The sequence below is a fragment of the Acomys minous genome (genome assembly GCF_964271855.1).
Source record: "Acomys minous genome assembly, chromosome: 12".
In the NCBI taxonomy this organism is placed as follows: Eukaryota; Metazoa; Chordata; class Mammalia; order Rodentia; family Muridae; genus Acomys; species Acomys minous.
The window spans coordinates 9,983,290-10,127,468 of NC_140493.1; the positions used below are offsets into that span (position 1 = coordinate 9,983,290).

General features: G+C 43.6%; 1 protein-coding gene across 10 annotated transcripts; it reads left to right on the top strand.

Annotated features, from left to right (window-relative positions):
• Positions 1-18,135: 18,135 nt before the first annotated feature.
• Positions 18,136-87,897, top strand: LOC311579175 (uncharacterized protein). Of its 10 annotated transcripts, none has more exons than XM_084749493.1 (5): positions 18,136-18,426; positions 23,498-23,587; positions 24,505-24,576; positions 87,079-87,222; positions 87,618-87,897. In XM_084749493.1, the coding sequence occupies exons 1-5, from the start codon at positions 18,424-18,426 to the stop codon at positions 87,738-87,740; spliced, it is 432 nt and encodes a 143-aa protein (XP_084605619.1). In that variant the 5' UTR covers positions 18,136-18,423; the 3' UTR covers positions 87,741-87,897. The 10 variants fall into 10 exon arrangements, 2 of the variants coding, with proteins under 2 accessions (XP_084605619.1, XP_084605620.1); XM_084749494.1 differs by having other exon boundaries at positions 87,664-87,897; XR_014773082.1 differs by lacking the exons at positions 18,136-18,426; positions 23,498-23,587; positions 24,505-24,576 and adding an exon at positions 65,433-65,472 and having other exon boundaries at positions 87,664-87,897.
• Positions 87,898-144,179: the final 56,282 nt, after the last annotated feature.

Here is a 144,179-nt window from a genome sequence, read left to right on the forward strand (position 1 = left end):
TGTTAGGCTTGGCTGAAATATCAACCTCTCTAGAAAAGGTCCAACCCTCCCTCATGCAGAGCAGCCCAGGACAGCAACTGATCAAAACAGATGACTTTTTAAAAATTGCCTTTAAACTATGGAATAATGAAAAGAAGGCTATTGTTTAATAATAATTTAAAGGTAAGACTGAAACAGGGCTGGGGAGATGGCCCAGCTGTCAAGAATAGCTGCCGCTGGTCCAGAGGACCCTAGTTTGGTTCCCCAAACCCACACCAGGTAGCTTGCAACTTCTCAGGACTCCAGCTTTAGAGGATCCAGTGCCTCTGGCCTTCAGACACTTGTACACACATGCACCACTCCCCAGCCCATGGTTAAAAATCTAGTAAAAATAAAAAACCACAGAACAACTGATCATCTTTACATCAAGACAGTGCAGGTGGATTATGGTGGTGAACCTATTTAAAGTTGGAACCTAGCATTAACCAGATATTAATAGTATTAATAGAACTGTGACAACAAACTCAGACACACCATCAGCCTTAGATGCTACAGAGGGGCATGAAAATGCTCCCCAGTGCGTGAGGGACAAGCAAGAAGTAGCAAATGTATGTTCCCGGAACTGGAGGTTCAGTTTGTGAGGCACAGTGGGATGTGGAAATGCCCAGCTCTCCCATTCAGAAATGATGGAGTGTGTCGAGCCAGGCTCTGATCTTTCCCAAATGCAGCCTGTACAGATGCACAGGTCACACACCTGTGCTGGCAGCTCCATTAATCACGTCCCTTGTCCCAAGGCCTGCTCTAGGTGACAGACTCATTTAATTATCCCGACAGCCTTGTAGGAGAGATAGCATCAATTATCCTCATTCTTTCTGATCGTGGGTCTCATTTTTTTTTTTCCAACTGCTCAAAGAAGTGTTTGCTAGATCTTGGGCATAAAGCTTTGTGTAGTGTGTATTTCCAAAGGGATAACTAAACATTAAGAGTGAACGGGGACTGAAGCGGGTGGTAGCAGGGCTTCCCGGGAGAATGCCGGCTCCTTCTGACCCACGCTTATCTCTGAGGTTCCAGAGCTGAGGGAGAAGAGATGGGGTACAGATTTGGTCTGTTACAGTCCATGGCAGATTTTAGAATGAGCTCCCCGCTCCCCTCAGCCCCTGCGTCTAGCTTTAAGAGAGAGGTCTGGCTGGCTGCAGGGCTTCAGGGCTCCTGCAATGCATCCTGGGAAAGATCCGTGGAGAAGAAGAAGACACCTACCATGACTTGGGTGCCTTTTGGACTCACTGCAGACAAGCTGTACACAGCCAGGAAAGCCATGTATGGGGCTTTCTCACAATCAGCCTTGCAGGCTGCTCTTTCGGGGAGTCTTGGGTGTTGGCAGAGTGTGGGGCTCACTTGGCGGATGCAAGACTGGGGAGGGGGGACTGCTCGGCTGATTGCTTCCTGCTTCTGTTGGGGAACCTTTGAGATCTCGGTGGAGCTTGTCTAAGCTGGCTGCGCTTTGATTCTGTTCTTCCAGAGGGGGAAATATTCTTTAGCTTCTAAATAAATAACCAGAAGATATACAATTACACAATAAACGCAAAAATTAATAAATCGGCCTGCATGTGAATGTGAAGATCAGCTGTGAGCAGGTTACCCTATCCCCCACCCCCCATCCCCAGACATGGAAGTGGAAGCATTCAGAGTTGGCAAGAAATCTGATCACGCCTCCCAAACAGCAGGCTCTGTCTGCCTGTGGGAGTCTGCGGAGCTGGAGCACAGAGCCAGGCAGGGGCCAAGAGCTACTACACACCCGCGAGTGTGAGCTCCTGGCAGCCTGAGCCGGGAGGGCGGTCTGGGCACCGCTGGCAGAAGTGGCGCGGGGTGCCATGCATGAGGTCGCCAGCAACCAGGATGATTCTGGGAAGTGAGGCAGGCTAATTAAAAAGCACTTAGGCTTGGAAAGCTAAGCACAGCAGCGGGGAGTCAACAGGGTGTCTGGGAGAAGGGGGCTGCCACGGGGCTTTGTCTCCTGCCGTACTTCCTGCAACCAGGAGGTGGAGCACTCTGCACCCAACACCCACACCCTGCACAGGGCATCCTGTACCTGTTACCTAGCACCCAGCATCCAGCAGCAGGCACAAAGCCAACCTCCTAGCCCTGTCGCCGGCTCCCTCGTCCAGCTCTGCACACCCTGAACCTCTGCACGATGCACCAGACATTTGCTCACCTTTCAGGGTCAAAGAGGGATCTGAGGGAAGAAGTCAGGTCTCAAGACACTGTTCCCTCTGACTTTGCCTGTTAGGCCTATTCTGTCAGACCCAAGCTGTGTAGCTCCTGGTTTCCAAATGCTGACACTATGATTGCAGTTGTCAGAGATTTTGGGTACCAGTGGCCAGGCTCTGAACTCCAGGTCTGGGACACAGCCATTGGAGGCCAGTCTGAGCTACGTGCGACCCCGTGCCAGCAACAACAAACCAAAACAGTAGGGCAGTGAACTGGCTGAGCAAGTAAAGATGCCGGCGGCCAGGCCAGCTGTCTTGAATTCCATCCCTGAGAACCACAGGGCGGGAGGAGAGAACCTGTTAGAGTGGTCCTCTGGCTTCATAACCTTACACAAACAAACGGAAAACAAAGCAAGAACCCAATAAACAGAACAAACAAAAGTGGTCAAGAAGCCGCTTGCCACTCTTCCGGAAACGGAACTCAGAAAGTGGAAGTGATTGTCCCTCATCAAGTGATTGTTAATGAGAATATACTCAGGGTGCCATGGTGTAGACGGGGTGTTCCTGTTGTTCACTGAGCCCCTGTGCCCACCCTTGTGGTCTGAAGCAACGAATGATGCGCAGGAGGACTGAGGCACACCCTGGAAGGGTGAGCAGAGCGCACATTTTTCTCACAATAGCAGTTGAAGTGCAAGCAACAGCCCCCACCAGCCTTGGTCCATCAACATTCCTTCTGGACTTTTCCTTTAAGGCTGGTCCTATGCGTTTGCAGCTATGGCTAAATTTCAGGGGGAAATCAATGCATTCTGAGCGAGTGCGTTTACCTCTGCTATTTATCAGCACAGACCCAAATAACTTCCTAGCTCATGCTCAGAGGCCGAGTCCACCATCCTGGAGGTTATTAAAAAAAAAAAAAAAAAGCCATGGGCGCCGAAAGCGATTCTCCCAGAAGGTGCCCGAATGTTTGTAATCGTAAGGGCCGCATCGGGAAAGTGTCTCGCTTTCTGGATGAGTAGCTGGCAGGCAATGTGCTCACCTGATCTATTCCTGTATGTTTGATAAAAGAAAAAAAATCAATTCCATTATCCATATTTATATTATACTCATGGAAAGGGCTTAAGTACTTTTGATGGAGTAAAGAAATCAGCCTTGGAGTTGTTTGTTCCTTACCCCTGCTCTTCGGGAGCCTGGGAGCTGGCTGGGGGTTGGCTCCATCTCTTATTTCCTAAACTTCATTTTGTCCATTCCCACACGTGTCAAACTCTTCACTTTTCCCTGGTTCGCTGCCTTCGTTAAAACAACGACAAAACCGTAACAGTTTGGAACTGCAGAGAACAAAATGCTGTCATTTATTTCGAATAGATGTGGCAGGTTGAACATATGGCCCAGCCCTCATTTCTACTGTAATGAAAATGGATTTCTTTCCTGCGAGCGCGGTTCTGCTTTGACATGCCCTTCTTATGAGACACGCTTGGAGCGTCAATGCAAATGTTAGTGAGTTGGTCCAAATCGGTGCCATGTGACTACCCCCTAGACCAAGACAGTAAGCATGGGCAGAGTTCAGGCCCTCCCCCAGTGCTCATCCTGACAAAGCCTTATTCTCTTTACTCATGTCTAAGATATTCCTCCACGCCCCTCTCTCTCTGTATATATTGTAGCCTGACCTTTGGCTACTTTTTAAAGGTTCTTTTATCTACTTTTCTACCCCGCTGCTATCCCGTTCAACACTAGGTAGGAGAGAAAGAAGGTTAGAGGGGAAGGGGTGTCAATATGGCTGATTAGGGGTGGTGAGTTCCTTGGGCAAGTTTGGTCTTCGTTGTCAGGATATCTCCAGCCAGCAACTAGCAATCCAACAACAGCAACAGGAGCCAGGAGCGGGAGCAAACAGCAACCAGCAGCAGCAGGGGGAGCAGCAGCCAGGGGAGCAGCAGCCATCGCCTCTCCTGGGGCTCTGGTATTTATATACTCTCTAAAGAGTCCCTGGAATTCCAGATGTAAACTATCTGCAGCTGGCAAAATCATGCCCCTGCCAGGGCACGAGACCAATCATAGTTAGCTGTGGTGGACAGTCTGAAATAGCCCCATCCCACACTGGGATTAAAATAAAAATATATTCACATAACGTAATTGGGTTTTTAGAGAAACTGAAATTGTCGCTACAATGTATGTGTGTAAATCACTTGCTTTTCTTATTTTCACCGCACCCAAAGGGGTATCTATTGTTCAAGGATCTTTTATTTGCCTGTTTCAACTGTTGTCTGGGAGGCTTACTGCCTCCTTCTGTTAACCTAAGCCTAGTCTTGGAAGCTTCTAGCCTCCATACAATCTAACTTAGGCCTAGAATGTTTTCAGCCTCTGAGACTTACTGCTTAATGAGCTCACCCTTACTTGTTCTTTCTGAGCTCTGGGCTGGCTGGTTCAACTCAGCTGTTCTGGCTCAAACTCCTCTCTCAGCTGACTTATTCAATCTGGCTTTTCTCTCAGCCTCTGAATTGCTCTGCTTGGCCTCAAACTAACTCCAGCAATCTTTTCTAATGTTCTAGCTCCTTCTCATTCTCTGGCTTGTTCTGTCTTCACCTGGGTCTAGCTTGTTCTCTCATTCACACTCTCTCTGTAAAACTCTCCCAGTAAAACCGACCCCCCGGCCCCCTGAGTTGGTCATCTCCTATTCTGTCAAATCTCTGATTCATCACCTTTTCTGCTACTCAATTAGACATCAGTTTTAAACATGGGTGCTTCCTTCTACAAACTAACTTGACCTTCATTGTTTGGGATTAAAGGCATGTACCACCATGACCAGACCTAAGCTTTTCTTTACCTGATACTTGCTCTATAGCAGGCTGGCCTTGAACTCGCATCTGTTTGCTTCTGTCTCTAGTATTAAAGGTGTGTTTATATTCCAGCTGGATCACACAGACTTAGGTTCTTGGACGTGATCTCTTGCCAGAGCAGCCATGTTTTGAATTAAACTTCCCCTACAATCTATAAGTTCCACAGATTAATTTTACATATTGTTAAAATATACAGAATTTTGTGTAAGGTGTGTGAGATGCTGTCAACCATCATACAGTTTATGAGACTTACAGGTGGCAGTTACCTTCTTGGTGTAGAATCCACTGTATAGAGTCACCACAGTTTGTCTGTGCTGTAGTTGGATATTTGGATTGTTTACAGTTTGGGGGTTATCCTGACACATGCAGCTCTGAACCATCTTCCTCTGGTCACCACACATGTGTCACTGTATGCAAATGCACACACTCAATCACAGAAATACACACTCATACACATGTACACATACTTATATACACACATACACACATGTACACACATACTCATAAATATGTACATATACACTCATACATGTACACACACACACACACCACAGAAAGATTAGAAAGATAAAATTTGAATATTTTAAGGTGTTTTTTTCTCACTGATTTTAAGCAATCTGGTTGTGAGGTTTTTGGCAAAGGTTTTGCATGTTTCTTGTATCCTGTTATGTTGAGTTTCTGAGACCTTGGTTCTTTATAATGTCAATCAAGTCTAGAAACTACTCACCATTACCTTTTCAAGTATATTCTCTCTCTGCCTCTCTGTCTCTCTGTCTCTGTCTCTCTCTCATTAGCATTCTCTTAGAAATTCCAATTAAATTTTTAATTAGCTGCTTGGCTTTATCCCACAGCATATAGATATTTTAAAATTCTGTTTCTCTGTGTGTTTTACTTTGTTCTATATCTGCTCAAATCATCTCATTTTATTTTTTTTCTATCTCCTCTCATCTGCCATTGATTTTATTTCATGTATTTCCCTCTGACATATATTTATCTCCATAGCTCAATTTGAACCTTTTCAACATATTCTGTGTCTGAGCTTATTTTTTTTTCAGCACTTGAAAAAATTATAGTAATCACTTCAATGTTCTTGTCAGACATTAACCCCAACATTTCAGTCAGTTTTGTGTTGACTGTCCAGTGATACTGTCTCTGTCAAGGGTTGCACTACATTCCTGGCCATCTGGTGGGCACAGCTATTTGCTTAGGGCTGCATATTTTTATATTCTTACAGCATTCTTAACCTTTGCTCTGAGATGCAATAAAAATACATGAAGCAGTTGTTTCTTTCAAGCTCACTCTAGACAGGGACTGTGATGGTTTGAATAAAAAAAAAACGGCCCCCATTGGTCCCTAGGGAGTGACAGTATGAGGAGGTGTGGCCTTGTTGGAGTGGGCGTGGCCTTGGAGTAGGTGTGGCTTTGTTGGAGGAAGTATGTCATTGAGGGGTGGGCTTGAGGTTTCAGATGCTCAAGCCCAGGCTCAGTGGTACAAATTCTTTTCCCTGCTGCTTGAGGATCAAAATGTAGAAGTGCCAGCTTCTTCTCCAGCACCGTGTCTGCCTGCGTGCCAACATGCTTCATGCCATGCCAACAATGGGCTGAACCTCCGAACTGTAGGCCAGCCCCAATGAACTGTTTTTCTTTATAAGACTTGCTGTGAATTGTCTTCACAGCAATAGAGACTTGAAATGAGACAGGCACACACTAGAGTGTGGGATGGGGCTGGTAGTCTCCCTCAGAATCCACATGAGAACACTACCCAGTTCGCTCACTGTCATGAAGATTTCCAGGTGGTGGGAACAGGACCAAGGGCAAGGGTGTGAGATTCTCCCATGCAATTCAAATCGCATATTGTTTAAAGTTTATGAACTTTTTATTTCCAGACATTTTTATTTGGTAGTTTGAGATTGTGGGTGCTGGTGGGTATCTGGAGCTCTGAAAACTGGAGCTGCAGGTGAGGTGTGTGGGATATCATAGTTCCTTCATAAAAGTTTGCTTCCTACAATGACTTGCTTTTGGCAAACATTATAATGTGGAGAGCCACAGATAGCAGCACCCCCTGCTGCTTCCCCAGCGCAATGAACCCCTTTTGCACATGCGCAGTGAGTAAACCTTATGCACATGCGCAGTGAGCAAGCCCCCCTTATGCGCATGCCTGAAGGCATGGTGTGAGGTGGCTTGATTCGAACAAGGCATAGTGTGAGGTGGCATGATCTGAACACACCAACCAGGAGCGACAACGTGGCAGTCTCTGATAGGACCAGGCACACTATAAAGGTTCTGTGGGAGCTTTTCCCGGGGTCACTCCAGTAGTCCAGGATCCTGAATAAAACTGCGGCAAGAAGAGTTCCCGGTGTTAGTGTCTTTCCTGATGGTCGGGGGCGGCATCGACATTATAACAATTATTTTTTGTGGGGGATTGGAAGTTGAAGAGAACAATGTTAAATTTAAGTTTCATTGAAAAGGATTTATAAGAATGCTTTGATTTCCATTTCTTCTCATTTCAGTTCTAACGAATAAAATGTATTTTTTCAGGACTTGCCTCTTTACTATGAAGCTTCTAACTAGCTTAAAGTTGTTCTAACTTTTTTGACATATCTTTTTTAACAGTTCTGTGTCATTAATAGTGATGGTTGTGTTCAATCCTGATGTCATTTGTGCCTTTAAAAAGAGTGAACCAAGAGCCGGGCATGGTGGCGCACACCTTTAATCCCAGCACTCGGGAGGCAGAGGCAGGCGGATCACTATGAGTTTGAGGCCAGCCTGGTCTACAAAGTGAGTCCAGGATGGCCAATACTACACAGAGAAACCCTGTCTCGAAAAACCAAAAAAAAAGAAAAAAGAAAAGAAAAAAGAGTGAACCAAATCTCACTGGCTTTGCTACTTTGTTAATCTTCTCTGAAACAACATTTTGCTTTCTGGGTCTTCTTACTGAATGTCTGGCTCGTGTCCCATTAGCTTTTGTTCTTTGCATTCATTTGCTTATTTTATTTTATTGCCTTTGTTTTAATCCATTGTGATTTTAAGTTTTTGTAGAAAAATAGTGTCGAAATGTTATGGGGGTGCACTGCGGTGGTCATGGCATGTGTTTGTTGTGCTAATGAACTTGGCACATGTATGTTACATGTCAAACACTCCTGTCGCATAGGACTCCTGATTTTAACCACCTCCCTGGGTAATGGGACACCCTTTGGCTGTGACTTTGCTGCACACACTGCAATGTCTCCTCATCTTCTTCTATGTGCTATCATTTTGCACGAATGGAACCACACAGCATCTAGCTTTCTTTGCCTGGTTTATTTCACTTAACATTATCAGCCGCACTTCCATTCCGTCTGCTGCACGAAGCAGGACTCAGTGTTTTCTGATGGCTTTGAATATGTAAAGCAAATGTTCTTTTCCATCTATTCACACACAGTTAAGCACCTCGTTGACTGCATATCTTAGTTATTAGGAATTGTAGCTACTGTGTAATGTTTCAAAACTTACCCAGGGAGGTTCAAACATGAGCTTAAAATAGAACCTTCTCTCCAGCCTCAGTTTTATCACAATGTTTGCAAGTTGTTCCAACCATTTTACTTAGAATATTCTATAACTTTGTTTATATTTTGTCTTCCATTTATGGATTATTTAGAAGTTTATTGCCTTTTTATTTTGTTTTGTTTTGTTTTGGATTGTTTTTTTTTTTTTTTAAGACAGGATTTCTCTGTGTAGCCTTAGCTATCCTGGACTCACTTTGTAGACCAGGCTGGCCTCGAACTCACAGTGATCCACCAGCCTAATGATCACATATTGGGCCATTTTCTAGTATTTAAATGGCTGTTTTACAGCTTAGTCTCCATGTGGTCACAGTATATGGCTCAGCACATAAAAATATATTTGGAGGTAAGCTGTGTTTTAAAGGAATTTTTACTTTATTTTATTTTTTTTAAAGACAGTATTTTTCTGTGTAGCCCTGGATGTCCTTAAACTTGCTCTGTAGACCAGGCTGGCCTCAAATTCAGAAATCTGCTTACCTCTGCCTCCTGAGTGCTGGAATTAAAGGCACGTGCCACTACTCCCTGAAATATACCCTTAAAATTTATTATACACCTTTAAAAATTAGTTTTATTCTTTCAAGCATGAGTGTGTGTGTGTGTGTGTGTGTGTGTGTCCACACACACATGCTGATCTCTCCCTGCAGCCGCATAGATACATCTTATATGTTGTTTAGATCTTTTTAAAAATATTATAATCTTATATGAATCTTGGGTTGGATAATTTGTATATAGCTGATAGCTGTAACTATTAGTGCCTTTCAGTTAAACTTTAGCATCTTAAGTGTCCGTGCCCTTCCTGACCAGCAGGAATAAGACTCAAGACAACCAGGTTCCTTCTCAAGGTGGTTTACTCAGGAATGAAGGCTTATACCCTCAGCAAGAGCCAATCAGGGAGAGCCACGTGTAGCCTCTCCATAGGTCCGAAATGAGTCACGAAGACCGTAAGGCTTGATGCCTGTGCTGATAGCCGTATAAGGACTTGTTTACCAGGGAGAGCACTCACCGTGGGTGGTGGTGGTGGTGGTGGTGGTGGTGGTGGAAGGCGGAAGCCAGTGCCATCTTTAGGCGTGGCAACATCGCAGCTCTCGACACTTAAGTGCACACGTTCATCCCACTGGCTCCCCTTGTCTGCGTCCCCTTCTCTTTCCTTGTTTCCTTTAGGTGCACGTTGTACCTCTAGTTTGGAAAATTCATGTTTTCCTGCCCTTTTAGCATTGTCTATTACAGCCCAGAAACTCTAATTATAGAAGTGCACTCTTAATTGGCGTGGGCAGCCTCACCATAGACAATTCAGGCTACTCTGATGGGCCAGCTCGGGGCTCTTTAGTGACCTAATTTTAACTACAATACCCTTGCATAGAACCAATTTCTAAATATGACCACATTCTTTAAAACTGTTAATGTTAACGCTTCAACCTCTGGAGTCTGAGGTGGAGGAAAGAAATGTTCATCCTATTACGGTGACCCTCAGGTGAAAACACATTTGCACCTGTGTCAGAGCAATGCCGTGACGGCGAATCAGCCCCCACTAAACACATGTTAAGTATCACGTCATAGTGGGGACACATGGGCGGAGAATTACAGTCTCAAGTCAAACCTTTCCCGATTCTCAGTGGATTTAGCAGGATTACTCCGCCTTTGTTCTCACTTTGCTTGATTTGAAGGGATTCTGGAACAGTCTATGCCTTGATGGTCTCTCCCCATCCCCTTCTGCGGCCGACCTAGCAATCGAGCAAGATACAGGGGCGTGCGCATGCGCGGCCGTAGTTTTAGAGCAGGTGTTGGTTGTTTGCACTTAATGAGCCTGGCGTGGTTTTGCAGCTGAGGTGTGTGAGCACGGGTTGAACATGCCCCCTGTGTGATTTCAGTTCATCTAAGGGAAATCCAGAAGGCCGGGAGCAAGTTCTGAGGCGAGGGACAGCGTTCCCTTAGCACCTCTGTAGATGCCCTTTTTGGTCAGTGGATTAGTTCATCCATGGTTAGAGAAAGGATTTAACAGGCTGAACTTTATGAGGAATTAGTTTCTTATTGCTTTATGGGAGAGGCATAATCTGGTTTTATTGTTAGCTTAGAGAAAGTGTGCTGTGTCTTGAGAGGTGTGCTTAGTTAGCTAGGGTCGAGTGAGCACTATTCACGGGGGTGAGTGCATTTGCTGCTACTTGGAAGAGGGGCTCAGATGATGCGCCAGGCGCCCAGTGACACCATCCAGCTGCCTGTTGGTTCTTTCCTTAAAAAGAAGCTCATTTTCATTCTAGGCCGGAGCTCTACAAATTGAGTGGCATCTCCAGCTCAAGAAGTTATTCCGGCACCAAAGAGATCATGCCCAAAAAGCTTCTCAGCGTTATTTATGGCATCAGTTGTGCAGGACAGCAGTGGCACGCTCTTCCTGAATTCTCCCTACGTGCTAGGTGCTTCCTCAGAGACTCCACATGCATTATCTTACTGAATACTCTAAACTGCACTCTGCCATTGGCAAAATTTATATAATGTTGGTGTACGGGTCTAGTTTGCAAATAATAATAATAATAATAATAATAATAATAATAATAATAATAATAATAAAAACATGGTGGCCACAGTTATAGTGCATCGATTTCTTCTTATTGTGTAGGTGGCTTGAACAATCTACTTAAAAGTTGTTTGGAAGGGACAGGAAATGCTGGCAAGATTGTGAAGAACAGGGAACCCTTATGTACTGCTGATCGGAGTTCAACTGGGAACAGACACTGTTAAGTCAGTGTGGCGGTTCCTTAAACAAACTAGAAATAGATAATTCACAGAACTCGGACACACTTCTGAGCATGTACAGAATGAGCTCTATTTCCTACCCCAGGGCTACTTCCTCTTCCTTGTTCCCTGCTGCTCTGTTCCCAACATTTCACAAAGGAAACAGCTTAGGTCGCCATCAGCTGATGACTGCGTAATGAAAATGTGGCACCTATGCACTGTGAAGTTCTATTCCGCTGTAAAGAAAAGTGTAATTATGCGATTGAGTGAAGTAACTCGGTCCCCAAAAGACAAACGTTTCATGTTCTATTGTTCCTACTTATATGTGGATCCTAGTGTGCAAAGTTTAGACTTGTTTGTTACTGTGGAGTAACTGTAGATTAACTCCAGGAAACTAGAAAGGGACCATTATAAGGGTGGATAAGAAAGCTCTTATTTAAGGGAGGGAATGGGGATAGTAGAACCCAGGTGATGTGAAGGGGGAAAGGGGAAATAATGGGGAGGGAAATTTAAAGAGGGAGAGGGATGGGAGGGTAGGACAGAGGGAAGAGTGGGAGGAGAGATTACTAACACTGAGGATATGAAGCCATATGAAAAATTATATATATATACATATATTTATATATGTGTTTATATTTGGAGTTACCTTATATAGGGATAATGCTCCCCCAGAAGTCATAGATTATCAAATAAAAATCTTAGTGCCAGGTGTGGGATACCTTCTTTAGTCTTGTTGGTAAGGGGTGTCCTGGAGACATCCCAAACAATGCAGGCTGTTGTTATTGTCTTGGCTGCACACAAGAAGTTGATGGTAAGACCCTATTGCTGAAAACGCCACACGTTTTAGTCACAGAACATAGAGAATTCAAATTGGGACTTATCAGGAAGCTTCCTCCCTGCTGCCTAGCTTCATAGTGCTGGAAGGTGCTATGCAGGCTTCTTGTGTGTAGAGGGAGGCATCAACAGTCTTACCCAGCTTTGAACTCTGTAGGTTACAATAATTACTAGTGTGTCAAGATATGCCCACGAATGTAATATTGGCACAGATGGTATAAGGCAAACCACTGCTTTCTGGTTCAATTAAAGGTGAAAACCCATAAATCTGGCCAATGACTCATGGCTGAGAGGCTCATAGGCCCAGGGATAAACCTACTACTGTTGCTTTGCTAAATGGACACAGTAACAAACTGCCATCTAAATTTGAATCTTTAGATGTACAGGTTAGCACAGCTCTCAGACCTCATCAGGGGATTTCTTTGTGTAGTGGAAGTCTGTTCACATAGAAACTCAAGACTGGTCAAAGTGCAGAGAATAAGTGTCAATATAATGCTTATCTACAAATAATAAATTTATAACATACTTCCTCCCCAAGACTCAGGCACCTTTAAGGAAGAGAAGGCAGAAAGTTTTAGAACTGGAGGGAACTGGAGTGAGACAGTATCTTCTGACCTGCATTTATGAACTCACAGTAGCTGTAGTTGCCTGCATGAGACTTGCCTGAGCTCAAGACAGTAAACATTGTAGCATGAATGGGGAGGGGCTCATGAACCTCTTATCCCTAGCTAAGAAGCTACTGTCACTTGATGACATTAGAGGGTAGAAGAGGCAGTTTTATTTGAGGACGGGGCCTCTGGTAGTTCACCTGCTCTTTGGTGGGTGGTGGCAGCACAAATTGGACTAAGGTTTATAAAGAGAGAAAAAAGAAGGACACAAAGTTGGGAAAAAGACAGAGGGTGGATCTAGGAGGAATTAGGAAGATGGGTAGAAGCTGAATATAATCAACATATATTGTATGTACATTTGAATTTTTCAAAGAATTAATACATTTTTACAGTTAAAACAACCTGTTCAGTTATAGCAAGCCATATGGATCAATCCTACATCCTAATTTAAGTGTCATTTTAAATGCTTCTGAGAATAAAATTAGTTTTTGTTTATTATTATTTGGTCATGTTGGGGGTTGAATCTAGGACCCTGTGCATGCTTGGCAAGTGGTCTGCAGCCCAGGTTGACTTTGAAATTGTAACTGTTCTGTTTCAGTGTTCCCATGCTACTAAGTGGCTTGGATTACAGACCTGTGGCACTGTGCCAGATATTTCAAACTCCTCCTCTCCAGCTAACTTTAGTTTAAAGTCGGGAGGGTAGTGGCACCTCTCAAGCAACATTGTAAGAATTAAATCAGCTCATAATTTAAAAATAATACAAATAAAGAATGTATTTTTGCAGCAAAATTATTTTGTTCTCTTTCTTGTCTCTGTCTCTCACTGTCTCTGTCTTTCTGTCTGTCTGTCTCTCTCTTTTACATGACCATGGGATTTTATTTGCACTATTTAAAATTAGATCCCCCCCTGGAATGAAAGAAGAATGTCCCCCATAGGCTCACACTTGGCAGCATTTGGTCCCTGGTTGTTAGCACTGTTAGGGGAGGGAGGTGGAGCTTTGCAAGAGGAAATATTTCCCTGGGGGCAGGCTTTGAGGCTTCATAGCCACGCCTCTCTTCCAGTTTCCATTCTCTGCTTCCTGTGTGGTTTGGGATATCATGTCCCAACTTCCCAGTCGAGCCACCTGCTTCTTTGCCTCCCTCACCATTATGGACTTTCACTCGGGAACCGTAATCACAATAAACTTTTTAAAGTTTCTTTGGTCCTAACACTTTATCACAGCAAGAGAGAAGTGACTGACTCATCTAGAGTCCATTGGAAGAAAAGCTGGTGAGGTGAATTTCTATCACTCTGTAGGAGATGGAACTGTCAAAACGGTTTAGGCTAGCAATTTGTTATAAGTATACCTCATTGTAGGAGAGGCCTAGTGTGTTAGAAGAAAGGCCATGTATTCTAAAAAAAATTCTGGGCTGCAGAGTTCTTGTTGGGGGCTACTGCAAGTGCCATATCTATGGGGGGTGGGCTTTAATGCTGTGTCCCCTTTTTCTTTTACCTTAACCTCTGTGTATTTCAGAACCACCTTTAATCACCTGTTTTGGCCACCCCTTCACTATGTTAAAGAAATTAATCTTGGCTCTGTTATTCAAGCTTAGGACAGCCAAGATGGTAGGAAAAACAAGCCAGATGTCTTTGCTTTAATTTTGTGAAAATTTCCATTTTTGCTAAGACAATGACAATTGAGAATTGACAATTGAGAAGGTTCCAGATAACTTGAGATTTTGTTAGTATTGGAAGTCTTTATTGAAGCCACAAATTTAAAAAGAATGTTTATCTACTTTTTATAAGAGTGGGCGAATTTTACCTGAAAGTATGCCTGTGTATCATACGCATGCATTACTTGTGAAGGCCAGAAGAGGGCGATGGGTCCATGAGAACTGGAGTTACATGGTTGTGAGCTGCTGTGTGGTTGCTGGGAATACAATACAGGCCCAGTGGAAGAGCAGCTTGTGTTTTTAACCATTGAGCCATCTCTATAGCCCCAGAAACCATCACTTTTTTGGGGAAAAGTTAAAATTAGAAGTCTCAAGCATGAAGGCTTAAAAGACTAAGTTTTCTTGGGTTGCAATTTATGTTTTGGTAGCATCAAATCAGTGGTTGTCTTATGTATGTGGCTCTCACACAGCACTCTGTGGAGTTCCTCAGCATTCATGTCCACTGGTGCCATTGTTTGACTCCCAGAGACCTTGGTTTCCAAAGTGTTGAGTTTCAGAGCATTGCTGGGTGCTGTTAAGCATCTGTGATTTTTTTCCCCCCTAAGCAATGGGATTGAGAAACCAGCAATTGGTTGCTTAGCAACATCATGTTTACAAGTAATCTTGAGTTGCCAGGATCAAGAAAAAGAAGACATATCCATGCACTGGGTCTCTGATTGGTCGCAAGTTCCTCACCATAGTTCTTAGCATCAATGGATGCCAGCAGGCTCATGACTTCATATCTAAAGTTACTGCTTCGAGAAATAACATTTGAATTGTAGTCACCTCTCTGTAATATCTCCAGGAAGACTCGCTTTCATTTTGAAACATATAATCTCACTGCTTCTTAGGACCAATGATGTCAAAGACTCAGACAGTAGAAGCGTAAGTATGTCCAGTAGGATTTTAACATTGAAATAGTGAAAGAAAACAGTGAAGTCTGCTGGAAACCAAACTGATGCCCCGGTGCTCAGCCATTTTCTTGTATCTATGCATTGTTGGGAAAAGCAGAAATATCTGGGTTAACCTGCAGTATCTTTTGGCTTGATATTTCTCAACAAAACACGGCATACAAGGCCAGCCTTCCCTAACTTGATGAGCTGTGAGCATTTTCAACTTGCAAATAAGCCCTCTCTTGCCCTATGTACTTAGTTTAAGATGTGCATTTTAAGGAAAAGTGTGGTGCAAATTGTCACTTTGGTGTAGACATGTAAAAATGCTAAGTGTATCAGAATCAAAGCTTTACTCTCCTTAATGTGGCTTCATTTTCAGTAAAGCCCCCTTTAGTCGTTAGCCTAGGGTATCTCTTAAGAAGGAGTCTACCGGTCTGTAGTTGCGGGCCATGCCCTGGAGACAGCAGCTGTTTTAGGCCCTTAGCGCTGCCCCTCCTTTTCAGAGGTGTGTCTGAAGAGGGCCTGGCTTTCTGATTGCTGGCAAAGCCACAGTAAGAGCAACGTTTCACATACAGGAGGCCCCCACTCCTCCTTTCGAGGCGCTTTACAATTATCAATTAATTGCTTTGAATGGGAAGCTCTGCAGCTGCAGGGAGAGAAAGCGCCCACAGTGATGGTCCATTATCACATACAGCTGTTGGGAACGTTCTTCAAAGCTTAATTACAGAGCTTCATATATATTTAAAGAAAAAGGAGCAGGAGGAAGGGCCACCGAGGAGGGTCTTCGTAGAAAATGACTCTCATCTTCCACTCTGTTTGGGAAGCAGCAGCTTCGTGTAAACAATTACCCTCCCCAGACAGAGAGAAGCAAAGTGTGTTACGCTCTCCCACCCCCCAAACAAGAAGATGGGGGAGGCCCCTTAGAGAAGCCGATCCCAGTCCCTCACGGTCCAGTTTGGATCTGTTTAGGATTAGAAGAAGAAGAAGAAGAAGAAGAAGAAGAAGAAGAAGAAGAAGAAGAAGAAGAAGAAGAAGAAGAAGAAGAAGAATTAATTGTTATCAGTAGTGTGGTGGCTTCTGGGTGTTTCTGGATGCAGTGTTATTTGATATTTGACACGAGGTTGGCTTTGTTCTCTTGCTCTGTCTCTGTCTCCCTCTTTCTCCTCCTCCCTCCCTTTCTATCCTCCCCCTCCCTCTTTTGTGTATCTCCCTGACAGACAGATATGTTGCTAATTCTATTAATTTTCTTATCAAATCCAGCAAGGTAACCAAAACTTCCAATTTAGTGATTTATTATCCAAAGCGGGCTGCACGGAGTGCACCTTTCATTCTGTGTAATTGGCACTGGAGGGGAAGAGACTTTGAGGGGATCTGCACTCAACTAAGCGTTTCCATTTCGATTGGATATTGAGCAAACAAGTGGAGTGTCCTTTCATCGGCTTAAATCATTTAAAGTGATAAAGCAAGCAATTCAGCATTTGGATGTATACTGGGGATATCTGGGGGTGAGACTCTGACTCTGAAGATATTAAAATATGAGCACAATCACATCCCTCTAGAAGATTTGCTCTCAATAAAACATCTGAGTGTGATATGTTAATCAATGCGCAAAAGGCCAACATTGATCACAGTAGGATGTGACCCTTACTGTTGCACCATGCTGGAGACAAATGACTTCCCCCTTTTAACCAAATGCTGGCTTCATAATGGGTTAAAGTTGCCCACATAACTAGTGGATTCAGATACTGAAACATTAAATATAATTTAGTACCAAAAGGCAGGGACATGAATACATCCTCTTTATACCATTTCTACCCCACCCCTTTCCACTCCCAACTTCTCCCATGTGCCCCTCCCCCCACCTTGAATTCATGACCTCTTCTATGGTTATTATTGTTATGTATATATGTACATGCATTTATAGACTAGAGTCCAGTTGATGTTGTTTATATGTATCCATGTTTAGGGGTGAGCACTTAGGATTGAATAACACACCAGGGTAGCTCATTCCTGGAGAAGACTGACTCTACCCTTCTCAGCACCAATAGATTGCCTAAAGCTCTTCATCTAGGTATTGGCCTCATGACAATTTTCTGCCATCTGTGTTGGCATGTTAGCTGGTATAATCATTGTCCAGGTCTTGTGCTGGCACAAACATACTGTTGAGATTTCATAGGAATAGCATCTCTATCGTGTCTTGAAGACACTGTCTCAAAGCAGGTCTTCTGTTTCTCTAGCTCCCCTCTTCTGTGATGGTCCATGAATCATTCTTAAAGGCTCAGTGAATATAATGTTTAGTGTGGTTTCAGTTTTTTTTTTCTTTCAGAGATAAACCTACAATTTTCTGGCACTCTCACAAACAAAACTAAATTTTTTTTTTTTTTTAGAGTAAAAGCATTATTTCCCAACTCACTTGTAATTTAGTGTCTTATTCAAGCATTAGAGCCCACTTCTTTGGAGTATACTGAAGACTAGCTGAAATATCAAAAAACCAAGTAATCCAATTAAAAATGGAGTACATATTTATACAAGGAATTCTCAGCTGAGGAAACTCAAATGGATGAGAAACAAAGAAATGTTGAGCAGTCTTGGCCATCAGGGAAATAAATGCAAATCAACAGTACCTTGAGGTTCCTTCCATCTTATACCTGTCGGGATGGCTAAGATCAATATCACAAGTGACATCTCATACTGCCGAGGATGTGGAGCAAGTGGACCACTCCTCCAGTGCTGATGGAGTGCAAGCTTGTACAGCTACTATGGAAACCAATATGATGATTCTTCAGAATGTTGGGAATCAATCTACCTCAAGATCCAGCTATCCCACTCTTGGCCATATGCCCAAAGGATGCTCAATTCTACCACATTCTACCACATTCTACCATTTGCTCAACTATGTTCATTGTGGCTTTTATTCATAATAGTCAGAGACTGGATACAACCTAGGTGTCTCTCAACAGAAGAACAGATAAAGAAAATGTGGTACATTTGCACAATGGAGTGTTACTTGGCTGTTATAAAAATTACACCATGAAATTTACAGGCAATTGGATGGAACTAGGAAAATAAAAAGTCATTCCAAGCAAGGTAATCCAGACCCAGAAAGGCAAATATGGTATGCATTTGCTTATAAGTGAATCTTAGTTAAGTAAATGATAACTAAGCTACAACCTGCAGACCCAGAGAGGTTAAGTACAGAGGGAGGGTTAAGCGGTGACACATGGATCTCCTTAGGAGGAGGAAACAGAATAGGTCTTATGGATCGACTAGAGATGGTTAGGGATGGAAGCAGGAGGATCAGGTAGAGAGGAAGAGGAGAGACAGGGTAGAGGGATAGAGAGCTGGAATTGAGGGCATTTGAGGTATGGCATGGGAACCTCGTGCTGTGGAAGCTTTCTCAATTATATGAAGGTGACCTAAATGAGGTCTCCTAATAATGGGGAATGTGGATTCTCAACTGGATATTTCTTGTCACCAGACAAATCTTTCAGATCTGGCTTGCATTCAGTTGAGTTGTTGAATTGTTGGCCAAGGGCGTTCCTCATAGAAATCCCCCAAGCAACCGGTGCTGTTGCTAGGACAAGGGGTTGCTCCCCACAAAGTGACAGCAGTGCCCCATCATCAAGGAAGAACACACTCACACAAACCTTTGAACATGGAGAAGTCAGGCTGATGCTTGCAGTGAGCCTACACCCTTTGGTCTAGTGTCTTTGGGGTGGGAAGATGCTCAGCAGGCTACCAAAAGATAAACATAAACACCAACCCAGCCACAAAACCCTTGTTCTGCTTGAAAAATACGCTGTAGCATTGGTGGCACAGAACTTGTAGGAGTAGCCAATTAATGTCTGACTTGACTTAAGGCCCACTCCACAAGATGGGACTCATACCTGACACTGCCAATGTAACCAAGAACCAGAGACTAGATAGCCCAGAGACATAGGGTGAAACCAGACACTACTGGTCTAAAAACTTAAAGTATCAATAAAATGATTCTCTCTGATATTCTGCTATACTTATAGAGCTGTGCCTTATTCAGTCATCATTCAGAGATATTTCCTCTGGCAGCAGATAGGAGCACATACAGAGATCATAGATGGGCATTATGTGCAGAGAGACTCTTAATTGGGAGTCTCTATCAAATCCCTTCCTTCTGAGCTCATAGAGATGGAAGCATCAAGCACATGGCCTATGTATGTCAGATACCTGTCTCTATATAATAGCTTTTAGCTTAGTGTTTTTATGGGACTCCTGAGTGTGAGAACGAGCGGGTCTCTGACTCTTGTGCCTGCTCTTGGGACTCTCTTTCTCCTGTTGGGATGATGTGTCTAACTTCGATATGATGCTTTTTGCTTCATCTTGTTGTATTTTATTTTGTCATGTTTGGTTGTTACCTCATAGAAGCCTATTCCTTTATAATGAGAGACAGAAAGAAAATGGATTTGGAGGGGAGGGAAGGTGGGAAGGAGCTGGGAGAAGTATAGGGAGGGGAAACTATTTTCAATTAAAAGAAAAAAGAAAGAAAAAAAGAAGGAAAGGAAGAAAAGAAGAAAAAAGGAAGGAAGGAAGGAAGGGAGAAAGAAAGAAAGAAAGAAAGAAAGAGCAGTACAAGCCAATCTAGTGTGGGCATTTTCTCATTGAGGTTTCCTTTTCCAAGATGACTCTAGCTTGTGTCAAGTTGACATAAAACTGTTCAGCACAGTTGGTTATTTTTCATTTTTATTAGGTTTCTTTTAAAAACATATACATTTATATTATTACACATTAATAAAATAAACTACATACTGCAGGAAGAACCACAAAATAATCAGGAATTATATAAATGTTACATTTATAGTGATTTGGCTATTTGTATTTGACAAACTTGAAGTAAACATCTTTCCTATCTTGTTGAGTCTAAAATTCTGAATGGAAATCAATATCTATCATATTTTAAAAAGAAAGTGTGAAGTTGTTTGAGAGTTGGCATAGGGATATTTTGGAGGGGGTAAATGGAGAATATATACGATCACATTTCACATAAAAATTCTCAAGAATTAAAATAATAAAATAAAGTATTTAATTAGGAACGTGCTTACAGTTTCAGAGGTTTAATTAGTTCATCATCACTTTGATGGGAAACACGGTAGCAGGCATGGTGCTAGAAAGAGCCTGTGCCTGGCATGGACATTTGAAACCTCAAAGCCCACTCTCTGTAACATACTTTCTCTAACAAGGCCACACTTCCTAATCCCTTTAATCCTTCTCAAATAGTGCCACTCCCTGATGACTAAGCATTCAAATCTATGAACCTGTGGGGGCCATTATTATTCAAACTACCACATTTAATAAGGCAAGGATTCTTTCCACCCCTGTGACCTTTGATTTGACCTTAATCAGCCTGCAGTTCTGTCTAGTGCACTACCCTATGATCTTAGAAAAAGGAAAAAAAAAAAAAAGTGAAAACGTCCCTAAAAACCTATTAAACAAGTGTAACTTCAGAACTCACCAAAATTCTATATCTGACTATTGTTAAGCCATTTGAGTACTTAGGGATGACTCTCTTGAGAATCCCCCTACAAGTGGGCATGCTATCCTTTTCCTAAGCAGGGTGCTCCCTCTCCTCCTCCCACCTCCCGTAATACCTGTGCTTTACTCTACATTGCCACATTTTCTTAATCAACAAACCCACCTTTCCTTCCTATTTGACTTGTCTTGAGAATTTTTTTTTTCCTCTGCAGTGAAGTCAGGGATTGCAGCTCCACTCTGGAAGAGCTCTCCAGCCAGTGTGGGGCTCTCTAGAGCTCCCATGGGCCAGAACACATATGCCTACTGGTTGATGGCTGCCACCTTACGTCTCAGCCTTGCTCTGGTTAATGCTGAGAGCCATCCATTCTCTTGCAATCCCATGCAATCCCATCATGCTTAGAGAGAATAAGCACCCTTTACCATGCTTGGATGATGGAAGTGAGTTGCCTTTACTGCCTGTTTTGGCTGGGAAAAGTTCAAGCTAGGTTTTTAATTCAGAGCTGCGAGAACAGAAACAGTTTTCTAATCAGTGCTCTCTTCTTCCTCTAGACTTATATTTCTGGAAGGAATACTACCCTACACCCTTAAGTGTTAAATATAAATCATGCCTTGAATTACACCATACCCAAGCCCTTGAATTAGTTTTTGGTACTTAAAACTTCAAAGGAAACTCTATTAAAAATGGGATCATTTTTCTCATGATATATTTCTCAAGAATGACGATATTCTGACAATTTAGTACTTCCCTCCTGATTCTTGCCTTCCTCTACCCCCCCACCCCCCCCACCCCCCACTTATGGTTCATCTCAGTGAACCAGCAAGGGAACTGTCCCTGTGGAATGCTCTCTACAGAGCCAGAGCGGCACAACCTAGTGAGGAGTGTGCAAAAATGATTTAGACATTTGTTTGGGCTTTTAATCTTTTCTCATCTACACGCACCACCAAAATAAAACCCAGTGAAGTATGAGCCCTATAAATCTGCTCATTCTTGCTCTCCTCCAGAATATTTCAGAAGGCACTTGACACTTGTAATCAGGCCTGGGCTTAGATGCTGCCTCCTTCTGAGCTAGCCATCCTACTCCCCTCCCCCCCCCCACACACTCCCTTTTCCAATTTCAATGGCATGGAAGTGGGCGAGGCCAGAGGGCATGGACTGTCACAGGGATGCAAAGTCTACTTAGGCGAGATGGATCCTCCCCCTTCTTCTCGCTACAGTGTGCAGCTCTGAGTTAGGAGAGGTATAAGACAGGAAGGCAGTTAGTAAACCTTGTAAGTTAGGTAGAGTGTGGGGAGGTTGCTCAACCTCAGGGATTCAGCAAAAGGCGCGCGTGTGATGGTGGCGGCACAGTTCAAATGCTGTTTGAGGATATATTTGCAAAGACCTTTGGGAATTATTTAGAAACAGGCGGGGCTTTTAAGTACTCGGCAAAACACCCAGCGTAAAGAAAGACTATTTGGGAACCCGAGAAAAGAGGAGAAGCAAACAATTATGATGGGGTAACTGTTGTGACAGGCTTGTGCTATGTGACAATCCAAACTGTGTTCAGAGCTGGAGGGACAGTTTGGTTGGTAAAGTGTCTGAGGTCTTGAATTCGATTTCCAGAATTCATATTAAAAAAAAAAAAATAAACAGAAGCATAGTTGTAATTCCCGTGCTGGGGAGTTGGAGACAGGTGAATCTCTGGGGAATCCCTGGTCAGTCTTGTCTAGTCTCCTTAATGAGTTCCCAACAAGTGAGAGGCTCTGTCTTAGCCTGGATGGCTCCTACGAACGATGCTCGGTTGTCCTCTCATCCCCACAGTCATGGACACACATGTATGTATTTGCTACTCACACATGGGTGCCCATACACAAAGGTGCACCCCCCAACCCCAGGAGTCCAATTTAGAGAAAGTAAATAAGGCAACAAGAGCTGAAGAGTGAAAGGAAGGAGCCATCTGCCAGCGTTGCTATGGTTGCAGCTTCTGCATCCTCACTGTGCTCTGTGCTCTGAGCTGTTACTTCTCATGACTGCTATTTGCATTTTATGCATGGAAAAATGGTCTTGACAAGTGGTTTGAATAATAAACTAAACCAATACCAATTTCGACTACTAATTAATGTAATTTCACTGCATCCACACAAATTCCCCAACCTTCAGTCTAACATGGAACCAAATACCTGCTATATATGCTAACAATAAGCTATTTTGAAAGTAAATAAAAATAGGCATTATTAGGCAAGCCTTGCCAAGAAGAAAGTCATTCTTGAAAGTAGTCTGTGCAGATTTCCAATTAACCATCAATATGCTTTCCTTTTCTTTTTCTTTTTTCTTTTTTCATTTTTTTTTTTTCAAGACAGGGTTTCTCTGTGTGGCCTTGGCTGTCCTGGACTCACTTAGACCTGCCTGCCTCTGCCTTCTGAGTGCTGGGATTAAAGGCACACACTAACACACCTGGCTTCCTCAGGGTGCTTTTAAGGGTGAGTGACTGTTTCAAGAAGCTTTCGGAGACCCTAGCCAGAGGGACGTGCTCCAAGTTTGCACGTGTGCCTTCAGACTTTGAAGGTGACCCTGACTTCAAAGGGCAGTGGGAATTGGATCTGGTGAGAAAACGGAGGGTGGAAAATATATGGGCCTTTAGGAAAAGGTCACTTGGCGTTGTACAGGAGCTCAACTTGTATTTTGATTAAATTCTTTTCAGTGGGACTTGCTCGCTAATTACTTCCTCAGCTGTGTGGCTCAGCTACGCTTACTGACAGAGAATGCCCACGGAGGGCGTAGAAGCCTCGAGGTATGTATGCTTGTATGTGAAATTATTAATATTAATAATAATTAACCATAAATGATAACCAGGGTGGGTCAGGTGGCCTTTCCTTCTTTCAGAAACTTCTTTATGTACTTAGTGATTCAAGAGGTAGAGGTGATACCTCCGACGCAAGTGACATTTGAAGCTAAACTGCTGATCTTGGAGTGAAGTTTAAATAATTTACTCAACAAGGGCACCTCCTTTTACTCATATCAGGTTACAAGCTTTAAATAGCATTGGCTATGTCGAGGAAAACTTTTTGTCTTTCTCTAGTCACGCTGAGACCGGGCTCTTCTTGGCCCCACTCCTAAGACCCCTGTCCATTAATCACCGGGGCTCACTGCTATCACTGGTAATTAGTCTTTGAAGTTGCATCCAGATGGAAAGTATAAATTACTAGAAGTTTCCTGCCAGGCACAAGGGTGGATGATTCATGAGCCCTCGGCATTTCCCTGTACTCTGTCTCCGATAAGCACATCTGAAGAGCATGCGGTTCACAAGACCCAACTTCGCACGCGACTGTGACAGCCGCTGGGGCTGGACGTACAGCGGGCTGAATTCTGTAGGCTTGCTTTAATCCTGTCACGGCCCCCGCCTCTTTGGGTGTTCTAGTGCGTTTTCTGTTACAGTAGCAGGCCACTCCAATGCTCTCTTGTCTTCAGTGAATAGTGTTGCCAGCAGTCTCTCTCTCTGCTGTGAACAGTGTTAGGTGAGAGGGGAGGAGCAGGAGGAGGAGAGGGAGGATGAGGAAGATGAGACCGCTTGAGTGGATTGAATCTCTTTCAATGGGGGCTTGACTTTGAATCTATGTGTCATCTAACTGCCTCCTTGTTCTGGGAAAGCCAGCCCTGGGCTCGCGCTCACTGTCTGTGCCTTTATCTTCCCTGCTCACTTGTCCCTAGATAAACCCTTGTTGCTGCCTGTATCTTCCCACGGCTGTAATTGAGCAGCTCACTATTTCTGGAGAAACCAAGGTAAGCTATTGATAGTGTTATGTAGTTAACGATTGCTACAGGTAGAAATGAGTAGGAAATCCCACGTGTGCTAGCTTCAGCAGTGATGGAAAAGCATTCGCTGACTTGTATCTATATATAAGTGGAACGGTAGAGAGAGGAGACGACCTTTAGGCCTGGCTTGGACCTAGACACTCAATTATGTCATCAGGGCTCATCTTTTCTTTCCAGATGGGTGATGAGATGAGATGTGGCACCCTTAGCCAGCCTTATAGCGTCCGATGCTTTTACTAGCAGTGAGAGAAGACATTTGCCGTGTTAATGATAGTGAAAATTTCAGCCTGGCAGTGACATTCTTTTTTAACACTGAAACTCAGAAACGGCCTCAACATTGTTCAACACTTCTATTCATGTTGGGTTCAAGCTGTATTCCCACTCTTCATAACAGACTTTTTTTTTGAAGTTTAATTTTTGATTAATTAAATAATTTCACATCCCTATTGTAGCTTCCTCTCCTTTTTCTCCTCGCAGTCCCTCCTTCTCCCCTCCCCTCCCCTCCCCTCCCTTCCCTTCCCCTCCCCTGTTTCTCATCAGAACATGCTCAGAAAAAAGGAGACCTCCCATGGATATCAATCTGCCTTGGCTTATCAAGTTGCAGTAGGACTAGGTGCATCTCCTCCTATCGTGGCTGGACAAGGCAGCCCAGTTAGTAGAAAGAGATCCAGAGGCAAGCAATATAGTCAGAGAGAGCCTCTGCTCCCGCTTTAGGAGTCTTCCATGAAGACCCAGCTGCATACCCATTGTATGCTCTCTGTTTGGTTGTTCAGCCTCTGTGGGCCACTATGTGCCCAGTTTAGTTGGTTCTGTATATTTTGTTGTGGTGTCCTTGACCTCTCTGGCTCCTTCAACCCTTCGCTCCCCTGTTCCTCACTTCTGTGGAATTTCCCAAGCTCCGCCCGATGTTTGGCTGTGAGTCTCTGCATCTGTTTCCATCAGTTGCTGGGTGATGCCTCTCAGATGACAGTTTTGCTAGGTGTCTGTCTGGAAGTGTTGGGGGGCAGGCTTTTTATTATGGCATGGGTCTCAAGCTGGGCCAGTCATTGTTTTGTCATTCCCTCAATTTCTGCTCCATCTTTATTCCTGCCTATCTTGTAGGCAGGACAAATTATGGATCTAAAGTTTTGTGGTGGGGCTGGTGACCCATCTCTCCCCTGGAAGTCATTTCTGGTTACAGGAGATGGCTGTTTCAGGCTCCATATCCCCCACTGCTCGAAGTCTTAGCTAGGGTCACCGTCGTAGATACCTGGCAGTTTCTATTGTTCTAGGTTTCTAGCTCCTTTCAGTGAGGCCTACCTCACCCCCAAAGATTCCAGTTCTTTCTCTCCTTACTCTCTCCTTCTGTCATCTGCATATTTGATCCCTCCTGCTCCCAGCACCCCTTCCCTGACCCAGCTCCCTCCCTCCGTCTAACCATCCCCCTCCCTCTGACCCCTGTCAGGTCTATACTATTTCCCTTTCTTAGTGAGGTTCAAGTGTCCCCACTTGGGCCCTCCTTGTTACTTAGCTTCTGTGGGTCTGTGGATTGTAGTTTGGTTATCCTGTACTTTCTGGCTAATATCCACTTATAAGTGAGTACACACCATGTGCATCTTTCTGGGGCTGGTTACCTCACTCAGGATGATCTTTTCTAGTCCCATCCATTTGCCTGCAAATTTCATGATGTCATTGTTTTTAATAGCTGAGTACTATTCCACTGTGTAAATGTATTGCACTTTCTTTATTCATTATTTGGTTGAGAGACATTTAAGTTGTTTCCAGCTTCTGGCTATTATGAATACATCTGCTATGAACATAGTTGAGCAAGTGTCTGTGTGGTAAGGCGCAGCATCTTTTGGGTCTATGCCAAGAAATGGTATAGCTGGGTCTGGAGGTAGAACTATTCCTAATTTTCTGAGAAGCTTCCAAATTGATTTCCAAAGTAGTTGCACAAATTTCTGTGATTGAGGGGAGACTGCAAGGGTCTGTTCACATGCTACGGGCAAGGCAGAATGGGATATGCTAACAGGGAAACTACAGTTCCATCTTGGAATGCTCTCATTAATAAAAGAATTTAAGAACGGATTCAGAAGAAAACCAAGGACATTCTTTCAGCATTTTAAAGAAAACCCCCAGGGCAGGCAAGCTACAAATCTCAGTGGATGCCAAGAGAAGGAAGATAGAGAAGAGAAAAAAGATGGAGAAGAGGAGGAAAGTGGATAGAGGAGGAGAAAAATCTACATTCTTTTGGGGGCTCAGCAAGCAGCCACGTGAAAAGGGTGGTAGCTTCAGAAAGAGCCAAAAAGTCCGAAGTGCCAGAGAAAGCATAGGTAGACACTGGCTGGAGTGTGATAGAGACAGAAAGGAAGAAGGAGGGAAAGTCAGAACTCAGAAAGGCAAGCCGACCTAATAAATCCACGTGTGGGATGACCCTTACAGCAACTCCAGGAGTAGCTGCTCCCCAAATCCCAGGCTGTAACCACAGAGTCCCCTTGAGGGCTTCCCCATAAACTTCCTTGTGTTTATACAACAGCACACTGTTCTAGTGAAGGCCAGGATTGGCGGAAGCTATCCTGTCAAGCTTTTCTACTTAGACATAAGCACGGGGACCTGCTGGACCACTGGCTAGTATTGAGGTAAAGATGCATGCATGTCTTCAGTCAGATGTTCCAGGAGCCCTCACCACAGATACCGTCACCACTGCTGACTGAGCCTGTGGCGGCCATGTTTCTTCAGTGTCGATCTACAGCTGGTGAAGCATCATGGCATGGGCTGGAGAGGAGGTGGGGGTTCCTACAGAGACTCAGGGAACCTGTGAACACATGTGAGGAGAAGCATGCTTTCTTCCCGACCAGCTCACCCACTCTGCTTCAGGCTCCTTCCAGCTCAAGTTTCAGCTTCTAAGTCGTTTGACACAAGGACCTGGCTTCGAACTACAGTCAGGACTCACAGTCAGTTCTTGCTTCACTCACACCAGAATCTGAGCCTTGCCCTGAACAAAACTGGCTCCCACTTCTGTCTGCAGCGGGCTCTTCTCCTTGTACACACCCTGTCACCTGCCTCCCAGCATATTCAGCAGTGCGTGTCTTGAAGCAAGAACCTTGAAATGCACAGTGTGGATTCAGATTTTCTGCAATTTCTGCCAGATTTGCTTCACTTCTTTCCCTTCACCACCCATCACTAGCCAGCCACCACAATTAGCTAATTGATTGATTAATTAATATGCAATCTGCTAAGTACTGTGGTTAGAAATAGATTTTTTTTTCCCTGTAAAGTTAATGAAGCTTAAGCTTTGGAACTTTCACTCTCTGGACTCATTCCAAAGCTCTGGCAGAGTGTTCACTGGATCCTATGTTTTTGTAAACTATGCAAAAGTTAGCCAGAACCCACACTCTTTGTGTAGAGTGAGCTCTCTGCTACTCTGACTGCCTGTTCTCTAGTGTTATGCAGCAGACACTCTGGGATAAAGAGAATTCAGACTGAGACTGCATTTTGTTTGGGCTGAGGGCATGCACTTGCATGGTGTTTCAGAGTCACTTCCATGCGTATTTAGGACATTGGTACTCATCTTGGCTTACAATGGGGCTGAGCTGTGCTGTGCTGGGCCCCATGTGAGCTCAACTGTCATTGTGGTGTGCGGGCCCACGGCTAGAGTTTGTGACATGATGTGACTATGTTCCACAGTTCTCACGCAAGGGATGTGGGCAGAGGTAAGAATAATTTGAAATGTACAGAGCAGAAATTTGTAAAAAAAAAAAATTAAGATGTAAAATTGTAAATTAAAACTTTGTGTCTCATTGTTGTCAATTTTAATGACTATCTTTTATAATAATTATAAACACTTTGAGTTGGTTTTGATGGGAATCACACAAAATAGAATTCACCAGGAGTTCTTTGAAAAGAAATTGTTAGTGTGTGTATGTGTGTGTGTGTGTGTGTGTGTGTGTGTGTGTGTGTGTGTGTGTATAGGCGGCTCATGCCTTAGCACATGTGTAGAAGTCAGAGGACAATGTTTGGGACTCTAATCTTTCTTTCCCCCTTGGGATCTAGGAATCGAAATCAGGTTGTTTGGCTTGCATGGCAAATGCTTTTGTCTACTGATCCATCCTGTTAGCCCTAGAATGTTTTATGAAGCTCAATTCTCATTTAAAAAATGATTGCAGTTAATTATTTGTGTGTATGTGTGTGTGCATGTGTGCGCGTGTATGTGCACGTGTGTGTGTGTGTGTGTGTGTGTGTGCATGCCATGGCTTACGGACGTTAGAGAACGGCCTGCTGAAGTCAGTTCTCTCCTGTTATGTGAGTTCTGAGGACTGAGCTCAGGCTGCTGTGCTTGGCAACGAATGCCTTTGCCTTCTGAGCCCGTCTCACCAGCCCCCACCTCTCAGTAACAGAAACACGTTTTGCTCCATCACAGCAGAAGAATGACTGAATTAGATTTTTCTTCTGTCTGCACAAAACACTGCAACATCATTGCTATGTGAGGAGGTGACAATGACTGTACACCCGGCCAGTGTGTGAACTAGGAGGGCAGGATCTGCAAGGACCCAGCCACCAATTCATTAACTACACTGTTATTATTTTTCTGGTTTTCTGATAGGTAGCTCAAGATTTGTAGGCTCAAGTTTTTTCCCCCCCACTGTAAGTAATGTCACTTTTACATTTTTAATTCTTCTTTTTAAAATGAGGGAATGGTTAACAGTGCTAGCTTCCAGATCCCACCCTGAAGCTTCATCTGGAGTTTATAGTTGTGGGTGGGTTGGTGGGGTGCTCAAAGAAAGGTTCTGGTGAGCTGATTGCTGAAAGAGGAAGCACTCCAGGTAAAGTCTGGGAGCTCTGGTGTCCACCAATAAACTGCATGTTGTAGAGCGGCTTGCCTAAGCCATGGGGTTTCCTTTTAGTTGTGCACTCATACCAGGGCTTACTGCTTCCCAGGTATTTGTTCCTGTGCATGGGTTGTCTTGATGTTAAAACTAGCTTGAGGGCTGGAGAGATGGCTCAGAGGTTAAGGGCACTGACTGCTCCTCCAGAGGCCCTGAGTTCAGTTCCCAGCAACCACATGGTGGCTCCCAACATCTATAATGTGATCTGATGCCCTCTTCTGGCGTGCAGGTGTATGTGTAGGCAGAACAATGTATGCATAATAATTACTAAATAAATCTTTTTAAAAAACTAGCTTGGTAGAGAGGAAGTTGGGTACATAGTCAGCGGTGTCCTGTGTTTTGAATTCCTGAGTCAAGAAGCCGCCTGGAACTCAGGGTGAGTCTAAAGGTGTTTGTGGCTCCTGGCTCAATGAGGCCCAGGGAGCATCTCTGTGCATCTGTAGGGAGCTCAGCTTTGGGGGGAGGGCTTCTCCTTGGCATGTACCTGGAGGGCGGGTGATATCCAGGAGATTTTTCTGTGTCACTTAGCTGCAGAAGAGAGTCAGTGAGAACCAGGGCCGAAGAGAAAGATCAGGAGACCACTTTGTGGTGGCTTTGGCTGGGAGATGAATTTCGATCTCAATTATTAATTCAGTAATTATTTATTGCGTAACTTCTATGTTCTGATCATATTCTAAGACCATAGAAGAGCATAAATCATTAAAAAAAAAACAAAATTAAAAGCCCACAACAGAATAATGAAACAACTATTGGAGGAGACGGAATTTGTGTGTGTGTGTGTGTGTGTGTGTGTGTGTGTGTGTGTGTGTGTATGTGTGTGTGTAAATGACAAGAAGAAAGGGAACTTTGTAGAAAGGGGAATAGAGGTGAGTGTGTTGAGATAGTTCCCATAGGAACATAAGCTCCCTGGCAGTGACCTTGCAGTTCCAAGTGTCACAGTGAGGCTCAATGCAGACTTTGCCATGCAGTCTGATGTGCCACTGAGATTGCTCTCATATAACAATGGCATTCACCGTGTGGAGCTTGAGAGAAACTGAAATATGAGCTTTGTGGTTAATTGGAGAGAACCTCTTAAGGTTTTCGAAGGAGAGAGTGGCAGAGTCAAGCTGGTTAATCCATCTGGGCCACTCACTTCTCTGTGGGCCCTGAAGTAGGCATGTAAGGAGGCTGGTTAGAGGGCTTGAGGAAGTGAAGAGGAGGTTTAGCGCTGGCCAGGATGTAGGAAGTGAACGTTGTGGAGCTTGGAACCTGCACAGACAGGGTGCTAAGGTTGGGGGATGCAGGATAGGCACTGCACAGCCAGGTGTTGGCACTTTTTATTGAGGCACTTTATTGAGGTTTCTTATATTTCTTTATTTCTTCTCCACCTCAATCCCTTCCAAACCCCCTAACTCCAGGTAGGAGAGAAATGTTAGGGAGAGAGGGGGCATACTTCTCTTTAGCTACTTCCTGCTGGTTAGGGTTGTTGGGTTCCTTGGGGCAAGTCCAATTTTCCTTTCAAGACATCTCCAACATCTAATCAAACAGCATCTAGGAACAGCAGAGGGGAGCAGTATCATTCTTCTTCTTTCTTAGAGCCCCATTTCTCTCCCTCTCTCTGGGCTCTCACATTTATTTCTTCTCCAGAGTCCTCGGAATTAAAGTATCTGCAGCAGGCAAAGAGCCCCCCTCAGAGCCCGCACGAGACAGTTTGCTGCTGTGGACAATCTGAATCAGCCCCATATCCCACACCTGGGATTAAAACAAAAATGTGTTTGCATAACATAACTGAGTTTTTAATGACACCAGAACTTCCGCTACACCAAGTCATCAGAGAAGTAGGACATAAGGGTGGAGGAAGCCTTGGGGTGACAGCGACATCAACAGTGCTTGTGTGGAGCTTCAGGTACCACGTATGTCCAGTGGAAATGGTCTTTGAGACATTTGATTTCTAAGTCTTCTGGGGATGTTCTGGGGGGATAGAAGTCTTTGCAGTTACTAGATATAGGTGTCTCTTGGACATAGGACATGTGTGAACTTGCTGCTGAGGGGGACAGTGGCCCAAGGGTGGACACCAGTCACCATGCATTGATCTGCACATGGTCAGAGAATCACAGCCCTTGAAGGAAACCCAAAGAGGCCAGAGGAATGAACCAAGCAAACTGCTTCGTTGATCTCCCAGAGGAAAGCAAACGCGGAACTTCTGAGTCCATTTAATTAGAATAAGAAATGTTTATTAAACACCCTTGACTGTGCTGTCGCTTTCCCACTAATTACTCGATGGCTGGGGTTAGCCGCCCAGATGGTTGTACTGTCAAAAACACACACGCTTAACTCCACAACGGGAAAGAAATGTCTGTGAGGTCCCCTGGCCCCCAGCAGGGAAGGCACAAGACACTACTCATGCGGTGGGCAAAGCTGCATTGGAGACCACCAGATGGGGACCCGGCAGAGGCACGTGGCAAGCAGGTGGCTTGGGGACCTGAGCCTGAGGCCTGCTGCGTGGCTTCTATCCAGAGCCACCCGTGTGTCTGCTGCTTGGCTGGTGAGCACAGCTTCCCGCAGAAGCCTCAGAATCCGTCCTTAAACCACCAGGCTGTGCCCTGTTGGTTTCTCCCCTAAAGCAGGCTGAACAATCTGTTCTGATGCCACTGGGCCAGGGAGGAGGCATCGGATCAGTGCTGCACCAGCTGTGAGGGGGTGGTGAGGAAGGGGTGTCCTACCTTTGGAAAACCACAGGGACAAAATCCTCTGCCGTTACACAGGCAGAGTTTAACAGGTGCTAGTTAGGTTAGAGGACGTTACAGCCTTAGCTTCATCCACAAAATAAGTTCCTAATCTGTGGTTGAAAACACTGCCACACAGAAAGGCAAAAGAGCTAAGAAAAAACAACAACGGCCTAAGCTATATGGAAGAGTTTCTAAGGCTATAGAATATTGCAGGAATGGGATGGACTCTTTTGTTAGTGGAGATACTCTCAAGACAGATATGGTTTTGTTTCTAAGCACTTTTGCTTCTTGTGGGCCCCTGGAGCAGTCGCTGTCCAGGGATATGCACTCTCCTTTTCCTGTGTTTTATTCTGGACTCTTCTCAAGTGCTTTGTACCGTATGCCAGCTGTTCTAAAATACTTTCACTAGATCTTAAAACACTTGTGATACAGGCGTCTCTGGCATCTCTGTTTTGCTAGAGGAGAGCTGCCTAGTGTGTGAGGGGATTTCATGGTCAAAGCTGCCCAGTAGCAGGACTGGGGAGTAAACCAAAGTGAGTGGGGGGTGGGGAGTGAGGTGTGGAAGGGAGGGGACAGACAGATCCTCTGCTCCCTGTCTGAGGGCTCAGCTTTCTGAGTGTCACATGATGCCATCATCGGATTTTGGATTTGCATCCCGTACCTCCTAGGCAGTTCTACTTAGGAATAAAGAACTGGGTTTTGAAGAGATCACACGGTTGGGATCTCAGAGCTTTGCTGCCTCTGCATTCAATGATGGAAGGCGAGAGAATATGTAGGCTGTGGCTCAGCTACCTTCCTGTCTGTGTCTCCATCATTAAAGATCTCTCTGCAGCCGTGATGCTTGGGGGTGTGGTGGAGGGGAACAGGCTCCACAGGCCACAGAGGCAGGCTAAGTCACCACTGCGGACTGGCGTGAAGGCAGAATCAGAAGACAAATGCTGAGTGTGTGCTGTGTATGTCCCTTAGGATTTTGATGTGGATTGGGGACCTGTATTGGAATGAAAAGAAAGTATGGAGCATGTTTACATCAGCACTCCGAGCGGAGCTTGTACCCTCCCTCCCGGGAATAGTTCTTTTGACAGCTGACGTCTTGCTGTTCGTCAAAGGTCGTTACCTACCTCTGCTCTTCCTGACATCTTCAGGTGGGGCGAGTAACATTGGCAGAGTTCTTTGTGATGACAAATCACTGAATTTAGTTTGTCTTGTCACTTGTTTTCTTTCGCAAGCAGTGGTTCTCAACCTTCCTAACGCTGCAACCCCTTAATACAGTTCCTCATGTTGTGGTCACCCTCAACCAAAAAAAAAAAATTTTAACTGCTACTTTCTAACTGTAAATTTTGCTACGGCTATGAATTGTAACGTAAATATCTTGTGTTTTCAGATGTTGTTAGGCCACTCTAGTGCTCTGGTAAAGAGGTCATTTAACCCCCTGAGGGGTCGTGACCCACAGGTTGAGAACCACTGTTAGACTATGGTTTCAAAAGAAAGTTGTCATTTATCCTAGTTGTTGATAAAAGTATATTAAGAAGCACAAATGAACTTATCAGCTGCTTTAAAAAAAGAACGGTTACTGTGTTATTTCTGTAAGTGCGCACGAAGCCTGTTGCGTGCTAACTGTCCATTTGGGAATATGCCACATCTTCAAATACACAGTTTTTGCTTTCCAGGTGGAGTTCATGACAGAGAGGCCCTGTAGCCTGGTGGAGATCGTCTTCGTAGTGGTTACTTGATTTGAGTCAGGATACATTTTTGGGGTGCTGGTGGTGATGGAAAATGTCTTGATTTACACCCCTCACAGCCTTTGAAACCCTATAGGGTCTTAGCAAATGTGGTCTGATAAATTTTTTTCTTTTCCTTCTGTTTGCACCTGAATGTGTTTAATGTGATTTTGCAGATCCTATGGCTAAAGATTGGCCAGCTTCCACACTCATTTAAAAGCACCATTGGTACCCCTGCTGAAGGGGGTGTTCAACGCGCCATCTCTAAATCTGCCCTTCTGAAAGATTTAGTGACCAGATGTCCAGGATCAGTGAAGAAGATCTTGCCTGGCAGAGTCAATATTTTTTCCCTATCATCCTGCTGGTCCGGGGATTTGAAAATCCCCATTAAGTCTTGCGAGCTCTGGATGTCTCTGGTAGAATATTGCTTGCCAAGTTGTGGGTTCTTAGGCCAATCCTGCTCTAATATTTGAGGTTTTTTTTTTGTCTTTATTATGTCTTCTTTTAAAAATTAACTTTTAAGCAAACAAACCAACAAAAATATCTCTTTTACTTTTCCAGTTCAAGTCCTTTTATTTTTCTTCTGTCTCTGACTTTGTTTCTTCCCAGCCACAGAAATGCTTCTTCCTGGATTCCATGCTGTTGCTACATTCTCTGTTTGCCTTTGCTATAAGACAAGTGAGGGGCCTTGCCTCTTGGTGTGGTCTTCAGATGACAGGGCTGGCATTACCCGTGAACCTGTTGGAAACTCAGGCTTTTGACTCTTCCTCCTGACCTCCTGGTTTCCAGTCAGTTTTGGTGAGACCCTAGGTAGCTTGCATGTATGTGGTAGTTTGAGACGCTCCTCTCTAATGGAGGCCCAAAGAACCCAGATCTCTCCAGCATCCAACATAGAAAAGACATCCTCAAATGGTCTTGCTCTCTCGTCCTGCCTTGGGGGAGGGGATGCTGGCACTAGAGTTGGTACCATAGTGCCAAGCAGGTGACTCTGGATGAGTAGCTTATTTTGGCAAGTAATTATCTTCATTAGCTGCACCGGTCTTGCCCTCCTTGACCGTGTCTCCTCAGCAGAATGACGAAGCTCTTAACACTATGAAGATATAGTTCAACTGTAAAAAGAACATGCATCACTGTGGGGGTTTCAGTGTCATACATCCTTTGTCGAGGCTATCTGAATACCTAGCCCCAGCTGGTGGCACTGATTGGGGACGCCTAGGAGGTGTGAGATGTGGGTGGGCGTGGGCTTTGAGGATTTAAAGACTCATGCCATCTCTGGGTCACGCTCTCTGCTTCTGCTTGGGGTTCAAGACAGGAGCCCTTAGCTTCCAGTCCCTGACAGCATGCCTCTGTTCTGCCATCATTCTCTTATCTATCTGGAAGCAGAAGCCGAATAAGCCTCTCTTCCTGTGATTTGCCTGTGGGTCATGGTGTTTGATCACAGGGACAGAAAACCAGCTCGTGCAGCCACTCTGATAGCGAGCAAGGGTCAACGGAATAGTGGGGGAGAGGAGCAGCTGTCAGGATTCCAACTGTGTGTTCTAAGTGGCACATTTCACCAGGCAACCAGATGTCTCTGTCTCGTCTGTGCAACAGTCACTATCCTGAGATGGGGAAACTGGTGAGCGAGCACCCTGGCTCTTTGGCTGGCAAGTATCTCAAAATGACAGGCGGCCGATAGGAAGCAAAGAGTGTCCACTGGGTTTTGATGTTAGCATAATACTTCCAACGGTGGTGGACTCATTCTCACAGACACTGGAGGGTCACTAGGAAGTCACTATGGCTATCCACCAAGAAGTTTAATAGCAGATAGGTTTCCTGGGCATTTTGGTGACCAAGCAGATTCTGAGGCTCAGGGGACAAGGACAGAGCATGCCCAGTAACAAAGAGTGGAATTTTCTTTTTCTTTTTCTTTTACAGTTTAAAATGTTTTTTATTAATTAACCATTTTTTATTTTTTACATATACATTTATATTATTACACATATATACAATAAACTACTTATAGCAAGAAGAACCATGACACAAAGAGTGGAATTTTAAACGAAGAAACAATTAGCATTTCCAAATGATTGCCCTCTGGGCTACTTTGCTGCTAGAATGAGTTCAGAGAGTTTAAGATTTATGGGAGAAATTATGGTTGTGTCTTTTCTTTTCTTTTCTTTCTTTCTTTCTTTTTTTTAAAAGGCAAACTACATATCTCATGGGACAGTACATTCATCCAGAAGAAGAAAGACAGAATACATAAACCTTCAATCCCTTTTGCCTCCCATTTATCTAGCTGCTGTCACCAACATAATCTCCCTGAAACACTGCTTTACCGTGTCATCTCCCTGCTTGAGAATTTACAGTCATTCCCTATTTCCTATTGGGTCAAGTCTAAATTTATCTGCCATGCTATCAAGGACTCTCATAACTTGGCTTTACTGTGTTTATTCAATTTCTCCTACTTCCCAGGCAGAACTCTGCCTGTCAGTCAAGGCTGCCTCTGAGCTGCTCCACTCAAGCCAGATCACCTGAACCTTGCTGTAGGTTCACTCTCCTGTGCTGTTGCCTCTAACTTGGGGTCAGTTTTCTGAATTCCTTTGGCTGAGCAACTCAGCTTTAAACTTAAAATTGGTTCATATAGCACGTTGGACAGTGCATGAACCAGATCTCCATCTGTGTGTGAAGCACCTGCAATAAATCAACTTGAAAGAAAGAAAGAAAAGCTCATTTTGGCTCACGGTTTCAGAGGAATCAGTCCATGGTTGCTGGCTCTGTTACTTTGGCTCTGTTGTGACATGGTAGTCCTGGTGGGAGTGTGTGACAGAGGCCTCCTTAACCTCGTGGTGGCAGGAAAGCCAGGAAAGAGAAAAGGGATTGAGGGATACCTTTGAGGTCATACCCCGCCTCCCCTAGTGTTTCAACTCCCTTTGTGGCAGGAAAGCCAAGAGAGAAAAAAAGAAAGGATTGAAGGTTTCAGTCATATCTTTGAGGTCATGCCTCCCCCCCCCCCATACTTTAACGTCCTTCCACTAGGCTCTGTCTTCTAACTGATCCATCTTTTCCCAGTGTACCACTGGCTAGTGACTAAGCTTTTCAATGCATGGGCCTCTTGGGATAGTCTCAAGCCAAATGTTAGCAAATTTTATTCCCTTGAGATTTATATGTACGCAGAATCTTGGAATGTAATCTCGTTGATAAACAGAATCTTAGCAGATATAACAGGCATGAGGTGGGGACTAAATCCAATAGATAGTTTTATGATAAGAAGACTTCTGGGTCTGGAGAGATGGCTCAGAGGTTAAGGGCACTGACTGCTCCTCCAGAGGTCCTGAGTTCAATTCCCAGCAACCACATGGTGGCTCACAACCATCTATAATGTGAGCTGATGCCTTCTTCTGGCCTGCATGTACACCTGCACTGTATATACAATAATAAATAAATAAATAAATATAAAAAAAAAAGACTTCTGTATGAGGTTTTATATCCTACTGCCATTATTCCCCGGTGTCCTCTAATTGTTACATACAATGCCACTATGTACATAAAGTATTTTCATTATTCACTAATCTAATGGGCACATAGGTTGTTCTATCTCGACAATTGTGAGTAGACTGATTTAAACCTGAGTAGGCAAGTGGTCCCTTTCTATTGCATCCTTGGAGGCACCTGTCATCTTCCATTTTCTGATAATTGCTATTTTGTCAAGTGTGATAGAATATCTTACTGTAATTTCAATTTATATTTCTTAATGATTAGCAATATTAGACATCAGCCCTGTATCTATACTGGCTGTTGGTAAACCTTGAAGATTAAACATTCATGTCCCTGGCCCACTTTGAAATTGTTTTCTTTTCTTGCTGTTAAGAGTTCTTTATTTTGTCTTTCTTTCTTTCTTTCTTTTTTTTTTTTGGTATTCTTTATGATTTTCAATGGTTGTGTAAGTCAGCAACTGCTCAGTCCATGATGCTTCAGCATTCCCAGTCTAGTGCCAATGTCTTGAAGGATTTCCGGAGACCTACTGGTCTTCAGTCCACATTGGCTTCTGATGTCGACAAAGGGATGTTGGGAGTAGTGGCTACAGCAACACATCACAAACAAGGCATACAGGCAGTTAGACAAAAATTCAACAGTTTTCCCCATGGGCCTCTGCATATCTATGCGACTGGGAGAAGGTGCTGTGAGTTTGGGAGAAGACCTTCTGCTCATCTTTCCAGGAAATCCTCTTACAGGCTCTCTCAGATCCAGCAAAGTTGGTAACCAAGATGGATCACCACAGTAGTGAGTTACATTTACCAATAAACTGATGGTGTGCTATTGATCTCGGCTCCAGTGACCGTACCCTATGCTAATTGCTCAATATTAGGCCCACGCTGAACCCGGGTGTTGTACATTCTAGGCAACTACACTATCACTGTTCTACATCCCCAGCACTGTTTGTGCTTTTAATTTTGATACAGGGTTTATTTAGCTCCCACTCTGTCCTCGAACTTACTCGGTAGCACAGGCAGACACTGAGCTTATCTTCCGGACAAAGCCTCCCATTTGGCTGTGGTTACTGGGTCTATTTTACCACATCACTGCCTTACTTATGTTTGTGAAGTGTGCTGGTTTCATTATGTCTTTTCTAGTTTTGACACTGGCATTATACTGGGCTTACGAGAGCCCGGAGTATATCTCAGTGGTAAAGCCCTTTCTTGGTATACAAAGGCCTCAGTTTGATCCTAGCAGTGGAAGAAAAGGAAGGAAGGGAGGAAGGAAGGAAGGAAGGAAGGAAGGACGGAAGGAAGAAGAAAAAAAAAAGGATCGGGAATGCTCATTCCTGTTTTGTTTTCTGAAATACTGGATTAATTTTCAAGTTAGTTGAATATTATTAAGTGAAATGTTTGGTAGATTTTACACTGAGTTATAAATGCTTTGAAGGTAGTATTTTATAGGCAAACAGATAAACTCATGGACTGGAGAGGGCCTCATAATGCCCATCCCTAGCCTAGGAGCTACTGACAGGTGATGTCTGCTCTGAGAGGGAGAGTCAATCCTCTTTGTGGGTGTAGCCACTGTGAGGTTGTTTTTCCCCTCTGTGGCTTAATTTCAGCAGTATGTGTCATTTACTTTCTGAAGCCAAATTCTCTGCTTTAGCATTTGTTCTTTCAGCTTTCTTAGCAATGCCCCATTCATTATTTTGTGTGTGTGTGTGCGCGCGTGCACACACACACACACACACACACTGAAGTTCACTGTGGTGTTCAAGAAGAGATAATGCATTATAGAGACTGAAGCAGATCATGCCATACCTCAGTGCTAACTTTATTTAATACAGCCATTGTTATCATTTATGGACAAATACATTGTCTCTACTGTGTATCAACACTGTTTCTACGTTGTCTCTACTGTGTACTGGCCCTGTTACAGTGTTTTTCTCTCACCAGTGAAATGCATCATGACCTCTGTCTTTGTGGAGCTTATTCTACTAGGGGACACAACCGTAAATAAATGGTAGACATAAGATACAAACCAGCTATTTGTTACATCAGAAGGTGTCTAAGCGTATAGTTAAAGAAAAAGCAGAGGAGAGTGAGATGGTCCAGAAATGTGTCATGGGTTGGTGCATGGAAAACATCACATAGTGTGGTCAAGGTGGGCCCCAGAGAGAAGCCATTTGAGCGAAGACATGATATAAATGGGTGAGTAGGACCAGGCATATAGCACAATAGCAGAGTGCTTGCCCAGGGCTTGTAAGGCCATAATTTAATCCCCAGCACCCTGTTGCCTCCAAAAAGAATGAGTTCTTTCTGCAGACATTTGGGGAAAATAATTCAGGTTGGAGGAAATAGCTGATGCTATAGGAACGGTGAGGTGGGGTGGGGTTGGGATGAGGGGAGCATCCCTTCTAGAATGTTGTGTCCTCCCAATTCATAATGTCTATGTATCAAAAGGGAGGGGCTTTGCAGGTGATTCAGGATGGCTCTGCTCCCATTGGTGTGTTGGTGCCCTTCTGAAGGAGGTCTAGATATGCTTGTTAGCTCCCGCGCGCATCTCCTCTGTGCCTTTCTAATTAAAGGGACCGGTCTCATCAGGGCACTACCTTGATACTGGATATTTCAAGCACCCTGAACTATGAGCAATACCTTTTGAAAGTTTCTGAATCATCATCTAAGTTTTATTTACGTTCATATATGGACAGATGGAATGCGGTGCTAATAAGGCCATTGTTATTTCGTGCCTGCACTGTGTCCCTAGATGTTGTATATATTGATGTTGCTCATTGAGGAATTGTTTCCTAGGCTCACTGAATGGATATTTCCTTCTTCACTGTACTGGAGATCATGGGAAAAGACTGTGTGTATATATCTATATCTATATATTTTTGCTTATTTTACCCCCACTAGTCTTGATAAATTCACACTACATATGAAGCAAATGTGCTCCCTGCATAAATAAATGTATAAGCAAATGTCCCTGTGTGAGACTTCCATATGGATTATCACACTTCCTAGTTTCGCCTAACTTTTTCTTTTCTCTTCTTCTCCATCTCCCGGTACCATCTTCCTGCCTTCCCATGCCCAGCATTTCTTTTTCACGTTGCACAGTTAAGTAAAAAGCAGTGATGTGTTCTGTCGTGTCCTTGCTCAGTAGTCAGTCTAGACTGTGAGTTGGGTGACATCAAGTTGATTGTAGTGCTTAGCATGTGAAAATATGCAATAAACATGTATATAAAGAATGACCGAAGCTGTAGCTCTCCAGTCTATCTAACACACACACACACACACACACACACACACACACACACACACACACACATGCACACATGTAAGCAAGCACACACAGACACATGCTCTTTGAAGAGTTAATGTTAGAAGTTAAACAGACTTAATGTTCTATTGACTGAAAGGATGTTAGCCGAATCATGTCTTCCAGGGCCCCAGACATTTACTGTTTCTATGAATATAAGTACACTCCCTTAACAACTGTCTTCAGTGTAACAGTGTTAGCAGCTATGAAGGGGTGCCCCCACCTTGTGTGCCTGATAACAAAAGGATTAAAATATAAGTGCTGTAAATGAGCTAGTCCCTCTGTCAACATAGCATACCATTTGTGCTTATTGCCAAACGTACACCTTTGTCCCAGGAGGCAATATTAGTGCTGGGAGTCTGTTGACTTCCTTGCTTTGCACATTGCTTGTAATTTCTAATATGGCATATTTATGAACACTGGATATTACATTGGAAAGGGTATTTTTCCACTTGGTTTGCATTTCTTGAGAATATCATCATAAATCTCAAATTTGGGCACCTGAAACATATAACAAGTAAAATATATGTGATTCATATTCAATTAGATATATATTAGACTGGTAATGAATTAGCCGATAGGACATTGGAAGCTTTTTTTTTTTTTAATAAATTGCCCATATGATCAATAGCAGAAGAGGGAGGTGCTTCCTAGTCCCATTTACTTGCATAATAATGATTTAAAAGTAGCCTTAACATGCCTTCCAGAGTAAATAATTACCATTTCCATCACTGTTTAAGATAGCTTGTTAGGCACAAAATATGCGGCATCTTTCACATCATGAGTTACTTATCGCTGGAGACCTTGTGAGAAGAGGGTAAACTTCTTAAGCCAGAAGGTGGAGATGGCAGAAGAGCACGCTTGGTTCTGAGGATGCCACTGCTGCTGATATACAGAAGAAACAGCTTCCAGCTATGGATGGCAAGGATGCACTGGCCACAGAATTATGTGTCTGTAAACAAAGGAGGATTAACAAGACTTTGTAAGATGATTTAGAACACCATTAGAGAAGTCAATCTTGAAAGACAAGACACAAGGCAATGAGAAAATATGAGCCTAGCCAGCTACAGGAAGGGTAGAAAGTACTGTGGGTCCCGAGACATGCATGCGACCCAGAAGGCATGTGTCGGATAGAGAAGAGCCCAGGGGACTCCAGGGCCCACACTGGCAGGCAAAGGCCCTGTGTGATCGGTCTCATTAGGCCTGTGAAGTCTCACTATCCTACATTCTATCTTGAAAATGCTTCTAGTTTAAAAAAACTTTTTTGGTTTGTGTTGAGCAGCTGCTGTTCCTTTTTAAAATGGTATTCTCTTTTTTAAAAATTTTATTTTATTAATTTATTCATATTACATATCAACGGTTATCCCCTCCTTTGTATCCTCCCAATCCTCCCTCCCTCCCATTTTCCCCTTACTCCCCTCCCCTATGACTGTTCCTGAGGGGGACTTCCTCCCCCTGTATATGCTCATAGGGTATCAAGTCTCTTCTTGGTAACCTGCTATCCTTCCTCTGAGTGCCCACAGGTCTCCCCCTTCAGGGGACATGGTCAAATACGAGGCACCAGAGTACGTGTGAAAGTCAGACCCCACTCTCCACTCTACTGTGGAGAATGTCCTGTCCATTGGCTAGATCTGTGCAGGGGTTTGAAGTTTACGGCCTGTATTGTCCTTGGCTGGTGCCATAGTTTGAGCAGGACCCCTGGGCCCAAATCTGCCTATCATAATGTTCTACTTGTAGGTATTCTCCTCTTTATTGCTCTCCTTTCTACCAGCCTTCTTCACTATTTTCATTGGTTTCCTCTGCACACTTAGAGTGGACGCATGCGCCCACATGGACAGCTTAGTATGGACTCCATCCTGTTCATCCGTGTCGGCCTCAGTCCAGCTGTGGCTCAGAATGGCTCTTCTATTGGCTTTCAAACATGGCTGCAGTTCAACTCCTAATAGCAAAGCCAAATTCCCAACTGCCAGCTTGGGCTTCTTTTCCTGTGTGCTTATTTCATACGCACGCAGCCTTTCATTTTGACCAATATTTCAAAAAAAACAAAACAAAAACAAAAACAAAAACAAAAAAACGAGCTCCCCCAAACTCTCTCTGGTGCCCTCTACTGCCAGTCCTATTCACCGTGCTCCTTTATTCATTCAGGTTCTTCATCCTGTCAGTTCTCACAGGTACTTTTCCTAATTTGTATCTAGTTCACAGGCCAATGAACTATTTAAAGGGCTTCAATAGTATCCTAATTCACTGGCTCAGTAGATCTTTATCAAATACCGGTTGTACCCTGCGACTATCCTAAGCTATGAACGGAACAAAAGAAAATCTCTCAGTAAAGAACTTGTGCCATTATAGGCAAGGAACAGCAATAAAACAGAAGCATTTTCCTTGGGGTGTTAGACAGAGACCATATGGAAAAGAGCGTAGCAGGCGAGTAGAGAGGGAATGGCCGGGTTCACATCGTCCTTCTATTGCTCAGTGGGAACCTCATCTGTAAGGATCTGTAAGGTAGGTTTTGTGCAGGGAACTGAGAAGGTGGCGAAGCAATAAACAACACGTATCTCCATCAACAGCAGACGCGGGATGGGCTCAGGGTGTTTGTGTTTCAGCTGTACATCCCAAGGTGCACTGGCTAAATAATCTAAGATAGAATAGGAAGAAGGAGAGGTGAAAGAAACTGGCTGAAAAGGGTCACTGTTGCCATCAGACAGTACAACAGCAGATCTTCCTGTGTGTGCTATCTGAACACAGCCCCCATTAATGTCTCACAGAAGTTCTGGGAGGTAGCTCTTACTACCAGCCTATCCATTTTATAGATGAGAGATGGAGACACCATGGGGATCTGGGACTTGACCCAAAGTTGACTATTCTACGTGTGATGGTTTAAGTAAGAATGGCCCCCACAAGTTCATACATTTGAATACTTGCTCCCCAGTTGGTGGAACTGTTTTAGAAGGATTAGGGGGTGTGGCCTTATTGGAGGAGATGTGTCACTGGTGATGGGCTCGGAGGTGGCAAAGGCCCATGCCATTCCCAGGGTCTTTCTCTTTAAGTTCTAGGCTGCTGATTCACTGTCATGTCAGCTTGTCTGCTGCCATGCTCCCTGTCGTGGTGATCATGAATGCTTTGGGACTGTGAATCCCAAGTTAGATGCTTTCTTTGAAAAGTTGCTTTGGTCATGGTAATAGAAAAGTAAGACACTATGATTTAAGCCACTACTGCGTGCCCCTGGAAACAGTTTATGGTAGGAATGGTGCGGACTGATTTTGGAGAAATCCCTCAGGATAGCCTGTTGAAAATAGATGATAAGGCACAAAGGTAAGAGAAGAGGACAGCTGTTTAGGTCAGGAATGAGGGAGGCTCGGATGAGGGAGATAGTTGTAAATGGTGACCGGAAAAGGATTAACTCGGCACGCACCTTGAAGGTTGACCTTGGCTAGATTGCCCAATAAATTCTGTGTAGGAAGCACAGGAGAATGAAGAACATAAAAACAATGTCAATGTTGACATTTTATGCAATGAAAAGGGAAGGCTGATGTTTATCAAGCTAGGGAGATGTGGGTGTGTGAAGCATATCTGGGCTACGCTATGGTCACAAACTGGGCACTTGCTGTAAACACGTTAAATCTGAGATGTGTGTTGACATTAAACATATGTATACTGAGTAGGTAGTGGGGCTACAGGTCTGGGCTTCAGAGAGGATCCAGGAGTGAAGATGAAAGTCTGAGGGCATCAGTTACCACACGAGACAATCCAGACCTAGGGAGTCCTGTGGGTGTAGAGGCGGAAGTTCATGGATCAAGCCCTGAAGAAATGTAATTTAGGAACGAGAAAGCTGAGGACACTGGGAAGGGCTAAGGGAAGACTAGTAAGATAGTGCACTGGCTGGGGTGTAGAGAAGGCAGCAGCTTCAAGAGGGAATCACAAGTACGCCAAGTATAGTTAGAGTGGAGAGAGGAGTATTGGACAGGGAAACGTAGGGTTGCTGTGACAAAGGAGCTCTCCGTGAGGGTATGCATGAAGATCTGATGGCATTAGGTGAGAGGGAGAGAGAGAGAGAGAGAGAGAGAGAGGAGAGAGAGAATGTAGAGGATCTCAGGATAGCATATATTTAAAATTTTTTATATGTCTGAGTATTTTGCCTATGTGGGGCTGAGTCTCGCAGAAGCGGAGCCTGAGATGGGCTCAGCTTCTGTAACCTACAGAAGACGCTTTAAAGGAAGAAGGAAAGGAAGTACGGAGAGCAAGGGAAGTTCCTTGTTAAGGGTGTGGCCTGCGGTGCTGTGCTGCTGTGTGAACTTCGCACTACCGTGAAGGAAAGAGATGCTCCTCTCTCCTGTTGTGTCGGTTAGCCTGGGTGATGAGCTGGCTGGGCCATGTGTAACCTGCTGGAAGAGGAAGCTCCCTTGAGGCCAGTAACAATAAACAAACTAGAATTTCTTCTTCTTCTTTTTCTGAATATGGACAGCGTCAAGAAGAGAATCAAAGTCTTTAACAGGGACGTGAGCAGGAGGCATGAGCTACCTTGTGTGAATAAAGCACGGGAAGGTGACTGGCAAGGAGCATAAGGACAAAGGAGCCTCCCCCGGAGTTAAGGGACTGGTGGCTGTAGCTTTGACTGAGCTGAATGCTAAAGGGATGAGTGGAGAAGGAGGGCAGGGCATTCCAGGAAGAAGGAATAGAAGAGTGAAGCTGTGTTGCAGAATCCTATCTGTGTGGTGTGACCAAAGCAAGAGCTAGAAAATGGGCGAGAAGGCTGGAAAATAATCATGAATACACCTGAGAGTCTTCTATGCTGTAGTAATGAGTTAGGTCTTGAGCACGCTTTAGAGTCATTAAGATGTATGCTCAGAACTCAGAATAGAACTATCATATGACTGGCCTATACGCCTACATATAAATGCAGAGAAATATGAGTCACCAAGCCACAAACCCACTTTCATACTCATGTTTTGTGGCAATGGGGACAATACCGAAGGTACAGAATCAGCAGAGACACCTACATTTACATTATAGATGAATATATGATGAATATATGATGCACATGCACAAGGGAGTATTATTCAGTCATAACTAAGGATAAAATGATGACAATAGCAGAAAAATGCATGAAATTGGATGCCACCCAATCAAGAAAATCAGGTAAGACTTTCAAAGACAAATATCATGGTTTTAAAATATTTGGAATCCAGATCAATATATATTACATGAATATATTGATATATACTACATGAAAGCAGTAGGGAGATGGTTTTGGAGAAGAAAGGGGACTGTTGGAGCATTGAAACATAGGAGAATGTGAATATGAACACTCATATATGGTGATGATGATGATGATGATGTTATAATTAACCCCATGATCTTGCATGCTAATTAAGAAACAACAAAAGTTCTTTATCCATTCTTCTACTTAAGCTGTTTCCATGTTCTGGTTATTATGAATAAAGCTGCTATAGAAACTGTGGTACATTTGCACTATGGAATACTACTCCGCTATTAAAAACAAGGAATTCCCAAAATTTGTGGACAAATGGATTGAACTAGAAATGATCATAATGAGTGAGTTCACCCAGAAGCAGAAAGACTCACATAGTATATACTTACTTATATCTGGACACTAGCCCAAGGGGCATGTCCCATGAAAGTCTTCACTTACCAGGAAAGTGGGACAGAGGGGAGGACATCCTATTGGGACTCTAGGTGAGAGAAGCATGGCAGAATGGGGAAATAGAAGGATCCAGAGGGTCCTAGAAAAACCTACAAGAAGAACATTATGATGGGCAGATCTGGGCCCAGGGGTCCTGCTCAAACTATGGCACCAGCAAAGGACAATACATGCAGTAAACTTCAAACCCTTACCCAGATCTACCCAATGGACAGGACATTCTCCACAGTTGAGTGGAGAGTGGGGACTGACTTTCAGACGAACTCTGGTGCCCCATATTTGACCACGTCCCCTGGATGGGGAGACCTGGTGGCACTCAGAGGAAGGATAGCAGGCTACCAAGAAGAGACTTGATACCCTATGAGCATATACAGGGGGAGGAAGTTCCCCTCAGGAACAGTCATAGGGGAGGGGAATAAGGGGAAAATCGGAAGGAGGGACAAATGGGAGGATACAAGGGATGGGATAACCATTGAGATGTAATATGAATAAATTAATAAAATATATTTAAAAAAAGAAACAACAAAAGAACAAACTGTGGTAGACTGTATGCAGATGAGAGCAGAACAGAGTTAAATAGCATCTATTTAAATACACGTTATAATGAAGGTAGATTTCAAACATGGAAAAGTGCAAGCCAGGCAATAAATAATGTTAGGAAATTGGATTTTGATTCAGGAAAAAAAAAAAAAGCAGACTATTACTTTCTATCAGCCATACAAATAAACATCGGGTGAATTAAGTAACTGAGTACACAAGGAACTTGGAAGTGTTCAGGGGACTATAATGCAGTATTTTTTTTTAAAACTAAAAGCAGAAAAAGCGTTCCTTAATAGGACATAAGTACCAGGAGCCATACAAGAAAATGATTGACATATAAAACTCACAAGAATTAAAAATCATCTCTGCACAATAAAAATCACGATAAAGTTAAAAGACGTGTAACATGCTGAGAAAACTCTTGGCAGCATATTTAATGGTTGATTGATTATTGTGTAGAGCATATATGGGGCTTCTATAAATCATTCAAAAATACGAGCAGAGGCCATATAAATAGGCAATTTACAGGAGAAATACCAAACACCAATAAACACGTGAAGAGACACTTATAAACATGAAATTAGGTAACTACGAATAAAATATAAACGTTAGAAAACATTGGTGAGGATATTGGGAAACAGCTGCTTTCACACATGGTTGGTGGTAGTGTAAATTAGGCAGCCTTTCTGCAAAGTAATTTGATGTTGATCTACTGAAATGAATAATACTCTTCGGTGGACACCCATACCAATAGTATGTTATTTCTGTTCGGCAATCAAAACTCTTCTGAGTAGGGGGTCTCCATAATAGCTCCACAGGACCACATATTCCTGAAGTCAGTGAAGAGACTTTCCTTCTGGGCATGGTACTGATGTGCAGAAATGGATACTGCAGCCCAAACTAATCGAATCAGAATGAGTCTTGGACTTTGGCTTAGCGTTTAGACTGGAAATAGTGTCTGTTATTCCCGGTGTGGGTGAGGGGACAGGATGCTACGGGACCCCTTGGCTGTGGCTAGTGAAGTGGACCAGCCTAGGGAGGAGAAAGTTTGTTAAAGAAGACTCAAGAAAAAGGGGGACGGAATGGGGTAACAGGACAATGCCATTGATAAACTAGGCAAGTGGAAAAGGAAATGAACAACATGTGTGTGTGTGTGCATGCGTGCGCGCGTGCATGTGTGTCTGTGTGTGCACAGAGAGAGAGAGAGAGAGAGAGAGAGAGAGAGAGAGAGAGAGAGAGACAGAAAGAGAGAGAGAAAGAGAAGCACACAGAATTCTTTTATCACAATATAACTAAATTGGGAAAATTTTAGGCAAGAGATCAAAAACTGAACAAATACTCAAAGCCCTTTCCTGTTAGAAATTATATTATTTTTTGCCAAATAACTCTTGGCTCAAAGACAATACATCAGTTAAAATTGCAGAATGTCTAAAAACACTAATGAAAACTTTGTGTATTAACATCTGAAAGGCAATATTTACAGAGATGTAGCCTTAAATATGTGTATAAAAATAGGACGAAACAGTTGAACTGTGAATTTAAATCAAGAAGTTTTATAGATAACAAAGTAAGTGAAAAGTACCCAAAAGATAAGACTAAATTAATGATTTAAAAATAAGCAAACAATGAGTAAATGCAGTCAAGCTTTTTTTTAAAATGAACAATAAACGAGACAAAGTGAAAGCAATTTGAAGAAATCCAGAGGTGGGAGAATGTCAAAATGTAAGAACAAGAAATGATTGCAGGGCAAGTCATCATGAAATCAAGGTAAAATAAATGTCACGAGGGTATCTTGTTCAATTCCTTGCAAATTAGAAGATGAAATAACCAGGACAGGGGCCATGAAAGTGCAATGCACTCCTCAGATTTTAACGTGAAATAGACGGTTTTTATAGACAACATACAGTTGTCAAAGGTTGTTCTTTCCCAAAAACATCTAGTGACGTCTACCCGAATTTTCAAATGCATGTAATTCCAAAGCCATTTAAACTGAACCAGCGTAATGAAAAACCCACCATATTAGTACAGGCAATCCTGTCAATAATGTATCAAGCCCCAAACTTTGGCTCAACTTCACTCATAAATATTGCAACTCAATGCCACATCGGATACCAGCAGAGAGAGTTCCATAGCAAGATACTGCACAGCTACTTCCTCAGAACGGAACCATTCCCTCCTAGGGAAGGAAGGAGGGGCCTAAGGCTCTAGGAAGTATGCAAAACTTACATGACATACAAGACCCTCCCCAAAGTTGTGCCAGCAAGTAACAATGGCTGGGGAGAAGAGAGTGTCTGATTGGTTAATTGCATGTCACCTGTCAGTGGCTAACTCACCCTTGACCACTGGAAGGAGACTAAACTGCCATTAGATGTATACAACCTCATATGTTTTAGCTAATGAAGACTGACAAATTACAGATCCTTCAAAATAACTTTGGTTTGAAATGATGGTAGATCAGTGATTTGGGGTTTTTGTTTGTTTGTCTTTGTCTTTAAGCTTTTAAAGTCTCACTTAAAATGCACTCACAGAAGCTGGAGAGATGGGTCAGTAGTTAAGAGCACTGACTACTCTTCCAGAGGACCTGAGTTCAATATCCAGCACCCACATGGCAGCTCATAACCATGTGTAGCTCTACGTCCAGGGGATCTAATTAATGCCCTGTTCTAGCCTCCCATGGCATTGCATGCACACGGTTCAGAGACAATACATACAAGCAAAAACAATTATATATACAACATATAAGATAAAGGAGAAAAGTTAAAAATAAATGGGGACAACAAGTCACAGATTTGTTCTGAGAAGTGGGATTTGTGAAACCAGGGGCTGGTACACTGAAAGTTTCACTGTGGCTATTTGTTATGTATTTACACAAAATGGACTGTCACTATGGCTTCTACAACCAAGGGACAAACATGGGCTTTACTCTTTGTGTGCTTCTCCCTCAGGCAGACAGGATTATTGAGGCACCCAGGCCTTCTGAAAAAGCTTTTCCTTTACCCATCTGCCTTATAGTCATTAGAACTGGGAACACCGAATGATGTTTGGATGATGTATTGAATTACCCTTGGCTCCCAGGAGCAAGCTGTTGCTGGGAAAGGGTCTTAAGGAAAGTGGAATGATGTTCTTCTTGTAGGTTTCTAGGACCTTGTTGGCCCTTCTATTTCCCCATCTCCTATGTTTCTCTTACCTAGAGTTTCAGTAGGATGTCCTCACATCTATCCCAATCTCCTGGTAAGTGAAGACTATCGTGGTCCATGCCTTTTGGGCTAGTGCTCAATTATAAGTGAGTATATACCATGTGAGTCTTTCTGCTTCTGGGTTAACTCACTCATCATGATGGGTGGATCAGGGCCCAGGGGGCTCTGTTCAAACTATTGCACTTACCAAAGATAATACAAGTAATAAACATCAAACGCCTACTCTGATCTACCCAATGGACAGGACATTCTCCACAGTTATGTGGAGAACAGGGACTGACTCTGACATGAACTCTGGTGCTCTCTATTTGACCACCTCCCATTGGTGGGGAGGCCTGATGGCACTCAAAAAAAGAATAAGCAGGCTACCAAGATGAGACTTGATAGCCTTTGACCGTATAGTGGGGGAGGAGATCCCCCTTGGTCTTAGACCTAGGGGAGGGGAATAGGGTGAAAGCAGGAGGGAGGAAGGAACGGGAGGATACAAGTGATGGGATAACAATTGAGTTGTAATCTGAATAAATTAATTAAAAAAAAAAAGCAAAGCAGAAGGAGTGGGACAGTGTGCCATCACCTATAGGTGGCGCTGTTACTGTGTGAGCACATGGAGAAATGGAGAATGAGAAAGTGACCATTGGATCCACTTTGTCCCGCCTCAGCATGGTCTGGGCTGAAATCAAACAGATCTGTGACACTCCATACTGGAAATTTAAGTCGCAAAGAAACCAACTTGCTAAAACGAGTTAATCCTGATGTAAAAACCTTACTCTCTTTGTTTGGTGCTTTTCCAAGCAAGGCAGCAGCTTCCCCATGTGACCCAAGGCAGTGTCTGGCCTTTCCACACAGAGCCACTTTTACCTTTCACCTTCCTCCTAACCTGATCCACAGCCTCCTCAGTCCTTTGAGGGACCTGTGGCAGAGAGGAAAAGAAGAGAAAGCTGAGGGGTGGATGGGAGGGAGATGGTGGGGAGAGAGGGAGGGAGGGAGAGAGGGGGAGAGAGAGAGAGAGAGAGAATAGGGAATTAAAACAACATTATTTAGCTCTCTACCACACAGCCATAAGTCAGACACAGACACAGAAAAACAGCACAAGCAAGAGAGGTATTGCAATGAAGAGGCTTATTTTTCCTCCTTCTCTGGGAGGCAGAGTACCACGCAAGCATTTTATAGCCTCAAGGCAAGACAAACGAAAGCACCTACCTGTTTTGTCTTTAGAGACAATTCTTGAAGATCCCCGCACAGGTCACAAATTAGATACCAGAAGTTGTGAGAGTCCCTTTGTGACCACCCAATAATAAAAGGGGAAATTGGATCCTCTCTGGTGTTCTTCGGTCCCACTAGTAACGTAGCTTAAGAACAGAAGCTCAGGGACAATTTCTTAGAGTTTAAAAATAATGAAACAAAAAGAAAACAAAAACCAGCCCAGGACAGACAAGCTATACATCTCAGCAGCTGTCACGAGGAGAGTGGAGGAGGGAAGGAGAGAGCCCTGTGCTCTTCAAGCTGGACCACAGACATATAGAGAACACGCAGCCACATGACGGGAGGGGAGCTTTAGTGAAAGACAGGCCCAGAGTATCAGGAAAAGCACATCTAGGCCAGCACCCAAAAGAGACATAAAAAAAAGACAAAGGGAAGGTGGTACAAGGTTCAGACAGGCAGCAGATCCAGGAGAATGTCATAATTACTTGGCTTGTAGGGGCCACCAGGATGTGGGTTTGTTTTTGTTTAAGATGATGAGAATAATCTGCCCCTAAAGAAGGTTGTAAATCTTACCAGAAAAGTAGAAAGATGGCTTTCTGACTTAAAAGTAGAAGCACCTCTAACTTTCAAATCAAGAACAAAACATGGTCCCCTAGTTATCCACATCACCCTGCTAAGTGGAGTGAAGTTTCCTCAAAACATTAAGTGTGGAAACCCAGGCTGTAGGCCTCATCGTTGGACAGACTAAGTCAGGGAAGAGAGAAGACAGTCTGCTTCACTGAGATTCCTTTATTTATTTGAAGGACAAAAGTTTCCTTGCAATCTCTTTTTACGGCAGCACTGATTGCTGGAAATTTTATGCTAAAGCTCACTTCATGAGCTTGCATTAAGTAGTGCTAGCTTTAGTGATTTAACGCAGCCAGATACCAATACGTGCATACAATCTATCAATTTGAAATCACCATGCTGTCTTTTTCAGTGTGACATGCCACTCCATTGTTAAAGCACAGCTAGCAAAAATTGGTCTTTGAGCTACAAGTGAACAAAACCAGAGAATCCAGATGGGTGAGTCTCTCTTATTCTTGTTTTAATCTTTAGCCCTGGCTTAATAAGCATGAAGTTGTACATGAGCCTGTTTTAGACTCCCTGTTCTGTGTAGATCTTGGGAAGAGGTTTTTCCCATTGCTGTCAAAAGCCTTTCTTTCTTGAACGGGTTCTTTGGATCAACTCTTGCTTTGGCTTGAATTATGATCCTGGCCTCTGAAGTCCTTTGATCATATGAATGGTCAAGTGGCCCACAATTAATCCCACGCAGACCCAGAGGAGCACACTTCTCACAGCTGATAAAGATCTGTACGAGCACACAAAAAAACATGCTAGATGCCACAGCAAGGACTCTGACAATGCAGTGGAGATAAAACAGATGATTAAAGATGAAGCAGCCCAGAGCCCTTAGCAACTGAGAGCAAAGCTCTTAACCTCTGGTCACATACATATTTGTCTCGAGATGTTAGGTTGAAAGTCATTCTTGGACAGTGGTTAGTGGTGGCGGCTCGAATTAGCCTTGCTCAGAGCCACCGAGTCTGATGCTCTGGGGGGCTGGGCTCACTGTCATGAATGTTTATGATACTTCATTCAGTTACTTCGAGAGCTCTGAAATCAGCCTTGGCTGGCAGGAAACCAAGCTAGTCTTCTGCCTCCCCATCTCCAGATTCTGTGGGGGAAAGAACAGAGGTAGAATTGGAGTCTCTGAATAGAATAGCCCTATTCCTTAGCCCCAAGGGGTATTGGGTCCTGGGCTGTTGGCTTAGTCACATTTTACTGTTGCTAACACATCTGCTTCTGTCTTCCTCCTGTTATTATGGTGGTTTGGATAATGAAACATCCCTTCAAAGTTGCTTGTGTGATGAAGACATCTAGTCTGAGTCTGTAATTTGCTTATTGGGAGTGGTGCCATGATGACGTGGGGTGTGAGTTACAACTGGGGTATACTGATTTAGATTCTATTTAGAACCTACTCAGGAGAAACACTTGTTTTTCATCTTGTTTGTATTGACCCAACAGCGAGTTGATGCATTTTCAAAACCATGCACTGTTGACTGTTTAGTGAGGCAGAAAGAGGCATGTTTGCCATCCTGAGGTTTCTATTTTCTGTTCTGGAGAAGTTAGAGTTAACGAGATCCCAAGCTGTTAAATCAGATTACATTGAATGGTATTTGAACTTGGGTCGTTCTCTCAATTTTGCTCATGTTAACAAAATTACCTATGGATCTTTGATTTTTTTTAGACGGTAGGCCACATAAATTAAGAAAACAGGCTTCAGGTTGTAGGAGGTAAAATATCCTTTTTGGTTTGTTTTTACCTCACATTGATGTTGGCCAAAGATGATCACTATGTTCACTTAATGTGAAACAGAGGGAAATCAATCACAAGATCATCTCTCAGACACATATACACCGATCACATCATCCTCACTGTCTTTAAGTCCCAGGGCAGGGGTGAGAGGTAGGGCAGAAACATAAGAAAAGCTGCGCTCTTTACTAGAAAATTTCCTGGATGGCAGAGGTAGTTGGTAGCAGCACAGCTGAAAGCCCTCAGCTGTAGCATTAGCTCAGAAAACAACCCCAAACACAAGAGGCTGGAGAGCCTTTGCTCACCCGTTTGCATTACAGTTTTGTATTTCAACACAAGCGTGTGAAAGAACTACCTGAAACTCACCCCGGCAGAGAGAAAAGCACAGAGAAGGCATCAAGAGAGATTCCCAAAGGGAGGTGTCCCCTTCTGTGCTTTATCCCTTCCCAGAGGATGCTTGCCTTTTCCTTAACTCTGGCTCGCGGTACATTGTGGCTAGACTGTCTTGTTGCCGTGTTGTGGAATCACATCAATTGCTCTTGGAGAAGAGGGGGGTGGGCATTAAGAAAGCAGGAGCCTGGCTTTATAGGTCAGTGGGTAAAACCAACCAACGAATGTTGGTAGTTTATAAAAGTTTCCCACGTGCTCTGTCCTCGTAACTTCAAAAGTGCAGGGTGCAAACTATGCAAACCATTTGTGGGGGTTACAGAAATCAATTTAGTGGGTCACTGCCTGCATTCATAAATAAAATGGAAAATATATGGGGGCAAGATATGAAATAAGTCTCTCCTTATTGGCATGTTAAAAAAAAACCACTTTGAAAAGAACCATTTTGATATCTCTGGGCAACTGGAAAGGGTGATAGACATGGGATGTTTTGAGTCATCGGCCCTGGTGCCCTTCCCTCACCTCTTTAAATATATAAACACTCTTCCTCAACTGTAGAGCGCCCGACAAAGGGGGGAAGAGGGACATTTCTGAAGTTGTTTGACTGGAACCAATCTTTCTATTACACGGGATCATTTCCATTTGACTTTCTTCATTAAAATGATAGACTCGGAGAAAATTCCCACCAGCCATGGTCAATTACCTTGCGCCGAAGCCCTTTAAGACTGCGTGACAGCGGAGCGGGAGCTTTGCCGCTGACTGCCACAGGCTAAAATCCAAAAGCAAGACTGAACAGACGCCGGGCCCCACAGCACTGACTGGGTGCCGCCTATTTTAGCGGCTGATGTTCTAGGAGTTGTTAGGATGAGAGCCTGGATCCTGGTGGTCCTAACCAGCTAGGCTCAGCCACCTCTCCTTAGTTAGCTGGTTGATGAAACCAGTAACAAAGAGAAACAGAGAAAGGAGACTTACCCAATATGGCCGCATTGTGAAGAGGAGCACGGAGATTCAAAGACCTTTTAAGTTATTCATTCGTGGGGCCCTGTAGGAGTTTAGGCTTACACGGAAGACAAGAGGTCTGGTCAACTGAGCAGCCCTCTCTGGCTCTACTTTTCCCTGTCACGGAGCCCCACAAATTATCGGAACAGCGTGGAATCTCTTCCTGGGAAACATGCTCGCCTTCTGGCACTTCAACTTCTTCCTTCTCTGAGCATGAGATTTTTCATTCTAGGAACAGTTTATTCCGTTTTCACTTGATCCCAGGAGTATTTTATTCCCTCCTTGATTCCTTTGATGATTTGGTCATCATTCTTTCCGTCTCCTGGACTTCGGGAATATTCCATTCCGTAGGTTCTTGTGCTCTTGAGTCCTACTTTTACTACACTGGGGTGAGATAGCTTTCTTATATGTTGTAAGACTTGCTTTACTTTCTAGCGTATAATCTGCTTTCCCTACTGACACCACTGGACTTTGCCTAATACTTTCTGGTTCTGATTCAGTTTCTTCATCGCTGCTTAGAAATATTCTGCTAACCAGGTTCTCCTGTGCCACTCTGTGTTCTCAGAGTGTCTTCCGACAGTAGTTAGTGCTCTATTAAATTGCTTCTCAGCCTTATGGGACTTGTATCTTTTCCTCCATAATAGAATTTTTTTTAAGGGAAAGTATTCATATGAACAGGAAATCAGCATGGTTCTGGTAGTTATTTGCTGTGACTCCCAGAAGCGGACACCGGATGCTTTAAGCAAAAGTGCTGTCACAGAGGCTGCCGTAAGGCGCAGACCTGATTGGTTGCAGTCGGTCTCAGCAGGGCCTGTTTAATGATTTTCCTCTTGGATGCCGGCGTGGATCTGCTTTAGATGTTTTTTTTTTTTTTTTTTTTTTTTTTTTTTTTTTTTTTTTTTTGGTGGCCTCTTCTGCCAATTCAGACCCCCTGGGTTGACTGAGTTGAGCTTTGCTCGCCGCCACCCTGACTATCCTGAAAGAAGGACCTCAGCTGGAAGAAAGTCCAGGAACTCTTGGCTCCGAAGTGGGGAGGCACATATGGTTAGAAAGGAGGAAATGAAGTTTGGGATCCACAGCACTTGCCAGCAATTTCTTTAAATGAGCAATGGATGGCATAGAAAACGTTGGCTTGGGTTTGGCTCCGCGCTTGAGGCAGCCTTTTTGTGGCAAAATCAGCTGCCAGCGTAGTGTCCTGCAGGGCAGCAAAAGGCAAAGGGGTTAGAGGCACCAAATGTGGTGAAAATCGGTTCTAGCCCCTGTGAGTCATACGATGCCAAGCAAGGAGTTTAGCTCACTTGAGTTTCAGCTCCGTAGGTTGTAAGGATAGAGATGAAGCGTGTGCCGGCTTCATGGATCTGTGCCCCAAATTCAGCCAGAAAAAAAAAATACGTATGAAGTATTTAGCCAATATCCTGATGGACTCGCCGTAGGTGCCAAGCGTTCTTATTAAAACTTTGTTGACAGATCTGCTGTCATCTCTCGTGGCTTGTTCTGTCTGTACAGCTCGTGGGATGAAGGCTGCTTCCTGGGATCTTGTACAACCGACACCACCCACACCGACACAGTTGCCTTTGCAAACGTTTCCTGATGACTCCTCTGTGGGTAAAAGCATAAAGCATCCAACCCATGGCTTCTGTGTCACTCCAGGAAACACCAGTTACAGCACAGCAGCCCTTCAATGAGGGCCCCGAGGCCTTCTCTAGGAGCTCACGGTCTGTTGGCAATGGAATAGGGTTTTGGAAGTTGTGAAGCTTAAACGACACGTGTCCCGTGGTGGGAAAGGAGAGAGGGCTTCGGGATAAACCGCAGCTCTGTGCAGAAGGAAATGATACCGAGTGCAATTGTAATCAGCCCCCTGCCTGAGCGTAAGAGGACTTGGCTTGTTGCTGCGTGCTATGGCATGCCTCCGTTTACATCATATCCCTTGACATATTGTAAAGCCTTGTGGTGAAACCTTGCCAGGCCATCACGGTAGCTTTTACAGCTAGATTTCCTTGTCTCCAGTCTCTACTGCAAGCAGTCACAAGCACGGATTCCAGATCTTTTTCACCTTTATTGGAAACACTGTTGTCCTCAGTCGCTTATAGGAAAGGTTCTGTTCATCCAGGTATTTCTTCAGTCAACATTTACGATGGTTCACCCTTCTCCAGAGTACAAGGGGCTGGGAGTGCATGGATAACTTGCACAGTCCTCTCCTCCCAGGAATCTAGACGGGATAGCATACCCGAGACGATGGCAGGGCATGGCGTGAGCAACACAGCCACACCCAGAGGAAGGACATCCACCTAGACACTGTTTTATGAAGTTTCATATTCTGACAGAACTTGAAACCCCAAATGCTGCCCTGTAGTGGAAGTTTTGGTTTCTCTAAAACCTCTGTTATGTTATGTAAGCATGTTTTTGTTTTAATCCCAAGTGTAGGATATGGGGCTGCCTTAGTTTATCCACAGCTGTTAACTATAATTGCCTCATGCAAGGTGGGGTCTTTGCCAGCTGATATATATATATCAGCTGATATATATATATATACATATATATATACATATATATATATATACACACACACACATATGTGTGTGTGTGTAGTTTCTGCAATTTTTTGCTATTGATTTCTAGTTGTAGCATGCTACGATCTAATAAGGTGCATACCTCTTTAAAGTACTTTGCATTTGCTAAAGATTGATTCGTTACCTAGAAAATTGTCTACTTTAGAAATGGTTCCATGGGCTGTTGGTATAAATATGTGTTCAATTTATGTTTGATGAAATGTTTTGAAGATATTAAATCCATGTACTCTAAACTGTAGTTTAACTCTAAGATTTTTTTTGTTGTTGTTGTTGTTGATTTTTAGTTTGGGTGACCTATCCAGAAACAGTTGGGTACTGAAACCACCCACTGTTATTGTAACAAGATATCTTTGATGTTTTATGTCTATTGATGTTTGTCTTATTATATTAAGTGTACTGACATTTGGTGTATATATTTATAATTATATCTTCTTCTTAAATTGATCTCTTTATTGATATGTAGTGGTTTAAAAAATCTCTTCTAACTAACATAGGGTTGAAGCCTGCGCTATCTGATTTCATAACAGCTATTATTCTATCTTGTTTTTAATTTGAATTTACTTAGTAAATTGTTTTTTGTTTTCTGGTTCTCCATCTGTGAGTATGTTTACCAGCAAGGCATGTTTCTTAGAGACAACAGAGGTTGAGTTGTCTTTTAGTTCAGTCAAATGGTCTATGTCTCCTCATGGTAAATTGAAGCTATTTGCTTTTAAGATATCTTAGTTCCCCTCTGTTCAGCCATTCCTCTCATGAAGTTTATTCTTTCCTGAGCTCTAGTGATTAAATGGCCATTAGTCCTCCTCTCTGTTTAGTATTTCTTTCAGTTCCTTTTGCATGCTTGGTGCTCATGGACGCCTATAGTTTGTGTTCATCTTGAAGTACCCTTATTTCTCTGTCAATATTAAATGATAGCATTACTGCTGAAGCGCTATTGGTTGCCAGTTAGTTATTCGCTTTCAGGCTTGTAATATATCCTTCCACGCTTTGATGGCTTTTAGGCTTGTTGATGAGAGATCTGGTGAGTTTCTGGAGTTTTTTTTTTTTTTTCCTTTGTAGGAGGTTTGGACTGCTCTACCCTGTTTGCTTATTTGCTTTGTATTTTTGACATCTTGACTATAATATATTGTGGAGAGTTTTTTTGTCTGGTTATATTAATTTTGGATTATAAGTGTTTCTTGTGTTTAGATGTCCGTTTCTTTCTGGATTTGGATTTTTTTTCAGAGGATAACTTCAATGAATAGCATCTGTGTGCTTTATTCTGAATCTCATAAATTTTTAGGTCTGGCTTTTTGATTATATTCAAGGATTCTTGGATGCTGCCTTCATACTCGTTCACCTTTTCCTAATTGATGGTTAAATGAAACATTTCATCTTGCCATCCTTCCTGGATACTCTTTCTTTTGTTTGGTTGAGTTTGCTTGTGATATTTTCCACAAAGTTTTAAATTTTGATTTATTTACGTTTTGCTTCCAACATCTATTTTTTCATGATCTTGTTTTATTCTCTCTCTCTCTCTCTCTCTCTCTCTCTCTCTCTCTCTTTCTCTCTCTTGTCCATTTGCTAGGATTTTCTTCTAGATTGCTGATCTCTCTCTCTCTTTCTACTTTCTGGATAGAATTCATCACTTTGCTTGTATCCATACTGGGTCATTGGCAATTTGTTTTTTATCAGAGAAAAATTGAAATCTTCATCCAGCATTTAATCTGGTTTTAGTGTCACTGATTTTGGCAGTTGAGAAGTTAGAATTTTACAGGAGTCATGCCTTGGGCTTGTCCATATTTCTTGTGTTTCTGTGTTGTGATGTGAGCTTGCATTGGTTTAGATTTCTCTCCTGGGTTTTTAGGAGGGTGGTTACAAAACAGCCCACTTTGAAGGCTCAGTCCCAAGTACTGCTTCAGTAGGAGGAGACCAAAAATGTAGTCATGACACCATCAAACTATACAAGATAATAAAAATGCACACAAAATCTATTATAGCTCACAAATTTACAACCGATGGTTATGGAACCAGAAGCAGCAATACTACTGAAGAAAGTTGTATAAAGTGAAAAATTACATGAACACACACACACACACACACACACACACACACACACACTAAGAAATGGGAAAATATACCAACAAAATTAGCCAAATATCCATAGGTGAATAAAATATAAAAACATCAAAATTAAAAGCTACAGTATCAAACCCATGATGGATAGACTCTAAAGGAACAACAAAATGGAAATGAAAGAAAAGAGAAAGGCATGGGAGTGGTTTTCTTTCTGGGTTTTTAAAAGCTGAGTACTGTTAAAACTGGTTACATGGGGCAGGCTCTGTCCACCTTCAGACTCTTGTCTTGACTTTGATTTATGCCATTTTTGACTTTGTATTGGCCAAATGTCTGATGTATGCCAGAATTATCTTTACAGCTGACCCTTTCCTTTGTGTATTAGGAACCTCTGCTAGCTTCACTTGATTTTTGCATTCTGTAGGCTTGACAGATTCCCTTTCCAATCCCAAGAGTGCCAAGATCATACCACCTGTTTGAGCTGAAGGGTATTCCCCAGGTGTATGGTGAGTGTGTGACACAAGCAGGGACCCAAGATGGGTACAAGCAGTGATCCTTTGCATTTCATTTCCTTTGTGAATTTCTGAAGATTTTCCCCATCCCATATATTTCTCTCTTTGGGTTAAAGCCTGTTTTTTTCTTATTCTGAATTGTCCCTTCACTGGGTCTCATGGGAGGAGCCAACAGTCTACCATCTTACCAGGAAGTCTTCATAAAGCGAACAATCTCTAAGATATAAACTTTACCCTATCCCCAAACCTGATACATGGGCTATATAAGATATGAGTCTTTGTTCATGAGGCCACACAAAAGTCAATAGCTCAAGGATTTGACTCGCCCAGTTTTTCACAAACCGTATCATTGGAAGATGGGACTCTTGATTGCTATCATAGGACATCTACTGATATGAAAGTGAGTATAGGAAAAAAAATTTCTGAGCCCACCTCTGGGTTTGAAAACCCACCAAAACCCACCAATCCCTCAGCGTGAAATCTCACCAGTCCCCACCCTGGAAGACTGCCCCACAAGAAACCCGATGTAAAATCTCCCTTTTGCTCAGTTCTCCATTGCTTCTCATCCTCCTGTGTCTCTCTCAGTGTATCTCTTGTGGGAGGTTTGTTGTGTACTGCAACTCTATGGTGTTCCTTGGCTCCTGACTGCCAGGATACATCTCCCTCTTCAGGCCTCTGACACTTGCACTGGGGATATCTTTCCTAAGAACTGCAAAACCTCCCTGGGGGAAGCCTTTCCCCTCAGAGGTGTAATACGGACAGCGAGCACAACATTATGCCTTCAGAATACCAGACAGGATTCTGGAACAATCAGCTAGTCCAAGTCACCAGTGTGATTGAGCTTTTGAATCACAATGCTTAATGACTTACTTCATTATTAAATTATCATCATTAATTTTATACACTGACCCAGCAACATAAATTCAGCTCTTCACAGCAATGTACAGAAAACCCATCTCCTCTTTGTCTCTTTTCCATGAAGCCTGCCAAATGTATGAGTTTGGTTTTCTCGTTTTCCACACATTCACCTTTTCTCCTACCATCATCTGCTCTCCTTGTTTCTAGTGTATCACAGGCTTGTCATTTGCTCACCTGTGAACCTTGCTCTAAAGAGTCATAAGGGACCAGGCACCTGTAGTGCTCTCTACCTCGGTCCCTCACTGACCTTACCATTCAGGTCTTTTACCCCTGTAACCTCTTCTGTCCTTATTGACTCTCAGGTCTGTGACACATTCTACTACTATGATGCATAGAGCTGTTCCTTGCTAAATAATTTCTGCTCATGTGGCTACCTGGAATCATCGAGTACATTGGCAATGTAGTTTTACAATTAGGCTGGCGATCCAAGTATTTCCTAACTCTCCTCTCACTTTGCAGGAAAAGCTAAAGGCACAGAGTGGAGGAGGCCAAGAGAGAGGCTCTACCAGGATGGAACCCCAAGCCCATTGGAGTCTGGATGATTCCATTATTAATTCCAAATGGCTGACATAGAGTATTTGGTGTCTTTCCAGCTGGGTTTTATTCTTGCTTTAGTATGGTATTTCCTTGCCACGCACTCATTTTCTCATTTGAAATGAGAACATTTATTCTGTAGCATCGTATTTTGAAAGCACACTTTTTTTTTTAAAAAAAGAAGTTCACAGTGAAGAGATTTCATAAATCTCAGAAGAGACGTTGAACTAGTGAACAGCCTTGGGACTGTTCAAGATCACGGAGACATTTAGAGGTTGACTACATTTAGAGGTTGACTAAATGTGTTTTACATTGTGAAATGAGATTGTAGGGGACAGGGATGTAATGTTATGATTTAAAGTGATGTCAACATTTGCAAAGGGCGGGGTTTCAGTGGTTAATCATCATTATCAGCCTGACTGTCTATAGAGTCACCTAAGAAGCACATCTCTGGGTGTGTGTAGAAAGGTATAATTGAAAGGGGAAGAACTATCTTGAATGTGGGTGGCACCATCTCTTTGGAGAAAGGAGGAGTGGGGCGAAAGGAGCTGAATGCTAGAAATCATAAACACAATGTGACCACTCACTTCGTATTCCCTTCCCCCATGACTTCTTCACCATGGTGTACCACCCTCAAACAGTAAGCTAAACAAACCTTTCCTTCTTTAAATTGCTTTTTCTAGGTAAATTGTTGAACAATGAGAGGAGTAACTAATATAATGGCAAACTAAAAGACAATATATCCTATAAGGGACAATAAAACTGGAGGAAAAAGGTTTGGTGTTTGGTGAGTTGTCTTTTTAAATAAAATGATCAGAAAATTTCTCAGCAAAAATACAATTTGCATGAAAATTTCAAGGTGAGAAAGGGATGAGCTATTTAGGAGAGAGAGAGAGAGAGAGAGAGAGAGAGAGAGAGAGAGAGAGAGAGAGAGAGAGAGAGAGAGAGAGAGAGAGAGAGAGAGAGAGAGAGAGAGAGAGAGAGAGAGAGAGAGAGAGAGAGAGAGAGAATGGCCATTTTGGAGTGAGCATGAAGAGAAGAGCATGAGGCTGGAGAGATGGCTCGGTGGTTAAGAATCCTGTCTGCTCTTCCAAAGGACCTGGGTTCAATTCCCAGCACCCACATGGCAACTCACAACTGTCTGCAACTCTAGTTTTAGGTGATCTGACACCTCCACAGCAATGCACATAAAATAAAATTAAATAAAAAATTTTTTTAAAAAATGGAACAGGAGGTAGAGGGCTTTTAATCCAGCAACATGGCTACTCTTGCTGGAATACAGACGTGCCTTTAATCCCAGGAGATAGAGTAAAATAGATCTCTGAGTTCAAAGCCAGTCTGATACAGAGCAGGTTTCAGGTAAAGAAAATCCTAGCACTCAGGAGACAGAGGCGTGCAGCTCTCTCAGCTCTTTCTAGTTAGTTCTGTTGATGAGTTCCCCTCTGGCAGTTGATTTGAGAGGCAGTGCAGGAGAGTTGAGTTCATGGCAATTCAGGTCATGGAATTCAGAGGCAGTCTTTACCAGGAGAGTTTTACAGAGACAGGTTTTAGAGAGGGAACAAGCTAGACACAGGTTAAGACAGAAGGAGCCAGAGAATAAGGAGCCAGAGGATTAGAACAGATTGCTAGAGTTAGTTTGAGGCGAAACAGAACGATTCAGAGGCTGAGAGGGAAGCCAGGTTGAAAGGAGTTTGAGTCGGAACAGCTGAATTGAACCCACCAGTAAGTCTCAGTGGCAGAGAACATTCTAGGCCTGGATTAGATTGTATGGAGCCTAGAAGCTTCCATGAATAAGCCCAGGTTAGCAGACAGAGGTGGTAAACCTCCAAGACAACAATTGAAACAGGATAATAAAACCCACAGGGGCTTCCGGATGTAAAAGGATCTTTTATACTCTTTTAAGTTTCCAGAACTAAACTCTCTGCAACTGTCAAAGATCATGCCCCGGATAGTGCATGAGACAGTCATGGTTAACATCTGTGGACAAACTGAAGCAGCCCCATATCCCACACCTGAGAGTAAAAGAAAAACACATCCATGCATCACAAGTTTCATACCTGGTCCATAGTATTATAGAGTAGTGGTGCAACATTTTAGATCTAGGCCAGTGGTTTTCAACCTGTGGGTCATGACCCCCTTTGAGGGTCACATTTCAGATATCCTGCATAACAGATAGTTATGTTATGATTTTTAACAGTAGCAAAATTACAGTTATGAAGTAGCAATGAAATAATTTTATGGCTGAGGGTCACCACAATAGGAGGGACTGTATTAAATGGTAGCAAAATTGGGAAGATTGAGAACTGATTTAGGGTCTAGTGAAAGGTCTTGGGGTGTGCCCTTGCTGGGACTATTAGGGCCATGCTCTTCTCTTCCCTATCTTGACTCTGAGGTAAATGTTTTTGCTCTACCACAGGCTTTCTGCTGGACTACGCTATATTCTTCCAGGCCCCAAGTCAAGGGGAACAACTGGCCATGGATTGGAGGATCTCAAAGTGTGAGGCAAAATGCATCTTTTCTCATATTGTTTATTGTCTCAGCTATTCATTACAGTAAAGGAAAGTTGATTAATGTATCATTCTAAGTCATGGAGTCTCTGTCCATAAATATGCTATATGTAAATATAGTGGACACATATAAATGTATGTAAGAGTTTAATGAGCTTTTGCAAAGTAAAACCTATGCATAATTAGTATTCATCTCTGGCAACAGAGCATCTCAACCAGCTCCTAAACTCTCTGTGTCTCCTTTCCAGTCCCTAACCTTTTGTCCTCTACAGGGATAACTGTAATCGAACATCTTACCTTGTAAATTAGATCTGATATTGGAGATATGTACTTGCTCATCACTGGATCCTTCCCTTGAACAACATGAAATTCATATACTCTATGGTATGTTTGCTTCCATTGCTACATGGCATTTGGTCATGTGAGTTCTCTGTTCAAGGTAAATGCCAGAGCATTTTTTTCTGGGTTTAACTATTAAATAGGGTGTGGTTTGGTATTTTTGGGTAATATTCTGGGTGAGTGTGTATCTTCTAGATATGCGCCCGGGAGTGCGATTGCTGGGCTACAGCACACGCTCACCCTTGGTAGATGTCGATGTTCTGGTCTGAGTCTGGAATGCCACCCACAGACTCATGCTTGAATGCTTAGCATCCAGCTCTGCGGTACTGTTCTGAGCCCCTGGGTGAGGGGAGTAGGTTAGCAGAGTTGGTCCCTTAAAGACTATGCCTGTTTGTGGTTCTGCCTGTTCTTTCTGCTTCTGTGTGGCCTATGGCCACAGTGTGAACAACAACTGCTGTCCCATGTTTTACAACCCATGCTATTAGGTCCCACCCCCATGCTATTAGGTCCCACCCCCATGCTATTAGGTCCCACCCCCATGCTATTAGGTCCCACCCCCATGCTATTAGGTCCCACCCCCATGCTATTAGGTCCCACCCCCATGCTATTAGGTCCCACCCCCATGCTATTAGGTCCCACCCCCATGCTATTAGGTCCCACCCCCATGCTATTAGGTCCCACCCCCATGCTATTAGGTCCCACCTCTAACCATGACAGAAAATACCATGAAACTAAAAACTGACTGAAACCAATCTTTCCTTTCCTCTCAGAAGTTGTTTCTGTCCGGGATTTTGTTACAACAATGAGAAAGGAAGCTCAAATGAACAAATACTTCTCCACCATGATTTTACCGACCACTATGCGAGCGTTTCAGTTGCCCCTATACTTGAAATACTTGGCGTTTTTTTTTTTTTCACCTGAAGCAATCTGGTGGTGGTTATGTAGTGATGTTTCATTGTGATGTCGTCTTGAACTTCTTTGCTTAGTAACTGAGCCAGCCATTCCTTTGTATACCTATGGATCCTTCAGGTATAGTTTGTTTTTTTGGGGGGGGGGGAAGGGGAAGACTGGCACATATTCTACTGGGGAATGTGTATAAGTAAGAGGCTATTCTAGTAGTCCAGGTGAGATGTGACAATTTGGGTTAGGCTAGCAATAGGAGAGACAGTAAACACACTTGGTCAAGATAGAGTTTGAAAATGGACCACTAGTCCTGATGACAGCCATAGCCTACACAAGCTCTCAGTAATAGTTCGCTGTCCTTAGGACTTGACTAAGTTTGGTCTAAATGCCTAGTCCTGTTGGTGTGCATCCATAGAACACTACAACTTAACTAGCTCTCACAGTCTCCTTGCACATGAACGCCATAAGCCCAGATCCCCAAAACTCTGTCTATGCTGTGTCCCCGCCCCCACCCCACGCCTTGCCCTGCAACCCTCTCATTGCTTGCACACAGCCAGAGTAATCTCTGCCCTGCTATCTCCGTGTGTGGAATTGGTGCTCTCCCCCACTACACTTCACCCTTCATGAGCTCCTTTCTGTGAGTTTTTAATTTTTAGGAATTTTATCACTACTGTTTATTTCTGTGCCCTTGTGGTGGTCTGAAAGAAAATGCTCCCCCCACCACCGACCCATAGGCTCATAGGGAGTAGCAATATTAGGAGGTGTGGCCTTGTTGGAGAAATTGTGTCTCTGTTCATTTGCTGCTGCCTGCCGATCTGGATATAGAACTCTCAACTCTGTCTCCAGGACCATGTCTGCCTGTATGCTATGTTTCTCACCAAGACGATAATGAGTTAAACCTCTAAACTCTAAGCCAGCCCCAATGAAATGTTTCCTTTATAAGAGTTGTCATGGTGTCTCTTCACAGCAATAAAACCCCAACTAACACAAACCTACAGGATTGGTCTTTTTGACAAAGTATCCAAGGACATAATGGGGGGGGAAAGTATTCAAGGATATAAAGGGGTGGACAGGCTTTTCTTGGTTTATACTTTTAGGTGCTGTTGGTGCATTGTGATGATAGTGAGCATCCTGCAAGAGAGGCCATGACATAGCAAAGCTTTTCACGTCATGGCACTGAAAGAAGGAAAGGGAGGTGCAGGAGGGGGGATGTGGAGGGAAAGATGAGGGGAGGGGACTGGGAGGGAGAGGATGGAATGTTTGCACAGAGATGACCTCCTTCAAACCCATGCTCCTAATTACTCCCTTCCTCCCAACAGAGTGTCAAGTCTCACATGCTCAATCTCTGGTGTGAACCCAGGACTTTCCAAACACACCCTCTAGGTCTGAAGATCCTTCTGGATCCTAATAAGCCCAGGTAAACTGAGTGTTGAACATGTCCCAGTAAGGGTCACGCCTTGATGCGCCTATGGATCCTCTCCTGAAGAGGCCAGTCATCCTCAGGGCAGCCTGGCTGGCAGGTCCACCTCCATCTCCCTCCCACTGCCATTCCTTTTCTCCTCCTCCTCTTTCTTTTTCACTTCTTAGGCTATTAGTTTAAAAAAATGACATCACAGGCTGTTTCATGACAACTCCATTGCTGTTGCTTTCCATGAGCTTAATTTACATGGGTCAGTAGAAAGCACAGGGTGCCCACTGTCTGTCAGAAAGAATTTTAGAGTGAGAAGGATGTAATGGTCAAGGTAACTAAATTTTGTGTATTTTCTCTATTATTATTATTATTATTATTATTATTATTATTATTATTATTATTATTATTAAAACAAAGTAGTTCAAGGGCAATGTTCCTTATGCCACTGTATATCACAATATAATGCCTTACATAGTAGGAATTTGATAGATATTGTTATCAACTACCTTATATAACTTTGAAATCAGAATTATATTTTAATATAAAATCAGTGTATTTTTAAGCTTCCCAAATGAATATAGCACTAGAGCTTAAAAATACCTTCCTAATTTTAAGTGTGGTTATTTTGTATGTCTGTGAGATAATAAAATATTCACTACCCGACATGTTAATTTCCTGTTGCTCTAAGCAATTAGGCTAAATCTTGTGTTTTAAAGCTATCCAGATGTTCTTAGGGTTTGGAGGTTTGGCATACTCTGACTGGGTTAGAGTCAAGGTGTTGGCTGGCTTGTTCTTTCTGGAAGCATCTTCTGGTTCAGTCCCTAGAGGTGGCTGCTGCTGTTCTCCACCACCTCCCTTCTGGTGGATACTTACTTCTTCCACTGCTTTTGCCTTTGTAGGGATCCTTGTGGTCCCAGCATTGGACCGGTTGCGTCATCAAGGTTGCTGTAAGTTTCTTACTCTGGCAAGTGTTTTCCCACGTGAGTAAAGTATTAGCTGAGCTGAGCAGAGCACAGAGGATGGCGTGCACACATCCCCGGGGAGGCAGGCCTCTTCCCTGATCGTTCCTGGTTAACGTATTGCAGACAAACAAAGCAAAAGCAGGCTGGCATCATGGTGCTGTCCTGTAATCCCAGCCCTGAAGGGAGAGGAGGCCAGCTCACAGAAGGCATGGTTTCCATCGTGAGACCCTCTCACAAGTGGAAAACTTAAAAAAAAAAAAAGCCTAAAATCCAGCAGTTCGCTGAAGAACTAATCTCATAGATAAATGAGCGTGGAGAACCACAGGGCTGTGGTGTTACATCCCTGAAGGAGAGGTAGAGCTGGGTGATGTGTGATGACCAAGCACGGTCTGCAAAGGCCGTCCCGCTGTTCCATTCCCAGAGTCCTCTATGGGTGACAATGGTCTGTTAGTTTCAATAATGGAGGAGTCATAAAAGGATACAGCCTGTCTGTTTTCTGTGTTTAGCATTCACTTCTCAGCTTAGCAAAGTTCTGCTTGTCCATTTTTTTTCTCCTCTAGAAGTTTTGTGTGTGTAAATTAAAACAAAACCAAAACCAAAAAAAAAAAAAAACCCTTTACTTAAGTAAACTTGTATTTGTCATCCTCTAATGAGAATTGTAAATCAAATCTTGTGTAAAGTGAATTATTAAGGCTGCTTAGAGAGAGTTCAGACGTGTGTAGGAAAAAGTCTTACTACCTTCCTTCCATAGGAATCTAGGGCTTTCTAAATTGGACTATCAGGCTGTGGAGCCAAGTTTCTCAGAGTCAGACAGGCAGGTGCCGGAGTAGATGATAAGGCATTGTTCTTGATGAGGGAGTGAGATCCTCTCCAGTTTGATGACAAATGCCTAGGAGGCCACACGTCCAGTCACTATAGCCTTGGAGGGAGGGTGATGCAGCTCACTGCTTCCTGAGTCTGGAGGGCTTTGGACACTGAGGAGGTCCTGAGACGCATCCTGCTGAGGGAGGATGTGAGTTGATAAGGAGGAGGCTAGAAGCTGCACCCGAGCACGAAGCCCATCACTGCCTGACGACAACTGAAGCACGTAGCTCCTTCTTCTTCCTCTCCTCCTCACTGCTCTGTCAGAAACCTTATTAATGTATGTAGATTTCCAGCTCTATCTAGCTATCTGAATGATTCAGAAACAAATTGAAATGTCAAGTTCTTTACAGCTTTCTGGTAATATTAAAATCTACCCAGTTCCTATTAAATTTCCATCAAATAATATAATCATTCAGAGAGAGAGAGAGAGAGATCGCTTCATCGCTGTTCTTCTCCTTCCTAAACACAGGGATCACACAAGACCCCAGCCATGTGAGTCTTTAATCAGCAATGCCAATGGGGACGCGGAGACAAGGGCAGACCTGACACATGGCCATGAAAACCCCAACTCTACAAATAGAAACCGGGCAAGGGGGCTGCAGGCAGGGACTGCTAGCCGCTCAAATACACCATTTCAAGGGAAAGAAGTTACTTCCAGCTTCTAGAGCTTTGGGAAAGATGCGTGCCTTTGTTTTCCGTGACACAGGCTTCCTATGTAGGAAGAGGAAGCGCCCGGCAGAAGGAACACAGAAGAGAAAGAAAGGCTTGTTGTATGTACATCGTCACTTCCAACTACTCCCTTGGCACTTTTACAAGGAGAGCTGGGCAGTTACTGTTTCCATCTCAAGACAAACGTAAGGAAGTATCAATAAAAAAGTAATTATCATACTAATAATTATAATAACCCAAATGATAACAATGCAAGTAATAATCATAAAAACATTATTATGTCTCTCTCCTTCCTTCTCTCGCCCACTGAATCTTTTTAATGTGCAGACGCCGGGCGCTTCCATCTATCCCGCCTTAAGCAGTAATTGCATTTGGTTCGGCCGGCACAATTTTAACCATAATATTAGAGAGAGAAGCAAGTCCTGTGACGTACTTATTGTTGGTTCTTATTAAAGATGGGGATCAGTGCCTTATCGTGGGGAGCCATCAGACTGTCACAGACAACTTCCTTTCACTTTACACTGCTAGGAGGTTCAATCCAGCTCCGATTTAAACCTAATATCGGCTTAGTTTTAACTGAAAAACAAACAAATAAACCCAAAAACCCTCTTTGGACTCTCCTTTTTGGCTTTGATTTCAGCTTCTATTATTATTATTATTATTATTATCATTACTATATTATTATTAGTTTTTAACCCTATGAATTCAGTAAATGTCATGATCAAAACAAGAACTGTGTGCATGTAACACATACTAACAGCATCTCCTTTGGGTCTGACTCAAGGTTTTGGCTGTTGGTTTTTGGATTTCGCTGATGGCCCGTTTTCTTTGGACTCTCCTCTGGTGACCAGGGGAAAGCCTTTTCTGCTCCGAGACCCATGGGACTTCTGAGCAGTGGTGTTCTCTACAGTGTGGAGGAAGCTACTTTCTAGGAGAAGGTGGAAAACAGAGGCAAGCAGAGTCCCACCAGCTCCTGTGTTCTCTCTGAGATCCAACCTTACTCTACATTTCTGCGTTCTTGAGATTCTCCCTCTTCTCCCCTGCGTTTTGCTATTCCCCGCGTCCCACTTCCCTCTCTCTTTTTGAGACAGGGTTGCAGGCTGGACTGCACTTCTGCGGTGTAGATCAGACTGTGGCCTCGAACTTGTGATCCTCTTGCCTCAGGCTCCCACGTGCTGGAATTATAGGTCTATGCCACCATGATCGTGTCTTCCATATTCTCTCAATAAAACAACCCTTCCTTCCCAAGTTAGTTTTGTTTGCTTTTGGTAAGCCGAGGGATTTGAATGAGTCGTTTTGTCTGCCAGAGGCATGTGACACGGCGGATAGGAACTAGCACTCAGTGCTTCCTTACCTTAGTGGAGCACAACGAAGCTTCCATCTGTAATTAAACATCTTTCATCCTCCTGTACATTTTAGCATCTCTTCTTGAGTGGGAGAGAGAAAGGGTGGCACTGCCGAGGTTCCTTGGGGGCTTGTGTGAACTCTTAAAATACACTGGTAAGGAATGAGAGATCGTGAGGTTTCTGAGTTATGCAGCCAGTTCAGGCCCACAATCTTCACCTCACGAATTGAACACAGCGGGTGGAGGCATCTATATTTAAATCTGCGTCACGTGGCCATTTATAGCTCCGAGTGCTCTACACCAGGAGCATGTAATGGGATGTTTGGAATGGAGTTTCTCTTTGAGTAAAAATGCATTTCTGGGAGTGGGAGAGACAGAAGTATGTGTCTGGACAGGGGAGGAGAGAATCCCATGGAAAGGAAGATGGCATGCTGGGCTCAAAGGCATGTCAGAGTCTGAGAGGAGGGGCTGAGCTCCACCAAGTCTGAGCCTCTTGCTCTGCTGAGTGGCTCTCTCATTAGAAAGCAGAGAAGATGATGAGACAGCTGTTCCCAGGGCTTTTTTTTAAAGAGTACCCTAATTACGTAAGGCATCGCTACACAGAACAGAGCCCCCTCCCCCTGCCAATGTCCAAAGGGGAGAGAGAGGAATTCTTTCTGTCTTGGCACACGAGTGTGGTGTTTTGCAGAACTCCAGATGGTGTGTGGTGTTGAAGTTTGTAGTTATATTAAAGATGCTGCAGACTTCTGACCTTGGTGGGGCAGGACACTGTGGAGAGATGGAATACTGCAGGCCAGAAGTGGAAATCACCTCGGGCTATTATCCCCTTAGTGGCCATTCCCTTCCCATCTTTGTATCTGGACCAGTGTTCTCATGACTATTAAACTAAACAAAGGGAATGTGTTGCTTCGCCATAGAAAAGGACCCTTTCCTGTTGCTTTCCTTCCCAGTGCTCCGTCTGCATATTGGTCTTGACCTTCTTTGTTCCGGGGCTACAGAGGTTCCTGTGACTGTTTCCATGGCAGAATGCAACCAGGGCAGGGCCATCCATACTTGGTGCAGAATGAGTACTTTTCTATTTTTTTTTTTAAAGCAGAGTTTTTAGACTTTACATTCATTGTACACAGAACAGAGTTGCTATATCTCAGAGGATATATAACTGGTAGCAGCAGATTCCAGATATCCTGTGAGGATTCCCTGGAAGTGGCCCTGGGGAAATGCTGAAGGAACTTGATGCTCTTGCAAAGTGAGAGTAGATCGAGGGAGGTGGCAGCTAACATTTTATTGCTTTCCTAGTAGTAGTCGCTAAAATGATGTGTGTTTAATAATTTCCTACTTTCCAAAACGACAATTGAGATATCAGGCAACAGATGGTTCTTTTCTGTCTTTTTGTTTACCCCATATTCTCAAATATGGGTGGTCTATGGGTGGCCTGAGGTTCCCTTCCTCTTCAAAGAAAGGAAAGATGGAAGGTAAGGGGCAGCTAAGCTGGGAATGAAAGGCGCTGCTGGCTTAGGAAGCCTGAAGATGAGGTTCCTGGTAGATCTAGCATAGTTGTCTCTGCAGACGGCCAAAGGGCTGTCAGTTAGCTCTTTGGTGTTGAAACCCTGGCTGCTCACGCAGTCCACAGTTTACTTCTGTTTATATTTAAATACAAAGCAGACATTTTCTATCAAACCTGGTCACGTTGAACCCAGGGCTGAGGTGGTCTGGACTGCCGGTCATCTCCAGAAGTCCCCACCTGCACAGGGTTTCCCCTCCGTCACAGTACATTTTCAATGGGATCTATATTTATATCCAGTGCATTTGAAAGACTGGTGGTTTAATCTTCTCTACTGGTCTGTGAAGTAAGTAGTTCTGAGTTTTTCAGTATGAAATTCTAGAGAAGTCATTTGCTCACTCTTTATTATAAAATTGTTATAAAATGTTAAACTTCTAACAAAATATTGATGATGGGTGAGAGAGAGAGAGAGAGAGAGAGAGAGAGAGAGAGAGAGAGAGAGAGAGAGAGAGAGAGAGAGAGAGAGAGAGGCAGACAGACAGACACAGAGAGAAAGAGAGACAGACACAGAGTGAGAAACACTGGTAGAGGGGAAGAGATATACTAACAACAACAAAAAAAGGTGTCTGTGGATCAAGGAATCAAAATCACACAGCTATGAACCAATTTATCCTTGCAGATATGTATGACTTGCAGTTCTATGGGTTACTGTAGTATTTTAAGAATTATGTAATAAAATTATATATATATATATATATATATATATATATATATATATATATATGAATTCCCTTCCTTTTGCACTACTAAGAGAAAGTTATGTGACCTAAAATGGCCTGATTTTTATCACTCGGAAATTTGATTGTTTATTTATTGTGTGTGCAAGCAGGTAAGAGGACAGCTCTGGGGAGTCAGTTCTCCCCTCCCACTGTAGGTTCCAGGGACTGAACTCAGGATGTGAGGCTGTGATTCAAGCCCTTTTACTTGCTGAGCTGTCTTGACAGCCCATACATACAGAATGTTTATATCCATTCTGACTGCCATAGCTGGAAATACAAGCAAGACAAATGAGTTGGGGTATTACTGAAATTGGTTACTCTCCGTGTCTCTGTCTGTGAACACACTTTTTGGCTTCACTGTCAATCAGTGTCAGAATTTGCCTACTCTGTTCCTCTCTGAACCAGGAAGCGCATCAGTGCGCCAGCATCTGATGGTTATTGGCTTCTCTAGAATGCTTGTCGAAGTCTCTCACACCCCTAAACATAGTTGTCACATTATCCTGTAATAAGAGTCAATTAAATTTCAGACACTTTAAAATTTTAGATTAAAAAAAAATGCACAAATATTTAGAATCCATTGGGTGTCTTTTTAAAAAGGAGACAACATTTTTAAATCTAAAAATATTAGCATTTTAGTTCACCAAAAATGAGATTCCTTGTAACCACAAAGAATTATCATAAAAAATCTTAACTTTTAACAAAAGACAGACAGAGACAGAGACAGAGAGAAACACTGGTGGGAGAAGGGAGGAGGCATGCTAGTGTAGAAGGTGGCTGTGGGACAAGGGGCGCCCACAGTCATGTTACACACTGTGTGTTTTTTTTTCAGTACTAACCATAATAATCCTTTTGAGCTAGGGTCTTGTAGCTTAAGATGCATTTATGGTGTCTGGCTTACAGAATGATGGCAGACAACGACATAGGGCATTTCGCAGGCTCCATGAGGTTTCCTTTTCCCTGCATTTCTCTCAGGTATATTACTTTCCGCAGTGCTTGACAACCTCTATTAGGCTTCTGTGGCTCTTCAGGCACCAGTTTATGCCCCTTCGTTTTTAGTACCTTTACCAGTCACTCCAGTGTTGGTGGTTGTTGACGCAGCTCATATTCATCTTAGCCAGTTAAGACTGTTGGTTGCCTTCCTCCTTTGGAAGCTTGCTTGGCACCGTCTGGGAACATCAAAGCTAGTCCTCAGGGAGGGACCCTTTAGGTCAGTTGCAGCTCATGGGCTTCTGGGCCGTGGTTCAGAGGTACGTGTTGTCTTCAGCAATAGAGTTGTATAGAGGAATTTTAGTTCAGAACATGGCTGCCCTGGCAAGAGGTCTCATCCAAAGGCCTTCTAAGTCTGTGTGATCTGGCTGGAATACAAACACGCCTTTAATCCAGGAGGCAGAGGCAAACAGATCCGAGTTCAAGGCCAGCCTGGTATGAAGCAAGTTTCAGGTAAAGAAGAATTTAGATCCAGGCGTGGTGGTACATGCCTTTAATCCCAAACAATGGAGGTAAAGTTTGTAGAAGGAAGCACCCATGTTTGAAAGTGATGTGTAATTGAGGGGCAGAAAAAGTGATGAATTAGAGAGAGATTTGACAGAAGAAGACATGCCCAACTCTCATGAGAAGAGAGGAAAAGGAGGAAAAAGAAAGCTATTTTAAGAATACACACACACACACACACACACACACACACACACACACACAGAGAGAGAGAGAGAGAGAGAGAGAGAGAGAGAGAGAGAGAGAGAGAGAAGAGAAGAGAAGAGAAGAGAGAGAGAACTGAGGTGAAGACAGAATAAGCCAGAGAATGAGAAGGAGCCAGAAGACAAGAGCAGATTGCTGGAGTTAGTTTGAGACCAAGCAGTGCAATTCAGATACTGAGAGTGAAGCCAGATTGAATAAATCAGCTGTGAGAGGAGTTTGAGCCAGAACAGCTGAGTTGAACCAGCCAGCCCAGAGCTCAGAAAGAACAAGTAAGGGCGAGCTTATTAAGCAGTAAGTCTCAATCTAGGCCTAGGTTAGATTGTATGTGAGAATGTGCTCATCTGGATAGAAACCAGATCTTGAGGGGACCAGTATTTAGCATTATGGATACATAGCACCAGACCACCCCCCCAACAGAGAGGTGATATGGTACCATAGCTGGGTGATACCGTAGGCTCATTTTTAGCTTTTTGAAGGTTCTCCATGCCAATTTCCATAGCGGCTGCTGCACCAGTTTGCAACCCCACCACCAGTTCGTCTATTGAGAGATGATCATTTGATTTTTATCTTTATCTCTTTCGGTTAGTTTTAGGTTGAAGTCTATTTTGCCAAATATTAAGATAGAATGCCTGCTTGCTTTGTGGTCCCATTTGACTGGAATACTTTTGTCCATCATTTTACTCTTTGTTGGTGCCTATCTTCAAGACTAACTTGTCTTTCTTATAGGCAGCACATTTTGTTTCTTGAGCTGTTCAGGCAGTCAGTGTCTTTTGATTGGAGAATCAAGGCCACTGATAGTAAAAATTATTATTGGAATGTCTGTGTTAGCTGTGGTCATCACGTTGTTGGTTATTGGTGTTCTTTGTGCTCCAGGTGGCATTTTGTGTTTTAATAATATTTTGGCGTTATATTTCTTTCCACAACCTCTCTGCTTTGCTCAGGCCTCTCTTTAGCCTGATAGAATATTTCCTTTTCTTTAGGTTTGGTCTGTTGGATATTCACTTTATATTATAAAGGCTGTTTATGTTATTGAAAGTCTTAATTTCTCCTTTAATCATGGTAGTTAGTTTTGCTGGGTATATTATTTTATGTTGGCTCCTGCAGTCTTTTAGGGCTCGGGGTGCACTGACTCCAGGCTTTCAAAGATTCCATTCTAGAAACCAGCTGTTATTCTAATGGGTTTTCTTTGGTATGTGATTCAAATTTTTCTCTTGCAGCTTTTAATATGCTTTCTTTGTTATGTATACCTGGTGTTTTAACTATGACATAATGTGGGAGTTTTCTATTCTGGTCTTGCCTGTTTGGTGTTCTGTGTGCTTCTTGTATTTGTCTGGGTATGTCTTTCCTTGATTTGGGGAAGTTTTCTTCAATAATCCTGTTGAAGGATGCTCTGTGCCACTGACTTGTGGTTCCTCTCTCTCATCTATGCCTGTTATTCAAAAGTTCATTTTTTTCTCCATAGTTTTTCATATTTTCTGTGAGTACTTTCCTGTCTTAATTTTTTTTTTTTATACTCCTTGCTGGTTTGGTCTAGATCCTCTGTTTTGTCTTTGAGTCTTCTTATTCTGTCTTCTGCCTAATTCATCTCATGTGCAAGGGTTTCCTTTGAGTATTTAGTTGGCTTCCTGGGTTTTGTAATTCCATCTCTTTTCCAGCGTGAGCCCCCTTCAGCGTTTCTATCTCCTGACTGAATTCCACTCTTGGATTGTCTTTACCATTTCCAGCAGCCTTCTATTTGTGTTTTTTTTTGGGTATTGCTCATGCATTTACTCTTCATTTGCTCTTTATCCTTGATTTCATCAATCTGTTTCTTTGTATTTTCCTTAAGCTCATCGACATCTTTGAGGAAGTTTATGATTAGTGTTTTAATTTCGGGGTCCTGGAGTCCATCTATGTAATACTCACTGGCAAGCATTTCAGCAGAACTGGTTTGTTTGATCTTTCATATTGTTGGTATTCCTGGGATGATATCTGGTTGTGTGGGCTTCCTTTTTTAGTTCTGACTTTGTTATGGATAAAGCAGGTTGAGGAAGAAAAGATGCAGAGAGCAGGCTGTGTCTAGGGTTGAAAATGTCTTGGGTGGAATGTATTCAGGTGGACAGAGGGCACAGGACTGGTAAACAGGATGCACTTTTTACTCCAAGCATGTGGTGTGGGGCTAGATAAATCTTTATGAAAAGGTGGGATATGGTATAGTAGCATCCACTGATTAGTGCCATAGGTTGGGAGGATCCTACCCCAAGCTTAGACATTTCTGTAGGGGAGACAGGTGCATTATCAGGTTTCTTTAGAGGAACAGAACCAATGAGATAGTAACTCAAATAATTCAACCAAGAATAATCCCTCACAGGTGTAGCCAGATGCTTGGGCATTAGTTTAATCTAGGTGTACTTAAGTTGGTAACCAAAAATAGCCATGACAGTAGGGAAGGCCAGACTAGGCTGGGGAGCTGGTTGTGTAACCCTGGCTAAACCTGGTAGATTATGGAAAAGGCGTGGATGAGGAGGTCATGGGTACTCACCAGGGTCGACCCTGAAGGAGGACTTGGGAAGTCTGGCCATGGAGGAGGGTTTTGGGGGTGGTGCAAAGAATCCTGTGGGTGGGTGCAATGTTTCCTTAGCTATTTTTTTCCATAGACTGGGATGGTGATATTCTTGGAGTGTAATCACCAGGGACTACTTACAGAAGAGAGGTACAGAGAAGCTCATTAAAGAGAGAATATTAAAAATTAGATATTTCTGTTTAATATTAGGTGACTGTTAAAATAAACCTAAATGTCTGAAGACTTTTTCTTTCTATTCTCTTTCTTTGTTTTTTTTTTTTTTTTTTTTCTGTCTTTGGAGCTCTGTATAGGTCTGGCTATCCTGGAACTTGCTTTGCAGGACAGGTTGGCCTCAACTCAGAATTCAGAGATCCACCTGTCTCTGACCCCCAAGTACTGGATTAAAGTCTTGGGCCACCACTGCCCAGCAAAGATTTGATTTTCAATACAATGTTGTTTTAAACTTCTAAGCACTCTTGTATTGATCAGTAGCCTTTCTAGACTTTTCAAAAGCCCTGTGGATCAAAAAGCAATTACTACTCCCTTAATAGATGGAGGTAATATAGTTGGTGTTTAGGAAGGATACACTCAGGAATATTGGCTAATAAAGTAAGTTTTCTATCACTTAGTTCAAACAGAGGACAAATTTTTATTTAAAGGTCTATTTAGCTTCTATCTTTGAAAGCTGCAAGGCCATAAAAACATGAGAGCTTCTTTTTTCGGTAATGAGGTCCTGATTCTGAGTATTTGAATATCCTCATAAAGAAACAGAAATAGCATCCTAAGTTTCAGGGGTAAGCAGGATGCTTTTGTAAATCATACTGAGTTGTTAAATTAAGGAGAAACATTTATCCCTCGGAGGTATTAGAACTGGTGCTGTATCCGGGTGTGGAATGATTGGTGACAAATAACTTTGTCCCTCCTCTTTTCTCTATTCTAACTTGAAATCAATCCTTTAGAGCCACATCAGAGTTGTAGGGCATTACTCCTGAGGGCTGATGTGGACGGGGCTGTCCATCTTATGTAGCGGATCTTTGCGCTCTTGGCTGTCTGCAAACATTTGTTGGGTGAGATTGTTCCTTTTATTTTCATGTGTGTTGAAGGAGCTGGTAAGTTGCATTGGGAAGTTTGTGCCCACCTGCCCGCCTCCCCGCCCCCCCACCCGCTGCCCATTCTCTGCTGTTTGCTCAAATCTCCAAGGAGTTCAAGAGTCTTTCCCACCAGCAATATGTTGCTGTATTCCATCTTTGCTTCCTCCTTCCTTCATTTCTTTATTTGAGGCAGGTTCTCATTACGCAGACTTGGCTGGGCTGGAACTCACAATGTAGACCAGGCTGGTTTCAAACTCACAAAGACCTCCCTGCCTCTGCTGGGATTAAAAGGATATGCTACATCATCCGGCCTTGTACTGTAAGCAAGTAAACTCAGTTTCCACTGCTAATAAAGGCTAATTGTCCAGGCCAGTAGAGCAGCCTCTCTTGTTCGGTTTTTTGGTTTAGTAGACCTGCAGAGGCCAAAGGCCTGACAGTAGTGTTAACTTGTAATTCAATGGGGCAATTGCATTACTTATTGGAAGCATTCCTCTTGGGAATTGAAGACTTTAAGTCAATGCCAGTTACGGTAGAGATGGGAAAGAGACATTTTGCTTATGAATATTACATCTTGAGAGGTTGTGGTGAAGAAAGGCTTCTCTTTTCTCCTTGAGCCTGCTGATAACTGGCTATGAAGGCTCACGCTAGACGGGGAGGCTAAAGCAGCTGAGGTTGTAGCTGGACCACATGTGGATGCTTCACTTCCATGTTCTAGTGGTCACCGTGGTCATAAGCTACGGCTCAGGCTCAAGGGCAGTGAATGCGTAGTCTGTGATTCAAAGGGTGATGTGTCAATCCCATTCTTCTACATAGAGTTTTAGAGTCTCAAAATATGCTACCTTGTTACCAAATTGTCACATTTCTTAGCAAACAAAAGTGAGGTGGTTCGGTTCCTCTAATGCCCTCCAACAGGATATGAGAGCTCTGGCTTTTTCCTTTTTTTGTGCCTAGTGTACAGGCTTTCCTAGTTTTCTCAGTTCAATAGCGAGGAGGGCTAATTTATGCATTTTTTATTACTAATGAGTGCAGTTAGGCTTTACGTGTTTGTCACCTTTCTGAATCGTTCGCTGCTCACTCACCCTAGGGAGGCAGCCTTCTCTGCCTGTTTCCTACAGGATCCTTAAAACTAAGACTGTATTTTGGCAGATGTTTTCCAAGTTTTTAAGAAATTTATGGAGTTTGAACTAATGACAGTGCCTTTGAATCTTCATAGGGGTTATCGGTTGGCCTCCACTTTAGCCTTTTATCTAAGATTTTTTTTTCAATTTTATCTTCTAACTTGCTCTTTATTCTGCACTGTTAAATTTACTTCTCCGCTCTTGTATTGTGGCTGGAAACTGGCAGCCATTCTTTACCCTGAGTTATGCTCTCTTATTTGTCGATTTCCCAGAGGAGGCATTTTCCTGAATATTTAAGACAACATTATGCACACATTTAATAAAATATTCTTATGCCTTAATGCCCTTTCTGAGAAAAGAAGGCACAGAGATGCTTTTGAAGGAGAATTCCTTTTTTCTCCCCAGTCATCTCTGTCTTGTCCCCTGGCAGCTGGGCTTTTCATGTTTTCCATGGCTTCATTGTCTGTATCCTTCTTTTGGAGGTTATTTTAGAGAGTGACCAAATGTTAATCTACAATTTGTAAGATTATCTAAGCGTCAAGATGTATTTATCAGCAGCAAATGTATCAGAGAGGCATTCCCTCTGGGCTCCAAGATAGTGAAGGCAAACTGAGAAAACGTTGTGGTGACCATTTTCCCCCTTCAGATTACTCGGAGTCTACTATTTCACTTTCTATTGCTTTCCCAGCCCCACCCTCGCAAAGGTCCATTGTTTTCTTTTTTAAAAAATTAAAAAAATAATTTATTCACATTATATCCTGATTGTAACCCCCTTCCTCATCTCTTCCCATTCCCACCCTCCCTCCCTCTTCCCTCCCCTCCCCCTCCCCTAGTCCTCTGAAATGGGGAGCCCTCCTCTCCTATCATGTGACTCTTCATTAGGACTGCCTGTATCCTCTTCCTCTGTGACCTGGCAAGGCCACCCCATGAGAGGGAAGTGACCAAATTACAGACACCAGAGTCCACGTCAGAGATAGGCTCTGCTCCCCTTACTAGGGACCCACGTGGAGCCTGAGCTGCCCATTTCTCTCCATGCACTGTCCTTGGTTGGTGCATCAGTCTCTGCAGGCCAAAGGTACATTTTTTATTTAACTGATTTCTGCAGTTCTTGGTATGTTTTCATATCTAAATATTTGGTGCTAGAAGCCTCAGATGAGAGAGTACATGAGACATTTTTCTTAATGGGTCTGGGTTACCAGACTCAGTATGATCTTTTTTTTTAGTTCCATCTACCCATTTGCCTATAAGTTCATGATTTTATTTTTCTTTACCTCTGAATAGTATATTGCATAGTGAATATGCATTACACTTTCGCTGGCCATCCCTCTTTTGAAGGACATTCAGATTGTTTCCACTGCCAGCTAGTGTGAAGAGAGAAGCCCTGGACATGGCTGAGCAAGTATCTGTTGAGTAGGATGTGTTCTTTGGGAATATGCCAAGGGTGGGACGGCTGGCTCATGTTGCAGGATTATTTTTAGATTTTTGAGGCTTCTCCACAGTGACTTACACACTGGCTGCACCAGTCTGCAACCCCACGAGTAGTAATCAGGGAGAGGAAGGAAGATAAATAAAGAAGAAAGGCATAAAATAGCAGTGAGGATGCCTGAAAGATTAAGATTAATAAGGAGCCATGCTATTAACTCTCTACCTAAAATGCCATATATATATATACATATATTCTTTACACACACACACACACACACACACACACACACACACACACAAAGTGCATCTGGGCTGATGATGCATTCTCCTAGAGCCAAAGCTCTTTTAACAACATCAGACATGAGAAGCCCTGTTCTGAGTCGTTGGTCAGGGTTGTTCAAGAGAATCTCAAAATACTACAGACTCTTGCTGTTGCCCTTGGTTGCCTTCCCCTCCAGAGGTGGATGATAAGTCCCTGTGACTGAAGACACCATGCACTTGAGACACAGAGCGCAGAGGCCCCCAAACAGGAAATGACCTAAAAGCTTTCATCTTGAGGACTAGCTTTCATGGTACCAGAAGGCACCACGCAAGTCTCTAAAGGATGGAAGTGACCAACAATCCTGTGCAACTATGATGCCTGTGAGTGACAATGACTAGTGTGGCACAGTGACCCCCGAGGGCACAGTTGTGATACACACATGTTGGTGGCAACTAACAATTCTCTAATTGGACTTAAAGCCCTCCCAACAAGAGGAAAATATTGCCTGGAACTGGAAACCCAACCAACTACCCAGGGCTAGTGAAAAATCAAAGACTCTAGAGGAGAACCTACTACTGCTAATTTACTAAATGTGTATAATTCCCAGCTAAATTCTAATTTTATACCCACAGGTAAGTATAGTCCTTATCTCCCACCAAAGAAACGTCTCTAGGCAACAGATGGGGACCATTACAGAAAACGGCAACCAATCAAAATGCAGAGCCGTGGAGACCAGTCCTAGGGATACAGCTACAACACAACTCCTCTACTACATCTGAGGCTCCGGGATAACTGTGGATGGGGGAGCCAGAAAGACTGCAAGAGCCAGGGAGCCAAGGAGTTTGATGTGAGACTGTGTCTCCTAGTAATGTCAGCACCTACATCCCATAGAGTCTCACCAGCACGACTGCCTAAACATGAGCTCAACAAGGACAACAGTAGACATGCTCAAGCGGACAGGGGAAAGCCCAGGAAGCTTCTACGCAAAGAACTACAGGCACCAAAGGAATGCTGAGAAAAAAATATTTTCCCCTGGGGAGGAGCACACTAATTGGTTATCCAACACTAAATGGTCAGACCTGAAAACAGACATCCAGGCAACTTTTTACAGGCTAAGCAGGGTGTATTTACGTATTTAGGAGTGTGTGTGTGTGTGTGTGTGTGTGTGTGTGTGTGTGTGTGTGTGTGTAACAATAATTCACCAAAAATGAGTCCATGGATTCTAAAAAGAGCAAGAGGGGTATATGAAAGGGTTTAGAGAGAGGACATGGAAGTGGGGAATGATGTAATTATAATCTCAGAAAATGAAGCTTCTGTTCAAACTTCCATTGGAGCATTCAGGGCCTGGGGGGAGTGGAAGAGAGCATGGTATAACTGGTCTACCCTGATAGTCAGTAATCAGGAATGCTTTCATTACCTCCCCTAACTGGATCTATTCCCATATTGGCTTTTGGTTTTGTACCTACAGCATAGTACATTATCTATCTATCTATCTATCTATCTATCTATCTATCTATCTACCTATCTATGGTTTATCTATGGTCAATGCAAAATTTCTTCAATGCAAAAAATATTAGCGAAGTGACACTGGACAAAAATGCATTTCGAGTGAGCTTACATTTTAAAGATGAAGTCAGTGGTAGTGCTTGGTCTAAAGGAGAGAAGGCAGTGCGGATACCATTTGTCTACAGATTTGTATAGCAAAGGATGGAAAATCCCTCTGTACCCATGCAGCATGAGGGACACCATCCTCAAATACAAAGACATTTTAGGCAAAACCATGGGAACAGATAAAAGGAGAAGGGTATTATTTATGTTTTTGAAAACGAGCCAGTAATATTCTCAGACAATTCTGTCCACGCTCACTTATGATTCAAAGGGATAACATAAAAGTGTGAGATTTTTTTTTGGATTTTAAAATTATTATATATAGTTTATTCAAGCAGTAATCCCCTCAGAATTGGTTATTACCACTATTAATGACTTGCTAGTTAGAGTGTTAATGGCCCATAGCAAAAAAAACTGCTGGTAATGACTGATTTCAAAGGGATTACTGCTTAATTAATGGCACTCCACCTATCCTTAGTCATTTTTGTAAGTATCAGTTTTATTGCCTATTCCAAGACCCTGAGCCCAGTTTATTATATTTGAAAGAATATCATCAAGACAGATAAAAGAGATAATAACTTCGATTGTGGCTAATTTTGCAATATATAAGAGCATCACAAAATTGTTTCAATACCTCTTTGTTCTGTATCAGTAAAATGTCACCACTGACTTATGGGTGGGCTACAAAATATAGTTTAAAAAGTGACATTTTTTTTTGCATGATAAAATGTCTAACTCTCTTTGAGTCAATGAACACAAGTTTGAGTTTCCACAATTGGGGTTGGGTAATGAATGAGAAAGCAAAGCCAGATAAAGTAGTTTAGTGCTGGAGCGCTCAGTTGATACTATAAAGGAGGTTATGTGACCTAGGTTTTGGTCAGCTCAGTCTCAGGGTGGCCTTCTCCTTTAGTTTTTTTCCTTTTTACTATCATCATAAAGTCAAATGAGGTCACTGGACTTTGCAGCCTCTTTAATGATACATCCCCATTAAATTCTGTAACTACGAATCATACTTCCAAAAGAAAGAACAGAGTAGAGAGTCTGCGCTAATGTAATAGAAAAATCCCTTTTCAGTAGACCCCATAGGATGTCTAAAACATCCATATACCAAACAGAGACATTAGAATATGGCTTAAAGCAAATGAGCCCCATTGGGATAAAACACACTTTTCTTTTATTTGACAGTGTTAAGTTTTGTGGCTTTTGACACAACCAATTTCTCACGCTGTCTGACTGGAGACAATCTTAATGTTTATAGTAGGTCATCTTCACAAATTGTGTCAACTGACATCAAAAGAGGAAGCTCCGTATTAATTAAACTATATGACAAGAAAGGATAGAAAGATAATTTTCTCACAGAAACATTTTAGTTGCTGAAATTACTACACTTGTTAGCTTCAGTTTTCCTTCGAATAATTTGTGAATGTGTTTGATGAGATTTGATGCAGAAAGACTTTCTTTCATCTGTTCTTAAAGCACGGTCTGGAAACCCTGGGTATTGTTATAAAAACAAAAACAAAAACAAAAACAAAAACAAAAACAAAATCCCAACCATTCAATTTTACCAATGAAGACCCAGGAGCCAGATGCTGGGGTGAAAACTTGCTATCTCAGAGAGGCACCAAACTGACCTTCCTACTCAGTTCATGTCCCAGAAGGAAAAAGCCAAAAAACCTAAAACCTAAAGAGCTAAAGAGCCAAAGAGCTCCTCCTTCTTAACCACGCTGTCTTAAATACCCCTCAACTCAAAGTACCTCCTACTCTTTAATCCCTGTCAGCTGGTTTCTTTTTTTTTTTTTTAATTTTTAAATTTTTAAAAATTTTTAATTTTTAGTTTTTTTTGTCAGCTGGTTTCTTGATCTGCTTCTTAGGGTTAATTTTTATTAAATCCTGTGTATAGAAAGCTCTTGTATTAAAGGTATGTGCTAGGGTTGAGCCACACCATAATCACCTGTTTACAATAAACAGAAATTGTTGGATTAAAGGCACGTGTTAGGGCTGAGCCACACCAAACAAGAAACAGGTTGTTACAGTTCACAATCTCAGGGTTCACAATGAGTTAAAATATCCTGCCACACCTGGGAGCTGAGATTAGTTTTGAGGAAGGAATGGGCACAAAATTGTCCCTCACAGATGAGCTTCATAAGGAAAGAGGTGGCTTCATGATCATGGGATCCAGGCAGTAAGGGATGGAGGCTCAGAGAGACACCTTCATGACAGTTCCGTGTAGAAAGGAAAATATAGGACTATTGGATGTTTGCATCATTTCAGGGTGATGGGGAATTCCTCTACAAAACATTGTAATTGAAAATGCAGTGGCCTAAATGACAAAGAGCACAGAGGAAGCCGGGTACAAGGTATGGTCATAAATTGAGGTGGTTAGGCTCCAACACAGCACTGCTTCTTAAGTCTGTTCCAAAGAGACCCAACTGCATGGAGTCTATTTCTTTAGGCTGACGATATTGGTTTGAGATTTTAGGGTGTGAACAGTGTCTTAATGGGGCATCAGGCCCATGATCAGATGCCACGTGATACTTTCTTAGATAATACTAAGATATTATTTTCCCTTTTCGTTCTCAACTTCTAAAGAGGACAGCGGTTTCCAGAGCTCTATGATGTTCAATAACACTCTACAGCCTAGTAGGTGTGTCAGTATTGGAAGAGCTGCCCGAGCCAGTGAATCAGCATTCTCTAAAGAGCCAGCACACAATGTCACAGATATGCACCAGGAAGTACCTGTTTGTTTGTTTGTTTTTTTTTAAAGTAGATGACAGATCAGGTTTCAGTGTAGCAAAACATGAGAAGTTTGGTTTTGTTTCAAATTCCACTTTGCTAGGAACTACCAAGAAACTACCATTTGCTGAACTTTGGCATTGTTTCAAAGAAGGCTATAATGGTCTGGAAAGACTTCTAGAACAAATCCCCTTTTCACTTACAAATCTATGAAAGACCAGCTGTTCTCCATGTACTCAGTTAACATGATATTGCAGTGAGTTGTGAGCAGAACCGCACGGAAACACAGCTGCTCTGCTAGCCTGACAGTGCAACGGCTTAAAAAAAAACATAAAACAAAACAAAAACAAACAAACAAACAAACAAACAAACCCTGTGAGAACAGGTACTTTAGGTCAATTGCAATTCTGAAGAATTACTTGTTATCGTTGTGGACTTAGCTGTGAAACGTACTCTCCATAATAAAAAACAATGTCTAAGAAAGAATTCTGGAGATTTCCTGTGCTATGGCGAGCCCTGGAATAAATATATACTTTCTAAACACCATGGGCCAGATGGTTTGAGTGTCTCCCAAGGCTTTGGGTTTCTTGAAACCTGATCCCTATCGCAAGCTGTTGGGAGGGTGGAACTTTAATGGGGTTTTAGATTTGGGCTTTGGGGAGGCGATTACATAATGTCAGAGACTGAATCCTGGTGGACAGGCAGAAGAAGACGCACCCAGAGATGCTCCCTTGCTCTTGGCACAGGATACCATCAACGGTTCCAGGACTCTGCTGGCATGAAGCCACCATCGGGTGCAGCCCTCTCTCCCTTTTCACCTTCGGGATTTAACAGCCGAACAACAGCCTCACTTCCCAGTTCTTCTCCTTCTCCTCCTCTTCCTCAATCTCTTAGCAAAGTATTCTGCCTCAGGCATTTTATTTTGGTAACAAAAGTAGATTAATACATCAAGAGTAAGAATTTAAGGGAGTAAACCTCATCTGCATAATAAATGTTTTTTTTAAAAGCGGGTTTCATTAACAAAATCATCCCTGTAGTATTTAGAGTCACATGTTGAAATAGAATCGGCTCATCTAAAGATTAGATAGAACACTGAAGGTAATGCAGTCTGGTTGCTTTGTGAGTTTGTACAGTAAACCCTGACACCTGATCTTGCTTCTGAGTCAGTAGCCCTGGAGCTGGGATGCAGAAGTGATTCAGAGCTCACAGGGGGCTCTCCCAGCAGCATTTTTTTTTCCTTCTTACTATACTTTCACTTTCCTCTCCTCCAGAAAGGAACAAGTGAGTGTGTCTGTGTGTGTGTGTGGGGGGGGGGGGACATCTGCAGGATGGCATTTACTCTTTGTCCTTCCCTTCAAAACACTGAGTTGCCAGTAAGTGTAAATATTTGAGATTCTCTCCAGATTTAGCTCACACAAATATGAGACAAATTCTGCAGTGACCTTCACTGCCCTGATATTAAAAATCAGTTCCTGGGAAGAAAGGCAGATCTGTGAGCTCCACATTTGCTTTCAGCGTGGATGCAATGACAAATAATTAAAGAGAAGATTAAATTCATATCCTTCATGGCACATCAAAACCCTGATTGATGGAATTCTGTATCTTGGTGTTCTTCCTTTCCTGCAGGCTGGTACATCTTTAACTGATAAAATCACAGAGAATCTCTCCCTGTTCTGAGGAGGTGCATCCAGACATGTTTTAATCACCCAGCCTTGTCCCTTCCCCAGATGTCAAGAGTGAAGAAGTTCTGCAAATTCAGGACGATCGCTGTGGCCTGCTCAGGGATACTGTCTGTGAATGTAGCAGTGGGTGGCTGTGGTAGAAGAGCAAACAGACTGGGAAATGTCTCTGAGTCTTTGGAAGCAGACCAGGTGGGTGCCTTCCTTGGTCGCGGGCTGATGATTGCATCTCTGTGCTCCAGAGAGAGTGAGCCACAGACTCCTCAGACTGAGATTAAAGGACTTGCCATGGCTTCTCTACCTCTGTTCTCTCTCTCACAAGTTTTTTCTTTAGTACTCATTGCTTGGTAGGCACTGTTTCTGTTGGGGAACATAGTTAACACAGCAAGACGGGTACCTACGAGGGCTTACTGTGCCTTTGAAGATAAACAATGAAAGGCTATCAGAAAGTTTAAAGAGTTATAGAAAAGAGGTTGAAACTTGCGGGGAGCCAAAACCACAGCCGGCAAGCATCTCGGGCCTTGGCATAATACATCGAGTGGACCTGGGGCAGGCTGCCTTGTGACCTCTTTCCCTCCTTGCCTCAGGGTACATTCCAGAAGGCGGCCTTGCAACCTCTTCCCCTCCCTCAAGGTCCTCTCCAGCTGTTCTCAGGATTCCCGGAATTACTGAGGCCTGCAGAGGATGAGCGAAACAAAGTCTATAGATAACACCTTGTGGTTCCAGATGCCTAACAATTCCACCCAGCCCCAGAACCACAGGGGCCCTCGCCCTGCCAAACTTCCTGACTTCCTGATATCTTGTGAAAACCGCCCACCCGGATCACCCCACTCAGCCTCCTGCTTCAATGGTATATAATTGCCTGTGAAAAAAAATTTGGTCAGCTTGATCAGACTCCTTGACTTGCTGTCTGTTCTTCACGTCTCTTGTCCCCCATTCGCTCCCTAGGGGTCCGAGGGTCCCAGTTGATTGTCCGGCAGGTCCGGACAGAAACATATGAGGCAACCATGGATGGAGGAGCCCATTAACCGAGAAAGGGAGCGCATCTGTTTGGCTTTTCCAGAGCGTCACTGCCACGTCCTACCACTGTCTGTCTGGTCTCCCCTCAGCGCTTTCATTGCTGTCTGTAGACTCTGCCTCAGGAAGCCCAGATGCTTGATCTGCTGCAACGGCTCCCAGCACCACACCTCTCTCAAGTTTAATTGGTTATAAAGCAGCTCAGTGGACTTAAACAGTTTGCCTTTGCAACTTGGGCCTCCATTTACTGGTCAGCTTGAACAACACCTGGAGCCTAGGTTCATCGTGCAAAGTCATATTCCTTGGTTGTTCAGCGAGTAGCACAAATCTCTGAGGGAGGTGTGGGTACCTTGGAGGTACTCACGGACTGAGCTCCGAAGGTTGTAGTGATCGCTGATGGGAAAGCGCTGACTGAGTCTCCTTTGCTCTAGAACCCAAATAGATCAACTCATTCTCCAAACCAGTTTTGCTTCAGAGCTCAGAGATGTGGGACTGAGTCCCACAGCTGGAGCCTAGTTTCTTTCTAATGAATACATTGGAAATATATATATTGACACAGGGAGCCCTTCTGAGCCCACGTAAGTAGATGTATTGTAGCTCTGTCTGTCCTGGAACCTCGCTCTGTAGACCAGGCATGCCTTGAACTCACAGAGATCTGCCTGTCTCTGCCTCCCGTGTGCTAAGAGTAAAGGTAGGCACCAGTAGACCTGGCTGGATTGTCATTTTAAGTACAGAGGGACTCTGATTTCGAGAAGAGAGTAACGTTGTTAAAAGGCCTCAGGACAGTGTGCCTCATCCCAGGAAGGCTGGACTAGGATCTCTGATACTAGGTTTAGGTCTTTAGCATCACACAGCAGGCCTGAATATTACAGCATGTTTCATGGACGCCCACAGACATCTGGCCCTCCCCAGCCCCAGCTTTGTCATACTGCTACCATTTCCTACCTCCATTACGAACTGCAGCTGCTGCTGATTCCAGAAAGTCCCCTCTAGGCCTGACCTGTTCGCCTCTCTAGCTGCATCCTTAATGCAGGCAGGTGTGTCTAGTTAGCAGCGCCAGGGCTCTTACTGTGCCCAGCTGCCACAAGGAGTGAGAAGGCAAAGGCAGCTGGCCTTCCACATCTGTGGGTTCAACCAACTGTGGGTGGAAAATGTCTTTTTTCTTTTTCTAATGTGCATCTGTACAGAATATGCAGACCTCTTCTCTTCCCATTACCCTGAAAGAGTGTACTATATAGCATGGATTTACACTGCACTTAAATTGCCCCACACATCTAATTGTGAGAAATCTAGACATGATTTGAATCGAAAGGGATATTTGTTGAGTATATGCAAATGCTAGACAATCTGATATGAAAGAGTCGCATGTCCTCTGATTGTGGTACCTGTGAGATGGAGGTATCTGGGGACCAATTCCAGGAGCAGGGGTGGGGGTGGGGTGGGGGAGAGAGAATGACTACCAGCTCCTCCACTGGACAATCCCATGAGCACTAAGTCTCAGCTGAGGATGGTCTGGCATCTAGTATGGAATCCAGGGAGCCTAAAGCCAAAAGATCAAGGGTATTAACTTTCATCTGCACCTTAGCTCTGACTCAGAGCATCTGGAAATAGGGACAGGATCTTGTCTTTCTTGGTTGACTGGATCAATCCCGTAGCAGCATCTGTAGTTGGAGTGTACACGCCAGGATGGGGGTGGTGTTGTTTGAGGAACATTGGGGTTATAAATGTGTTTCTCAAAAAAAAGGGGGGGGGATTTGCTGGGAAGAGGTCATGCCTTACTCAGGAGGTATGTTGTATTGTCAGGGCTGCCATTTCAAAGTCAGACTAGGGGGCCCTAAGCAGCAGAAATTTATTTTAATGGGTCTGGAGGACTGAAGCTCATGATTATGGTTTTGCTAGGTTTGGTAGTTTTGGAGGCTCCTCTCTTTTGTCTCATAAATGGACACCTTCTCTCTGTTCTCACATGGTCTCTTTTCTGTAGTGTGTGTGTGTGTGTGTGTTGTGTGTTGTGTGTGTGCATGTATGTGTGTGCATGTATGTGTGTGTATGTGTGTGTGTTTGTGTGTGTCCACAGTATAGGTCCATCCTAATTTTACTCTTTTCCAGGATCGCTGAGATTGGACATGGACCCACTCATAGGACCACATCCAACATTCTCCTGAGTCCTATTTCTACAGACTTACTCTGAGGTGAGTATGAAGCTACAACAAATGTGATTTATGGACTCACAGGATCAGCACTGCAAAAAACCATTCAGATTTTTCAGTCTGAACCTTTCACTGAGGTAAGCAGGTCTCCAGGCTTTATTATTATTATTTTTCATTAATTTATTTAATCACTTTACAGCCTGATCCCAGCCCCTCTCTTCTTGCCTCCCTCACATCCCTGTCTCCTTGTTTATCCCTCCCCCTCTCTGAGAAGGGTGGTTCCCTCCATGGGTACCAACGCATCCTGGTACATCAAGTTACAGCAGGACTAAGGTCATCCTCTCCCACTGAGGCCAGACAAGACAGCCCAGCTACAGGAAATGGATCCAAAGGCAGGCAACAGAGTCACAGACAGCCCCTACTCCAATTGTTAGGGGACCCACATGATGGCCAAGCTGCACATCTGCTACTACATATATGTAAGAGGGTTGGGTCTGGCCCATGCATGCTCTTTGGCTGGTGGGTCAGTCACTGTGAGTCCCCATGGGCCCAGGTTAGTTTGTAGGTCTTCTTGTGGTGTCTTTGACTCCCCTGGCCCCACAATCCTTCCTCCCACTCTTCCACAGGACTCCCTGAGCTCTGCCTATTGTTTGGTTGTGGGTCTCTGCATCTGTTTCTATCAGCTGCTGGATGAAGTCCAGGCTTTTTTATTTTTTCATTTCTCTGTGTAAGGAGCCCACTGTCTTCGGCAGAGCTGTCATTGCCAATGGTTTGACATGTGTGTAGTATACTCTCTAGCTTTAACTCCCAACACACCATCCACTCTGAGAAAGACACATGAGGAAACAGGCAGGTGTCCTTGCTGCTGAAACTGTGAGCAGCAAGGACATGTGAGCCTGGCCAGGATCCCTCTTGGGCATGGTAATGGAGTCAGTGCAGTGATGGAGTATCTTGGTGACATGGTTCAGTTTGGAAACAAACAAACAAACAACAACAACAACAACAACAGATTCCAGGGTGATGCCCAGACTTCTCAGGCATGCATTTCTTTTTCTGCTAGGGCCTGCTTGAATTGGGATTTTGTTTAATGCACACATGTTCTCTTAATCTACGACCATTTTCCTTCCAGTTAGAGTAAGGTGTCAGAGACCCACACTGGAGGGGCCTGGGCGTGGCTCGCTTGCTCTTCTGACATTTTTGAACACTTCCATAGCAGCGTCCCCTGCTCATTGTTGCTCAGCTTCTGTAACTGATAAAAGAATCGGTGGCTGAAGAGTCAGCCCTTGCCGCGGAAGCCTGCTGACCTGAGTCACATCCCTGGAACCCACACTCAAGCGGAAGGAGAGAATCAACTCCATGAAGTTGTTCCATGACCCCGCCCCCTGATGGCCCTCCCTATTCACAGACAGACAGACAGACACACACACACACACACACACAGATTCAGATAGACACATAGACACACAGACAGACAGACAGACAGACACACACACACAGAGTCAGATAGACACATAGACACACAGACAGACAGACAGACAGACAGATAGACACACACACACACACACACACACACACACACACACACACACAGAGCCAGACAGACACATAGACAGACAGACAGACAGACAGACAGACACACACACACACACAGAGTCAGACAGACACATAGACACACAGACAGACAGACAGACAGACACACACACACACACACACACACAGAGTCAGACAGACACATAGACACACAGACAGACAGACAGACAGACAGACACACACACACACCCACAAACACATAGAGTCAGACAGACACATAGACACACAGACAGACAGACAGACAGACACACACACACACACACACACACACACACACACACACAGATTCAGACAGACACATAGACACACAGACAGACAGACAGACAGACACACACACACACATACACACACACACACACAGAGTCAGACAGACACATAGACACACAGACAGACAGACAGACAGACAGACAGACAGACACACACACACACACACACACTACATTAAAAAAAAATGAATACATTTGAGCCTTAATTTAAATACTGCATTTTGGCTCTCTTAAAAATAGCAAATAGTTATACAATTAACCAGATTATATTTCTAATATTGCAGAAAATGATCTCAACATGCACCTTTTAAAGATATGGTTAAGCTAATTTTAATGCCAAAGTAGGCTGATTTTGAATCCATCTTGGTAAGGTGGCTTAATCAGGCTGGGCCAGGCTGTTTACCCCGTGTACTCCATGCAAATTACTTACCCCATCCCCGCCTTCTACTGCTCTGGTTCCACATTCCCAAAGCATGTGCTTCCTATCTCCCGGCTCCCACCTTGCACTTGTAGAAATGATTAACTAGAGAGAGAGCTCATTTCTCCCAAATGGGGTGGTAACGCTGTTTTTCAGAAAGAAAATATGTGGGTGAACCAGCACTTACCCAATGCGAATATATCTAAAATTTAAATATCTTTTACATATATTATTTATTCACTAATAAAAAATGAAGTGGTTGCTGGCTTTAAAAATGTTTTTTTTTTTAAAGTCAACTATCACCACAAATGAGGGAGATTTGGGAAGGATTGTTATGTTTATGCAAAACTTTAAAAAAAAGGAGGACACAGAGAGATTAAGGATAGCCACAAGTCATCAATATGTCTGCTTCTTTAATTTAGCCTTCTGAATAAGTCTTAAAACGTAGCGTCTTGCACAGGGCTTTATCAGCTCACCTTCCCTCCAAGGAGATAAAATAAATGAAGTCAGCACTCTTTCCGACTCCCTTGGCATAAATTATTACTTACCCCAAGCAAGATGACTGATGATTTTTAAAGCTCTTTTAATTACCCGCTAACAGATTAGTGGCTGAAGGAAGTCTGTATAGAGCCCCAAATGGAGATTATTCTCTGATTACCTACACATGAGTGGGAGAGGTGTACCCCTCCAACTGTCAGCATGTGAAAGGTCTATGCTGTTTGTTGTAGACTTTGAAATAATGGGAATTTCCAAGAATTTCACCAGAGTAATTAGATGACATCAGAAGCAGAGAAAGGACCAAAGCTGGTGATTCAGATTTTTGGTCCTTCAGGCACTCCTGCTTCCTCCCCTTTCTGAGTTAGAATAGAAGATTTTAAAATAGCAGCAGGCCTAGGTCCAGCCCATGCTTGCTCTTTGGTTGGTGGTTCAGTCTCTGTGAACCCCCATGGGCCCAGGTTAGTTGACTCCCTATGTCTTCTTGCGGTGTCCTTGACCCCTCCAGCTTTCTCAATTTTTCCTCCCACAAGACTCCTTGAGCTCTGCCTAATGTTTGGCTGTGGGTCAATGCATCTGTTTCCATCAGCTGCTGGGTGAAGCCTCTCGGAAGACAGTTATGCTAGGTTCCGGTCGGCAAGCCTAGCAGAGTATCATTAATAGTGTCAGGGGTTGGCTCTCTCCCATGGGGTGGGTCCCATGTTAGGCCAGTCGTTGGTTTGCCATTCCCATGAGTCTTTGCTCCATCTTTATCCCTATACTTCTTTTAGGCAAGACACATTTTGGGTCAAAGGTTTTATGGGTGGGTTGGTGTCCCCCTCCCTCCACTGGAAGTCCCACCTGGCTATAGGAGGTGGCAACTTCGGGCTCCATATCCCCGCTGTTAGGAATCTTAGCTAGGGTCACCCCATAGACTCCTGGGGGCCTCCTCTGTCCCAGAGATGCTCCCTCTCAGATTTCCATTCTCTCTCCCTGTCCTCCCCCAACCGCCCAGGTCTCCCCACACCTGATCCCCACCCCTGGTACCCTCCCCACTCTCTGTGCCACACAGCTCTCTTCCTCCGCCTACATCAGATGTCTATTTTATTTCCTCTTCTGAGTGAGACTCAAGCATCCTCCCTTAGGACCTCCTTGGCTTCTTTGGCTCTGTGGGAGAGGATGAACTTAGTCCTGCTGTGACTTGAGGTGCCTGGGTGGGTTGGTACCCAGTAGGGGACTCCCCTTCTCTAAGAAGGAACGGAGGGAATAAGGGGAGGGGGCATGAGGGCAGGACTGGGAGGAGGAGAGGGAGGGGATGGGACCAGGCTGTACAGTGATTAAACAAACAAACAACAACAACAACAACACCCCCCCAGCAGCCACCATCCCCCCCCCCCAAATACGGAACCACTTAAATATACATCAGGAGCAATACAGTATGACTGAGGGAGAATAGTTAGATAAACAGGACCTACAAATGGGGTCTGGAGGGAAGGCTCAGAAGCAAAGAGCTCTTGTTGCTTCTCCAAGAGAGGCAAATTTGGCTCCCAGCACCCAAGTGAGGTGATTCACAGCTGCTGTAGTTCTGGCTTTTGTGGACACACACTCTTCCCCTCCCTCCCCTCTCCCCTTTCCTTCCCCTTCTCTGTCTCTGTTCCCCCTCCCTCTCCCTTCCCCTTCCCCCTCCCCCTTTCTCCTCCCCTCCTTTCCTCTCTCTCTCCCCCCTCTCCCTCCCCCTTACCCCTTCCACTTCCGTCTCCCTCTCCCCTTCCCCCTCCTCTCCCTCCTCCCTCCCCTTTCAGGCTGGAGAGGCAGCTCAGTGGTTGAGGGCACTGATACTTTGCCGGGGGACCTGGCTCCAGTTGCCAGCACCTTGTGGCTTACATTCCACTCTAGTTCCAGATTATCTGACACCCTCTTCTGCTCGTCAGTGCACTGCACACCTGGGATGCCCGTTTACATGGCCAGGCAAAAAAGTCAAACATGGAAAATAAAATAAAAATGTAAACAGTTTCTAAATAATAGTCTGGGGACTAAGGTAGAAACGATTTTTCATTAAGTTATCTTTTGCTGTGTCTATTTGTTTGTGTGTGCACATGTGTGCATGTGGCATAGTGAATTTGTAGACAAGTTGTATGAGTCAGCTCTGTCTTTGTGAGCACGGGGCCAGAGACCAGCTCCAGCTGCAAGGGTTCAGATCCTGGGAAGGGACAGGGGTGTGGTCGTAAAGTGAGGACACTGACCATCTCTTGACATTCAAGCAAGTGGCCCCCAATAGCCCGAGCTCTCTTTATTTATACAAACACAATCGTGCTCTCCTGAGCAGTGGCATCATTGGTTATTTTATTTAAGGAAACCATAACATCAGCACTACATAATCCCCCCTCTCATTCCAAAAAAGCCCCCCCAATAGTTTTCCCTCTTCCTTCCCCCATTTCACTGTCAAGTCACAGCCCCCTCCCACAACCATATTTTGTACTACAAAGCAGTTTCAGCAAGCTGAAAATACATGTCTAGCCAGGTGTGTCCTGTGGGCCTGAGCACACACCCAGCTGGCAGCCAATGCGGTTAGACAGTGATGCAAGGTGGGAGACAGGATACCCATTTGTGGGTGTGAGTCCATTCATCAAACAGCATCCCTCTGCCACAGTACTTTCAAATTATCCACAGAGATGAGCCCATTGTACCACGCAACCTTTCCTGATATGCACCTATTAGTTTCTGGTTTCATCTTTCTAAGAACCATATTTTCAGTTTCTATTCATCGGGCACAGCTTCCCCATTTTTTCAGTCTCTGCCAATCAGAGATGGCTTCCTCAGAACAGTTACACAAGCAGGAGCCCTTGCTCTTCACAACCACCACAGGCTTACTCAGTGTGACTGCAACTGTTTCTCTAGGGACATGACTACGTGTCCCCGAATACCTAGGATTAATGGTGACATCTGGAGGATTGATGGAGATAGAGAGAGAAGGGCAGGGTTTTTACCCCTTGGAAGAGTATCGAGGAAAACACAGAACCATCCACAGGGCTTTCAGCCTGTGTGATTCCGGGCCTGCCCATGACCGTAAAAAGTGAAACCATATTGTGAGTATAAACCACATAGTGAAAGCTAGGAGAGCTTGTAGCATGTGCGATCTAGGTAGTAAGCAGAGAGGCCACTAAAATTCTCCGCATGTCCTTGGCAAGCTGGAAAGGCTCTCCAGGGGCTGGGGCTGGGCCACAGTGGAGTCCCATCGGTGAAGCGCTCATATGCCATTCCCTGCAGATACTGCACGGCCATCGCTGGTACTGAGGATCAGACTCAGGTCAGCCAGCTTGGTGGCTTGATTCTTTACCCCCTGAGCCATCTTGCTGACCTACATTTAAAAAAATATTTTAATTCTTTGATAAATGTATACATATGTACAATGTATTTTGATCATATCCACCTTCACTTCATCCCTCCTCCTAACTCCTCTTGGATCTACTCCTCCACCCTGATTTCATGTCAGTTGAGTTCAGTTTATACTTCCCACACACTCCAGGGTCCGGAGGCGGATCTACTGGAGCAAGGTGTTAAAGAAAACTCACCCCGGCAGCCATCAATTGTAAAGTACGGAAGCCACTGTGTTCTTAAATATTTATTTTTACGCTTATTTTTAGGGTGTTTATGTGCCTGCCTGAGCTCATGTAGACTGCACGGGCCCTTGGAACAGAGAAGAAGGTGTCGGGTACCTGGGGACTAGAGTTATAGGTGGATGTGAGCCACGCTGGGAACCCAACCCACATCCTACACATGAAGAGTAATCTCTAGCCCAGAAACCATTTTCCTTTACCGATTCATTTATTGTATGTGTGTGAGTGCTTGTCTGCCATGTATGTCCTGCACATGTGTGTGCCTGGTACCTGCAGAGACCAGAAGAGGGCCTTGGATAGAGGTGCTAGACCTAGAGTCATGAACCATCCATCATGTGGGTGTTAGGAACTGAACCCCGTCTTCTGCAGGAGCAGCAAATGCTACTTAGTACCAAGATACCTCTCTAGCCTCTGGCTAGTGTTTGAAAGTTACATTTTCTCATGATCTGGCTATGATGAAGAAGGCTGCTATGAACATGGTTGAGCCAATATCCCTGTTGTGTGCTGGAGCATCTTCTGGGTATATTCCAAGGAGTGGGATAGCTGGGTCTTGAGGAAGCCCTATTCCCAGTTTTCTGAGATAGCGCCAGATGGATTTCCAAAGTGGCTGTACTAGTTTGCATTCCTGCCAGCAATGAAGGAGTGTTCCTCTCTCCCCACATCCTCGCCAACATGTGGTGTCACTTAAATTTTTGATCTTAGGCATTCTGATGGGTGTAAGATGGAATCTCAGAGTTGTTTTGATTTGCATTTCCCTGATGACTAAGGAGGTTGAGCATTTCATAGGGGATGGGAGTAAGGGAAAAATGGGAGGGAGGGAGGAATGGGAGGATACAAGGGAGGGGATAACCATTGAGATGTAATATGAATAAATTAATTAAATTAAAAAAAAGAAAGTTGCATTTTCTCTAGAGAATGATCTGCTTTAAAATTTTAAACTTGATAGCATCAACTTGTTTTTTTGAGGCTTTCTCAGTCCTATAAAACTCACGATTCATCCTCACAGGCGGGACTCAAATTTCCCCAAGTCCAGGGCAGTGGTTAAGAGTGTGTTGTACAAAGAAGTGGAAATAACTTCTTTGCTGAATGCAGTTAACTTTGCTATTGATATGATACAATATCAGCATTATGTAACCCGTCTGATAAGCCCTGTGGCAGGTAGCTTCAGAGTTCCACTCCTGCTTATTTGGTCAAATGCTAACCTAGACTCTGGAGCCTAGGGGCCTTGCAAATGGAATTATGGTTACCAGCCATCTGACCTTAAATTCAGATTGAGGTCCCAAATGGACCTTAAGTACAGAAGAGCAAAGTCAGAGAGCTGCAGCAGGAGAGAAAGTATACCACACGTTACAGGAAAGGTGACGTCAGCAAGAGATGTATGACACGGGGCCAGAAGTGTGAGGTGAGAAGTATGGGGCCTGAGAAAGAACCGTGTCCATCCCACCCGTGAGCCGAAAGGATGGGGGATCTCGGTCCTATGGCAACAAGATCTAGGGTGCGTCAGCAGTGTGGGTGCGGGGGTGGGCATGGGGGTGGAGAGGAGGTGCTGATCCATCCCCAGAGACAATGAAGAGGCGTGAGCGTCCCTGAGATTCACTGTGACTGAGCAGACACCAGCCAGAGCTTACACACCTGTGAGATAATGGAGTTGTATTTCCTTAGCCATCAAGTGTGTGGTCATAACAGTGATAGACAGTGAATCCAGTGAAAAATAAACACGACAGGAAACCTCCAAATCCTAGCACATTGGAGAATGCTGGAAGCGTCTCCCAGAAAGAAAATCTAACCCAAACGAAATGAACACACCGAGATCAAGATCGAGAGCCCAGTGCCAAACCGGGGCTGTTTCAGGTCCCCAAGAAGAAAGTGTTCCACCTGACTAGCAAGAAAATTGCTACTTAAGAGAAAGTGATGGTGCAAACTTTGCCTGGCTGGGCTTATGACTCTGATTAATAAGGGCAAAGTTTAGCCTCCTCACTCCCCCCGCCTGCCAGAACTACCTTGATTTCGCATCCTGACATGTGCTGCTAGAAATGCCCTGCTGGTTTTCAAGCCCTGGGTTAAATCCTGGCTGTGGTATATATTGGCTAACAGGCTTGGGAACTACAGCTTTTCTGTGTTCTGGTTCTTGTTATGAGTAAGATGAGGACAGGCAAAGACTTCACCCACACAGAACTAAGTACAATGTTTCTCTCTCCTCTCTCCCTCTTCTCTCTCTCTCTCTCTCTCTCTCTCTCTCTCTCTCTCTCTCTCTCCCTCCCCTCCTTCTCTCCCTTCCTTCCTTTCTCTCTCTTTCTTTTTCTTTTTCTTTCTCCCTGAGACAGGTTTTCTCTGTGTAGCCTTTGCTGTCCTGGACTGGGTTTGTAAAACAGGCTGGCCTGGAACTTAGAGATCCACCTGCCTCTGCCTCCCTAGTGCTGGGATTAAAGGCCTGTACCATCAAACAAAATTTGGCATATAGTAGACATGTATCAGGTAACATAACTGCTTTATTTTTTTGTTGTTTTTTTTTTCTTTTTTCTTTTTTTGTATACGAGTCTCTTCTCTTTGACTACTGACTCTTAAATCTAGTTTATGGTCTTATGTAAATTGCATACTTGTTAAGAATACTTTTCAGCTAAGCTGCATTAATTACATTTATTTTTCTGAATTTCTTTTAACATTTACAAGTGACTATTTTATTATCTATCTATCTATCTCTATCTAATTTATTATCTATCTATATCTGTATCTATTTATTTTTAAGACTGGGTCTCACTATGCAGCTCTGGTATCCTGGAACTTACTATGTAGACCAGGCTAGCCACATACTCACAGATCCACCTACCTCTGTCTCCTGAGTGTAGGGATCAAAGGCACCACCCTGTGGGGCTACAGAGGACTCTTGTTTCCTGGCTTGATTAATGCATTTTGATCAGGAACCATTAGGCAGGTGAAAGGCTCTCTGTTCATTGCTGTTGGCAGTTTTAAGCCTTGGCAATGTAGTTTTCACTTTCTGTGTCTGTGTGCTCATGGGCTCCAACACCAGAAATGTCTAAGTGTGCAGGCAAAAGCCAAACAGAACAAAACCAAAACCCAAACCAAGCCATTCACCCAGGACATGCAGCCAGGCCCGCAAGGTTCTGAAAGGGCTGCATCATGACAGAGCTGTGAAATCCTAAGAATTTGGGCCCAGGGGTCCCGCTCAAACTAAGGCACCAGCCAAGGACAATACAGGCAGTAAACCTTAAACCCCTACCCAGATCTAGCCAATGGACAGAACATTCTCCACAGTAGAGTGGAGAGTGGGATATTACTTTCTCACATACTCTGGTGCCTCACCTTTGATCATGTCCCCTGGAGGGGGAGACCTGGTGGCACTCAGAGGAAGGACAGCAAGTTACCAAGAAGAGACTTGATACCCTATGAACATATACAGGGGGAGGTAATCCCCCTCAGGAACTGTCATAGGGGAGGGGAATAAGGGGAAAATGGGAGGGAGGGAAGAATGGGAGGATCCAAGGGATGGGATAACCATTGAGATGTAACAAGAATAAATTAATAAAGGAAAAAAATCTTTTCAAAAAAAAAAAAGATGATCGGATTAACCTTATGACGTCTTTGGGAGCTGCCTCTTCGCTGAACGCACAGTTTGCTCTTCTTATTTCCATTTCTAGGGCGTTGCTTTCATCATCCTGTCTTTTCTTGAAGTACCCATGTTTCCTGACATTTTGTGTTATCTTACCTTTCCTTACTCCTAAAGAGTCTCTATGACACGACACATTCTGCCTGTGGTGATGTTTGGCGTTTATTTCCCACGCAGTTGCCTGGGCCTGCTGCTCTCTTTCCCTTGGGAGCTGGTTGTTCAGGAGATCTTAAGAGGGACCTGCAGCTTGGGACTGTGCAGGGGTGGACTGCTTTGCCAAGGGATCCTTCACTTGAGATTGCTTTCAAACCTGCTGGGTACTCTTTTTTCTTTTTTAATGTGGGTGGGTGATGTTTGTTGTAACAAATTACCATAAACTCAGTGACTCAGAAACCATACGGTATATTTTTATACAGGTCTGGTGGCCTGGAATCCAAATCATCTTCACTGGGATGAACTCAAGAGGGTTATGGGTCCTTTGGGAGTGTCGGGTGAGACCCTGCGCTTGACTTTTAGCTTCTGGGGGCCGCGGGGGGCCGCTGGGGGCCGCTGGGGGCCGCTGGGGCTGCTGGGGGCCGCTGGGGGCCGCTGGGGGCCGCTGGGGCTGCTGGGGGCCGCTGGGGGCCGCTGGGGGCCGCTGGGGCTGCTGGGGCTGCTGGGGGCCGCTGGGGGCCGCTGGGGGCCGCTGGGGCTGCTGGGGGCCGCTGGGGGCCGCTGGGGGCCGCTGGGGCTGCTGGGGCTGCTGGGGCTGCTGGGGCTGCTGGGGCTGCTGGGGGCCGCTGGGGGCCGCTGGGGCTGCTGGGGGCCGCTGGGGGCCGCTGGGGCCGCTGGGGGCTGCTGGGGCTGCTGGGGCTGCTGGGGCTGCTGGGGGCCGCTGGGGGCCGCTGGGGGCCGCTGGGGCTGCTGGGGCTGCTGGGGCTGCTGGGGGCCGCTGGGGCTGCTGGGGGCCGCTGGGGCCGCTGGGGGCCGCTGGGGGCCGCTGGGGCCGCTGGGGGCCGCTGGGGCCGCTGGGGGCCGCTGGGGGCCGCTGGGGCCGCTGGGGCCGCTGGGGCCGCTGGGGGCCGCTGGGGGCCGCTGGGGGCCGCTGGGGGCCGCTGGGGCCGCTGGGGCCGCTGGGGCCGCTGGGGCTGCTGGGGGCTGCTGGGGGCCGCTGGGGGCCGCTGGGGGCCGCTGGGGGCCGCTGGGGGCTGCTGGGGGCCGCTGGGGGCTGCTGGAGCCCCACTGAGGAAGCATCTCTGCAGTTCCTGATGCTTGACAGGACATACGTATCTCTTTTACTTGTAGGCAAGCCTCTCTCTTCCTCTAAGAACAGACACCATAACATTTAGGGCTTAACCAGATCTCCCAGGATAACCCCATCTCAGGACTTTGATTTAATCACATATATCGGAAGCACTCTTTGGTCCTAAGAATTAAGGCCTAGCTATTCAGAGGGACCAGTGATGTATGTTAACCACACAGAGGGTTTTTTTTTGTTGTTGTTGTTGCTTCTTTTTTTTTTTTCTTTTTTTTCTTTTTTATAAATCTCAACACATGGCTGTTTAGTTATCTGAGGCCAGAGAACAGATTTCATGTTCTTGGTCTTCATTCCTGTTACTCATTCATACACAGAAATCTTGAATGGCAAGGCCTATCTACTACATGGCAAAAGCTGACAGAAGAACTGTACCTTCTGTACACGAGGCTGGCCGTGAGGTATGCTTCCCCTTCCTCTATCTGCTCCCTCGGCCCCTGCCCCCCTCCCTCCCTCCTTCCTTTCTTCCTATTTCTGTCTAGCAGTTGAGACAGATGGATAAAATGAAGGAGACCCCGCTTTGCTACTGGTCATTTTCACAGCTAATTTAGATCATTGGCATACTCCACTTGGGAACTGTAAATAAGCAGGGAGGTCACAGGACTGAACTGCGAAAGCGCAGGTGGCTGTCGTGAGTGCCAACTTTTGGAGTCGTCACCCCGGGGTACTGGAGATGCCTCGGAATGGTACTTTAAACGGTCCGGCTTCAGAAGGGTGCCTGGCAAATAGCTTTCAGTTTGCCCTTGTGAATTTGCCTTTGAATGATGATGAATAGAACCATTTCTGGAACTCAAATTAAAAGTAAACAGAGCCGGGCCTCTCATGTGTAACCAATAGTTGTGTCCAGTTATGACATCAGGGCATTCCTGTCCTTCAGAGTCCTTAGGTGCAGTCAGACCATTGGGAAGCCAGGAAGTGGCAACAGAATCAGGCTATTAAGTGTTAAATGTTACAGATTTAAACGCAGTGTGCTATAGCTCTCAATTAACCATGCTAATGAGAGACAGGAGGCACGGAGGAGGAATGCTAACAGTAATCATAAAATACCCGTCCAAAATAGAGATTTAAGTATCCTCTACCGTTTAATCAGGGCTAAAAGACAAGCACAAATGGATACAATTTTGTATTTTTTTTTCCTCTCCCCTCTGAGAACTCTCCAAAGAATTTAGAGGCAGTGTGGGCTGCCAGTAAGAATAGAAGCCCTCTGAGCCTGTGACCTCTGGAGCTGCTGGAAAACTACCTCTGTGTCCCCGCAAGGTAGGGTATCCCAGTTTCTAACCCCAGCTCCCCACCCGCCAGGATGAGGTCCCCAGTTTTCACCCCACTCTAAGCTTCCTCCATTAGGTAAGAGGAAGCAGATTCTTTGATCTTTCAAGATGACTGACCGGGCAGACGGTGTCACTCTAAATACAAGTCTCGGGATGGGCTCCCCGCATTCGTTGTGGGTCTTGGAATGCATCACTAGCTGCCAGAGATCACCACACTCCTTGCTTTGTTCTCGATGTTTCTTAGCAGTTTCACAGGTCCCCGGTTGAGTCTGGATTTCCAGTTCTCACCTGGTTTGTTTCCTGTGAGGGAGGAGAAGGTGCTCCTCACTCTCTGCTCCCTGCTCATGTGCTTCTAGAAGCCCAGTTTGGTCTGCCATGGTGGCGGAGAACTCTCATTGTTCCTTTTTATCTCAGTAGTGGTTGATGTAAGAGACCATCTTGGAAGCCGGGCGTGGTGGCGCACGCCTTTAATCCCAGCACTCGGGAGGCAGAGGTGGGCGGATCACTGTAAATTCGAGGCCAGCCTGGTCTACAAAGTGAGTCCAGGACAGCCAAGGCTACACAGAGAGACCCTGTCTCGAAAAACCAAAAAAAAAAAAAAGAGACCATCTTGGAACAGCTTAGATTTGAATGAGATAGCCTGGTTTAGTGTTGTCTATCTTGGTTGTAGGGTGTATTAGTAGAAGTTCAACACCTAAAACAAAGAAAGGCATACATTGCTTGAAGTTAAGCTGGTCAGCTTGCGCCTAGAATTCTGCATTTTGTTTTAGCGTTTATCTGGACGGTGCAAAAAGGGTCAGGAAAAAAAATCCTGGAGACCGTTAGGAGAGTCAAGACCATGCCACCCCAAGCCACAGTACCCATAGCGTGTTCTCACAATCCCTGTTGTAGCATTCCTCTTTTTACCTCTTCCACACTTTTTACAAGCCTTTTTTAAAGACATCCAAAATGACTTCTGCTCAATGCAGTGAGCCTTTCTAGTACCTGAAATAAGATATAAGCACACATGGGGACCTGCTGAGTGAGTGAATGAACAGGTACACCTTCCTGTGGAGTGCCCATCTGTGTGAGGTTAGCAGGGTAAAAGTGAGAAATCCGATGTCTGCGGTCAACTGGGGTGTGTTTTCTTATGGAGTCATCATTTGGTAACACCGAATTTTCAAGACAGGGTTAGAATTTGCTGTGTTTTCTTCATTCAGTTGTGCTTGTTTCTCTTAGGCAGGGCCAGGTTGGCCTCCGACTTGCAATCCTGTTTCTGTCTCCCAAGTGTTGGCCTCGCAGGCAGGAGCTGCTTGTGCTTCCTTGACCCCGCCCCCCACTTATCCCCACTCCCCCTGCCCTGCCCCCCGCCCCCAGGCACAAGGTGCTGTTTCCTAAGTGTATTTCACCATGGGACCGTACAGCGCTCGCCTGCCACACATGAAGCAATGTAGGGTAACGTCAGTGAAAGGATGACAAAGGGTGTGACAGGGGAACTTTAAATATGTGAGGCAGAGCTATTCATAGAGAAAGATGCAAAGGGGCCCAGGGAATAGGAACTACAAGGCTGCATTTTTCTTTTTTGTCAGTGTGTATTTGTTGCACACACTAATGGGTTCCATTTTACATGTATGCCTTATACTTCACCAGTGGTGACTCCGTGTCTCTTTTCTCTTCCCTCTGTCCCTGCCTCTGGTCTCTCTCCATTCTCTAAGGGTGCATTTTTTTTTTTTAAACTTAGCACAAAGAGCTTGCTAAAAATCAAAGCAATGCAAACACCAAGTCAACAGATGGTGTTAGTGACATCCAAGGTCTATTCCAAAGTTATACTATGCTATATTTTGTCTCTTGTTTGCCACTTCCATGCCAAAAGGTTGTCCTTAGTACCCGTTTCCATCCACCCAAGGCTTTGTTTCATGGTAGATGGTTTTTATTTTTTCATATTACTTGATTCATCTTAATGTTGTCACAGAATTGTAATAGAGACACAATGGCTGAAACACAGATAATTTTTACATGCAAACTCATTTTCTTGTTATTAGAAAGAAAGACAACATTAATAGTAAGACTTCTTCATGGAAAATGTGGAGAAATGTACAATTTAAGGGTATGGCATAATTGCTGATGCTATCTCACTATATTTCTTTCCCTACCACCTTAAATCCAGACTCCGCACTCTGTTGTACAGGAAAACCTTGACATGCAACAAAATGAGTTATAATCATTTGGATGGTTTTATTGTGAAATTTGAAAGTATACCGAATAGCTGCAACATCATAAGCTAATTATGTGCAACTGTTGGATTGAATTAAAAGGATATTCTTTTGTCTGGCTGTTGCTGTTTATGCTTTCCTGTTATTTAGTTTGCCATCTGGCCAAAAAAAAAATAACATGCTGTGAAGTTAGGAAGCTTTCATAGAGAGGTTGTGTCCTTTCAGGCCAGAGTGAGGCTGGTGTCTTGTTCTTCAGGTTTATTTATTTATTTTTTGTGACAGAGTCTCACTTTGTACCCTCACTGGCCTGGAACTTATTATGCAGTGTTGGCTGGCCTTGAATTCACATCAACCCTCCTGCCCCAGACTTTCAGGACTGGTATTACAAGTGAACCACCATGCCCAGCTTCCTCAGGTTTTTTCGTGCTACAGTCTTTGCCTTGGGTTTTTGTTTGCTTTTGCTATCTGTCTGTACCACACAGTTTGTTTTCTTGAAGCTGCTGGGAGTTGATTTGTAGTGCGTGCTACCAAATAAGCATAGACAGTGTTGGAGTGGAGGACCCAGACACAGAAATGCAAATCTTACATGCCACTTTAAAATTTCTAGTAATCCACAAAAAGTTAAAAGAGTAAAATTTAGGAATATATGCCATTGAATGCAGTGTATATGAAATAGCATCACTTTAACTAGAGGTTATGTATTTTAAAATTATCACAGACTATCTTGATTCACATGGTCATGTCTTGTGTGTGTGTGTGTGTGTGTGTGTGTGTGTGTGTGTGTGTGTGTGAGAGAGAGAGAGAGAGAGAGAGAGAGAGAGAGAGAGAGAGAGGGAGAGAGAGAGACATCATCTATACCTGGATTCATAAAACTTACAACATTGAACCCAGCTGTTCACAGGCTCAGCCGACAATGGCTTCTACCTCCCTAGTTGCCAGGGGAGACTCATGTGGGTGGGAGGAGAAAGATGACTCCTGAAAGCCACCCTCTGGCCTCCAGACACTTGCCATGGTACACACATGTACACACATGTACACACAGATAAAATTAGTATGGTGAAAGCTGCATGGATACTTAACTTGTTCCAGATATAGAAGTGGGTCAATTACTAGGCTGAGTGTGAAAAGGTAAGTCACCTGCAGCCCCTCGCCCACTGCACATATATTCCAAGTGCTGCCTATGGGTTGCTGTCTGTCTAGGTCCACATTTCCCATTGATCCACTCACAAGTGTCCCAGACCTCACAATAAAGCGAGATTCTGTTATGTTTGCCTCCTCCCAGCTTAGCTTCCAAGTGTCCACCTCCCATCAATCTTTGCTCTGTGAGTCAGGTCAGATGCAAACAGTTGGAACAGTGGGGATTCATTATATGGATGTTGGTAGATTGAAAAGGTGAAAGGGGGACGCTGATAAAATAGTAAGTTTTGCATTACTTTTAAAGTTTCTGGAACCAAACACTTGACCAAAAGAACTTGCAGGGAGAATTACATGCTTTGGCTTGCAGTGTCACAGGTTCCAGTTTGTATTTTGGCCCAGGCACTTGGGCAGCAGGAGGATGAAGTTCTTTTTTTTTTTTTTTTATTAGTATATGAGAAGCAAAGAGGTGGCGAGCAGAGGTCAGGGACAGGAACCATCTGGAACTTGTTCTATTCCCTCCCTCCAACTAAGTCTTAACTTTTAAACATCCCATAACAGCCTTCTCTAGTCAGCCCTACCAAATGTACACTACACGAGGCCTGTGGGAACATTTTAAATTCAAGCATAGCAGCGACTGCTCTTGGTATTAGGAGACACCAAAGGAGTGTCAGCGATTCACCCAGAATTAGCTGATTGGGGCCCACCCAATTTGTTCAAGTTACAAATACCCATGAAAACACTGCAGAAAGCTCTGTGAGATCTCTAGGAAGCCTCATGCTGGTACCCGAGTCTACAGATGCTCACGTGACAGGACAGGACAAATGGAGGAGAACTCTTTTGCCTTTCTCTCACCAACCGCTTGACAGTTTCTTGAACTGTTTGGACTTTAAAGGAAGCCGCATTCAGCACACTAGACTGGGCTTCCAAAGCAGGGCCACAGAGAGAAAACAGGCAAGCAGTTGGCAGATTCATGTTAAAATACGCCACCCCCCCCTTCTCACTATGCCAACAATATTGTAGCTTACCTAAGCCGAAGTCTCAGTGCCAAGGGCCCTGACTCTGGTTTCCCCACCAGCTATGTGGTACCCACTTGGAGTGTTTTGGGGAAAAGCTTGCTTGGGTTCATGAGAACCCTCTAACTGTCAACTCCCGAGTTAGCTCAGTTTGACATGTCACATGCGGTGGCTTTGGACTTGCTGGAGAATTGCTAAGCACAGACCTCCAAAAATGAACGTTTTTTTATTCAGAATCTGTAGGCCCAGTTCTACTTTTGGAGGCAGCCTGATGGTTAATGATGGAATGAAATGCTGTTCTATGCTCATAGCCTCTGTGGATTTTACCTTCCTATAAATGGGCACAAAGTGGGGGCAGGGGCGGGGGGAGGGGGACTCTATTGGTCTACATGAATTTCTTTTCAGGGAGGATGTCACCTTTGTTCACCAGAAATGAGTTGTAAGTATCTGTCACTGAAGCTGACACAAGAGCTGTAAAGAGGTTGTCAGTGTACCTCCTATTTTGGATGGGTAAGACTCTCAGGAAGCTGGACTCTTTTCCAAGAGGGAGAGAAATGGAGCTGGAGGTACCACTGAGCTCCCAGAAACAATCAAAGCACAGGATGAGGAGGTGGGGCCAAAGCACCAGTATGGCCTCCACTCATATACTGTTTCTCCAGCCACAGTGAAGGCAAGTGGGGTTATTTTTGTGAGAAGGACACATTTGTAGACTCAGTGCTGCATATGTCTGAACTCTTTCCAAAAACGATGTATTCATCAGTGCTTAAAACATTCAGAAAGATCTGTTATGGGAGGGCACATTAGCCATTTCCTGGCGATGAGATGTGTTTCTGTTTGGGTTACAGTTCAGTTCTTGGCTTCCTCAGCACACAGCAGTTGCAGAGAGTCTTTGAATTAGTGTGAAATGACACGGTTTGTTTGTTTATTAGACTGGGTCTTTACAAAACTGGGGCTCACTGCTTCTGAGCCTGTGGCGAACACTTGACTGTGATAGGCTGGAGGGGAAGAAAAAAGAAATCCTAGTGATAGTTCCGACACTGGGTTTTTCATTAAAAAAGAACACAGCCAATTCCCCAGCCACATTCCCTTCCTGCTGTGAAACAATTAAAAAAAAAACCAAAAAAGCTACTGCAAGAATCTGCACAGAGTAAAACTCACTAAAGGGGGACAGTCCTTTGTATGTGCTTCTAGTGTGGCCCTCCCTACCTCAGTGTAGGAAGGTAGAAAAAACAAAATTAGGCTCTTTGTAATTCTTGACATTGCCTATGATTATTTGTCAAAGAAAGTAACACAAGTAGGTTAGAATTTCCCCCTGTGGATGCAGAGACATAGACTACAGGCAGCCAGTGAATGCACATCCTGTAGTGTTTGACACGCAAGCTTTTGCTCTTTAATTTGAAGCCCTCTAACTCACAGAATCCCTTCCTTCAAGCAAGCCCCAGGCAGATGTTTTATTATTTCTCTTCTCTCCCCACTAGGGCTATACATTTGGGTAAAATATCACAAATAGTGGCTGTTATGGTGCAAGCCACTGCCACTATAATTCTTTGCGACAGTCAGAGGCAATGTGACATATTTAGGAGCCCCTGCCACTGATGAACACAAACACTCATATTCTTAGGCACTTGGGTAAGGATGGGCTCAGTGTGCACACATACTTTGTTATCTTCCAAATAAAAGGCTACAGGCAGCAAACAACAAATGTTTGGAAAGAGTCTCAAGACAACCAGGCTTCGCTATCCTCTTTCCCCTTCTTATCTGTAATTGTAGGAAAACATTGTATCTAAGACACACTAATGATTTGTGCTCCGGTGTCTGGGAAGCACCCACAGCCCTGAGAAAGCAGCCTTCTTTGTTTCTGGTGTGATTTTAACAAGGACGCCAGTTTTTCCCTGGCTTTTCAGCTGTGGTCACTGGAGATAGTGTGCAGGTTGACCAGAAGGCTCAAAGAGCTGTTAATAATGTGTCCAGCAGACCAACAATGCCTTCCCCACAGCACTTTCTACTAGGCAACTACCTAAACACATCTTGTTGTTTCTCTAACCCAGAATTTCTCAAATGTAGCAGGTTGGAGTTTGGGACTGGTTGATTGTGAGGGCTATTCTGGGCTTTGTTGCAAGGATCTCTGGTCCCAACCTTTCGCCTCGAGCATCTTTCCAGTTAGTGTGGACTGAGACAGAGCCAAACATCCATCTTAGGGAAAATAATCCCCTCTTGAAACCCATGGTTAAATAACAAGCCCCATTCTTCCAGGCCCATAAGCTACTTTAATGACTTCGAGTTAACACATAGAGTTCCTCATTCTCTCTTCTATGCCAAATATTCAGACTAGGAAGGGCTTCATGCAGATATGTGATTTCCTGTTTGAACTCCCTTGGGGGCATCTGTGGTGCTTAGCGCGTACTATAGTGGAAAGTTTTAGTGTTTAAAAAAGAAAAACCCAGTTATGTAAACATGTTTTTGTTGTAATCTCAGGTGTGGGATATGGGGCTGATTCAGACTGACCACAGAAGCCCACTGATTCCCTCTCTCAGCATCCTGTGACATTTGACATTTCTAGGTGGTTTTGTAGAGTCCTGATGTTAAAGAGAAAAATGAATCACGGTACTGGTGAAGGGTGGTTAGAGAGACAGACACTGCAGTGCGGGCTTTGCAATGGGAAGAGCCACAGGTCAACCCTGAGATCAGCAAGGAGAAGGGAGGATCTGTCCTCAAGAGGTTAAAAAAAAAAAAGCCTTTACTGGACATCAGGGTAGAAGGCAGGTTGTGGCTAAACTGACTTGACAGGATTCATGTTGAGGAAAGGCTAGTGTAATGTGGTGTTGGCAATGGGCCTGAAGGGTTTGGTCATGTCTTATAAGTAGGAGAGTTCTGCTAAGGATTCTGAACAGGTATCTTGCAGCAGCTGGACTGAGCAAGTGAAGGGCAGAGCCAAGGTTAGTTTCTAGAAGAGAGGCTCCCGAGTGTCAGTTGCTAGAGGTGCTGGCCTCATGATCTGAATTTGTTTCCAAATACCCACGTAGTAGAAGAACTGACTCCTGCAAACTGTTCTCTGACCTCCTACATGTGTAACCATGGGTGCCTTCCCCTCAAGTAAATAAAATGTAACGAAAAAGAAAATCGTGATCAGGTGAAAAAAATAATTCATTATGGAATTATAATTTGAATCTGAGAGTTGGAGTGCTACTTACATATTCGAGAATTTTCTTTTAAATTTTTTTAAAAATTATTTTGTTTGTTTTCTTTACATCTTGATCACAGCTTCCCCTCACTCCTCTTTTTCTAGCCCTTTCTTCCTCTCCTCTCCCCCCATCTCCACCCCCCTTTCTCCTCTGAGACAGGGAGACCTCCCATGTATATAAACATGCCTTGCAATATCACGTTGCAGTAAGACTAGGTGCGTCTTCTCCTTTTGAGGCTAGACAAGGCAGCCCAATTAGGGAAAAGGGACCCAAAGGCAGGTAAGAGTCAGAGACAGCCCCTGTTCCTGCTGTTACGGGGTCCCATGCAAAGACCAACCTGCACTTCTGTTACATATGTGTAGGAGGCCTACCACCATCCCAAGCATGCTCTTTGGTTGGTGGTTGAGTCTCTGTTGATTGTGTAGGTTTTCTTGTGGTATCCTTGACCTCTCTGGCTCCTTCAGGCATCCATCCTCCCTTTCTTTCACAAGATTTCCCAAGCTCCACCTAATGTTTGCCTGTGGGTCTTTGCATCTCTTTCCATCAGCTGCTAGGTAAAGCCTCTCAGAGGACAGTTATGCTAGGCTCCTGTCTGTAAATATAGAAGAATATTATTAATAGTGTCATGGTTGGCTCTTTCATGGGACGGGTCTCAAGTTGAGCCAGTCACTGGTTAGCCCTTCCCTCAATTTCTGTCCCAGTCTTTATTCCTGTACATCTTATAGGCAGGATAAATTGTGGGTCAAAGGTTTTGTGGGTGGGTTGGGGTCCCCACCCCTCCATTGGAGGTCTTGCTTGTTGGGAGGTCTTGGCTGTTTCTGGGTCCATATCCTTTATTTCTATGAGTCTAAGGTAGAGTCACCCTCATCGATCCCTTGGCATTTCCCTTGTCATAGTTTTCTTGCTCTTCTCAGGGATGCCCCACCCCCACCCATTCCGTTCTCTATCTCCTTTCTCCCCATCCTTAACCCCTCCTGTTCCTTCCAGCACTGTCTCTCCCACTCTGTTCCTTCTCGCTATGACCTCCCATTGCTGTTTTACTTCCTTTTCTCAGTGAGATTTAAGCATCCTCCTTTCAGCCTTCCTTGTTACTTAGATTCTATGGGTCTGTGGAATGTAGTGTGGTTATCTTGTACTATATGGCTATTATCCCCTTATAAGTGGCTACATACCATGTGTGTCTTTCTGGGTCTAGGTTACCTCACTCAGGATGATCTTTTCTAGTTCCATCTGTTTGCCTGCAAATGTCATGATGTTTTTGTTTTTAATAGCTGAATAGTATGCCATTGTGTAAATATACCACATTTTCTTTATCCATTCTTTGGTTGAAGGACATCTGGGTTGTTCCAGTTTCTGGCTATTATGAATAAAGCTATGAACATAGTTGACCAAGTGTCTTTGGGGGTATGGTGGAATTTGCTGTGGTACACATATAGGAGATGAGAGAACAGGAGGGATTAGCTGGGTCTTGAGGTAAAACTATTCCTAATTTTCTGAGAAACCACCAAAGAAGTCAATAGGTTTCATCCTTGATTCTTTTTTTTTTTGTTTTTTTTGTTTTAGGAAAGTAAGTTTTAATTTTTGTATAAACCCCATTTCTAGGTTGAGCTAATGGAGAGGTAGATTTGAAGAGAGGCTGAGATCTTGCCTAGGCCTTGTAAATGCTGTCACAATGGTTGTGAGTTCACATGTAGCTACCCTGTTGGATCTTTTGCACACTATCTCCACATAGTCACGTCCCACCTCTGTCTCTTATAGACTTCCCATCCCCTCTTCTGTAATGATTATTGAACCTTCTTGGGAGGAGGGAATGTGTTGCAGATATCCCATTTATGGCTTAGCAATCTGCAGTCTCTTACTTCTGTATCTCAGCCGGGGTGGAGCTCTGTGCTAATCTCCATGGAAGCAGATGGAAGCTTCTCTGATGAAGTTTGAAAGACACATGAATCTGGGTATAATGAGAAGCCATATTACAAGTTGGTTTAATGTTCTGTCAATTTGGCAGAAAAATAGTAGCAGTTCTCTGCTGGGGCCTGTCTGGGGGAAGTCTAAAACTCTCCAGGCTGCCTTTTCTACACCATGCTTTTCCCTCTCCACTTGCTTTTGCCATCTAATTAAACATATAACAAAAGCCCCAAGGACCTTCATGTTGGCTCTGAGAGAGAGGGCAATGATGGTGTATGGGTGTGGAACTTTGAGCTGATAAACCTATCTTCCAAAACTGTGTCTCTCAAAGTAAATATAAGCCAGGCTTGTTTCCATGCTGCATTTCTGCAGCTCTCCTAGAGGTCTCAGCACCACTTAGAAGCCATCAACGGCAGAGTTAGCTTCTGCTCACAGTTCGTTTATGCACACTGTAGCTGATTCTGTCACCAACGGCTTCCAGAAGGTGCTAACACTTGATAAGCACTGAAGTTGTCCACTCATCTCTCTCCCCAGAATACAGGCAGTTGCGCTACTGCTAGAGATCAGAGAGCTTTACACTGTCCCCTTTCTCAAAGTTTTTCTTCAAAGTTAAAAAGTTCCTAAAACTTGCACTCAACTAATGGGATCACTTGTGATCCCATTGACTCATGTGTCCTATGTTAGTTAAGGAGCCCCATTGTGCATTGCTTTTAGGCTAATGAAGTTGCCTCCCCTTAGGAACACTGCTAAGGCAGAGCTACTTACAGAGGTTGACTGGGAACTGGGGAACTGTGGCCTTTGTGGACCCCCCCCCCCCCGCTCCATTCAAACGTCTTTGTAAATCAACTTTAAATCCTGGAAATATTATTGTTTGTTATTGTTATCTGAAAGTACTGTGGTACCTCAGGAAAAAAAACCTGGCAAATAATTCTATTTGATTTTATCTTTTCTTTTGAGCTGAACATGTTATTTGCAAATAAAAGACAAAGCAAACTAGGCAAACACAGTACAATCTATTCCTTATCACTAGTTTCTTGGGGGGAATTTATCTAACATTATTTTTCCTTTTTAGTATGCTTGCTGTAATCCATTTATTTTCCTTTCATTGCTTGCTCAGACTTTATTCTGGAACAGCACTCTTACCATGATTATGTTCCGGAATCCTCTGAGAGCTCTAGCTAAATTGTGTGGAACACATGGTGCTGAAAGATTTCATTCGGATGTGTAAAGAATATGTAATTCCATTTCTTAAATTCCCTTTAGTATATGAAGTATTTGGTGAGTGGCTGATATCTTTATTTAAACTTTTTAAAAGCTTAGGCTATTACTATATTTTATGTATATGTTTGGCACCATTAGCCACTATTTTTAATTTTTACTTTAAAAGGAGAATCACTGAAGGTGTTGTGTCTTTCTATTATGTTTTGTGGTGTGTGTGTGTGTGTGTGTGTGTGTGTGTGTGTGTGTGTGTGTGTGTGTGCATTGGTATAAGGGTGTCAGATCCCTTGGAACTGGAGTTACAGACAATTGTATGCTTCCATGTGGGTGCTGAGAATTGAACTGAGGTTCTTTGGAAGAGCAGAGTTTGATTATATTCCTCAGTGAGTATTCATTTTAGATTCAGTGAGCAATAACTAAATAGTATAAATAATGCCTCAATGGTTCATACTAACATTAGAAACATTGGTAGTATAGTTCATAGTCCCACACAATCCTTAACACATTATTTGCTGTATAACAAGAGGACACACCCATGGGGAAAGGTATAAAGAGGCAGGGCTCTGTAGCCAGGCTCCAATGCTCCATGTTGACTATCTGTGGTGTTATAAAAGCCACTTACTGAGTTTTGTGCTTGGAATCTCCCAAATACTTTCAAGAAACTGCAAATGTGTATTCATTGAGCCATTTTAATGGGAAGTCTTCAGAAGCCTCTTTGAATCTCAAATAAGTCCTGGTGTAATGTGGACATTAATATTAAGACATTTACCTTGGGAAATCTGAGACTCTTGGACATTTTTGCTTATTAACCTTCCTTCCAGGCACATCTAGCCTACAGTAAGTGAGCGAGGATGGTTATTAACGAGACCTGACACAAAATCATAAACCTTCTTAACTTGATGTTATGAGATATTTTTGTGATTTTTTTCCCCTACGACATGATCACACAGTTCTCAAGTGCAGACTTTGTAAATTATGGCATTGTGTAGCAGTACCTAAAGATTGGACACACCTTTGACCATGAAAGACGCTGCCCGATATCTGGGAAAGAGGTGCTAACTAGAGATTAGAATGGCTCGTTGAGGAGAAATCATGAACTATAGCATGATCACCTCTGGTGTTGGAGCTGTGTTCGTCCTGTGTGATGAGCTAAGTTCATCAAAGAGAATCCTGTAAGCAGAGAAGTGGCGCATATCTCCCAGGGCCACATCTTCCAGAAGCTTGTCCATGGCATGAGAACACAGCATACGCCATGGCCAATGGTTCACAGATATGAACCTGGTCACATCATGCTGTGTATTCAATGTGGGCTGGAGCAACTGTCGTTTGTCTAGGGCATTCTGAAACCTCACCCATGTATCTGAAAAGGAACCTTCTGGACTCTAGTGATTTCTATCAACTGTTCTGTTATGTGTTTTCAGATTCTCAAGGCGGATTCATTTTGATTGCAAATTGGAAGACTTAAACCTTTAGGGTTACTTATGGTTTCTCTCCTTGGAGTGACAGTCAAGGAAGTATCAGGACAGGGTTTCTTTGGAGAAGAAGGAGAAGACATAGTTACCGCACAGAAGGATTTGTAGAGACAGTGAGCTGTGGATACTGATGAAAGCACACACACTTTCCTTAGTTTGGGAGCATTTTCTTCCATGATTGTTGGATGTCTAGTCCATGCCATTGACTTGTGACTCTTTTCTCTCATCTATTCCTGTCATTTAAAGGTTTGCTTTTTTAGTTTAGTTTTGTTGTTTTGTTTTTGTTTTTGTTTTTTCTTCCCATGGTGGCCCACACTTTCCTGTGTTCCTTCCCAGTGTTTTAACATTGTCTGGGCCCAAAGCAAACACACTTAATAAAGCTCCACAGGACCAGAGTGGGTGCGCATGTGTCTGTGTAGTGTGCATAGAGGCCCAGAAAGTCAGTCTAGCAAATATCATTTTAGATATGGTATGAACAATTGTGTTATAATTTTAAAAAGGGACACGGTGGAGGAAGTTGTATTTAAGTAAAATTGTGAGTTTAAACAATCACCACATATCCATATTCTGTTACCTTTTACCTCCGGAGAAATTTAAAATACCAATAGTAATTTTGCAGATTTCAGGTGAGCTTCTATCCTAGCTACACAGCGAAGCCAGAATCCTGAAGGCTCCTGGTCATTTACTTTGTTCTGGGGGAAAATGGAGTTTTTCATGATTCTCTGCTGAATATGAGAGGTGCACTGAGAGCCCCACAGCCAGCTCTTCACGGAGTGAGGAACTAACTGCCTTGACCTGTTGACTCATTGTCGCAGAGTGTTGAAGTCTGTGTGTCTTGGCTCTACTTCCTTCTGGGCAGCCAGGGGCCCAGTGCTAATGGGCTCTCCATGACAGACATTGTCCTTACATTTTACAAAACATTTTATTTTTCAATGCATGTTTTCTAGATGACAGGGTTAGAGTCTTCAAAGGGGGGCGTAAAATATTAAAGAGTCTGTGTGGGTTGAGTAAAAGCAATTAGAGAGACAAGTTCCAGGTGCTGTGTTCTTCACTTTCACCTGGGTGCTGGCTTCCATCCTACCCTCCTTCCCGCATTAAATCATGGCGAGAAAATGCATCAGGCTTCTGAGAGGTGGGGGCACTTGTCTGACAAAGAACTTGCTAGTTAATGAATCAAATTTTCTACTCCTTTACTTCCTGACCATATAACAATAGGATCTCACACGGCTCTTGAAATGTTGATGTATAATTTCTTTTTGAAAGGAAGAATTGATACCGGTGTTTGATTTCTTTACAGGGAGAGGAAAAAAAAAAAAAAAGAACAATATTTTGTGGCTTTGATGCCTTTCCTTTCAAGTGGTTTCTGGTGTATGGTGTCAGTGTGTTTCATGGATCCGTAGCCACACACATACACACACACACACACTCATGTTCTTATAGATACTCTCACATTCACACACACACACCTCTCTCACACACACTTTTTTTCTCGCACACGTACTCACCTTTTCACACACATACTCTCACATTCATTCACACATGCTTTCTCACACACTCAAACTCTCTTTTTGTGTCACACCCACACCCACACCCACACACCCACACACACACACACACACACATTTGTACACAGTGTTTCATAAAGGCTTTACTGTCAAGACAGCAGGGGGCACCTTATTCCTCTGAGCTGGCAGCTGTTGTCTGTCTTCCATGCATAGATGGATGATCTGAACAGAGTGAAAAGACAAGGGCAAGACAAGCTATGATTTATCTGCTGCTGAACCGTTTCAGACACATGCAAGAAGATGATACATCACTGAATTAGGGCAAGCAGGACAATACCGAGAACTTGAAGAGGGTGACTCCAGCACACTAACATGCATGCTGTCACACGTAAGCCAGTGTGTGTGTGTGTGTGTGTGTGTGTGTGTGTGTGTGTGCCTGTGTGTGCGCACTACCTTGCTTTCCAGAGCAGAGGGGCGCTTGTCTTGCTTCAGAGTTCTCCAGTGACTACTCTAGATCTCGCTCTTGTCTTCTCAAGAGATGCTGACTCAATAAGTGGTAGATTACAAAATCTGAGAGTGTATACACGGAATATCGACGAAGGAAAGAGGCAGAGACACTTGGACAAATGAGTCCGAGAGAAGCAAATATTTTTTTTCTTTTTAAAAAAAATATATTTTATTAATTTATTCATATTACATCTAAATTGTTATCCCATCCCTTGTATCCTCCCATTCCTCCCTCCCTCCCATTTTCCCCTTACTCCCTTCCCCTATGACTGTGACTGAGGGGGACTTCCTCCCCCTGTATATGCTCGAGAAGCAAAACTTAAGGCAATTTTTTTTTGTAGGAAGGAAAACATTCTGCTGAAACATCCTAATGACCTTGAAAATGAAAGTCCATGGAAACAAAAGCAAGGAGGGAGAGGCCAGCAGTCTCCTCGAAGTCTGCCGTGCTGATTGGGTCAGACAGACGTTCTAGTCTCTTGGAGGCTCGTATTAACAATTTCTCCAGGTGATTTGCCCTGGAGGTAACTCTTTCAGTTAGCTGGGAGAAGAAAGCAGGCATATTATGCACCCAAGAGGTAACTGTGAAGGGCGGGCATGCCACACACGAGGCTGGCAGAAACTGGGTGGAGAGAAAGGGTGATCTTGTTTTTCTTTTCATGCGTCTGTGTTTGGTGTTTGTGGATGTATGTGGGTGCGTGGGCACATGTGTACATGTGCATGTGGAAGCTGGAGGCTGAGGTCACGTGTGTTCCTCAGTTGCTCTGGTCTCTTATTTGAACCTAAAGCTCCCTGATTCTAGATTAGTTTATCACCTACCCCCAGCGTCAGCTGGTCTACCTCTCAAGGCTTGGCTTACAGGAAGGTAGCTGTCCTTGCCCAGCATTTACATGGGGTGCTGGGGACCTGAACCCGGTCCTTAAACTTATGCAGCACAACACTTTATGGCGTCATCCCTAGAGACAGAGGTTCTCAGTGGCACGTGGGCCCCACCTATGCGGTCATCATGCTGGTTGCTCTGGAAAGAGTCTTTTTTGTTTGTGTTCTGTGTGGTTGTGTTGTGTTGTGTAGGTCAAAATGGGATATTTCAATGTGTATTTTTTTTTCTCTCTTTGCTTTTTTTTTTTTATGATCAGGTAAAACACAGCTGGTGAAAATTTACTCTCTTTACTAGAATACTTTCTCATTTGAGCAACCCCAAGTTATTTACGTGAACACTCTTGGCCTGTGTTTGTCATGTTCTCATTTTGTGTTGAGTGCTATCCTCAGGTGGCCCTTGCTGTTTGTAGACACTAAAGCACCAAAGACACAAAGCAGAAATGAGTTTTAAACTAAGGCTTGCAAACCAAAAAGAACTCTCTACAAATGACCTTATTGAATTATGCCTGAAATCAACAAAACAGCAGGTCAGAAAAATTCTTCAAGGCCTTTGTAGCAATTACCTAATACTGCATGAGCACTATTTTGGTCTTTCATTAGGCACATCTGATAGCTCTGGTTCTTACAAAAGATTCACTATTAAACATGTTTTTAGGTCAGCTTTGATATTTATAAAATACACCTGCCTCTGGTCTCCATGGATCCCATGGTGCATAAATAGCCTGATTATTTTTGTCCTCGTTTCTGAGGATGATTGGAGAGAGCTTTATATTTGAGATTTGGGAGGCACAGTCAATGACATTTTTCATCTAATGATCAGAAATGTGGTGTTGAAGCCAGGCATGGGAGTAGGGCCTCACTCAGCACGGTTTGCAGCCAGGGCTGACTGGAAGCAGTTTTGGAAAGAACCTTGTCTTTTCCTTTTTTTCTCCTTTCCAGATGCCTCCCTAGCAGCCCTTTGGTCACTCATGGTTTGTTCTCTCGAGTCTGTCACTCCTTCTTATACTGGGCTAGCCTTCCCTCCCAAATTCCAGGTCCTGCTGTGCCCCTTGTGCCTCAGCAGCTGCTCTTACAGACCAGGTTGTGTTGAACCCTTTGCTCCTTTTCAGCAAACGGGGGAGTTTCCACTTGTCCTCGTGTTGTTTCCTGATGGCTGCTCATTTTACTCAGTGCTTTCCATGCTTAAATGCAACGCATCAGGGAGTGATGGGGTCTGCAGCTAAGGGAGACCCACTCCGCTCCCACTGCCCCTCTGGACCGAGACTTGTGAAACCACACGTCAAAACCAAACCATTTTCCCCCTTTTTGCTCCCCAGCACAGTGGCTGAGAGACAGCACAATTTCCCATAATTTCTGATATCCACTCTAAGTTCTGCAGTCCCACACTTACCCTTACGCCCTTTCTATTTCATTTCTTCTCTTAATACAAGCTTCCAATGCCTTCATTGACTCCCAAATTTTGCTCTTAGAATGTTATAAATAGTCGGGCACGGCAGAGGAGAGCCGTAGATCAGTGCCCTTACATTTCTACTGCACCAGCATGAGGTCAACCATAATTCTGTATGAGCGTAATTCAGAGAAATGCATGTCATAGTGTTGAAGAACTTAAGGAAGACAGGTTTTAAAATGCATAGTTGGAAAATATGCACCTAGTAACCTACATTCTATGTGTTGGGACATGGAGACACTAGGTTCAGTTTCATAGTGCCCGTTCCCGCATTCAGCAATGTCTCCTGAGTGTCTACTCTGCCAGGCAGTGTTCTACAGCTGAGGATGCAGGAGACACATCTTCACTCTTAGAGAACTTTCACCATTAGTGGAGGGAGAAATGATGATAAACATGTTCTATCATGTGATGGAAGATGGTGCTTAGCACCACGTGGGAAGGTGAAGTAGAGGCCTTGGGTTGAGAACAATGTGTCATAATGGTAGGGGTGTTGGCTAGAAAAGAAAATAAATTACAGACATTAACTCTGGATATTTAAAGATGTAAGTAATACAGGAAAACATATACATTGTGCTCATTAATGAAACAGTATGATTGATATATGTCTATACTGTGTAATATAACATTGGGTTCAACATGCATTCGGACTCGAATGTGCCTACACTGTAGAATTCAATATTGGTTTCGGCATGCAGGATGGCCAGTGTTATCCATTCTGTATAATGCAACTGTGTACCCTGCATAAGGTTTGGCATGCACAGCAACTGATGTGTGTCTACACTGTATAGCATTATATCAACGTCAGTCTGCATGAGGACTGGTGTGAGTACACGTTGTATAACGTGGCATCTGGCTCAACACATGTCTCCTCAAATCTTCAAACCCATTTCTTCTAGCCTTGAGAAGTGTCCAGCAGGTTAATATCTATAATTACCTCACCAAGCAGTAGTCAATCAGGTATCCGGTACGCTTGATGCGAAGCTACTGGGAAGTTTCGAGGGGGAAAGATTTGGAATATGACAGAATTTAGTCTTTGAAATAACAGCTCTGGGTGGGGTACGAAGCTACCTGACAAAAGAAGCCAGTCTACAGCTATTAGAAGAGGGTTGCTCCAGGCATGCTAAGCGGCTTCCGGAACAGGAAGGATTGGATCACTCACTTTCTGTGCTTGCCAGTTATATGGAACTCTTATGAGGAAAACCGGAATAACCCAATTGAAACAAACAAGCAAAACAAAATAGCATGGGGTACAAGCTAAATAAGAAACAATAACGCTTTAGCTGCACAGCAGAGAAGACAGCCGATGAGGGTTTGCAACCAGTGCGCATGCTCAGATGACTTGGTGGGTGTGATCATAGGAACTGATGGTGGTCCACGTCTTCCCTTCTTACTTGGTTACGTGGCTTGCAAAGGTAAGGTTAGGAGAACAGCAACACGCGTTATGAGGAGAGAGCTCGTTTCTGCTTTTAGCCACTCTGACTTTTATACTGACTGGTCAAACTGACATGCTCAGATCTGGTCTTCAAGTGAAGCAATGCAATTAAAAAAATTAGACGGCAGCAACCTGATTCCTGAGGCCCCGGGGCTCTTCACTGTCCAGAGTACCTTTATCCAAGTCACTGGCGATGTTACCTCAGCTTAAACGAGAGTGGGCAAGATCATTGGGAACAGTCTTGAAGACTCATTTGTGAATGTCTTTGAAACCACAGAGATATTAACCCTGAAAGCCAGGTGTTTCTGAGACACAGAGGGGATTTCAAGTTTTCAAATGTTTGCCTTTACATAGCGAGTACCAACGCTGAGAATCTGCCAGAGAAGCCAGGCTGTGGGAGGGCAGAGTACAAAGATGAAATGAAAGTCCTTAGCACACCCTACTTGTTCTGTCAGAGCGGAAGGAGAGTACAGGTGAGGGAGGTACAGGAAAAGTGAGCCTGGGCCTGTGGCCTCTGCTCTCTACAGGGCGAATAGGGTAACCAGACCTTTGCCTCTCCCACGGAGAAAATGGGGAAGTGCTGGGGCGCCTGTGGACCAGACAAGATCTGGGGTGCTGGTGGAGGATAGCAGGCCGGGCTACTAGGACTACAAATGAGGAAGAGAAGGAACTAGTTTGCAACATTGTTCTCACACCAGGAGGTCGGCAGCCCAAGGCCAGAGATCAGATGGCATGGGACATTTCCACAGAGACAGTTTGCTTGAGACAAAGTCTCTTGTAGCCCAGGCTTGCCTTAAAGTCACCGTAGCCAAGGATGCTCTTGATGTCCTGACCATCTATCTGCCTCTATCTCCCAAGAGCTGGGACTCCAAATATGTAGGACTATACTCAGAGACTCATTTGTAAAGAAATGACTCTCGGTACATGTCCATTTTAGCTCTCTTAGAAGGTAGAGTCACAGTCTGTCTGATCATTTGCCCAGCCAAATGCTAGTTTCCCCATCCTGTTAGTGTTTGCACTTCAGTTCACACGCGAGTTCTACCTGCTTCCTAGCAGAAGCCATGTATTGACAAAGCAGCTCCCACTTATACCAGAATCTTCTTAGCCCGAATACTATGGACTGAGTAATTTAGACTAAACTTACACTTATTTGGGTCATTGCGTTAAAGACTGGGGAGCCTGAGAGCAAAGCTCTAGGTAGGGCTTTGATGACGCGTGATTTATGGCAGAAGGCAGAAAGGCAAGAAAGGAGCTGAAACCGCCTTCCTTTAGTTATAGCTCGTTTTCGTGCTACCCAGCATACACCCTCAATAGCAATGCCAATTCACTCATAACGATGGAGATATCATCTCTTCAAGGTCACGCCCATTAACACTTTTGAACTGATTTTTTTCCCAATATGGAAGCCTTAGAGGGACATAAACCATAGCCCTCATTTTCCCATTAATCAAGTCTATGTAATTAGTGTCCCAGAAATAGCTGTAGCTACTTCTACTTATAGTTTAAAAATATACATTGTATGTTTTCAATCAGGACAAAAGGAGTTTGTTGGGAAAGTTCATTTTTTTTAAAATTAGTATGAACTATAAAGGAGCTTGAAAGCAATGCAAAGTTAATTATAGACAAAATGTTTTGATTTGGTCACCATACTGGTTACTCTTCTGTGGCTGTGATAGACTACCTTGACGAAAACAGCTTAGAGGAGAAAAGGGTTTGTTGTGGCTCACAGTTCCAGGTTCCAGAGGAGATATAGTCTTTCATGTTGAGGAAGGCATGGGAGCAGGGATGTGAGGCCAGCCTGGCAATCAGGAAGGAGTGTGACCACATTTTATACACACACAGGGAACTGAGCACAGAATAGAATTCGTGATCATGCTGCAAAAACCTCTATGTCTGTTGTCCTAGTGACATACTTTCCCTAGCAGGCCTCCGCTTCCTCAAGGTTCTACCATCTTCCCAAACAGAGAGAGAGGAGAGAGAGAGGAAGGGCAGGAGGAGGGAGAGAGGGAATAACTCCTGGGCAGCCTAAAAGCCCACTGCTGATGAAGACTAGAAAGCAACCTTTCCTGAGGAATGGATGTGTGAGGTGTATACACAGAAGAGGAGACTACTATGCACAGTGTGACAGATGTCTTCAAGTATTTTGAGGATGACTGTTTTGAAGAACAAGTTCATCTATGTTGTCATAAAACATTGACCTGATTTGAGAAAACCTGCCTTTTTTTTTTTTTTTTGGCATCACACTGGAACCCCTCTCACAGACACCACTGTCTTCCTGAGGCACCTTCACTTGGACCCCAAGAATCCATGAAACATGATTTGATAAGTTACCGTAGATGGGCTGGCAAGCCACTTTGTATAGCAGACAGATCAAAGGCTGCCAGGTAGCTATTGCCTTCAGCATGGTGCTGTATTTAGACAGAATCCACACGTAGAGTTGTGAGTCTTTGATATGATGACATATCTAACATATGGTTTAGAAGCACTTAAATGCACTTCTAGAAACTTCTAGAAGAAAAGGCTAAAGCACTTACTTACCTTGGGTGGGATACCATGAACCACTTCTCCTATATTCTACAGTTTTTAATTTTCTCTCCAGCCTTCTGAAAATTCTTCCTAATTTTTTGGGGAGAGGCAAGGACGGGAGCTTCAAAGGAATACCCCACATGCCCCATGTGGTTTGTGGAGCTCTGGTTGCCTTCCCTGATACTGTTTCCTGCAGCAACACTGCCGTGTCTGCCCCTGTGCCTGGATCTCTCCATGGCATCATGCCTGGACCTATGTGGCATGGAGTGGGCGCTCCTGCCTTTTCTGCAAGAACAACACTGTGATACTCATGTTTCTAGAGAAAAACCAGTTCCCTTCTCACCAATGCGTTTTTTTGGGCCGCATATTCAGCATCCGTTCACTGGAATTATAGCCTCTCTTCAGAACCCTCCAGCTGCTTCGTTCTGTTGTGAGTGGGATAATGCCTCTGTCATATCCAGTTAGAGGAGTCTTGTGCCTGTGGAGCCTGTGCCCTAAGCTTATACAGACGGTTAGTGATACAAAGATGTGGGTTTAAAAACATCTTTACCCTTAAACAGTTCAGCTTCATTGTAAAACTAAGCTACCTGGTCTTCAACTCTCTCAGAGACCTGAGTATGCCAGGAGTGCAGGTTAGTAGCTTTCCAAATGAAAAGATGACAGAGACCGTTTTCTACCTGAATAGTAACCCAAAACTCTCAGATAGGTGTTCTAAGTTGACAATGACATTATGTGATGGAGATTGATTTACATTCAGAAATTTAGATACACCAAGCTAGGAAAGATGTCTTCTTCAAGGCTGTCTAATACAAATAGCCAAAACACTAAGTATGTAACATGTATATAATTCATGATTGTGTCATGGTTCTTCTTGCCATTGGTAATCTATTGTATATATTTGTAATAATATATGTACAAAAATAAAATAATTTTAAAAATTCACTCTAAAAATGGTTAAAAGTGGAACAAAAACAAAAACAATAACAAAAAACAAAGATGTTGGTTTTTACCTTAACTACTTTTACTCCCCACAATTCTGAAATAAAAGCAAAGTTGATGGATACAAGTGTGCTGGATAGTTTTATGTCAACCTGGAACAGGCTAAGTCATTTGAGAGGAGTGAACGCCAATTAAGAAAATGTTTCCAAAAGGTGCAGCTGTAGGGAAGCCCATAGGGCATTTTCTAAATTAGTGATTGATGGGGGGAGGACCCAGAATATTGTGGGTGGTGACACCCCTGGACTGGCGGTCCTTATAAGAAAGCAGATTTAACAAGTCATGTGGAGCAAGCCAGTAAGCTGTACTCTGGCCTCTGCATTGGCTGGTTCCTGCCTCCAGTTTCTTGCCCTATTTGAATTCGTGTCCTGATTTCCTTTGATCATAAGCAGTGGTATGGAAGCTGAAGTCAGATAGACTCATTCCCCAAGTCACTTTTGGTCATGGTGTTTCATCTCGTAGTAGTAACCCTGACTATGACACTAAGTGTGCTCAGAACATACCTCAGTTTCAGTAACCGGGGTCTGTGTGTTGAATAAGAGCTGCCACCCTTCACTCTAAGACATCAGTTCAATTACTTGTGCAAATATGTATTGGTAAGGATGACATGCTTCCCATTCTCCTCCCCAAATACTTGCATAGCTCTTATAAAGTTTCTTCTGCATAATTAAAGGAGTATTTGCATTGTAGAAGACTTGTAAACTATACAAGTTCCCACCCCATCTCACCGTACTGATAGTGCAGAGCCACTGGAGAAAAGCAAACCAACAGTGAGACTGTGAGGACAACAGAAGTCTTCCTGCACACAAATTTATAGCATGGACAATGTGGTTGTACAGTTGAGGGTTTGTCCTGGGTTTTATTCAACAGGATGATTATTAGTTAACTGCTGCAGAGTTCCAATATAATAAGTAATCTGTTATTCTTGACAAATGGTAGTTCATTTATGGCTCACTGTCAGTCTCTGCTGTTGTAAGCTTAGACGCTCAGCAGTAGCAACCGTCAGGTGGAGAGTATAGTTCCACTGTGGGCTTAGATATGTCCAGGAAAGAGGCTACATGCACAGAATATGTCATCATGAATATCTAGATATTGAGAGGTATTTGGCCCGTGGTATTGATAACTAAATGGGACTCTCAGAGCTTATTTTGATCATCAACTTGATTGTATTCATCCATGAGATCATTCCCACAGATGATTAGATCAAAGGAGGCATCCGACCCGATCAATGATTAAGATACCTAAGTTGATGCCATTGTTGGGAGCTGATGGAACTGGTGGAAGGGCATTTTGGAGGAAGTACTCAGTGGTGGAATGCTTTTGAAGGATGCACCTCTTTTCTGCTCTTCCAGTGAGGGTGTCTGCGTCCTAGCAACCATGCAGTGAGCTGGTTTGCTCTACTACATGCTGTATTCCAGCATCCTACCAGCATTAGTACTTCATCTTCATAACTAGAAATGTTCTTGGTCTAAATCAGTGGCTCTCAACTGCCCTAATGCCGTGACTCTTCAGTTCCTCATGTATTGGTGGTGACTCCCAACCCTGAAATTATTCTGGTGCTACTTCATATCTATAATTTTGCTACTGTTATGAATCATAATGTAAATATCTGATATGTAGGATATCTGATATGTGACCCTCCCCCCCCCCCCGACATACACACACACCAAGGGCATTTCAACCCATAGATTGAGAACCACTGGCTTGAATGAGAAGAAATGTATTCTAGTGGTTACCCAAGATAATGGCAGTGTCTATGTCCAGGTAGGTGGGCATGTGCTTGTGAACATGTGGGTGTTGGGGATGGAGAGGCCCAGTTTAGTTTTTGAGGCAGGGTCTCTCACTGAGCCTGGAGCTCTGTGATTGACTAGGATGGCTGGCTAGTGAGCTTTGGGGAAATAATTTCTACTCACCTAAGGGCTATGGTTTCAAATAGATGCATCACCACACCCAGATTTTATGTGGGTGCTCAGGATCCAAACTCAAGTCCTTATGATGGTGTAGCAAACACTTCACCCCTGAATTATCACTGCAGGTCTCATAGGGATTTTCTTCCTTCTTTCTTTCCTTCCTTCCTTCCTTTCTTTTTCTTTTTTGACTCAGTTTAAAGATGGGATGAGAAGCTCAACTTGAATGCCTCCTTATATTTTAATAAGCAATATTAAATACATATTGTATAATAAGTATGTATAAAATATAATAAGGGGATAGCATTAATAGAAACAGTAAATTCAGAACAAGGAACTTATTTACTAGAGATGGCAAGGAATGAAAATATGAGGAAGTGACTTTAAATGTGAATTTTGAATCTGAGGCTTCCCTGGGTCACACTCAGCATCAGTTTTCAACTCAGTGTCTGGATGACATCATCTATCTGTGTGGAGTCTTGGCCTTATCATGAGACATACAACAGAGAAACTGAGACCATGATTTGTAACAGGACAGTCTCAGGCCATCACCCGCAGCCCCAGCTTCCCAGCCCTGCACCATGCTCATTGCTTTAGGATCCATTCAGGTGGTAGAGCCACCTCATAGAAATGGTTGCACAGAAAGTTCTTTGTTATCCCTGACAGATGTATTTTAGCCTCATTGCTTCCAACCTCAGCTCCTGGAAGGCTGCCCAGCATTGTTGCAAGATATCATTGCCATGGCAACCATAGACCATCTCTCCACAGTGACATACCGGAAAGCAAAGGGAGTGTAAGAACAGATATTTTTGAGGCTCTGGTCCATTTGGCTTCACACCAGAGACAAGCATACGTGTTCCCATGAGTGGAACTTGAGAATAAAGCAAGCCATGAGGTTGGGGTTCAAGGGACAGACTAACAAAGGAGATTGCCTCACAAAAAAACAGGGGCACAAGGTAGGCTCCAAAGTGTAACATGTCTTTTCTTATTATTCTCTAAAAATAGAGTCACTGTGGCTGGCTCTTCTTTCAGAACAGAATGAACTGATAGGTGTGTCTTGGGCATTGACACTGGAAAAGCAACTTCAGTGAAAAGGCTTTCTTATTCCTGTCATTAACTCAGCTGCTACAAATTGCTTGCTGGTTTGTTTTGGTTTGCTCATTTGCTCTGCCTTTTGTATAACCTGCCAGGCATGTGCCCCTTACTAAGGGCATTTGTGGGCTCCAACTTTTCCAAGCCTACTTTATCTGGGGTTCCTTAAATGCTTATACCTCCCTTCCAACCCACCTACCCTAGATAGGAGAGAAAGGAGGTTTATTGGAACAGGGGAAGTAGATCTTATTGGATTCAATTCCTGGGAGCGATTTCCCTGGCGTAGTTGTCAGGATTTCAGCAGACATGCAATACCACCAAAGTTGCTGCTGGCATCTGGAACAATCAGAACTCAGAGCCCCAGCTGGAGCCAAAGCCTTGAAGCCTTCACTGGAGCAGTTCTCTCTAGGAGCATCTCTGAGTGAAGCAATGAACAGCCAAACACCACCAATACCCCAAAAGCCCTGCCTCCTGTTTTGGGATCATGTGTATATCTACTCTCAGAGTCTGTACTAGGATGTTTTTCAGCTGGCAAAAACCAAGACCCCCACGAATAAGTGGATACACATCACCTGCTCTCTCACAAGTCTGTTCGCCATCCCATACTTGGGATCAAAACAAAAACATGTTTATATCCACTACAGGCATTTGAACATTACCGATGCATGTGGTTGCTCTTTTGTTTCTTTGACTTCTGTAAGCTTTGATGTTAGGTGGTGTAAGCTCTCTCTCTCTCTCTCTCTCTCTCTCTCTCTCTCTCTCTCTCTCTCTCTCTCTCTCACACACACACACACACACTCAGGATGAACTGTTACCTCTGAATGTGTAAAACGAAATAAGCCTTTCTTCCTTAAGCTATTTTCCTCAGACACTGTCTGCAACACCAATAAACTGGACTAACATAGCTTGGTCTGCATAGTGGTGCATGTTTTTAACCTCATCACTCAGGAGTCAGACCTCTGTGAATTCAGGCTGACCTGGTCTACAGAGTGAGTCCCAGACCAGCCACAGCTGCACAGTGAGAGCCTGTTTTTTCTTTTTTTTTTTTTTAAGTGAGAGCATCTCAAATGTATTCATTTTCTTTTGTCAGTGTCTAAATGCTTGTTGCTGTGTGTTCAGCTCTGTCTTCTGGTCACATCATTGCTTTTTCTTTATTATTTTAAATGCTCTTTTCCTCTACCCAGATGCTCACTCTACACCCATGTTGGGTAGTTCCCCTCAACTTGACACAGTCTAGACACATCTGGGAAGAAGGTCTCTCAGCAGAGGAACTGTCTCCATCAAATTCCTCTGTAGGCAAGTTTGTGGGACATTTTTTCTTGGTTTGTGACTGATGTGGGAAGGCCCAGCTATCTGTGGGTGGTTTTACTTTGTAAAAGAAGACAGGCTGAGCCAATCATTCATGAGCAAGTCAGTAGTCACCATACTTTAATTATTTCTGCACACACACACACACACACACACAGAGCTTATTGTTCCCCTGATGTGTTCTGGGCTCAGTATCACACTGTTCCCTCTGCGTATTACCAAAGCTTGCTCCTCAGTTGTGGCGATGTCATTTCCTTTAAGCTCTTGGACCTGGGGGTCTTAGTATACCTGTACTTCCCCCACTAACCATGAGATGAGTGTACATTCTCCTGTTAGGTTTGTCTAGATACACATCTGTCCTGATATACTGTACCCTGACTATTTTGGGCCTTTGTGATTTTGAACTTGGCATCTTTCTAGAGGACTCAATGGCATGGCTAGGATGTGGTAGCTCCTGCTAACTTTTTCTTTCTGACTGAGAGATGAGTACATCTATAAACTTGTCTCAGAAGAGACTTCTAACTCCCAAGTAGCCACACACTGGAGAGCTTTAAATCACATCTAGAACACAGGTGGATATAATTCCCCCTCCAGATGGTGTAGACAATAGGAGCAGAAGGAGCTGAGACGAAGCAATTTTTCTTAGAGTGCTTGGGTTTCCATAAGAAATACTGCAGGTGGGCTAGCCTAAGCCACAGACATTGCTGTTCCAGTATCTAAATACTATCATACTGGGGGGTGCAAACTTTAATATATATTTGCTGTGTGGGTTCCATTTCACTTTTGACAGTTTCAAGAACCCCCCTTTCCTATGTTTTCGATTCTCTGCATTATGTGATGTAGGGTGGTGAAGTCTATGTATGGCTCCCAAGAAAGAGTGTCTGAGCTTCGTACTTACATATCACTTCGTGAGGAAGACTTGGTCACCTGACACTTTTTTTAGAACTAAATGGGAGTTGTTAAACTCAACTATGTTATGTAAAAGGGATACATTTATGCCTGTACTTTACTCATTGTAGATTTTGCATCCCATTTTTTTATAGTTTGGCAATTTCTCTGTTTTCAATGAGGGGGATAGAGAGTATTGTTGCTGCCAACAGCTGGGTAAAACAGAAAGAAATGTCACCATCGACAGAGCTGTCTCTAACTTGCTCTCAAACACACACCTGGACCCTTCCTTAAGAGAGACAGGAGGTGATGCTTCCATCTCCCATCTGCTTGTCCACTCAGCACTCATTAACCTGTGGAGCTCATTCCTTTGAGTCATTCCTGTAGTAAATACTTCTGTGACTAAAACAATGCGTATTGTTCCTTTTTCCCACTTACAATAGCAGCATTACAATATGTAGAGAATTTAGGAGCCGAGCTTCCTGGTGCACAACTTGTAATCTCTGTACTTGGGAGGCAGAGGCAGGAGGATCATAAATTTGAGCCCAGCTTAGGCTATAAATAATGAATCCTGTAAACAAAATATAAAATACTTAATAACTTTTAGAAAAGTGAAAACATTTCTGTTTAACCATGGTGACATCATTTGTGATCTTCGTGGTCTTTTATATCATGGTGAGCATACCTTTTCTTCTGGAAATAAAAATGGGGGAAATGATGTATAGAACTATGTATTGTGATCTTATGCAGATTTGAGGATTCCCTTGGGGTCTCCAGAGAAACGATTCAGCCCCCTGTAATTCTCTCAAAGCTCATGTTCTGGCAACACCCAGTCTACTTCACGTGGGCCAACTTAATTGGGCTTCCCATCTCTGATCATTACCAAGCTATCCCAGGTTGCCTAGCGTCCCTGTCCTGTCCTTGCCAATGTTTTTGGATGCTACCCTACTTCAAATCCTAAATGACTCCCGTGTGCCGTTTCCCTGGAAACAGAACTGGAAGTGGGTTCCTATCTTCCAGATTCTCCCGGATGGTTCCTTGTGCCCTGCATTCTTTCCCATCTACTCTTTACTCAGACTTACAACTTTCCCCCACAATGCACTTCTTCAGACTTTGCAACTCCATCTCCAACTTAACACCAAAAGGTCTTATTTTCCTTCAAAGACATTATCTCTCCTGCCATGTGACACATTTTGATTCAAAACATTTAATTTCTCAATGGGCTTCTTATTGCCATTGTCATAAATGGACGCCCATTTCAGTATTTACATTTAACCTGATTATCCAAACAATTTTAATAAGAAAAAGAAAGATAGAGGGTGCACACTTCAAAGCACACAGAGCAATCAAAACTATGTAGTGTTGGTATACAGACAAATGCACACACCACTGGGATAAAATGAAAAGTCTAGAGATCTGCCTTCTCAGAGAATTACTTGGTTTTGGAAAATGATGCCAAAGGGATTTGGTGCAGGAAGGAACAGTTTTTTCAGTCAGGGATCCTGGGAACACTGGGTATTCATATCCAAAAGATAAGCTTGATACCCCATGTGGAAATTAATTAAAAATGGATCACAAATCTAAATATAAGATGTCAAAGTATAAAACTCTTAGAAAATATAGGGCAAAGACTTCATGATGCTGGATTTTCTGAACACTTGTTACTATGACCCCTGTGCCGGTCCGCGTCCAGTTCCCACCATCCTCCTCCGACTGTCCAAAAGTTCTTCTCCCTCTCCAACTGTCAAACTTTTTCTCCTCTCCTCCAGGAAGTCCCGCCTTCCACTTCCTGTCCTTCTGCCCAGCTGATTGGCTAAACAGCGCTTTATTGATGGTTGATACATTTACTTAGCATTCCTCCACAGACTTTCATACCCTACTTAGGTTATTTCTTAAAAAAAAAAAAAACAGTAATAGTTCAATAAAATGACACTGTGCATCGAAGGGACATTAGGGACATCATCAGAACATCCCATTCTTCAAACTCCGAAGAACATATATTTTCTCAACTCTACATGGAATATTCTTTAAACTACATCATATAATAGGACACAAATGTAGGAAGTGTAAGAAAATTGAAATAATTTCTTGTATATGACCATAATGGGATCAAACAAAAAGTCAATAATAAGACAAATTACTTATGGAGATTGAACAACATACTATTGAGTGATGAATATGTCATCAAAGAAATCAATAAGGAATTAAAAACACATTAGAATCAAATGAAAATGGAAATCCTTCTTACCTAAACCCGTGGGATAATCAATCCTAAGATGGAAGATTATAGCTACAAATGCCTACGTTTTAAAAATGAGTGGATTTCAAATAAATAACTTAATGATTTAAAATAAATAACTTAGCAATATACCACATGGCCTTGGAAGAATATGAGCAAGCCAAACCCAACATTAGTAGCTATAAACAAGTAACTAAAATCAGTGTAGAAATTAATAAAACGGAAGCACTCTCCAAAAATCAATGATTAAGAATTATTTCTTTGAAAAATATAAACAAAATCACCTTTTACTGTAGAGGCAGAGCTCACCCAAATTCCCCAGCATGATTATCCCAGACTCTTCCTCCAAAGATTATTACCCATCCTTAGCAGAGATGTCACATGTGCTCTCTGGCCTGCTGACTCCATGCTATCAGCCACATAGAACCATGCTAGATTCTAGGCCTTTTAGCTATAGAGCCCGCCCTCATGGTCACATGTAGTTCTGTGTAAAAGACTTCCTATGTAGTCACGCCTAAGCTGGACTGAGTGTTGCCTGGAAACCTCTTTGCAAATTGTAGTGTGGTTTAAACATGCTGGCGTTGAGCCTCTTGAGTCAGCCTAAACTGGGTTTTCATTCTTATCTCTTGGCTTGGTTCACTTCCCTGTCTAACACCTGCCCGGCCCCCTACAATTGAAGATACATTCATTGGGAAGTTTTAAGCTGAGAGGATGATGGTAAATTTGTTGTTGAATAATAAGTTATTCTAAATAATTACATGGTGATGTCTTTTGCCTTTAGATGTTTAAATGTTGCCTTTTTAGTTTATTTACCATGAAAGTTAAGCACCCATTTAAACATTGATTAGAGGAATAAGAGAGGAAAGTATCATCCATATAATGAATGACTAATACTTCAGGAAATTGAGCCAGCACCAGTTTAAGAGCTTTATGTATATAATATTGACATATAATGGTGCTGTTTTTCATCCCAGGTGGTAAAATTTTCCCTTGCTAACTGGATCACTGACTAGATTGTTAAAGTAGGAACAGAGAGTACAAACTATTCCTTATCATCAGGATGTAAAGGAATAGGGACAAGCCAGTATTTTAAACCAAGTACAATAATGCAATGTCCTTGAGACATCATAACAGGAGGAGGAAGCCCTGGCTGGAGGACACCATTGTTTTCATAGTAGCACTTATGCCCACAAGATCATGTAATAGTTGACATTTATTCTTTGTCTTTTTATGAATGACAAAACTTAGAGAAATCCCAAGCACTGACTGAAGGTTCTGTATGTCTTAGCTGCAATGGTTCCTGTACTAGAAGCTGGGCCTGTTTAAATTTTTCCCCCACAAAGTTCAGTCCTTAGCCCAGTGTTTTCCCTGGACAAAGGCCAGGAGTGGGAGCCATCTAGCCTGTTAGCCTGCTTTACCCTTGACCAAGACGTTTTTTTAAGGATCCTTCTGGTCCCCCTGAAGTGGATCCAAGCATCACTGCAGTCCAGATTGCAAAATAGTTGACAAGGATTTTATCTCCCCTTTTATAGTCTCTTTTTACATTAGCTTCTAAGCATTTCCAATTTTCAACATCAATGGTTCCTTGTTCAGGTAACCAAGAGTTGAATTTTACAGTCACTTATACAAAGTTTTAGAGAAGTTGCTTTGAATATTTTGTTTCTCTGGATCTTAGCATACATCTCAATAATGGTAAAAAAAATACTTTGCCTTAGAGAACTGAGGAAATGGAACATACACAAATTTATAAGACACAGTGAAGGTGGTTCTAAGAGGCAGGTTTCATAGCACTAAGTGCCTGCATAAAAAAGTTGGAGAGATATCACATTAGTAACTTAACATCACACCTGAAACTCTAGAACAAAAAGAAGAAATAATACCCACAAGGCATAGTCAGCAAGAAATAATCAAACTCAAGGCTTAAATTAATAAAATGGAAAAACAACAAAACCAATACAAAGAACTAATGAAACAAAAAGTTTGTTCTTTGAGAACTTCAGTAAGTTTGACAAACCCTTAGCCAAGTTAACTAAAAGGCAGAGAGAGAATATCCAATCTGCCAACATTAAATCAAGATCAGATGAGCAATTTAATCCAAGAACATTTCAAACAGATCATCCACCATGAACAGGGGTTTCTCAACTTAGGCTTGGGGAGTTTATAAGGAAGACAAAGCCTACAGAAGGAAGAGATGGGCCCACTAGCTTGTTTTCGTTTCCCCCTGATTAGCTCGAGGTGACTATTCCAGGAATTTCCTCTGGGAAGACGTCTGCGAACATCTTTTGGATTCCACCACAGATGGGTTTCCTTATTGCAAGACAGGCTTGACCCTGGTGCCTGGATGTATCCCCTCTTTTGTGACGTCAGAGCAGGATCCCTGCTGGGAGCCCTCAGCTTGGCGATCAACCCCTCTTCTAATTTTAGGTGGAATTGCTCTTCTTAAAAGTGACTTTGACAAAACCTTAACACAGCTTCAAGGGGCTAATGTATTTCCTTTTCTTTTTGATGTAACCCGAAGTTTCCAGACAGTGAGAAATCAGAGGATTAGTGGGTTTGAAACAACATTCATTAACTAATGTAACCGTTTCTTTTCCCACCAGATTTCCTCTCAAAGAAAATATACAATTGCCTCTTTCAGAGTGAAATATCTCCCATGACATGACTGGATCGAAATGTAGTCAGTTCGTTGGGTTTTCCTTCTGAATAAACTAAGTTGAATTGACCAGATAGCTGAGTTCATTGATTGTGAAGAAATCTTTCTAAGTTGTTTTGGAAGAAACATAATAAAGAACAATTAGGCTGGACAGGGTCAGCATCAGTGTTGGTCCCTGAGGGCTGGATTCTGTCTGTGGATGCATCTTACCTCTCCTTTTCCCAACTGAGAAGGTAAGTGCTTCAGTGAGGACAAAATTCTTTATTTCTCTCAACGTTGTTTTACATTTATGGATCTAGGGTCTCTCTCTCTCTCTCTCTCTCTCTCTCTCTCTCTCTCTCTCTCATTCTCTCTCTCTCTCCCTCCCTCTCCCTTTTTCTCCATTCCTCCTCTCTTCTCTCTCCCTCCCCCTCTCTGTCTCTTTCTCTCTCTGCTCCTCTCTCTCCCACACACCATAAGTTTTAATTCCTTTCTTTTAAAGTAAAAATGAATACATTCGTTTTGAAAGAGAAAAATACTGCAAACTAGTTCTTACACCTAGCATGAAAATAGAACACATCAGTTTTTAGGATTTTATTTTTTATTTTTTAAAATTTTATTTTATTAATTTATTCATATTACATCTCAATGGTTATCCCCTCCCTTGTATCCTCCCATTCCTCCCTCCCTCCCATTTTCCCCTTACTCTCCTCCCCCTATGACTGTAACTGAGGGGGACCTCTTCCCCCTGTATATGTTCATAGGGTATCAAGTCTCTTCTTGGTAGCCTGCTATCCTTCCTCTGAGTGCCGCCAGGTCTCCCCATGCAGGGGACATGGTCAAATATGAGGCACCAGAGTACATATCTTACACCCATCAGAATGGCTAAGATAAAAAATTCAAGAGACACCACATGCTGGTGAGGATGTGGAGAGAGAGGAACACTCTTTCATTGCTGGTGGGAATGCAAACTTGTATAGCCACTTTGGAAATCTATCTGGTGCTATCTCAGAAAAATGGGAATAGGGCTTCCTCAAGACCCAGCTATTCCACTCCTTGGAATATACCCAGAAGATGCTCCAGCACACAACAAGAAAATTTGCTCAACCATGTTCATAGCAGCCTTATTCATAATAGCCAGAACATGGAAATGGCCTAAGTGTCCCTCAGTAGAAGAATGGATAAAGAAACTGCAGTACATTTACACTATGGAATACTACTCAGCTATTAAAAACAAGGAATTACCAAAATTTGTGGACAAATGGATTGAACTAGAAATGATCATAATGAGTGAGCTAACCCAGAAGCAGAAAGAGTTAAATGGTATATACTCACTTATATCTGCATACTAGCCCAAGAAGCATGTCTTATGAAAGTCTTCACTAACCAGGAAACTGGGACAGAGGGGAGGACATCCTATTGGGACTCTAGATGAGAGAAACATGGGAGAATGACAAAGTTGAAGGATCCAGAGGATCCTAGAAACCTACAAGAAGTTTTTAGGATTTTAAATGTGTGCCTTTTACTCTGCTGAAGCCTCAGGTGTTTCTCTAACCATTTATCATTTGTACATGTAGGGTTTAAATATATTCTCCTGGCATGAGGAAAAGTTCTGGTGATTCAGGGAACCAAAGGATAGATCTCTTAGTTGTGTTTTATGACATGGAAGGAACATTATCATTCAATTAACCAAGAGAGGGTTTTTATAAGCAACTAATTTAGTGTCAAGGGTCTTAAACTATCTTTAATACAGAGTTTGGGTCCAGTTTTGATATTTTTCCCAAAGAGTATATTCAAGCCCTTTTCTTTCTGCCCCACTTCTGGGAATAAAATTAAGAAAACCCACACATTCTTTTTTAAAATGTCATTACATTTAGTGTGTGTGTGTGTGTGTGTGTGTGTGTGTGTGTGTGTGTGTGTGTGTGTGTAGCTTAGCGGACAACTTGCAGGAATTTCCTCATTCCACCATGGGAGTCTCAGAGATTGAACTTTGGTTGCCAGGCTTGGTGGCAAGCATCTTTGTCCACTGAGCCATCTTGTAGGCCCTCATACACTTACGTGTTCTCTTTTCATAGAGGGAAGTCCAGCCGTACAAGTTTAGTCCTGAAGAACCCGGTTCCACTGGATTCTTCTGTCTGTTCCCTATGTGGTTTGTTCCCTGCTGGTGGGCATATGCCTTGAGCTGCCGCCTGCTAGGACACGTGCCTTGAGCCATGGGGCTTCATGCTTCATTTGCCAACTCCTGGGAAACCTCTGTCGGATTTCACTGATATAATCTGCATCTTCCAGTAATTAGGATTTAGCGGCAAGAGTGTAATGTTGACACCTTGTTACAATGGCACTGGGCTGTGAGTTTCAGCTTGGGACACCTGTGTGAGTCTTGTACTTCGTCTGGAGTCTAGTACAGTGACTGATACATGAAGAGCCTTTCCCTATGTGTGTTGGCTGTGTGCTTCAGTCAGGGACTGGCCCTGGTTCCACAGACTGCTCAGGTCCTCTACACTAATGGGGCTCATTGTGGAACCATTCATGTGAGAGGACTCATCCCTACGTGCTGAGCTCCAAATTCCAACCCCGTGCTCTCCACCCATGGCTAAGTAGCATTTTATAGAATTCATATTCTGTTGTTGTTGCTGCTGCTGCGGCTGCATGTACATGCATCATCAGCACCACCTCTGTGATCCTCAGGAATGTAGGGGAATGTACCTATGGCACAGACAGGAAAAGCAGTCGCCGATGCTTAGCTTCATGCCCTATAAAGAGTTCTAAGATACCATTGCCTTAAGGAACAACTGTGAAGTAGACTGGGAAAGACTGGGTCCTATTGAAAGCTTCGACTTAACAATATGATGAGGGAGTAATCCAGGCAATTTAGCTCAGGGTCTCCGTGTTCGTTTTAACAATACAGACCATGGAAGCAATTTGAAAAGGAGAAAAGTTTAATTTCAGCTTATGATTTCAGAGGCCTCTGTCTGTGGACACTTGTCATCATAGCTGTGGGCCTGAGGTGAGACAAAGACATCAGAGCAGTGGAAATGTGTTCCCTAAGAGCTCCGTAACTCACAACAACCATGAAACAGAGCAAGAAAGACAAGAAGAACTCAGGGACAATATGTCCTCCAAAACCACACCTCTTTGTGACCGGTCCTTCTATGTAGGTCACACCCCCTTATGTTTCTAGTGTCTCTCTGAAATGGTGCCAATCAGCTGGAGACAGTGCCTTCAACATGGAAGCATGGGAGCTATTTTATATTCAAATCATAAGTTCCTAACCACAGGAAAAGCAAGGGCTACGAGGGGCGACTTCACTGTCACCGAAGACACTGATTTAGGACACCCAGGAAAAAGAAATTTGAAAATATGAGCAGGTTAGAGAGAGTTTAATATTTCTCCAGAAATATATGCATTCCCCCAGCAGATCAAAACAAAAATGAAAATAAAACAAACATTTGATCCAGGGAGGGAAAAGAAACAAAGATGAAAACAGATTTAAGAAATGATGTAGTTGTTTATGTACCTGTACCACACAGGTTTTAAACTCTTATTTCTTAGTTCATGGCTACACTCATAATTTGATACAAAACTTAAAACAATAAGCCATTCCACATTCACAAGTATTATGAAATATAGAAAAGAAAGAGGCAGGCATGACTCCCTTCTGCTCAGGATCAATTATCTGGCCTGAAACCCCCATAGCTACAGCTCTTGGTGCTTTGGAATATTCTAGACCAGACCTAGGTAGCCTGACCCAGTGAATCATTAACATATAAAAATTGTGTCTTTAGCAGTGACTGACAGATTGACAAAAAGGACCCTGCAGCTTCTTTACATTGTTGAACCACAGGAACAAAGACCCCACAAAAAATCCTCTGAAGGAAGGAGCCACTCTGTCCCCATGGCGTTCTTCTTGCATAGCCAACTTGGCCAGTTGCTCAAATCTAAATAAACAGCACAGCACAGTGAACTGCCACATCCTCGATGTCATGGTATCTCCCGGGAATCCCCAGAACTATTCTGGTTAGAATTCTGACTCCAACCAGCCACGGAGGAACATTCTGTTCTTACAGCTTTAGGAGATATTTCTGTCCAGTGTCTGAACAGCCTTCCATCCACAACTTATCTTTGCCTTTGACATCTCGATAAGCCCTGCATTGGACACAGTCCTCACAGGCAGGACTTCAGCCATGTCGAAGTTATTCTAGGAACCCAGGCATGCCATTCCATTGTCGGGAGTTCTTCTCAGAGTTTAACACACTCAAGAACAATAATATGAGTAGAGAGGATAGTCCCTCTCTCAGACAGGAGCCACCAGGTCTAGTTATTATTTCTGCTAACCGTGCTCCTTCTCAGAAACAGCTGTTACACCTCCCATCACTCTCAGTGAACCACAATTACCATGTGCAGCCCTTGGAGGAGGGGGCATGTTTCTCACCTGCAACACTTATGCTCTCACAGATTGGAACATTTTAAGTGCCTCTATCCACATTCGTTTCAGCCATTACTGTCACCCAGACCGTCTCAAGCCTCCTGGGATCTTTAGATGCCCCCGATGGTCATCATCAGTTTCTCCTGGTACAACAAGCTGCCCTTTGCAGTTCTCCTGGTCACACAGTGCGCTATTGGGCGATAGTTGCTCATGGATCCCGAGGGTGTGGCCCTGAGCAAGCTGCCCGTTATGGTTTGAGTTATTGAGACAACACTCTGTGGAAGCCTACCACAGCAACAGTGAACTCCTTATTGAAGTAAAAACAGCACCCACAGAGGAGAACCTCTCCTGCGCCTCTAGCACATTCCATCCCCCCATCCTGTACGTCTTATGCTGCTTCCTGCTCTCCTCCATGAAGCTAGGACTCCTTTTCACTGTGTGCTTCTACTGCCGTGATGCCTTGACGGAGAACCCCTGAAACCATGCGTGAGCCAAGATTGATCTTTCTTCCTTCTAAATTGGCACTCGTCTGTTTCTAGATCCACCAACCACCTCTGAAAAGGTCCCAATGACAAGCTGAGTGGCCAGGGATTATTCAGGGAATTTGGGGGACCGAGGTAATAGTTCAGGTTCTAATAGACATGTCAAAAGCCAGGCTCAGCCACACATGTGCCTGTATCCCTGGTTGGTGGAGACATCAGGACTGCTGCCCTTTAAGACAGAGGAGCGAGCGACAAGCTAAGGGTCAAGTGGCCTCTGCAAGCCACAAAAGTCAAGGAAATAGATTTCCCCTTAAGGTTTCCAAAGAAGCCAAACGAGATGATTGAATGAAAGATGAAATAAAAGGAAGAGGAATGGACTGCTCCTAAAACATGGGGAAGATGTTTACTGTAGATACAAGAGAGAGAGCAGGCAGAGGGAAGGGTCCAGGCTGAACATGGCCGGCAGGCTAAGCCAGACCAAGAGAGAAGAGAAAGGAAGGAAGAGCAAGAGAGAAGCAATAGACCACCAAGAGGCCAAGAGACCCGCATAGCCAAAATGGAGGAATTAGAAAGGGATGGGGGTGGGGTGGGGAGGAAACAGAAGCTCCGCCCCTGGGAGGGGTGGCTTACAGTAGGGGCGGGGTGAGAAGTGCGGGGAGAAGGCCCAGGTAGAGTGAGACTATGAGACTAGTCTCAGATTGCGCTTGGCTTTTTTTTTTTCTCTCAATGAGACAAATTTTGGACTTCTGACTTCTAGAAATATTAAAAAATAAATTTATGGTTTTTTTTCAGCTACCAGATTTGTGATTCTGTTATAGCAATGATAAGAAACTTCACTTGTAAAAATGCAGTCCTGTACCAATGCTGACAGTGCTGCAGGCATCAGTCCTGTACCAATGCTGACCGCACTGCAGGCATCAGTCCTGTACCAATGCTGACTGCGCTGCAGGCATCAGTCCTGTACCAATGCTGACTGCGCTGCAGGCATCTGTCCTGTACCAATGCTGACTGTGCTGCAGGCATCAGTCCTGTACCAATGCTGACAGTGCTGCAGGCATCTGTCCTGTACCAATGCTGACCGCGCTGCGGGCATCAATCCTGTACCAATGCTGACCGTGCTGCAGGCATCAGTCCTGTACCAATGCTGACCGTGCTGCAGGCATCAGTCCTGTACCAATGTTGACCGTGCTGCAGGCATCAATCCTGTATATCCTGGAGCACCACAGTGATTGATATGAAGGGTGACACATGACGTATTTCCACCATTCTTCCCAAGCCTCTGAGGCAGAGCTCACTAGAACTTGATGGAAGCTCACTACTATATTCTTGATAACTGATAGGTGGTACCTGTTATGTTTCATAAGCCCCCTTTCTCTTCTTGCTAAGGCAATTAGAAAAAGCCAACTCCTCTTCCCTCCAGTTAGCAGGAAGTTTATCCATCCAAGCCCTGGAATTGAGGTGGGAGCCTCTACCCAAACTGCATTTCCTAATCACGATAAAACCAAAACTGAGGCAGGAGATAGAAAGACGGGACACGCTATGGGACATGTGGAAAGAAAGGGTTTCTGACTTGGGGGTCTGGCGAAGAACCTGCCCTCTGAGAGGCAAGAATCCCAGTGCAAGCAATATTTTGTATGAAGGCTGACAAAATGGAGATAATATATCTTTTATATATGAGTATATTTAATTTTAAATAGCAATAACTTAAGGCCCAGCTATATATGGCCTTGGGAAGGGCCTCATTCATCTCCACAGACATTTGCTGAGTGTCCCCACTGTCAACTCTGCTTACCGAGTGGGCGTCCTGTTACCTTATTGCTGTGAGTCTCCTCTGCATGACTTTTATAAAACAGAGAAGAGAAGCACACACCTCTGGCCTGGGGTGTAGCTTTCTTCTGAGAACCCTTCCTTTAATCTTCACCTTAAACCTACATTGAAAAACCTTTATTTGAATTATTTGACTTTATTCATGCTGGATACTGCCATGACTCCCAGTCTGGCTTAGGTAGAGATCCCTAGAAGGCTGGGAAACCACCTCCAGGCTGCTGTGAGTGACAGTGAAACTCTGCCTTCTGCCTCTGTGTCCTCCACTGCTGCCAAAGCCATCTTCTTGCCTCCTACGTCAAGCCATTTCAGAGTAGCCGCTGCTCTCCTCTCACCAGAAAATTATTTGAAAGCTGTCATGTCTTGTGCTGAGGTGTGAGTTTCTCTATCTCAGCATCCTAGCAATGCAGGGTGTGTGTGTGTGTGTGTGTGTGTGTGTGTGTGTGTGTGTGTGTGTGTGTGTGTGTGTGTGATCCCCAAACTCTTGAGTTGGGGCCTGAAATCACATGATATGCCTTTAAGAGTACGTAGCCAAAGGTTATTTATTTGTGTGTTTATTGGGGAGATTGATACTTGTAATGTTGCTGTGATTGAATACCTGACAGGAGCACCCTAAGAAAGGACATTTTGGCTCACAGTTTCAGGAGGCACAGTCATTATGGCAATGAAGCCATGGCAGTGAGACTGCCTCTAATTGCTGTGGTAAGTGTCCAAGGCTGTTAGCCACTGTATCCATGGTCAAAAGGCAGAGAGATAGCTACGGGCACTCATTAGGCTGCCCTGTGTCCAGCCTGTGTCCAGATGGATCTTCTTCTTTCAATTAGACCCCTCTGGAAAAGCTTTCATAGGCACACGCAGGGAGAGGCTTATCCTGTCTTCTAAGTGATTCTAAACTCTAGTCAAGTTGAAAATGAAGATCAGCTACCATGGGAGATAGGTCAGTATAACTTATAGTAATATAATAAAGGACTTTTAGGGTGGTGTAGATGACTTCAAAGCAATTTATGCCCTTGAGATACTTTTGGCAATAATCTGATCTTCTGTCACTGAAGTTCTATCAAGGTTCACAACCCAGCCCCATGATTTGAAGATGACTTGATTTCAAACCCAGGTGTAGATAATTAGGGAAGACCAGATCAAGGTGTCCCAAAGGTAATAAAGAGTAAACTGAACCATACATTTTCACCTGGTTCCTTTGGCAGAGTGTCCATCTAGGAGAATATCCAGGTTAAGAATGTTTAAGCATTGGCATAAATATTAATTAGTCCATATGGACAAGGCTTAAAATATAACCACCTCGAGAGAAGACAATGCTCTTCTTGTCCTATAAAAATTATTACTTCACTAAGGATTTATAAGTATTTGTGGATTATTTTTGAATGACTGATTATTCTAGGAAATTTGAAAATCTGAGTTTTTGTGACATCTCTCTCTCTCTCTCTCTCTCTCTCTCTCTCTCTCTCTCTCTCTCTCACACACACACACACACACACACACACACACACACACATATATATAGAGAGAGACAGAGACAGAGACAGAAACACAAAGACACAGATATACACAGAGAGAATTTCTAAGAGAAAAGATTGTACTCACTCAAAATTTTTTTTGTGAAATTTTACTAAAGGGCATGAGAGTTATGGATATATTTTCTTTTCTTTTTTAAATAATTTATTTTTAGTGTATTGGTATTTTGCCTGCATGTATGTCTGTGTAAGGGTGTCATATCTTGGAGTTACAGACAGTTGTGAGCTGCCATATGGGTACTGGGAATTGAACCAGGGTCCTCTGGAAGAACAGTCAGTGCGCTTAACTGCTGAGCCATCTATCCAGGCCCTGGATATACTTTTAAGGTTCCATGCTTTCAAGCTAAAACTAAGCTTTTGTGTGCATGTGTGGTGCTGGGAATCGAACCTATGAACAAGCTCTATCACTGAGCTACACCTCAGCTTTCATTTTATTTTAATTATAGTTTTGTTTTTGTTTTCAGTTTGAGATAAAGTCTTGCTTAAACTGCTTCCAATGGTCTGGAAGTCACCCGGTAGTCCAGACAGGCCTTCGCCCTATGGTCCTCTTGCCTCAACTCAGGATTAAAGGCCTACATCAGCAGGTCTGGCAAAGTTAACATTTTTTAGAACATTCTTTGTTTTTTAGAAGTTTATTTCATGGCATGTCCACTTTTGAAGCTTAATTGCAACTACAATTAATGTTAGAAAGATCAAATCTTAGAAGACCATTTGGGAGCTTTGGGGCTGTGCCGCAGGCCACCACCCTGACAATCTCCAGCAATTGCCACTGTCTGGAGTTGCTCGCACTAGGGAAGAAAACCCATTGCATCCATCGCATCCATTGTGGCGGGTGCCCTCCTTGCCAGTGGAGTGCTTGCAAATACTTACCCTGCCACTATTTCCATTTTAGTGCTGACTGGAAGTAGGCATAGAGGGAAAGAGCAGACAGCATTCCTTTAAATGAGTGCATCCTTCCTGGATTCTTCTCTTTCTGTGCAAAGTACAGAACGTTTCCCCTCTATGACTTGTGTCAAATCCTACTTGGTATATGACTCTTTCCTCCTTACAGAACTTCAGCTTGATGAGCTGCCTTTGCCTTCTTAACAACTCTTACCTGCCTCGCTCACATGCCAATCACTCATCGATCTACATGCAATGCTTTAGTCTCTGTGTTCTTTAGCTTGTTGGATTTAAGCTTTGCGGCTTGGTTTATCGTAAGACGTTTTGGGGGGCAAAAAACTGCATCTTAAGTTTTCTTTATTCTTCACAGGACTCCCTGTAGATGCTCAGGGTATTTTTTTTTTAAATAATAAATTATGGTCAAACTTTACTTTATTGAATGATTTTTAGGAAGAGTTTCAGGAGATTTCTGGTGAGTCCTAGTGATCATGACCCCAGCAGTCTATTTGTATGAACACTTCATCCAATTATAATGTAGTCATTAAGGGAGCATTATATGCCAGAGAGTATGGTAGGCCTAGAGAAAGCATAAATCACCGAGGAAGGTTATTATGTAATGGGGTTACACAGGCACAAACAGATGACATGGAGTAGTAGGACAAATCCCAAGATAGACACACGTACAGGATCTTTAAGTAAAAGAAAAGTTTCACAGTAGAATAGTATACCGCAAAACAGTTGCCACAGTAGAAAGATCAGCCAAGCTAGCTGCAGGGACCTGCCTGTACTCCTCCACTCTGCTTTTGAGTGTGCGCC

Bases quoted from the DNA above. Each gene is read 5' to 3' on its own strand.
- LOC311579175 (XM_084749493.1), top strand. The intron at 23,588-24,504 runs GTATGTATGCTT...ACTTGTCCCTAG, and splicing joins GAGGGCGTAGAAGCCTCGAG to ATAAACCCTTGTTGCTGCCT. The intron at 87,223-87,617 runs GTGGGTGCCTTC...TCCTTGCCTCAG, and splicing joins AGTCTTTGGAAGCAGACCAG to GGTACATTCCAGAAGGCGGC.